General features: G+C 48.0%; 1 protein-coding gene across 1 annotated transcript; it reads left to right on the top strand.

Annotated features, from left to right (window-relative positions):
- Positions 1-31431: 31431 nt before the first annotated feature.
- LOC139244057 (hepatic lectin-like) lies at positions 31432-85944 on the top strand. The gene is made up of 7 exons (XM_070870959.1): positions 31432-31477; positions 35016-35087; positions 42845-42919; positions 64345-64425; positions 69208-69359; positions 73461-73573; positions 85797-85944. Exons 1-7 carry the CDS (start codon positions 31432-31434, stop codon positions 85942-85944), a joined length of 687 nt encoding a protein of 228 aa, XP_070727060.1.
- Positions 85945-144179: the final 58235 nt, after the last annotated feature.

The raw sequence follows: 144179 nt of genomic DNA on the forward strand, positions 1-144179 counted from the left end.
AATCCTGACACAATACAAGACAGGTGATAGCCCATTACCTATGACTCATGGAGTAATGGCCGTTTGGCTTTCTGATAACCCTGACAAAAGGAAATATCTCGACACCATATCAGGACCAGGATATAGTAATTAACTCTTTATCTGTATTCACTGACTGTGAGACAGAGCAATACACAGGGAGAGGCCAGAACTTGGGGTTTTACTGTATAAATATCTTGTGAAGCTGTACCATTGCGGAGGTGTTCATTTAGCCCTTGACTGAGTGAAACCTACCCCTTGCGAGCAAGTAAATTAAAAGGGAAACTTCTATCGGAGCTGTAAGTGTCGGAGTCATTCTTTTCTGAGGTCGAGATTTCGACAGTTATTGGAGGTTCCACCGAGATGCATACTCTCTGTCCTGTGAGTAAAACGGATACAGGCATAGTGCCTCTCCAGTGAAAGGCTTCGGTGGCCAAACAAGGTGAGCCTTTGCTCACAAGAGGTTTCTTCACTGTTGAATCGCATATGTAATCTGTTGTCCACAGCTGAGGTACTGCATCTACAAGACTCGGCATTTAAAAGTTAAAGGTATTTTTTTTTATAACCATTTCTTTCTCAGCTCGCCAGCAGAAGAGAACAGGTTCTGGAAAAAATCTCGAGACAGCCCGGGGAAGGTTTCAGTAGGTAAGGGAGCGCTAGTCGATCGAAAAGGGTTCCAGGTTCTTATGTGATAAGATTTTTATTGTTTTTAATTCGGAAGGGGTTCTTATGTGATAAGACTATTAAAAAAAAGCGCTAATCGATCGAAGGTTCTTATGTGATAAGATTTTTATTGTTTTTAATTCGGAAGGGGTTCTTATGTGATAAGACTATTAAAAAAAAAAAGAGCGCAATCGATCAAAGAGTTTGGGTACGGAACCTTAAGTTTTATCAGCTGTTATTAGGATAAGTTAAGGACTCGGTCTGTAGTGGCGTACAACGCAGACTGAGAATTTGTTTAGAGATTATGATTTGTGTACTCACGGGAATATTGTTTGTTGTCCTTGTATTACTGTTGTGTGCAATACCTTTGTGAGTCATTGCCATTAGAGAAACGGGAAGAGTCACTAGGGAATATTGTGATTCGGAAAAAAAAACACAAGGATTGATTGAGAAAAGAAACAGTAACTGATTGATCAACTACGATTGGTTCGTGCCAACATATCTCACACACCCAGACTGAGCCCGAATTAAGAGCCTTTTCAGGCCACGTAACGGCCAGGAGAAGTGGGCGTAGAGAACTCGGTTGGCCGAAAGGATTGTGAGATCAGAAACTGTGGGAAAATCTTAATCATCCAGAATGGGTGCCGGAGCAAGTTAAAACACCACAAAAGGTACACCAGCCTATGTCATGCTCCAGAATTGTGGTCAGTCTTCAATTGACCAAAGAAACAAAAACCAGTAAAGTGGACTAAGGGTGAAAACAGGCCATTTCCACCCGATGGTTCATTTAATTTAGAGAGAACAACGTGTCTAGAGGAATGTCTTATAAACAGAGATCCAGGTAAAAAAAAAAGGAAAGTAATAGAAAAGGCCTGGGTTCCGATTCTTCAAGCCCATGTAAAATTAACAGAGGAAGTAAATCAAATGAAAAAAAAAAGAGAACCTGATAGTGACTTATGAAAAAAAAATGAAGCTAGTAAAAGAAAAAGCTTTATTGAATGGAGAGAGACTTGTGAATGTCTTGTCTTTGAATGAGAGTGCGTGAATGTCTTGTCTTTGAATGAGAGTGCTTCTGTCTTTTTTCCTTGTGTCTGGAAACCTGTTTGGAAAAGTTGTGGAGCTGCCTGTTTGTTTTAGCTCCACCCACTTTTTCAAACAAAGTGAAGTTTTTTAACCCTTCATAGTGTTGTCTTCATAGTGTTGTCCTGTATGTGGGAAGTTTAAGACATTTTAAGTTAGAAGCGCAGGTGTGGATTTATTCGGATGAGAGGTTACGGAGCTAGGAAATGCACAAAGGATAGGTTTGTTGAGACATGGTCCCGGTGGTTAAAAGTTGTAATGCCTTTTTTTTTTAAAAAGCCTTTGTGGGTCTCTCGAGGTGCAGGCTGGGGGAGTACACTCTCATTGTCCTTGGTGTAAAATCTTGGTACAAAAGCTTCTAACTCAGTAGGAGGATTTTTTTGGATAAAGAGTGGCAGTACAATAATTGAATTGGGATTTTGAGATATTTCAGGTGATCTCCTTGATCAACATTTTGAGTGTATTGGAAAAATCTTGGGTTTGGAGGCCTTTTAATAAGATTAGAAAACAAGTACTTTACATTCTGTGATCTGTGAATCACTACAAGCATAAATGAGAAGTCCGTGTAACACACAGATTTGTCCAGTTCATAAGCCCACACAAATGGAGGTTTGTCCATGACCTACGAGCTGTGAATGAATCTACGATATTCTCACAATGCTTAAAGGATGTGGAATGAAGTATCCCGGAATGCTTTCCAGAACCTTAAGCAGTCCCTCACTTCAGCACCAGCCTTGGGATTACCAGATTACACTAAGCTATTCAACTTATTTGTGCATCACAAGTCGGGTTTTGCACAATCTGTTTTGACTCAGTTACATGGGGACAGGCAGCGACCGGTAGCGTATTTCAGTACCCAACTAGACCCAGTGGCACGCGGACTACCAGGATGTCTTCCTTTGTTGGCAGCAGCTTATTATGCTATGCAACAGGCTCAGCCAATAACTCTAAATCATCAGACCATTTTGTATATCCCACACTCTGTCGAGATTTTACTTACTAAATGTGCCACCCAACACCTAACCTCCGCAAGAACCACTAAATACGAGGTCTACTGTTATCAAATCCGAACCTTGTCATCAAAAGATGTACTACCTTAAATCCAGCCACTCTACTCCCCACGGAAGACGACGGCGAACCCCATTCATGTGAAATGGTAACCGAATTAGTGACTAAACCACGTATCAATCTAACAGATGTACCAATGTGTAACCCTGATCTAGTGTACTATGTTGATGGATCAGCCTTACGAAATGATAGGGGCCAACCTAGAGCGGCTTATGCAATTGTAACTCAGTTTAATGTTGTCGAAACAGCCTCTCTTCCAGACTCCTTCTCAGCCCAACAAGCCGAATTGTTTGCGTTAACTCGAGCCTGTATTCTGGCTGAAGGACACACAGTTAATATCTACACTGTAGAGCTGATAATGCAGCTAAGTCAGCAGCTCTGTCGAAAGGGGGGATGCAGGTGTCATTGTTCCCACTAAGGAAAAATAATTGCTCAGACCCGCCACCCACTATTAATGACGTGCTGGCCTTTCAGACACAGGCCAGTACGGAGGAGGTGGTGACCTGGACGAAGGATCAATGTTATAAAAATCCAGAAGGAATATGGGTTCACCATGACGGCCGCGTGGTGGCCCCTAGATCCTTACTTCCATGAATTGCCCGATGTGTTCATACATTCACACATGCAGGCAAAGGGGGATTGGCAGATTATATTTTGGCAACTTGGTATGCACCAGGTATTTCGGCAATTGCAAAACAAATCTGTGAAAATTGTGTTACCTGTCAGACAATGAATCCGGGTAAGACGGAAAAAGTAGAATCTGCCTCCCACCCAAATCCAGTCGGGCCTTTTGTACATTTACAAATGGATTTTATTGAATTACCTATGTGTATGGGATTCAAGTATGTATTAGTTATTGTAGATGTGTTCTCTAGATGGATTGAAGCCTTTCCATGTAAAAAGGCCGATGCCACTACTGTTGCTAAATGTTTGTTAAAAGAAATTGTACCGCGCTTCGGAATTCCTGCTAAGCTTTCTAGTGATAACGGGTCACATTTCACGGGAACTGTTATAAGAGAAATGTGTAAAGCTTTACAGATTAATCAACGTTTTCATTGCAGTTATCATCCACAATCAGCTGGACTTGTTGAAAGATATAATAGAATGCTTAAAAATAAGCTGGCAAAACTATGCAATGACACTGGACTGAAATGGACAGAACTGCTGCCCTTAGCTTTGATGGTAATGTGATCTGCAACCAACAGAACAACAGGCCTGTCACCACATGAGATAGTTATGGGACGTCCCCAACGACTACCTTTTACAGCACCATTTACTGCAAAACAGATGGACATCCACAAAATGGAGGAAAATATGTTGAATTATTGTATTGCACTAACCAAATGTATTTCCAGCTTTCATTCACAGGTAAAGGAAGCCCAAGTCAAGCCAGCGGAAGGGAAGTGTCATAACCTGGAGCCAGGGGAATTCGTTTACATCAAGATTTTTAAAAGGAAAAGCAGTCTACAGCCAAGATTCGAAGGACCATACCAGGTCTTGCTGGCGACCAATACTGCAATCAAGGTAAAGGAAAGACCAACATGGATCCACGCATCCCATTGCAAACGGGCACCCGACCAGGAGGAAGGGACGAAGGAATCAGAGGAACAGAAAAAGGAAGACTGAATAAGGAACTGTATGGACTATGGGGACTGATGGTGCTGGGCTTGACAGGGTTTTACTTCACATTATTGATTACACCAGGGGTACAGACCCACCACCGAAGGGAATTGCACGTAAACGTATTTATGGCACTGAGTCATAGGTATGCTCAAGAAAGAAACTTGTCGAGTTGTTGGATATGTTCCCATGTACCTGTCCACTCCAGGGGGGTATTCCCCTGAGATCTGTCCCCTTTAACGAATCAGAAATGGTAGAATGGTTGACAGTGCAAAACAGGACAAAACTAACTAAGGGGCCAGAAACGAAGGAGCAAACAGAATGGAAGTCGGCAGGGTATAAACTTACAGTCTTCCAGGGATGGTACCAGCCCAATTATGATAATAACCATCAGCCTCCCTTCCTAAGCATTACTCCCAGAATAAGAAATCCTGAAGGTATAATATGCCTAGTGAGTAATGAGACAAAAGGACCAGAAATGGGACGCAGCAAGTGTTCCCAAATGATTAAATGGCAAGCCACAACTAATCCCACTGAGAGAAAGATAGCAACCATTGGCTGGACAACGGTCCATAACAAAGCCCCAGGTGAAGGGTGGGAAGGTGAGACCACTCGAGTAGGGACAGTGCGAAAGGACCAGGAGCTGACGTCCTATAATTGCACCTACTTTATTTGTGGCCATAAAGCCTACCCATGGTTACCAGCCAACTGGACAGGGTCCTGTTACTTAGGATATGTGGTACCCCTTATCAGATCAGTAAGGACTCTAAGGGAGGCCTATGGAAGCCACAGATTTAAACGGGATTTAACGTGGCTAAACGGAATATTCAAGGTAATGGTGCCACCCTATGGAATAGCATCGACCGAATGGCAGTTACGGGAACTAGCTAACTTAGTAGAATCAGTAGCCAATGCAACTTCCCAAGCCTTTGAAGGGATAAATGACGAAATGGTAGCTATTCGAACAGTGGCTCTCCAAAATCGTATGGCCTTAGATTATCTCCTAGCCAAGGAGGGAGGGACATGCGCATTAATAGGTGAAGAATGCTGTACATATATCCCAGATAAATCAGAAGATATCGGCAGTCTAGCTGAAAACATCAGGAAAAAGGTAATAGAGTATAAACAGACAGTTGGCCAGGACGGTATCACCTTGTGGGGTTGGGCATCAGGATGGTTGGGAGCCCTGGGGAAATCTGTGGTACAGGGTTTGATCATATTCCTGCTGATAGTCTTCGCCCTGTATCTATTATTTGTCGTCATTAAGTGTTGCTGTGCCAGGGTTGGAGAAACTATGTTACCTACCGAGACCACGGCTAGAGTTATGGTCGCAACAACTGCTGAAGGCTCTTGTGTAGAAATGGAAATGGAGAGACTGTACAAGATCAGAATGGATTGAGTTGTCCTTGTGAAGGACAAAATGGGGGAATGTGGAAATGTATTTTTATCTAAGCTGATACCATACGGTATTTGTGTGCCTTTTGATTAAAATGGAGTCCTGGCCCTTCCAGAACTTTCTGCATTTTAGCAGCCAGCTTGCATAAACAGCTAAACCTGCTGTTAGATGGCTGATGGCCATCAGACAGCTAGGAGACAAGTCATGCTGAGACAAGTAACCCCCCATGGTGCTCTCCTATTGTCTACACTACAGGAGTTCCATGTCACCCCACCCTTATCTTCTAGCCATTATCTCTCTTTCCTTTACCTCATCCATTTGAAGCAAACAGGTAAACTGACCAGGAAATTGGATAATCCTGACACAATACAAGACAGGTGATAGCCCATTACCTATGACTCATGGAGTAATGGCCGTTTGGCTTTCTGATAACCCTGACAAAAGGAAATATCTCGACACCATATCAGGACCAGGATATAGTAATTAACTCTTTATCTGTATTCACTGACTGTGAGACAGAGCAATACACAGGGAGAGGCCAGAACTTGGGTTTTACTGTATAAATATCTTGTGAAGCTGTACCATTGCGGAGGTGTTCATTTAGCCCTTGACTGAGTGAAACCTACCCCTTGCGAGCAAGTAAATTAAAAGGGAAACTTCTATCGGAGCTGTAAGTGTCGGAGTCATTCTTTTCTGAGGTCGAGATTTCGACAAGGGGCAGAGATTGGGGGATCGGGCAGAGTGCGGGGGTCAGAGTGAGGGAGGGGCAGAGAAGGGGGGCAGAGTTGGGGATGGGCAGAGTGGGGGACGGGCAGAGTGGGGGGGGGGGCAGCAGGAAGGAAGCAATAGATGGGGAGCAGCAGAAAGGGGGTACTACCCACGACACAGGGTGCACAGGCAGAGGCTGAGTTTCCTTGACATTTCTGAACAGCGGTATCTCAGGAGGCTCAGGTTGTTGCGTCAGGTGCTGGGAGATATCTGCAGCCTCCTCGAAGACAACCTGCACCCTGCTGGAGCTGGTGGCATTACCAGTGGATGTAAAAGTGACCACAGCCCTCACCTTTTTGCCTCTGGATCTTTCCAGGACACTACCAGAGACATATCCGAGATCTCCCAGTCAGCAGCCCACAAATGTATAAGAAAGGTGAGTGATGTCCTGTTTGCCAGGGCCGGTAATTGTGTCATCTTCACCTGAGATGATGCTCGTCAGAATGAGTGAGCACTCGGGTTTGCGTCTCTGGCTGGCTTCCCACAGGTGCAGGGTATCATCGACTGCACACATGTGGCAATCCGTGCACCTCAGATCAACCTGGAGTATTCATCAACCACAAGGGCTTCCATTGCATCAATGTGCAGCTGAGGTACAACCTCAAGAAATGTTCATGCAGGGTGTACGTGAGATTCCTGGAGAGCTGCCACCGTGCTTTCATCCTGCAGTAGTCCAAGCTCCCTGGCGTGTTTGAACCTGCGAGCAGACTTAAGGCATGACAGCTCGGAGACACAGGACACCCGCTTCAAACTTGGCAGATGACACATGTGAGAAACCCACCATTGAAGCCCAAGAGCAGTACAACAAAAGCCAATGATAACCAGATGTGTCACATAGCAAGCAATCGACATGTTCAAGATACACTTCAGGTGCCTGGACAGATCTGGAGGCACCCTTCAGTACGCACCAGCCAGTGTCCAGAATGATCATGGTGTGCTGCGCTCTGCACATCCTTGAATAGCAGCGAGGTTTGGAGCTGCAGGAGCAACAAGGCGCTGAGCACACACTGTCTGCGGGCTAATTCGAGGAGGAGGAGGAATATGGCAATCCCAATGCAGCACCAGCCTCTCACATTGTTGCCCGGGATACCAGCGATTCCCTTATAGCTGTAAGGTTCAGTGAGATGCCACCACTGGACCCATGTAGCAATCACACCCAACAGCCACTCTCCTCGCCCCCCTCCGTAATCCCACTAAAACAAAGCAACCCTATAACCAACCAACCATCCATTGCACATCATTGATCCCGGTCAATTCATGTCTTCCCATTCATCAACAAGCAACTGAAAAGGCGAGTTGCCACCCGGCAACCAAGAATAGGTAACACGAGAGGAAGGATTGATTGGCGAATGATAGTTAAGGGGTTGACTGTGGATGGGCAATGGCAGACATTTAGAGACCGCATGGATGAACTACAACAATTGTACATTCCTGTCTGTCGTAAAAATAAAAAAGGGAGGGTGGTTCAAACGTGGCTATCAAGGGAAATCAGGGATAGTATTAAAGCCAAGGAAGTGGCACACAAATTGGCCAGAAATAGCAGCGAACCCGGGGACTGGGAGAAATTTAGAACTCAGCAGAGGAGGACAAAGGGTTTGATTAGGGCAGGGAAAATGGAGTACGAGAAGAAGCTTGCAGGGAACATTAGGACGGATTGCAAAAGTTTCTATAGATATGTAAAGAGAAAAAGGTTAGGAGGTCCCCTGCAGTCAGAATTAGGGGAAGTTATAACGGGGAACAAAGAAATGGCGGACCAATTAAACAAGTACTTTGGTTCTGTATTCACTAAGGAGGACATTAACAACCTTCCGGGTATAAGAGGGGTCAGAGGGTCTAGTAAGGAGGAGGAACTGAGGGAAATCCTTATTAGTCGGGAAATTGTGTTGGAGAAATTAATGGGATTGAAGGCCGATAAATCCCCAGGGCCTGATGGACTGCATCCCAGAGTACTTCAGGAGGTGGCCTTGGAAATAGCGGATGCATTGACAGTCATTTTCCAACATTCCATTTACTCTGGATCAGTTTCTATCGAGTGGAGGGTAGCCAATGTAACCCCACTTTTTAAAAAAGGAGGGAGAGAGAAAACAAGCAATTATAGACCGGTCAGCCTGACATCGGTAGTGGGTAAGATGATGGAATCAATTATTAAGGATGTCATAGCAGCGCATTTGGAAAGAGGTGACATGATAGGTCCAAGTCAGCATGGATTTGTGAAAGGGAAATCATGCTTGACAAATCTTCTGGAATTTTTTGAGGATGTTTCCAGTAGAGTGGACAAGGGAGAACCAGTTGATGTGGTATATTTGGACTTTCAGAAGGCTTTCGACAAGGTCCCACACAAGAGATTAATGTGCAAAGTTAAAACAAAAGGGATTGGGGGTAGTGTGCTGACATGGATTGAGAACTGGTTGTCAGACAGGAAGCAAAGAGTAGGAGTAAATGGGGACTTTTCAGAATGGCAGGCGGTGACTAGTGGGGTACCGCAAGGTTCTGTGCTGGGGCCCCAGCTGTTTACACTGTACATTAATGATTTAGACGAGGAGATTAAATGTAGTATCTCCAAATTTGCGGATGACACTAAGTTAGTGTGAGCTGCGAGGAGGATGCTATGAGGCTGCAGAGCGACTTGGATAGGTTCGGTGAGTGGGCAAATGCATGGCAGATGAAGTATAATGTGGGTAAATGTGAGGTTATCCACTTTGGTGGTAAAAACAGAGAGACAGACTATTATCTGAATGGTGACAGATTAGGAAAAGGGGAGGTGCAACGAGACCTGGGTGTCATGGTCCACCAGTCATTGAAGGTTGGCATGCAGGTACAGCAGGCGGTTAAGAAAGCAAATGGCATGTTGGCCTTCATAGCGAGGGGATTTGAGTACAGGGGCAGGGAGGTGTTGCTACAATTGTACAGGGCATTGGTGAGGCCACACCTGGAGTATTGTGTGCAGTTTTGGTCTCCTAACCTGAGGAAGGACATTCTTGCTATTGAGGGAGTTCACCAGACTGATTCCCGGGATGGCAGGACTGGCCTATCAAGAAAGACTGGATCAACCGGGCTTGTATTCACTGGAGTTCAGAAGAATGAGAGGGGACCTCATAGAAATGTTTAAAATTCTGATGGGTTTAGACAGGTTAGATGCAGGAAGAATGTTCCCAATGTTGGGGAAGTCCATAACCAGGGGTCACAGTCTAAGGATAAGGGGTAAGCCATTTAGGACCGAGATGAGGAGGAACTTCTTCACCCAGAGTGTGGTGAACCTATGGAATTCTCTACCACAGAAAGTTGTTGAGGCCAATTTACTAAATATATTCAAAAAGGAGTTAGATGTAGTCCTTACTACTAAGGGGATCAAGGGGTATGGTGAGAAAGCAGGAATGGAATACTGAAGTTGCATGTTCAGCCATGAACTCATTGAATGGCAGTGCAGGCTAGAAGGGCCGAATGGCCTGCTCCTGCACCTATTTTCTATGTTTCTAAGGTGCAAAGTAATACATTTTATGTGATTATACTAAACAATGGAAACTTAACAACCTTACATTTTCTCAAACACCCATGTGCATCATCATCATCATCATAGGCAGTCCCTCGAATCGAGGATGACTTGCTTCCACGCTGAAAAGGGATGAGTTCACAGGTGTTTCAAGAAGGACCTAATATTGGGGATCTTGAACAGTGGAAGATGTCTGTGCGTGGATTTTTTTAACGTGTGGTGGCCGTTGCACACCAGCCACCACACGGGCTTGACAGAGCTAGGTCTTGGTCCAGTGGCAAGGGTTAACCAAGATGACTGGAGACCAGCTCTGCTGCACGGACCTTATACGCACACATATCGCAGTGGGGGCTGGCCCGTGCTGCCCCTGGGCCCTCGCCTCTTCTTGGCCCTGAACTCTTGCCTCTCCTGGACCCCGATCACATCCCTCTACGAACTCTTACCGCTCCTTCGCCCTGACCTCGCCACTCCTGCTGTACCTGCCCGCACTGCAGTCAGCCGTCGCCCTCCTGCAACAGCAGGCATTATCAACAGGCAAATGGAAAGGTGATTTGCCACCCAGCAACCAAGAATAGGTAACACGAGAAAGTGGTGCAAAGTAATACATTTTATGTGATTGTACTGAACAACGGAAACTTAACAACATACCATGTGGATAACCTTGGTGAGCTTTACTCTTCCTTTTCTGACCACAACTCGTGTGGTTTAAGCAAAGGTAGAGGCAGGCTTCTCAGATACCTGCTTTGACTGCTGAGGTGCTGTTGGCCGATGTTCTGTGGGTTTTAGAGCCCGTGAGGGCCCCACCAAAAACAACTCCACCTGCACCTGTTATGGAGCAGACTCGGTCAGCAGGAGAGGAGGCAGCATGTGGACTACTGACTGAGGCGGCTGGGGCGGAGGGTCACCGGGGGTGGTGGGAGGCAAGATTCTGAGAAGTGGAGTTCAGATCCAGCCGCTTTTCACTGCTCCCACTGCGCTAGAGACCACTTTGATGCAGATTTGTGCAGCACTGGAAAGCCAAGGCTAAGGTATCTGTCATCCTATTTAAGGTATCCAGACATATTGGCATCTAGAGTCTGCACAATCGTGGTCAAGGGCTACATGGACTCATGTGATTGGAGCATTTGATGTTACATGGAGTTAGTCACTCTATCCATGGAAGAAGATATCATAGCAATGGCCTGCGACATCAACCCGCTAATGCTGGAGTTGGACTCCTCCATTCTCTTTGCAATGGCGGACAGTGTGCTTGGAAGGCCTGTTCGTACATTGCACATTGCTGCTGCTGAATGATTCACCTTTTCATTGACAGACCCCAGGGTACAGCATCTGTGTTCAGCTGAGCAGAGCTTGGAGAGGGCTGCAGCCTCCAACACAAACTCTCCACTGCTGTCCCTGCCACCACTGTCTGGCCGCCTTCACCTGTGAACTGTGAGTCACCTGGTGAAAACCCAACACCCTGTCTAACTGGTCCCACCGAAGTGCAAGTACATGCGCTGGTGCATGGTATGCATGAGTCCTGTGATGGTGCAGCCTCTGAAGGAATTAGGTCATCTGAGGATTCGGCATCCGGGATTGGTTTGCCACCACTGGGGAGGAGGGAAACTTATTCCTCCTGTAGCCTTTAAGAAACTGCAGCCAGTTAAAGGATGATATCACTTTTTAAGCAGGAAGCACGGTGTCTACAGGAGGAGGAGCCTCAGAGGGTCAGGAGCAGGAAGTGCTCCCAGAATGACAGATATATCCACGGAGAAATGGATGAATTTAGGTTTAGAAGGACTTGTCTGTTGGGCACTGAAATCCCGTAAGAGGGTGGATCAGGCTATAGGGAGGGAGGTGGCAAGGGCAGTCAGTGCAACCTCCACCAGCCCAAGAATTGCCACCCAGTGCACAAAGGAGTTCAATGACCTCACAAGCCTAGGCAAGGTAAGTCAATGCATTGCTATCAGTCTACATCCTGTACCACAGATGAAGCCTTCACAGACCTCCTTACTGCTCATTCTCTTTCTCTGTCACCAGCTGGGTGTCAGGGAAATTCATTTATGCAAAGGGAAACCTTGGAGTACACTCGAGCACTTATTGAACTGACAACCATTCTGTCAACTCGCACAGCTTGTCACAAAGGGTTCTGCTCCGTCTTGAAGGGCAGTTTATTTAAAGGGACAATGTGCATCCAGATCTTATCATCATGGCATGCATGTACTCACATGGGGAAACAAATGCCCATACCCCTGTCATTCCTTTATCAATGTCTCTCCCCACAAAAGAACAATTTGCACACAGCCACTGACACACAGCTGCAGCTGAGAAAGATATTGATACTGAATTCCCTGAGCCCACACAAAGAGGAAACTGTGCAGATAATAGCACTCAGACAAGAGAAGTTGTGGGAGATGGGGGCAAGGTGGCAGCAGAGGTTGATAAAGGCTGGGCAAGGCTCTGCATCAATAGTGCATGTTTCCTGTGCTTTCCCATTGCACTACCAACATCCCAATGATGCCTGGCAGCTCCATGTGCTCACTGTAATGCTCCTCTTCTGCTGTTCGGGGCAATCCAATTGGGTCATCATTTAAGGTTACCATTTCATGCTTTGGTCGCCTTTACTTTAATGGGAAGATCTCAACTTAATCCAGATGTGCGTCAATCATTGTATAGCACTTGGCACAACATGGCAGTGTGAAGTGAAGTGTAGAGAACAAAATCAGCTCTCCTCTGACATAACCAGGTTCAGGAGAAGCTTCTATAAACCCAGGACCTGAGATAGTACTGTGTGGGGCCAAAATGCCTGATATGTCATAGAATCTTATTTGTTGGCTCCTCATGGATTCTTTGCCTCCCCAATTGTGTTGTGTTTAGAACTCTCAAATGAATACAGATCTTCACCTCGTGTAAGAGGCAACATCAAAGTCAACAGCTCGCACGAATAATGATGGTAATGAGACCATTAGTCTATTTAAGACATCATTAAACTCCAGTCTGGTACCAGAACAGCCACTTAGCTGCCATTTGTGAACAAACTATTCTGCCTGTGCTACGGTGTTTTTCTGGATTGAGAGCTAAAGCTTTTCTTCCATTTCAGTTCCATAGATGTTTAGTGAACAGAAAGCGTCAGTGGCCGATTTCAAGATGGAACTTTCCCAGGTAAAGAGTAACAGTAAGTGTTAAATACCAATCAGGATCTCCAAGACAGTCTGCTCATTCTTCAAGGATTGATCTCCAGTGAATTTGACACTGGTGTGTTTTGATTGCTTCAAATTTTGAACCAATCAAGTATAAGTGGATTTGATAGGTTCACATTGTTCAGGAACCAATTATAAAAGCACTACAGATTTTTATGCTGTAAACAAATTGGAGGAATTTCCAGAGAAGAAAATTAAATAGATAATAAATGCATGTCCATGTACTGTACAATTAAAAATAGCATTTTACAGCACAGGAGGAGGCCATTCAGCCCATCACATGTGCTGGCTCTCTGAGAGAGCTGTCCACTCTGTCTCTTTCACCTGCGCCTTAGCCGTACCCTTCGAAATTTTATTTTTGGAATACCTAACCAAGTCCCTTTTAAAAGCTGGATTCTGATCTGGTTTCAGCTTCCACCACAATTTCTGGTCGGGCATTCCATGACTTAAAAACAGTTTGCATAAAACAGTTCCGAACCTCTGTGTCGGTGATCATCTTTATTTGATGCCCTCTACTTACTAACTCACCAACCAGTGGAAATAGTTTTGCCTTCTTTCCCCTGTGAAAATCTCTCATGTTCAAAAGTAAAAGTGATCTTGCTCTACATCAGTGCCACACGATCTACAGCGTTGTTCCTCTTTCAGTTACAGGATCGTCTGAGGAGACAGGAAGCTCACTCGCTGAACTCAGGACTGAAATTTCACAGCTGAAGGAGAGTAAGTTTAATAACCATCAGAGAGACCTTTGATCTCCAATTATTCATACTGGAAACTATCTGAATGGTGACACTGATCACCGGCTCTGGTTACTAAATACATTTGGATCAGGTGAGATCATCAAACGATTCCGAACAGCGATAAGGAGATGTAGATTCTAATCTCTAGACATTTACAGTTTTACATGTCGGTACAGTTGCTGTACTATTTGCTTCGAAGGTACGAGATGGGCTGACACTGATGCAGGGAGTGTGTCGGTATGGCTGTACATTCTGGTATTGTAGTGCTACTGCTACATATTTCAGCACTGGGGGTTTGGGTGATAGAGGGCACAGACAGGCTATGTAGGGGGCCCGAGGGCTACAATACCTTGTCCCAACTTATTCCTGTGACATTTGTGGCTCATCCGACTGTGGGCCTTTACATTGTTCAGATGGAAGGATCAGCTGCACTCTCTATCAGATAAGATATAAGTCGCAGAGTTTTTGACAAACTGAAGGTTATGCACGGAGGGAGGCTGGCCAGGAAAGCATTGGGATAATGGATGGTGGAGGTGACAAAGTCATGGATGAGGGGTTCAGTAGCAGGTGGGCTGAGGTGGGGATGGAGGTGGCAATGTTGAATTCGGCAGTCTGTGTGATGGAGAGGACACGGGGTCAGAGACTCAGCTCAGGGTTGGATTGGACGTTGAGGGTGCACACACTTCAGTTGAGCCTGAGACAATGGCTGGGGAGGGAGATAGAGTTTGTAATGGGAACCAAAGACATGCATAAAATCTTCAGAGTTTTGTTGGAGTAAATTAACAATCATCCAAGACTGGATGTCGGACCAGCAGTCTGTCAACACAGAGGCAGTGGAGGGGTCAAGAGAAGTGACGGAGTCAGGAAATATTTGAGCGATAGAGCTGGGTGTCAATTGGGTGCAACTATGTCCCAATATCTGCTGGAACACTCCCAGTTCATGCCTCTCAACAGTTTTTGACTATATAATGGGAGCAAAGCCTGGCCTTGTAAACATGTCTCACCGAGTTGCTGCAGTCTGCAGCCAGTCCCTCCTGGGATGCAGTTCCGAGAGGTCAGCGACCATGAGCTTGGAAATACTGGTCTCTCTCTTCCATGTGTTTTACACATATCTAGACCTGTGTCTCACTGATACTTACAGGGTCAGACCGCAGGAGCATCAGAGCACAGCACAACACTGAAGTCCACTCTTCTGCATAACACTGTCGACCAATGAGACCAGGGCCTGACCTCCTTCTCCCACACTTTCAGATTAAGGGACATTCACTCAATGCACTACGCATCTACAGCATGGCAACACATTTTTCCTCTTGGCCACTATCGCAGCATGTCAATACTCATCACATGAGTGAATGTTAGCACCAAATGAGTGTAAGCTGAGGGCCAGTATTGGAAGAAGTGATTGGTTGCTCCTGCTCCACTGAAGGATCATGGGACTGAGGTGACCCTCCTGTTGTGGCAGCTTGTTCCTGGAATGGAGCCTCTGCTGGCTGTATCTCTGGAGCTTGTTCCTGGAATGGAGTCGCTGCTGGCTGTATCTCTGGAGCTTGTTCCTGGAATGGAGTCACTGCTGGCTGTATCTCTGGAGCTTGTTCCTGGAATGGAGTCACTGCTGGCTGTATCTCTGCAGCTTGTTCCTGGAATGGAGTCGCTGCTGGCTGTATCTCTGGAGCTTGTTCCTGGAATGGAGCCTCTGCTGGCTGTATCTCTGCAGCTTGTTCCTGGAATGGAGCCTCTGCTGGCTGTATCTCTGGAGCTTGTTCCTGGAATGGAGCCTCTGCTGGCTGTATCTCTGGAGCTTGTTCCTGGAATGGAGCCTCTGCTGGCTGTATCTCTGCAGCTTGTTCCTGGAATGGAGCCTCTGCTCCTGTATCTCTGGAGCTTGTTCCTGGAATGGAGCCTCTGCTGGCTGTATCTCTGGAGCTTGTTCCTGGAATGGAGCCTGGGCTCCCCTCCCATGCCAGGCCTGGTGCTCTGAGGGGGAAGGCTAGAGGCCTGGCATGTGCTGCTGTCCTGAGAGACAATAGGATCAGACAGGTGGATTCCAGCTGTCCCATTCCACATGGACCTGGGTCTGTCACCCCATTGATCAGTGGAATGACTGGTGTAATGGTAGCTCTCAGATCCTGAAAGCCCTGAGACAGCAGCCTGTATCACAGACTCCATGGTCTGGAAGCTGCTTTGTGGGATGATGTCTATTCTCTCTCGTACTGCCGCCAGAGCTGCAGTCTCTGCCTCTGTAGAGGAGGAGGCACCGACTGGTCCCTGACTGCTTCTTAGCTGGGGATCTACTGCAGGATCCAGTGATGCTGCCACTCACTCCACTGGTGCCTGTAAGGAAGATAAAGGGACGATTTTGATCAAGGCCTCCACCCACCCAAGTGCCGCCGATGTCCTCCGAGGTACCGGACGGTACTTTGGGCGGGATATTGATCGCTGAGATCCCTCGAAGGTCGGCGGATGGCAAATGGACGGCGCGTGCCGCCAATCTGGGCGGCAGCGGGTGGGAGGTCTAATTCTCGGTGGCAGAGGCGTTTGCCGCCCAGGTACTGCCGAGGATGGAGTCGGGCCCACGGAGGGTCGAAGAGCTGAAAGAAAAAATTCAGTAAAAAATAAATAAACTATCGGGAGACCTTCAGGGGACCCCATCCAGGTAATCGCTTGGAAAAATGTTTTAAAATGTCCACTAACCTTTTTTTGAGGTTCTTCATACTTAGCGTCGGGGACAGACCAGCCTCCCCGCAGCGGTCCAACCCCGTTCTGGTGCTGACTCCCCGCCGACACCCGCCCGCATCAATAATGGAGCTCAGTGGGCGGGAGGTCAGTTGCACCACTCGGCCGTCCGCTAACGCAGCGGGCGGTTCCCGACGGCTCTCCCCTCCCGCCTGCTCCAGGCCACCCCGAAAGTGGCACTGGGCGGATCTGCAAGAGCAATATTGGCGGCCGTAGGCGGCTGCGGGCGGTGAGTTGATGAATTTCGAACTCAAAGCTTCCTTCCTGTTGTCGTAAAGCAGAGACTAGGAACTGTGGAGGAACAAAGGGCTTTGGGTGTCCATGGACATAAATCACTGAAAGCTAGTGCACAGATACAAAAGCCAAACATAAAGGCTAATGGAACATTGGCCTTTGTCTCAAGGGGGTGGAATACAAATTGAAGAAGTTATGCTTCAGTTGTACAGAGCTTTGGCCAGACTCCATCTGGATCACTGCATTCAGTCCTGGGCACCACAGCTCAGGAAGGCATTATTGTCCTTGGACAGGGTGCAGGGCAGATTAAACAGAATGATACCGGGGCTTAAAAGCTTAAATTATGTGGACAGGTTGCATAAACTTGGTTTGTATACTCTTGAGTTTAGACGGTTGAGGGGTGATCTAATGTAGGTGTTTAAGATGATAAGGGGATTCGATAGGGTAGATACAGATAAACTTGGTCCCAAAACGGATCCCTGGGGAACACCACTTGTCACATCCTGCCAAGCAAAGTAACTACCCATTATCCCATTCTCTGCCCCTACCTCCCAACCGATTTACAACCCAAGTCTAAAGGCCAACTCCAATTCTGTCCACTCTCATTTTTGCTGATAATCTCTTGTGTTGAGCCTTATCGAATTCCTTCTGGGACTCCATATAAACAGAATTCAAAGACACTCCTCTATCTACCTTATTAATGGCTTCATCAAAATATGTAACGAGGTCAGTCAGACATGACTTACTGTAACAAAGCCATGCTGCCTCTCTCTGATCAGCTCATAATTGTTCAGCTGCTCAGTAACTCTTCTTAATGACAGATCGGTCTTCACGGTAGAAGACACTAAAAACATAGTGGATAATCAAGGGGCTATAGGGAGGGATACAATCACTATCACTAAAGAAGTAGTACTCGATAAAATAATGGGACTAAAGGCGGACAGGTCCACTGGACCTGATGCCTTACATCCGAGGGTCTTAAAAGAAGTGGCTGCAGAGATAGTGGATGCATAATCTTCCAAAATTCCTTGGATTCTGGGCGGTCCCAGCGGATTGGAAAACCGCAAATGTAACGCCCCTATTGAAAAAAGTTGGCAGACAAAAAGCAGGAAACTACAGACCAGTTACCCTAACATCATTCATTGGGAAAATGCTGGAGACCATTATTAAGGAAGCAGTAGCAGGACAATTGGAAAAGCATAATTCAATCAAGCAGAGTCAGCATGGTTTTAAGAAAGGGAAATCATGTTTGACAAATTTGCTGGACTTCTTTGAGGATTTAACGAGCAGGGTGGATAAGGGGGGGACCAGTGGATGTGGTGTATTTGCATTTCCAGAAGGCATTCGATAAGGTGTCATATAAAAGGTTACTTGCACAAGATAAAAGTTCACGGAGTTGGGGGGTAATATATTAGCATGGATTAGCTAACTAACAGAAAACAGAGAGTCGGGGTAAATGGGTCATTTTCCGGTTGGCAAACAGTAAAAAAGGAGGGAGAGAGAAAACAGGGAATTATAGACCGGTCAGCCTGACCTCAGTAGTGGGTAAAATGATGGAATCAATTATTAAGGATGTCATAGCAGCGCATTTGGAAAGAGGTGACATGATAGGTCCAAGTCAGCATGGATTTGTGAAAGGGAAATCATGTTTGACAAATCTTCTGGAATTTTTTGAGGATGTTTCCAGTAGAATTGACAAAGGAGAACCAGTTGATGTGGTATATTTGGACTTTCAGAAGGCTTTCGACAAGGTCCCACACAAGAGATTAATGTGCAAAGTTAAAGCACATGGGATTGGGGGTAGTGTGCTGACATGGATTGAGAACTGGTTGTCAGACAGGAAGCAAAGAGTAGGAGTAAATGGGGACTTTTCAGAATGGCAGGCAGTGACTAGTGGGCTACCGCAAGGTTCTGTGCTGGGGCCCCAGCTGTTTACACTGTAAATTAATGATTTAGACGAGGGGATTAAATGTAGTATCTCCAAATTTGCGGATGACACTAAGTTGGGTGGCAGTGTGAGCTGCGAGGAGGATGCTATGAGGCTGAAGAGCGACTTGGATAGGTTAGGTGAGTGGGCAAATGCATGGCAGATGAAGTATAATGTGGATAAATGTGAGGTTGTCCACTTTGGTGGTAAAAACAGAGAGACAGACTATTATCTGAATGGTGACAGATTAGGAAAAGGGGAGGTGCAACGAGACCTGGGTGTCATGGTACATCAGTCATTGAAGGTTGGCATGCAGGTACAGCAGGCGGTTAAGAAAGCAAATGGCATGTTGGCCTTCATAGCGAGGGGATTTGAGTACAGGGGCAGGGAGGTGTTGCTGCAGTTGTACAGGGCCTTGGTGAGGCCACACCTGGAGTATTGCGTACAGTTTTGGTCTCCTAACCTGAGGAAGGACATTCTTGCTATTGAGGGAGTGCAGCGAAGGTTCACCAGGCTGATTCCCGGGATGGTAGGACTGACCTATCAAGAAAGACTGGATCAACTGGGCTTGTATTCACTGGAGTTCAGAAGAATGAGAGGGGACCTCATAGAAATGTTTAACATTCTGATGGGTTCAGACAGGTTAGATGCAGAAAGAATGTTCCCAATGTTGGGGAAGTCCAGAACCAGGGGTCACAGTCTAAGGATAAGGGGTAAGCCATTTAGGACCGAGATGAGGAGGAATTTCTTCACCCAGAGAGTGGTGAACCTGTGGAATTCTCTACCACAGAAAGTTGTTGAGGCCAATTCACTAAATATATTCAAAAAGGAGTTAGATGTAGTCCTTACTACTAGGGGGATCAAGGGGTATGGTGAGAAAGCAGGAATGGGGTACTGAAGATGCATGTTCAGCCATGAACTCATTGAATGGCGGTGCAGGCTAGAAGGGCCGAATGGCCTACTCCTGCACCTATTTTCTATGTTTCTATGTTTCTATGTTTCTGGTAGCTGTGTTTAACTTTCTGATACCTTCCTTGCTGGTCCCCTCCTCCTCCAGCCACAAAGGCTCCCCTACCAGGCCACTCCTGACTGCAGTGAAACAACTGATGTGGCAGCCAATAAAAGTGCAAGACCAGCTACAGCTTGCTCGGTTTACACAAACTGAACTGTCCAGAATGGTTAAATGTGTCAAAGATCGTCCAGAATTGACCAACAATCTGAGATGACAAACCAGCAAATAACATGTGAGTACTGCATGATCCATTGAAATAGTGCTGGTGAGGGGTCCTCCCTGCTGGTTATCTCCATGTTGTGCTGTGTGAAGGCAGCATGTGGTGAGTGAAGCGCTGGGACAATCGATAATAGCAAACGGGTCCTTCAAACTGCGCAGGGCCTAATTTAAATAATACATTTTGTCCCTTTAATAATCTGAGCGGGAGCTCCTGATGCCAGCACATCCACCTTAACCAATATGGCTGGAAATATGCCTGAGCTTCCTGCCTGCCGTATTGGGACCTTAGTAGGCCGGTTAGCGCCCAAAAACTGCTGCGCAGACAAATTTCCAGGCCCTTGTCTCTAATTTAAATGTCTGACCAATTTTCAAACACTTTTAATGAAAGCACAAAAGTCATTTCCAATTTTTACTGTGGTATGTGTAACTAAATATGTAGAAGAGTTCCAAAATTTAAGACTTACATCCTCAGGAAAAGCAAAACTGTTAAAAAAAGCAGGAACCAATCGGTATTGTTAATCTTCATTGTGTAACACAGTCCTGTTGGGGAAGACAGAATTGAAGTTTGTTCATCTCATTTAAAATGTAAAGTGTTGTTTCCTAACCCTGTCTTATGTGCGCACAAGGATCTGAGACAGACCTTATGGTTTTGGAGGAATATTAAGTTGAAATTAATGAATTGCACCTTAACTAGTTTTACTTAGATCTCACATATATATTCACGTTCCCCAGTAATTAATGTAACAACTCCAGATACCTTAACTGCTGTCAACATTCACTCCTTATTTGCTCTCATACCCCTTAAAGCATCAATTCCCTGTTATGGGTGATGAGCTCGGCAGTGCCAATTGCCACGTGACAATCACGTGTTGTGAACTCGGGAATGTTGACATCATTTACTGCAGTAGTTTACTGCAGTGGCCACTGTAGAAAACCAGTTTCATAATTTAATCAGACCCTCGGCTGTAAATTCAGGTGAGTTGGCCTCAGTTACACCAATTCAATTCATACCCAAAAACGGAGAAAGTCAATGAGGCAGAAATTGCTGGAGTGGGGCATCTCGCGTGCTCCATTTGTGAGACTTTGTCCTCACTCTTCAGTTTATGAACTGCTGGAAGTGCAAGTTGATAACGGTGAGTTAAATGTACACGGCATTATTTGTGTGTTGTGAGGACAATGAGCGTCTCGAGCCTCAGTGAATGATGGGACCGATAATCTGTTTCCTTAAACAATGATGGAGAAAGAAACAGGAACAACAGAGTAGGGGAGCGAATTAGAGTCAAATTAGATGCAGAAAGAGATCGAGAGGGAAAGAAAGACTGGATTAAAGAGAGATTGAAAAGAAAGTGACAAAGGAAAAGAAAGAAAATAAAATTAAAATTTTAAATTTTCAAAATCTCTGAGGACAATTTACTACCTGCAGGAATGAGAATCCACATTTCATATTTTTCCCTTTCTGTACCGGATAGGTTGAGTGGCATTGCAGTAACATAAACCTTTGCATTAAAAGGGTCTTTATGTCATTAGGAACCAGCCTAAACTCTCAAGTTTAAATTCCTTTTACTGCTCAAATGCAGCAATTTCTTGAATTTCTTGGTTTATCCCGAGACAGACACATGACACTTAAAAAAGTCACTTTCGATTCCTGGTTTCGCTCGCCACAGTAAGATTCTGTGTAAGATTCGAGCTGCTCCCTTGTCTTACTAATTACGAGATCCCAGAGTCTAGTGTCAGCAAATTTAACATTTTATTTATACAAGACATATCTTATACACCAATTATAGTAAAATACAAGTCCTGCACATCCACAGTAACTTATATCAGATCAGGTCAGCTCGCTGCATGAAACCTTGGTGTCCCACGTTCAATCTGCCCCCTGACACCAAGACTCTCACTATTTATACCCTTTAGTGAACAATCCATGTCACCGGTCCGATCCCTGACCTCACGCATGGTCACAGTGAAAAATTACAGCTGGTCCCCTTTCCTATCTGTGCTTCACAAGGACACATTCCTTGGTACCTTGCAGCTTCTGTTACATTCCTCATTCCTTCAGCAATTTTCTCATTACCCCGAAACTAACTTCCTGACTGTTCAGTACATTATTGATTATAATTTCACAAACTTAAGTATAAAGATCCACATTATAATCTAATTTATTCTATTAGTCACTCTTGCTGATGCTAATATTCTGCTCAATAACAGACAAGGTCCTGTTCTTTCCTTATCTTGTTACAATGGCTGTTTTATCAGTGGTGCCATAATAAACTTTCTGCATCTGTTAATTCAGCTCAGGCTTGCTTCTCTTTCCCATAATGCTTATTATATCAGCTATTTAATATCAATATATTTAGCCATTTTCTGTCAATATATGTCGATATTCAATGGAAGGGGAGTACACACTCAATGGAAGGGGCCCAGGAGAGGCCCAGCACTCTCGCCTCCCTGGGCCCAGCACTCTCGCCTCCCCTGGGCCCAGCACTCTCGCCTCCCCTGGGCCCAGCACTCTCGCCTCCCCTGGGCCCAGCACTCTCGCCTCCCCTGGGCCCAGCACTCTCGCCTCCCCTGGGCCCAGCACTCTCGCCTCCCCTGGGCCCAGCACTCTCGCCTCCCCTGGGCCCAGCACTCTCGCCTCCCCTGGGCCCAGCACTCTCGCCTCCCCTGGGCCCAGCACTCTCGCCTCCCCTGGGCCCAGCACTCTCGCCTCCCCTGGGCCCTGAACTCTTGCCTCCCCTGGGCCCAGCACTCTCACCTCCCCTGGGCCCAGCACTCTCGCCTCCCCTGGGCCCAGCACTCTCACCTCCCCTGGGCCCTGAACTCTTGCCTCCCCTGGGCCCAGCACTCTCGCCTCCCCTGGGCCCAGCACTCTCGCCTCCCCTGGGCCCAGCACTCGTCGTTGCTCTGATGCTCGCTGCCTCTCCTCCTGCACCTGGGTCCCGACACCGGCGATGGTCCTGCCTGTGCTCAAATCGGCGACCTGGATTTTGATCCCGTCGCCCTCCTCAAAGCAGCCATACTTCTGGATTAGCTCGCGCTGCTCCCTGCAGTGGCTAGCTCCTCCTTTTATCCCCGACTTGTTGCGATAGTGTTCTTTTGCAGGTCATGGGGCGCCATGCTGGGTCCTGGGTCCGCTGCTCCTTTTATCCCCGACCTGCTGCGGTCGTGTTCTCTCGCAGGTCGGGGGGCGTTACCGATCAGAGGCAGAGGCAGCAATCAAACAAATTGCTCTGTCCTGGGTGGTGTTGAGCTTCTTGAGTGTTGTGCTGCACCCATCCAAGTGTGTGGTGAATATTCCACTACACTCCTGACTTGAGCCATGTAGATGGTGGGAGGAGAGCATGCTTGGGAATCTCAGAGATGCAGTAATCATAACCATCTTTAAAAAAGGGGACAAGTCTGACTGCGGCAACTACAGAGGAATCACCCTCCTATCAGCCAATGGGAAAGTCGTCGCTAGAGTCCTGCTCAACCGTCTTCTTCCCGTGGCCGAGGAGCTCCTCCCGGAGTCACAGTGCAGAGTTCGTCCCCTTCGGGGCAAAACGGACATGATTTTTGCAGGGCGACTGCTACAGGAAAAATGCAGAGAACAGCGCCAGCCCTTAGACATGGCCTTCTTCAACCTTACAAAGGCCTTTGACACTGTCAACTGCGAGGGTCTATGGAGTGTCCTCCTCTATTTCGGATACCCCCAAAAGTTCGTCACCATCCTCCACCTGCTCCACGACGACATGCAGGCCGTGATCCTTACCCACGGATCCATCACAGACCCAATCCACGTCCAGATCAGGGTCAAATAGGGCTGCGTCATCGCCCCAACCCTCTTCTCAATCTTTCTCGCCGCCATGCTCCACCTCACAGTCAACAAGCTCCCCGCTGGAGTGGAACTAAACTACAGAACCAGTGGGAACCTGTTCAACCTGCGCCATCTCCAGGCCAACCTCTGTCGTCGAGCTACAGTCTGCCGCCGACACCTGTGTTTGTGGACATACAGAGGCTGCACTCCAGGACATAGTCGACGTATTTATTGAGGTGTACGAAAGCATGGGCCTTACGCTAAATATCTGTAAGACAAAAGTCTTCCACACACCTGTCCTCACCGCACAGCACTGTCCCCTAGTCATCACGATCCACGGCGCGGCCCTGGACATTGTGGACCACTTCCTATATCTCGGGAGCCTCCTATCAACATGAGCAGGCATCAACGATGAGATCCAACACCGCCTCCAGTGCGCTAGTGCAGCCTTCGGCCACCTGAGGAAAAGAGTGTTTGAAGACCAAGCCCTCAAAACTGTCACCAAGCTCATGGTCTACAGGGCTGTAGTAATACCTGCCCTCCTGTATGGCTCAGAGACATGGACCATGTACAGTAAGACACCTCAAGTTGCTGGAGAAATATCACCAACGATGTCTCCGCAAGATCGTACAAATCCCCTGGGAGGACAGGCGCACCATCATCAGCGTCCTCATTCAGGCTAACATCCCCAGCATTGAAGCACTTACCGCACTCGATCAGCTCCGCTGGGCAGGCCACATAGTCCACATGCCAAACACGAGACTTCCAAAGCAAGTGCTCTACTCGGAGCTCCTTCATGGCGATCGAGCCAAAGGTGGGCAGCAGAAACGCAACAAGGACACCCTTCAAGCCTCCCTGATAAAGTGCAACATCCCCACTGACACCTGGGAGTCCCTGGCCCAAGACCACCCTAAGTGGAGGAAGTGCATCCGAGAGGATGCTGAGCAACTCGAGTCTCCACGCCGAGAGCATGCAGAAATCAAGCGCAGACAGTGGAAAGAGCATGCGGCAAACCAGTCCCACCCACCCCTTCCCTCAATGACTATCTGTCCCACCTGTGACAGAATCTGTGGCTCTCGTATTGGACTGTTCAGCCACCAAAGAACTCACTTCAGGAGTGGAAGCAAGTCTTCCTCGATTCCGAGGGACTGCCTATGATGATAGTGAGATGGTGGAGGCTTTAAAGGCTGAGCAGGTGATCCCTCATCCTAGAGAATCCAGCCTCTGTCCGTGCAGCACTCCGGGTTGGTTCAGGTTTGAGATCAAAGCCTCAGTTAATTTGGACATGTCTCAGATGCTGCAAAATTCTGAAGTTAAATGTGTGGAAAAGTGACACAGGGTTTAATAGGATTGGATTCAAATCCACGACCCATTTGCTACATAAATGAGGAACTTGAGATTCCACCGAAGTTTGTGCTGTAACTGGTTATACTGCACTGGGGAACTAAACAACAGCTGAAATAATTCTCTTTATTGGCATACTTATTATACCCAATAGCATTGCAGGGAGCTGCAGGTCACTTTCACAAAGGGGTTCTTACTAACAGCAAAAAATATTTATAGTTGTGGTTTTTCAGAGAAAGCACAGCAAGAGGAACTGTGTGAGACAAAAGGTCCCATTTCTCTAACTGCCTCTCACATGTTCTTCAAAGACAAGAACTTCTTCCAGCTGATAATATGGAGTGAGACAATTATCAAATTCTCAACAATTTTCATTCTGATCGACAAAGAGAAGACAGAGGAAAACATGAAAGGTTTTGAAGTAAAGATGCTGGATGAGGGAATGTGAAATGTTGAAGAAATGACGAGGATAGAGGTGTGAGCTGAACGAATGGTCTTTATTCCTTGTACCTTGGAGATTACCCGAGTAAATGGTACTTTGTGTTTGTTGTTTGTAACTGTCCATAATGTACGTCACTTCAATTTTGCCCAGTTTAGATCTCTAACCTGCTGTTGATGAATAAACATAAGAAACAGGAGCAGGAGAAGACCATTCAGTCCCTCGAGCCTGAATAAATTCAAGACAGAAACAGACAGTTTCTTAAATGATAAGGGGTTATGGGGAATGGGCGGGGAAGTGGAGCTGAGTCCATGATCAGATCAGGCATGATCTTATTGAATGGCGGAGCAGGCTCGAGGGGCCGTTAGGCCTACTCCTGTTCCTATTTCTTATGTTCTTATAAAGGCACTGTCGAGGGTGCAGAGAAGATTTACAAGGATGATACCAGAAATGCGAAGGTATACATATCTGGAAAGGTTGGGTCTCTTTTCTCTTGAAAAAAGGTTGCGGGGTGACCTAATAGATTTAGATGAGGAAAGACGGGAGGAGGCTCTAGTGGAGCATAATCGCGGCATGTCCTGGTTGGGCCGAATGGCCTGTTTCTGTGCTGTTTATCCTATTAATCCTATGAACAGAAAGACCTGTGGATTCAAATAAAGAATTGTGTGAAAATCTGAGTGCAGATAAATAAAGCTTACAAAAAAGGCCAATAGCATATCGGGCAGCCCATTATAGAAGGGACATTAACTCCACAGAGAGCAGAAAGCAAATTCACAGGGTACTGGTGGGGGAAGTGGTGGCTTCGAGTCCAACCCATCATCAAAAAACAAGTGCGAAAATATCTTGATGTCCATCAGACAGAATCTATAGTTGTGGCTTTTGAGAGAAACACTAAAAGTGCAACAAAAGAAACTGTTTGAGCAAAGAAATCACATTTCTTTAATTGTCTCTCAAGACAAGAAGTTCTTCCAGCTAACAATATGGAACTAGATGCCACTTATCAAAATGTTGGTGATCTTTATCCTGATCAACGAAGAGGAGACAGAGGAAAACAGAAAGTGGTGAAGCCAGGTACACATCAGTGATCTGATGTTTATGTATAGTTGTATAGTTTATGCAGTTTGAGTTAATTAGCTCGAATTCACTAACACCCTCAGATCAATTAACAACAGTGTAAAGGTCATTTCTCATTGGTTGAGGGAACGTGTTGTCAGGAAATTCCATTTCTTCAGAAAAACTGTTGGATTTTCGAGCTGAACAGTGAATAAAGCAGTGGGGTGATAAACCCCTGTGACCATCCCTTTAACTGATGGTGTTAACACACAGTGAATAAAGCAGTGGGGTCATAAACCCCAGTAACCATCCCTTTAACTGATGGTGTTAGCTCACACTGAAATCTGTGAGGAAGGTTTTGAAGTAAAGATGTTGGATGAGGGATGGTGAAAAGTTGAAGAAATGACGAGAATAGAGGGTTGAGATGAACGAATGGTCTTTATTCCTTGTACCTTGCAGATTACCCGAGTAAATGGTACTTTGTGTCTGTTGTTTGTAACTGTCCATAATGTGCGTCACTTCAATTTTGCCCAGTTTAGATCTCTAACCTGCTGTTGATAAATAAACATAAGAAATAGGAGCAGGAGTAGGCCATTCAGTCCCTCGAGCCTGAATAAATTTAAGACAGAAACAGACAGTTTCTTAAATGATACGGGGTTATGGGGAACGGGCGGGGAAGTGGAGCTGAGTCCATGATCAGATCAGGCATGATCTTACTGAATGGCGGAGCAGGCTCAAGGGGCCATTAGGTCTACTCCTGTTCCTATTTCTTATGTTCTTATAGAGGCAGTGTAGAGGGTGCAGAGAAGATTTACAAGGATGATACCCGAAATGCGAAGGTATACATATCTGGAAAGGTTGGGTCTCTTTTCTCTTGAAAAAAGGTTGCGGGGTGACCTAATAGATTTAGATGAGGAAAGACGGGAGGAAGCTCGAGTGGAGCATAATCGCGGCATGTCCTGGTTGGGCCGAATGGCCTGTTTCTGTGCTGTTTATCCTATTAATCCTATGAACAGAAAGACCTGTGGATTCAAATGCAGAATTGTGTGAAAATCTGAGTGTAGATAAATGAAGCTTATAAAAAAAGACCAATAGCATATCGGGCAGCCCATTATAGAAGGGACATTAACGCCATAGAGAGCAGAAAGCAAATTCACCAGGGTACTGAAATCTGTGAGGAAAGTTTTGAAGTAAAGATGCTGGATGAGGGATGGTGAAAAGTTGAAGAAATGATGAGGATAGAGGTGAGAGATGAACAAAATGGTCTTTATTCCTTGTACCTTGCAGATTACCCGAGTAAATGGTACTTTGTGTCTGTTGTTTGTAACTTGCGTCACTTCAATTTCCTGCACAGTGTAGATCTCTAACCTGCTGCTGATGAATGTTCTTGAATTGAAGAAATGTGCGTTCGATGGGCCCAGTCATGTAAAGTTTAAAAAATTCTAGTGTTGACAACAAGTCTCGGCTTCTCTGCCTCTTCTCCAGGTCCAAATGAGAAAAGGTTTGGAGCCTTTTCCACAAGATGGTTCCCTCTAATCCTTTCAGTGATGACTTGCACTTACACTTTGCAGAACATGGTGTGCGATCAGCAGAGCCTGTCCGAGGAAAACAGTCATCTCTGGTCATCTACATTCTCCTGGGTCTCTCCATCCTGCTGTCTGTAGTCATTCTTGGCACTGCAGTTATACTGTGTAAGTTTTGTGAAATTTTAAACTTTGGAACTTATTGTTATGAATTCTGCAATGATAGTTAACAAAGCCAATACAGCGATGTGCATGAAGTAGCATGTATCAATAATGTAGGTACTGGGCCGGAATTTGGTGAAACAGTAACTGTGTGAATGCCGCACGCCACTATTAATGTACAAATCGGCCAATAACTTGTGGCGGGGAAGGGACACCCTGGATGATTTGCGCTGCTCTGACGTTACCTTCGCAAAAAACGATATCTCGCCCTTAATCTCCCCGTGAGTTTCCTGAGGTTGCTTCATAGGTACCCTGTTAATAATGTGATATTTGTTAATGAGTGCTAGTCAACCTCCCTGGCCTATAAAGTGAACAATTAAATGTCTGGAATCTTATTCCGTCAATTAGTGAATTGTTGTTGGAGATTTTAAAAATGTCAAATTTAACATTTTATTTTTTTCCTACTTTCCCTTCCTGTCTCCTTCCTCTGTCTCTCTTAAACCGATCTTTTGCTGACATTGAATTCACTCTCAGTCATTCCTAGTTCACTTCTCTGTGTTTAAATCTCATTAGTTAAGGAGTTAGCCTGTTGTTCCCGTCCTTCACTCAGGTCCTAGATGCCCCTTTGCCCTCGCCACGCTGCTATGAGCTCGAACTTCCAGCAAGTTACAGCACAAAAACCCTTTGAGCTGAAGGGGGCAGGAAAAGTCCAACTAACGGCACATGGTGCGAGTTGCCCCACTCCAGCAAAATTTGGCCCAATATTAATTCAGTCGTGGGACCGGGGACCAGTAACAGTAAAGGTGATCCTACTCGACAGTGTGGGACAGGACACATAACCACACCTTGTAGTAAATACAGGCTCACTGGTCGAACAGGGAATTGGTCACATCCTTACACTCCTGGGTTGAAGTTCCTTACAGCATTAGAGCAAAGATACACACATAGGGCTAGATTTTCGGTTCTGCTCATTTCAGGGTGGTAATGGCGGCAGGGCGGTAAAGTGAGCCTGGGTACAGTTTGCGTCTCAGTCAGCAAAATTCACCAGCTGGGCCCTGAGTGTGAGGCAGAGCGATAAGGGAGGCGTTACACCTCTTTTAAGCCGGCTGACAAACTGAAAATCCATTGCCAAAGAGCCGGCCTCGGAGTGCTCCAGGAGAGGATTCTGTGGCAAAAAAAAATCGCACCTGAAAGCACAACAAACATTCCCAATACCTTAAACATCCCACAATAAGCTACATCGCAAAAACAAAACCATCACACTTACCTCATTCACCAATTCCAGCACTCACCGCTGCTGGGACAGCTCTGATCACCTGGTTTTCCAGGCCGTCCCACCGTGGCACACTACGGGACGCTATACGGTGAGCACACAGCAAATTTCAATGTACGAGCAAAATACTGTGGATGCTGGAATCTGAAATAAAACCAGAGAATGCTGGAAATCTCAGCGGGTCAAGCAGCATCTGTGGAAAGAAAAACAAAGTCAACATTTCAGGTCAACGACCTTTCGTCAGAACTGCCAAATGTTCGAAAAGAACAGGTTCTCAAGCACTGAAAGGGGGAGAGTGAGAAAGAACAAAAGGGAAGGTCTGTGATAGGGTGGAAGGCAGGAGAGATTAGAGAGACAAAGGGGATGTTGGGTCGAATTGAAATGGTAATAGTAGAAGTTAGAAAAAAGTCAATCTGGATCACCATATGCAGTCTCTCAAAATCGAGGAAGACTTGCTTCCACTCTAAAAGTGAATTCTTGGGTGACTGAACAGTCCAATATGGGAATTACAGTCTCTGTCACAGGTGGGACAGACAGTCGCTGAAAGAAAGGGTGGGCGGGACAGGTTTGCCGCACGCTCCTTTCATTGCCTGCGCTTGATTTCTGTATGCTCTCGGCGACGAGACTCGAGGTGCTCAGCGCCCTCCCAGATGCACTTCCTCCACTTAGGGCGGTCTTTGGCCAGGGACTCCCAGGTGTCGGTGGGGATGTTGCATTTTATGAAGGAAGCTTTGGGTGTGTCCTTGAAACGTTCCCTCTGCCCACCTGGGGCTCGCTTGCCCTATAGGAGTTCCGAGTAGAGCCTTGCTTTAGAAGTCTTGTGTCAGGCATGCCAACAATGTGGCTTGCCCAACGGAGCTGGTCGAGTGTGGTCAGTGCTTCGTGCTGGGGATGTTGGCCTGATCGAGGACGCTAACGTTGGTGCGTCTGTCCTCCCAGGGGATTTGCAGGATCTTGTGGAGACATCATTGGTGGTATTTCTCCAGCGATTTGAGGTGTCTACTGTGTATGGTCCACATCTCTGAGCCATACAGGAGGGCGGGATTGGTGTGAATGGCAGAGTAATGACCAGCTGCCATTAGAGACAAAGATTAAAAAAACGGAGAAGAACAAAACATAAGATGGGGGGGGAAGACAGCCAAAGATGGCCAGAGGTTATGCTCTGAAATTGTTGAACTTGATCTTGAGCTCAGAAGGCGGTAAAGTGCCTAAACGAAAGATGAGGTGCTGTTCCTCGAGCTTGCGTTGAGCTTCACTGGAACAGTGGAGGAGTCCGAGGATGGAGATATCAGAGTGGGAGTGGAGTGGAGAATTAAAGTGACAGGCGACCGGAAGCTCAGGGTCACACTGAACGGAGGTGTTCAGCAAAGCGGTCACCCAATCTACGCTTGGTCTTCCCAGTGTAGAGGAGACCACATTATGAGCAACGAATACAGTATACGAAATTGAAAGAAGTGCACGTATATCGGTTTCACCTGGAAGGAGTATTTGGGACCCTGGATAGTGGGAAGGGAGGAGGTAAAAGGTCAGGTGTTACATCTCCTGCACTTGCACGGGAAGGTGCTGTGGGATGGGGAGGGGCTGCAGGGGGTGACTGCGGTGTGGACCAAGGTGTCCCGGAGGGAGCGGTCCCTTCAGAGCGCTGAGAGGGGAGGGGAGGGGAAGATGTGATTGGTAGTGGGATCACACTGGAGGTGGCGGAAATGGCGGAGGATGATCCGTTGAACGTGCAGGCTGATGGCGTGAAAGGTGAGGACAAGGGGAATCCTGTCATGGTTCTGAGGGGAAGGGGTGAGAGTAGAGATGCAGGAAATAGAACGGGCACGGTCGAGGGCCATCTTAACCACGGCGGAGGGGAATCCTTGGCTGAGGAAAAAGACATATCAGAGGCACGAGTGTGAAAGGTGGCGTCATCAGAGCAGATGCAACGGAGACGGAGAAACTGGGAGAATGGAATGGAGTCCTTATAAGATGTGGGGTGGGAGGAAGTATAGTCCAGGCAGCTGTGGGAGTCAGTGGGCTTCTAGTGGATACTGGTCGAAAGTCTATCCCCAGAAATAGAGACAGAAAAGTCGAGGAAGGGAAGGGAAGAGTCGGATTATGTGAAGGTGAGGGAAGGGTGGAAATTGGATGCAAAGTGAATAACATTTTCTAGTTCAGGGCGAGAGCAGGAAACGGCACCGATACAGTCATCAATGTACCGGAAAAAGAGGTGAGGGAGGGGACCCGAGTAGGACTGGAACAAAGAATGTTCCACATATCCCACAAAAAGGCATAGATAGGACCCATGCGGGTTCCCATAGCAACACCTTTAATTTGGAGAAAGTGAGTGGAGTTAAAGGAGAAGTTGTTCAATGTGAGAACAAGTTCAGCCAGACGGAGGAGGGTGGTGATGGATGGGGACTGGTTGGGCCTCTGCTCGAGGAAGAATCGGAGCGCCCTCAGGCCATCCTGGTGGGGGATGGAAATGTAGAGGGATTGGACGTCCATAGTGAAAAGGAGATGGTTGGGGCCAGGATACTGGAAACTGTTAAAATGACGAAGGGCGTCGAAGAGAGTGGACAAGGGGAGAAGAAAATAGAGTCGAGATAAGAAGAAATAAGTTCTGTGTGGCAAGAACAGGCTGAAACGATGGGTCTACCGGGGCAGTCCTGTTTGTGGATCTTAGGCAGGAGGTAGAAGTGGGCTGTGTGGTGTTGGGGAACTATGAGGTTGGTGGCTGTGGAGGGAAGATCTCCAGAGGAGATGAGGTCAGTGACAGTCTGGGAAATGATGGCTTGACGATCGGCAGTGGGGTCATGGTTCAGGGGGTGGTCGGAGGAGGTGTCAGAGAGTTGGCGATCAGCCTCTGCAAGGTAGAGGTCGGTTTGCCAAACAACAGCGCCGCCCTTGTCAGCAGGTTTATTCACAAGGTTGAAGTTGGATCTGAGCGAGCGGATTGCTGCAAGTTCAGATAGAGGTAGGTTGGAGTGAGTGAGTGAGGGGAGCAGAGAAATTAAGATGGCCGATGTATCATCGGCAATTTGCAATGAAGAGGTCTAGAGAGGGTTCGAGGCCAGAGGGAGAGGTCCAGGTAGAGCGAGATTTCTGAAAGCGTGAGAAAGGGTCGGCTGTGTGGGGGGAAGACTCCTGGCCGAAGAAGTGGGCAAGAAGGCGAAGGTGGCGGAAAAAGAGCTCAGCATTGTGCCGAGCTCGGAATTCATTGAGGTAGGGGCGTAAGGGGATGAAGCTCTGACCTTTGCTGAGGACTGATCGTTCGGGGTCAGAGAGAGGAAGGTCAGAGGCGATAGTGAAAACATGGCAGGGGATGAGATTGGAAGAAGGGATGGGATCAGGGGGAAGTGTCGGGGAGAAGGTTTCGGAGGGGCATTGGTGTCCAAGAGTTGTTGGAGTTTACAATCCTTGATACCTGAAAGGAAGGGAAAAGGTTTTTGGTGAAAGCGCCAGATTTCAAAGGATGCCGGTTTAATGCTCCCAGGCAGTGCTGCTCTGTGCCCCCGGCGGGACACTGGGATCTGGCCGGCCGCCCGGAAACCATCCCCGCCTCCATTACCGCCCCCTGGGGCACAAACATAGGCGGCAACATAGTGAAAATCCAGCCCCTACTAGGGAGACTCTTACCTCCTTCTGCCTGACAGTAACTGGACGGAATGGGACTGAAAAAAAAGACCTGGATTTATATCACGTCTTTCAGACCACCGAACCTCTCAAAGTGCTTTTCAGCCAATGAAGTACTTTTTGGACTGTTATAAACACAAACAGTAAAGTTCCTGCTCGTTCACTGGCCCGCGGACATTTTAATGCTGATGTTTTCTTGGGTGGTTGAGGCACTTGTTTGACTCAGACGGGAGCCTCATGAATAAATGTAATTCGGAGTCCTGTGATGTACAAAAGAAGGCTAAACTATTTTAATAACTGACTGAGCAGAGCCTATTGAGCCACATCAGCCACCTGTTCTAATCCCATCGCTGTTTGCACCCCGCACTCTTTGCAATCTTACTCTTTTTCCCTAAAAGTCTAATTCCCTTTTAAAAGGATTTACGAGGGTAGATTCTGATCTGTGGAGATGTGAAGAACTGCAATGTGACTGCTGGCTGCTATTAGTGTGGAGGCCATTTCAACTTCCCTGGGAAACTGTGCTCAATGGAGGGGCTGCCCCGCTCAGACCTGCCCCGTTACATCGCACTGACTGGGGGCATGTCTGGGGCTTTCCAGGACACGCCCAGGAATTCTGCCCATTGTGCCCGATAGACCCAGTGATAGGCACACTGCTGAGAGCGGGCACGGGTCCAGTTGTGTCCTGAAGAAGTCCCATGAATAATGAACACGGAGGTGATTGATCCTGAAGGGACTTATTACCTTCACAGAGTTTACCCTCTGATCCCTGAGGGGCAGGTCAACATTTTCAAACATTTATCTTTGCTTTTAGCCTCTGGGCCTTGTCATGGAGTTGCAGGGAGTTGCTCCTCAGTTCACCTGCTCAGTGCGGTGGACACCTCCATCGGGGAACTACAGCTGTGTGTGCCCATCTTGGATATCCCAATTACCCCATCCACAGGATTTGGGAAAGGATCAAGGAGACAGAAAAAGAGCAGCGAGAAGTCCCGCCCCGCTGCACTTCTGTCCCCTCAAAGGGTCAACGGGAGCTTTGGGCCAAGGACTCTCTCTCCATTCTCTTTGCAGCTCTTCACATCCCCACAGATCAAACCCAAGCCCATTACTTCCATCTCTATTTTTGTCTCTTCGCTCCTCTCTGCTCTCCTGTCTACTCCCCTTCCTATCACCCAGTCATGTCACCTTTCATTTTTCAAATGTCATTTGACCCCACAATTCCTTCTCCAACCCAGCCTACTGTCCTGGCACTGTCAGGTTTGATCCCCCTTTGGATAAGCCCACAGCTTTCCCCTGTGCCTCTGTCGAAGGGTCTATTGAGGAACCCGTCACTGCCTCCTTACAAGTAGCAACCCTAGCTGCCGCATCCTTCTCTTTTTCTCAATCTGTCCCAGTTCCTGTCCCGGTTCGTATTCCTGGCACTGACCTTGTCCCTATCGCTGGCACTGTTCCTATCACTGGCACTGTTCCTGTCCCAGTCCTTGTCGCTGACCCTGACCATGGCACTGCCCCTGATCTGGAATAGCTCTTGCACTACAGAAAGTGCAGTAATGCCATTGAAACACAGTTAGATAAGGGACTAACTTTTCATATTAATAATACCGTTTTAGTGTGAGCATTGAGTGCAAATTGGGCCACAAATGAAACGTAACCGTATTTCACTGTAATTTTTCAGTCTCACAATTATCAGCCGCCCTCGAGGAAAAGTCGCCGGCCTTCAGGACCCAGCTGTCTGGAATGAGAAACTGTGAGTTACTGGAGCAATTGTCGTACAGGGACGGGGTGGGGTGATGGGCTAAACACTGGCCATTCATATCTGGGATGTGCTTCCAATCCAGCCCAGACTGGAGAAAGGCCTTTCACAACCTCAGGATGTCCAAAGGTGCTTTACAGTCAATGAAGTACTTTTGGAATGTAGTCACTGCTGTAATGTAGTTAACGCAGCAGTCTACTTGCACACAGCAAGATCCTGTAAACAGCAATGTGGTAATGACCAGAAAAGCTGTTTTAGTAATGTTGGCCGAGAGATAAATATTGGCCAAGACATCGGGGATAACTCCCCTGGTCGTCTTTGAAATAGTGCCATGGGATCTTTTACAGCTACCTGACGGACAGCACCTCAGGCAATGCAACACTCCCTCAGTACTGCACTGCGAGCATCAACCAGGAATTTGTGCTCACGTCTGAAGCGGGGATTGAACCCATAACCTCCTGACTCAGAGGCGAGAGTGCTACCCATTGAGCCACAGCTGACACTAAAAACATAAATACCCTGTGTGATGGCCGTAAGGGTCAAGCATGAAGTTTCACTCCAGTTCATAGTGTAGCCCACAACATAAAATGGGGTCATGGATGGCCAATGTCGAATACATTGACCATGTCAACTGGTGTAAAGAAAAGAAACAGATCCACTGGTGCTGTAGGGGGCGCCAGTGTAGAAGGAGCTTTACTCTGTATCTAACCCGTGCTGTACCTGCCCTGGGAGTGTTTGATGGGACAGTGTAGAGGGAGCTTTACTGTGTATCTAACCCCCTGTACCTGCCCTGGGAGTGTTTGATGGGACAGTGTAGAGGGAGCTTTACTCTGTATCGAACCCGTGCTGTACCTGCCCTGGGAGTGTTTGATGGGACAGTGTAGAGGGAGCTTTACTCTGTATTGAACCTGTGCTGTACCTGCCCTGGGAGTGTGTGATGGGACAGTGTAGAGGGAGCTTTACTCTGTATCTAACCCCCTGTACCTGCCCTGGGAATGTTTGATAGGACAGTGTAATTGGAACGTAAGAAATAGGAGCAGTCGGCCATCTGGCATCTCGAGCCTGCTCCGCCATTCAATAACATCATGGCTGATCTGATCTTGGCCTCAACTCCACTTCCTTGCCCTCTCCCCATAATCCTCGACTCCCTTATCCTTTAAAAATCTGTCTTTCTCCACCTTAAATATATTCAGTGACCCAGCCTCCACACCTCTCTGGGGTAGAAAATTCCAAAGATTCATGACCCTCTGAGAGAAGAAATTCTTCCTCATTTCTGTTTTAAATGGGCGACCCCTAATTCTGAGACTATGCCCCAAGTTCTGGATTTCCCTGTGAGAGGAAACATCCTCTCTGCATCTACCCTGTCAAGCCCACTCAGAATCTTACACGTTTCAATAAGATCACCTCTCAGTCTATTAAACTCCAATGAGTATAGGCCCAACCTGCTCAACCTTTCTTCATATGACAACTTCTTCATCTCAGTAATTAACCTCGTGAACCTTCTTTGAACTTCCTCCAATGCAAGTATATCCCTCCTTAAATAAAGAAACCAATACTTACTCACCAATAACCTGCTCACTGATGCCCAGTTTGGGTTCCGCAAGGACTGCTCAGCCCCAGACCTCATTATAGCCATGGTCCAAACATGGACAAAGAGCTGAATTCCAGAGTTGAGAGGAGAGTGACTGCCCTTGACATCAAGTCAGCATTTGACTGAATGTAGCATCAAGGAGACCGAGTAAAACTGAAGTCAATAGGAATCTGGGGGAGTCATACCTAACACAAAGGAAGATGGTTGTGGTGGTTGGAGGTCAATCATCACAGCCCCAGGACATCGCTGCAGTTGTTCCTCAGGGCAGTGTCCTAAGCCCAACCATCTTCAGCTGCTTCATCAATGATCTTCCCTCCTTCATAAGTTCAGCAGCCCGTGCCCACATGCTGCAAGACCTGGATGACATTCAGGCTTCGGCTGATAAGTGGCAAGTAACATTCACAGCACACAAGTGCCTGACAATGATTATCTCCAACAATCGAGAATCTAACCACCGCCTCCTGACATTCAACGGAATTACCATCACTGAATCCCCCACCATTAACATCCTGGGGGTCACCATTGATCAGAAACTTAACTGGACCAGCCACATAAACACTGTGGCAACAAGAGCAGGTCAGAAGCTGGGTATTCTGTGGAGAGTGTCTCACCTCCTGACTCCCCAAAGCCTTTCCATCATCGTCAATACGCAAGTCAGGAGTGTGATGGAATACTCTCCACTTGCCTGGATGAGTGCAGCTCCAATAACACTCAAGAAGCTCGACACCATCCAGGACAAAGCAGCCCGCTTGATTGGCAGCCCAAGCACCACCTTAAACATTCACTCCCTCCATCACCGACGTACCGTGGCTGCAGTGTGGATCATCTACAAGATGCACTGAGCAACTCACCAAGGCTTTTTTGTCAGCGCCTCCCAAACCCGCGACCTATACCACCCAGAAGGACAAGGGCAGCAGATGCATGGGAACACCACCACCTCCAAGTTCCACTGCAAGTCACACACCCTCCTGACTTGGAAGAACATCACCGTTCCTTCATTGTCGTTGGGTCAAAATCCTGGAACTACCTCCCTAACAGCACTGTGAATGCACCTTCACCACAAGGACTGTAGCAGTTCAAGAAGGCGACTCACCACCACCTTCTCAAGGGCAATTAGGGATGGGCAATAAATGCTGGCCTTGTCAGCAACAACCACATCCCAGGAACTAATTTTTTTTAAACTGTACACAGTACTCCAGGTGTGGTCTCACCAATGCCCTGTACAGTTGTAGCAGGACTTCCTTACTTTTATACTCTATCCCCCTTGCAATAAAGGCCAACATTCCATTTGCTTTCCTAATTACTTGCTGTACCTGCATGTTAACTTTTTGAGTTTCATGTACAAGGACCCCCAGATCCCTCTGTACCGCAGCATTTTGTAATCTCTCCCCATTTAAATAATAATTTGCTTTTTTATTTTTCCTACCAAAGTGGATAACCTCACATTTTCCCACATTATACTCCATCTGCCAAATGTTTGCCCATTCACTTAGCCTATCTATATCCCTTTGCAGATTCTTTAGATCCTCCTCACAATTTGCTTTCCCACCTATCTTTGTATCATCAGCAAATTTAGTTACATTGCACTCGGTCCCATCATCCAAGATAGATTTAATATAGATTGTAAATAGTTGAGGCCCCAGCATTTAAAATAATGAAAGGGATAGACAAGATAGAGGCAGAGAGGTTGTTTCCACTGGTCGGGGAGACTAGATCTAGGGGGCACAGCCTCAAAATATGGGGGAGCCAATTTAAAACCGAGTTGAGAAGGAATTTCTTCTCCCAGAGGGTTGTGAATCTGTGGAATTCTCTGCCCAAGGAAGCAGCTGAGGCTAGCTCATTGAATGTATTCAAATCACAAATAGATAGATTTTTAACCAATAAGGGAATTAAGGGTTACGGGGAGCGGGCGGGTAAGTGGAGCTGAGTCCATGATCTTGTTGAATGGTGGAGCAGGCTCGAGGGACTAGATGGCCTACTCCTGTTCCTAATTCTTATGTTCTTATGATCCCTGTGGAACCCCACTGGTTAGTTTTCCAACCTGAAAATGACCCATTTATTATGACTCTTTGTTTTCTGTTAGTTAGCTAATCCTCTATCCATGCTAATATATTACCCCCAACCCAGTGAGCTCTTATCTTGTGCAGTAAACTTTTATGTGGCACCTTATTGAATGCCTTCTGGAAATCCAAATACACCACATCCACTGGTTCTCCTTTATCCACCCTGCTCGTTACATCCTCAAAGAACTCCAGCAAATTTGTGAAACATAATTTCCCGTTCATAAAACCATGCTGACTCTGTTTGACTGCTTTATGCTTTTCTAAATGTCCTGCTACTACTTCCTTAATAATAGACTCCAGCATTTTACCAATGACAGATGTTAGGGTAAATGCAGTGGTCTATAGTTTCCTGCTTTCTGTCTCCCTCTTTTCTTGAATAGGGCCACTACATTGCAGTTTCCCAATCTGCTGGGACCGCTCCAGAACACTGGGAATTTTGGTAGATTACAACCAATACATCCACTATCTCTGCAGCCACTTCTCTTAAGACCCTAGGATGCAGGCCATGTGCTTTTAATGTCTTCTACTGTGAAGAACGAAACAAAATATTTGTTTAAAGTCTCTGCCATTTCCCCGTTTCCCATTATTAGTTTCCCAGTCTCATCCTCTAAGGGACCAATGTTTACTTTAGCTACTCTTTTCCTTTTTATATACCTGTAGAAGCTCTTACTGTGTTTTTATATTTCTTGCTAGTTTACTCTCATAAATTATCTTCTCTCTCTTCATCATGCTTTGAGTCGTCCTTTGTTGGTTTCTAAAAATTTCCCAATCTTCTGGCCTTCCACTGTTCTTCGCAACATTGTATGCCTTTGTTTTAAATTTGATACCATCCTTTACTTCCTTACTTAGCCACGGATGGTTTATCCTTCTCTAAGAGTCTTTCTTTCTTACTGGAATATACCTTTGCTGAGAGTTATGAAATATCTCCTTAAATGTTTGCCACTTGTTATCTACCGTCTTACCCTTTAATTTTTTTCCCCAGTCCACTTTAGCCAACTTTGCCTTCCTACCTTTGTAATTGCCTTTATTTAAGTTTCGGACACTAATTTGAGACCTAGCTTTCTCACCCTCCAACTGAATTTGAAATTCTACCATGCTATGATCACTCATCCCAATAGCATCCTTTACGATGAGATCATTAATTAATCCCATCTCATTACACATTACCAGATCTAAAATAGCCTGCTTCCTGGTATTGTTCTGAGAAACCTTCCCGAATACACTCTATGAACTCTTCCTCAAGGCTACCTTTGCAATTTGATTTGTTCGATCAATATGAATATCAATTATTGCCGTACCTTTATTATAAGCCTCCATTATTTCTTGATTTATACTCTGTCCTACAGAGTTGGCTAAAATGGACTGGGAAAAAAAATTAAAGGGTAAGATGGTAGATAGCAAGTGGCAAACATTTAAGGAGATATTTCATAATTCTCAGCAAAGATATATTCCAGTAAGAAAGAAAGACTCTTAGAGAAGGATAAACCATCCGTGGCTAAGTAAGGAAGTAAAGGATGGTATCAAATTGAAAACAAAGACATACAATGTTGCGAAGAATAGTGGAAGGCCAGAGGATTGGGAAATTTTTAGAAACCAACAAAGGACGACTCAAAACATGATGAAGAGAGAGAAGATAATTTATGAGAGTAAACTAGCAAGAAATATAAAAACACTGTAAGAGCTTCTACAGGTATATAAAAAGGAAGAGAGTAGCTAAAGTAAACATTGGTCCCTTAGAGGATGAGACTGGAGAACTAATAATGGGAAATGGGGAAATGGCAGAGACTTTAAACAAATATTTTGTAGACTACTGTAGACTACTCCCACCAGTGACATCTTTCTCTTATTATTTATTATCTCTACCTAAACTGATTCTACATCTTGATTTTCTGAGCCAATATTATTTCTCACGACTGCACTGATCTCATCTTTTATTAACAGAGTTACCCTGCCTCCTTTTCCTTTCTGCCTATCCCTCCGAAATGGCAAATACCCCTGAATATTCAGTTCCCAGCCTTGGCCACCTTGCAACCACATCTCTGTAATGGCCATCAGATCAGACCCGTTTATTTCTATTCATCTATCTTGTTACGAATGCTGCGTGCATTCAGATTTGTGTAGTGGGAGTTTTACTCTGTATCTAACACGTGCTGTAGCTGCTCTGGGAGTGTGAGATAAGACAGTGTAGAGGGAGCTTTACTCGGAATCTAACTCATGCTGTACCTGCCCTGGAAGTGTTTGACGGGACAGTGTAGGGTGAGCTTTACTCTGTATCTAACCTCGTGCTGTACCTGCCCTGGAAGTGTTTGATGGGACAGTGTAGGATGAGCTTTATTCTGTATCTAACCCATGCTTTACCTGCCCTGGGAGTGTTTGATGGGACAGCGTAGAGGGAGCTTTACTCTGTATCTAACCCATGCTGTACCTGCCCTGGGATGACGACACTTGATGACTTTATTGTCAATAGTGCTATGTCTCACTTTGATGTAGAAACATATTTAGAAAGAACATTTTTTTAAAGTACTTGTGAAATGCTGAAAGATATTCACATGAACAAATATTTGCTCCCACACACCGTTTCCTCATGACCACATCTCCTGCCTAAGTTTTTCTCACAGTATGAGTTGCAATATTTTGTTGTATTCAGTTACCTTTTGGCTGGTTGTCAGAGCTGGTGAATGCAGCACTTTCTGTTCTTTCAGCTCCTCAGTACTCGCTTTTCGTGCCTTTACAAGCGTTGTTTGTGTTGGAAATATCCTGAGCTTTGCTGCCACTGGCTGCAGGCAAAGACTCCAAACTCCAACAGAAAGTAAATCCATCAACTTGCAAATCACTAACTCCATCCCTTCCCCATCACTGTCTCCATCCCTTCCTTCCCCATCACTGTCTCCATCCCTTCCCCATCTGTGTCTCCATCCCTTCCTCATCACTGTCTCCATCCCTTCCTCATCACTGTCTCCATCTCTTCCCCATCACTGTCTCCATCCCTTCCCCATCACTGTCCCCATCCCTTCCTCATCACTGTCTCCATCCCTTCCTTCCCCATCACTGTCTCCATCCCTTCCTCATCACTGTCTCCATCCCTTCCCCATCACTGTCTCCATCCCTTCCTCATCACTGTCTCCATCCCTTCCCCATCACTGTCTCCATCCTTCCCCATCCCTGTCTCCATCCCTTCCCCATCACTGTCTCCATCCTTCCCCATCCCTGTCTCCATCCCTTCCCTATCACTATCTCCATCCCTTCCCCATCTCTGTCTCCATCCCTTCCCCATCACTGTCTCCATCCCTTCTCCATCACTGTCTCCATCCCTTCCCCATCACTGTCTCCATCCCTTCCTCATCACTGTCTCCATCCCTTCCTCATCACTGTCTCCATCCCTTCCCCATCACTGTCTCCATCCCTTCCCCATCACTGTCTCCATCACTTCCCCATCCCTGTCTCCATCCCTTCCCCATCCCTGTCTCCATCCCTTCCCCATCACTGTCTCCATCCCTTCCTTCCCCATCACTGTCTCCATCCCTTCCTTCCCCATCACTGTCTCCATCCCTTCCCCATCCCTGTCTCCATCCCTTCCCCATCACTGTCTCCATCCCTTCCCCATCCCTGTCTCCATCCCTTCCCCATCCCTGTCTCCATCCCTTCCCCATCCCTGTCTCCATCACTTCCCCATCCTTGTCTCCATCCCTTCCCCATCACTGTCTCCATCCCTTCCCCATCCCTGTCTCCATCCCTTCCCCATCCCTGTCTCCATCACTTCCCCATCCCTGTCTCCATCCCTTCCCCATCACTGTCTCCATCCCTTCCCCATCACTGTCTCCATCCCTTCCCCATCACTGTCTCCATCCCTTCCCCATCACTGTCTCTATCCCTTCCTTCCCCATCACTGTCTCCATCCCTTCCTCATCACTGTCTCCATCCCTTCCCCATCACTGTCTCCATCCCTTCCCCATCACTGTCTCCATCCCTTCCCCATCTCTGTCTCCATCCCTTCCCCATCCCTGTCTCCATCCCTTCCCCATCACTGTCTCCATCCCTACCTCATCCCCAACTCCGTCCCTGTCCCCAGCAATGTTTCTAATCTCTGCCTGTTTCAGTTTCAGAAGTTGTTTCTGAATTGGAACAACAGGTCCGCGAGTTACAGAAGAAACTCGCTGAGTTGCAGAAATCAAGTAAGTGATTTTAAATTCAAGTGTGGTTAAATTGGGCCATGTGGTGATTACTTTTTCGTTGAAGCACGGGCATCTAAGCATCCAAAATGGGGTCCATGTCATCCAAGGTTACCATTTCATGCTTTGGTAACTTTCACTTTAATAGGAAGAGCTTAACTTAATCCAGATGTGTGTCAATGATTGTGCTGCAGCAGATGGTGCAACATGGCATTGTGAAGTCAGCTCTCCTCGAACATATCCAGGTTTGGGAGAAGGTTCGATAAACCCAGGTCCTGAGATAGTGCTGGGTGGGGCCAAAATGCCTCAAAAGTCATCGCAGCTTATTTGTTGACCCCTCTTGGATTCCTTGCCTTCACCAAGTGTTGTGTGTTCAGAACTCTCAAAGGAATACACATCCTCACCTCGTGCTCAAAATCTGAACCAATCAAGTATAAGTGGATTTGATTGGTTCACATTTCCCAGGAGCTGATTGATCCCCTTGGAAGACAAGGCACACCCAGCAGTTTCTCTGGAAGTGTAATTAGATCCTCACTGCCTGCATAATCAGTTACTTTGAAAAGTGTAATTCAAGCCATTCTGACTGCCTACTCCAGACAGAACAGAGCTCACTTGACACAGACAGGGCTCGCCCTCGTGGGTTAAGGCCATCTCCCACACGCAAACAAGTTCCTGTCCCCACCGCCCAAGTTCCTGACCCACTCACCCAACTGCCCCCCTGCCCAAGTTCCTGACCTTCCCCCGCCCAAGTTCCTTAACTTCTACCCCCAGGTTTCTGACCTATCGCCCCCACCCGGCCCAAGCTCCTGACCTCCCGCCACCCAAGTATCTGGCATTCTCCCCTGCCCTGGTTACTGAACTTCTTTCCCCTGCCCTGGTTACTGACCTTCTCCCCACTCACCGGATTTATGACCTTTTCCCAACCCCCATCATCGATAGGGTTTTGTGTACGGGTCATGGATTATTAACAGGATTATTGGGTATGAAATGAATAGTGACAGTGTTGTGACTTCCAGATTTCATCCAGTCCAGTGATGTCAGTTGCCACACATGCACCGAGATTTCCGAGAAATTAGCGAGGTGTAGGGGGAGGAGAGCGAGAGAGAACATGGTGAGGTTGGAAGACTGATCCGTCTTACCATCTGAATCACATTCTCCCTCTTATTCCCACTCCCCACTTCCCCACCCAGCCCTTCAGACCTGGATCACACTCTTCCCCATCCCCACTCGGCTCTCCGTATTTTACACCCCAAACTTCCTGACCTGCCCTCTCCTCCCTCCCTCCCCACCTGACTCTCCCCCCTCACCCATTTCTCTTATGCTCCTCAATCCCTCCCCTCCTCTCATTCACCCTCCAATTCACTCTATCTTCCCCCATCTCTTAATTCCTTCCGATTCCCTCTCTCCACCTCTCTCTCTCATTCCCCCTCAGATTCCCTCTCTTCCCCCCCCTTCTCTCATTCTCTGTCCGCTTCCCTCTCTCTCTCATTCCTCTGATTTCCTCACCCCCCTCCCTATCATTCCCCCTCTAATTCCCTCTCTCTCATTCCTCCACCAATTCCCCCTTCTCCTTCTCTCTCCTTCCCCAGTTCCCTCCCTCCCCCTCTCTCTCATTCCCCCTGCAATTCCCTCTCATTTCCCCTCTAATTTCCTCTCTCCTTCATTCTCCCTCCAATTCCCTCTACCCCACCCTCTCTCATTCCTCCTCTGATTTTCTCTCTCTCTCCCCCTCATTCCCCCTCTGAATCCCTCCCTCCCACTATCTCACTCTCCGTGCTCCCTCCGATTCATTCTCTCCCTCTCATTATGGCTCCAATTCTCTCTCCCCTTCCTATCATTCCCCCTCCGATTCCCTATCTCTCGCCCCCTCTCATTCCCCCTCTGACCTCTCTCTCCCCCCTCTTATTCCAACCCAATCTCCTCCCTCCCCCAGTCTCACTCTCACTCCAGACTCTCTCTCTCCTCGTCTATCAATCCCTCTCCGATTCCCTCTTTCCCCAGTCTCTCTTATTACCCCTCCATTTTACTTCTCTCCTCCTCTCTCTCTCCTGTCTTTCTCTCCCCCTCCCATTCCTTCTCTCCCCAGTCTGTCTCTCTCTGTCTCCCCCAGTCTCTCTCTCATTTACCCTCCAATTCCTCTCATTCCCCTCAGATTCCCTCTCTCCGCCCCTCGCCCTCTGTCCCGTCCCCTTCTCTCTCTCTGTCACCCTCCAATTCCACTTATTCCCCCCTCTCTTATTCCCCCTCACTCCCTCTTCCCAGTCTCTCTCTCCCCTTTATTTCCTGTTCTCCCTTCCTCTCTCTTCTCATTCCCCCTCTACCTCTCTCATTCTCCCTCTCTCCCACTCTTCGATTTGCTCTCTCCCCCTCTCCCACCCCCAGTCTCTCACTCTGTCACCTCTCTCACTCCCCCTCCATTTCCCACTCTCTCCCCAGTCTTTCTCTCTCCCCCACTACTCTCTCATTCCTCCTCTGATTTCCTCTCATTTCCCCTCTGATTCCCTCTCTCTCGGTCTCTCTCCCCCCCCACTCTCACATTCCCCCCTAACCCTGTCACCAGTCTCTCCCTCTCCTATTCCCCTTTCGATTTGCTCTCTCCCCCTCTCCCGCCCCCAGTCTCTCTCTCTGGCTCCTCTCATTCCCCCTCCAATTCCTGCTCTCCCCCAGTCTCTCTCCCATCTCTCTCTCTCTCAATCCCCCCTCTCCCACCTCATTTCTGTCCGATTCCTGCTCTCTCCCAGTCTCTCTCTCCCCCCTCTCTCATTCCTCCTCCCCTCCCTTTCTCATTCCTCTCCTTCCCCCACTGATTCCGTCTCCTCCAAGTCTCTCTCTCTCGCCCCCTCTCTCTCCTCCTCCCTCATTCCCGCTGATTCCTTCCCTCCCCCAGTCTCTCTCTCCCCCTTTCTCATTTCCCCTCCAATTCTATCTCTCCCCCTCTCTCATTCTCCCTTCGATTCCCTTTCACCTCCCCATCATTCATTCCCCTCCCTCTCTTATCATTCTCCCTGATTTCCTCTCCACCCCCCTCTCATTCCCCCTCCCACTCTCTGATTCCCTCTCATCCCCCAGTCTCTCTCATTCCCCCTCCAATTCCCTCTCTGCCCCATCTCTGATTCCCTCTCTCCCCGCCCTCTCAATTCCCCCCCGATTCCTTCTCTCCCCCAATATCACTCTCTCCCCTAGTCTCTCTCTCTCCCCCTCTCATTTCCCCTCCGATTCCCTCTCTCCGCCTCTCTCATTCCACCTTACTCTCTCTCAATCCCCCTCTGATTCCCTCTCTTCCCCTCCCTCTTTCTCATTCACATCCGATTCCCTCTCTCCCCATGTCACTGCCTTGTCCCCCTCGATCTCCCTAGTCTCCCAATCAAACCATGCACCACATCCCCACCAAACCCACACCAATCACCCCCATCAGACCCGAGTTGCTGGACACTCGTTGTGTTATTATACACCTAATGAATTATTGCACATCCAGTGTGATATGGCACAAAGTGTTATTGAACACACACAATGTGTTACTGAACATCCTGTCGTTATTTTACACTTGTGTGTTATTATATAGCCAGTGTGTGATTCCAACCCAGTGTGTTATTGCCCTCTCAGCGATTTGTGATATACCCTGTGTGTTATGGCATGGACAATGTGCTTTTGTACACTCCGAGTGTTACTGAACACCTGGGGAGCAAAATTGTCCTTTTTTCAGAGGTCCGTTAGCGCCTCCAGGGGTTGTTAACGGGCACAAGCCCGGGGGGGGGGGTTTGCGGGGCGTTACCGGCTCCCGGGAAATAGTCTGGGAGTTTGCGGATGGGCTGCCACGGTGAAATGTGTCACTACGCACTATTGTAGTGCCCCGGGCCGACGACTCTTCAGCGCCGTGCGCCCATCCTGTGGGGAAAGTTGCTCCACGTCCCACGAGGCTGGCCGACATCCAATCGCAGGACGGATGTCAAAGGGGAGGTCGCCAGTGCACAGGGCCATCCTCTTATTTCTTTTGGTGACTCATGAGTCGGCTTCTCTACCTGTATGTTCACGTGGTCCACGCCGCCATCGTGCAGCCCGGCTCTCAGTGGAGGCCTTGCAGAATGCGCAGTGGCCCTCGTTACTGGACCCTCAGGGACTGAAATTGCCGCTTCCCTTCAGGCCTGTTGTCACTGGAAATCAGCGACCATGCTGCAGAGTGGAGTGGCTGCCGACTTTTCATGGAATGGCCAGCGATAGCCCAATTGCCCTGCTGTGGTTTTCCGGCGGTGTGCATCACCCCCAACTTCCGTGGCGGTGATGGCCAGCACTCTTAAGTATGTCATCACTGCACTAACCGCCGAGGTCCCGGGCCGGAAGCGACATTGCCGTATAAACATCGTCCCACAGCTGGGCGGTGCCAAGAGTGGCTTTTTTCGGGTGGTGCATAGCTCCTAATGCACACCGCCAGAGTGCCTTAAAGGTGTGTTGCTTTCAGTTGATTTTGTGTCCGCGACTTTTCCCGTTGTTTCACTCGCAGTGCAAGGATACAGTGCTGCTTTGCAAGTGCTGGAGGCGCTTTCCACCTGCAGAACACGGAGGCCACTTCGAGGAGGCTGGGCTTGTGGAGGGCTTTGAAACGGGGGCAGTGATTGCAGGCCAACGCCTCCTGCACATTGTGTGCACCGCTAAGGCACGGAGGAGAAGGTGGCACCGGGGGCAAAGGCTGCAGAGGCAGCGGGCAAGGGCCGCAGGTATCATTGCGGCACAGCATGGAGGGGGCCAGGGAGATGGAGACAGAGGGGTGCCACACGATGGCCCTCAGCAAGGGCGTCCCCTAAGGAGGAGAGTGAGGTACGCGGACCCTCTACGCCAGATACTTGGCCAGCAGGCCAGGAGGCTGCCTGCAGCGGAGCCAGATGCTGGGCAGCAGCAGTCTGCAGAGGTGGAGGAGGCAGCAGAGCAGCAGGGAGAAGCCAATGAGCCACCTCACAGAGCAAGACGGCTACACAGAGGTAGGGGCGCCAGGCCATATTGAGAAAGGGTCTTCCGCCAGTAATTCTCATACGCTGATATAGAAACATAGAAATTTACAGCGCTAAAGGAGGCCATTTCAGCCCATCGTGTCCGCGCCGGCCGACAAAGAGCCGCACAGCCCTCGGTCAGCAGCCCTGAAGGTTACATATAACCCGATGAACAATGAACAATGACGGAAAGGTAAAGGGCACCCAGCCCAACCAGTCCGCCTCACATGACTGCAACACCCCTTACACTGAAATATTCTACACTCCACCCCAACCAGAGCCATGTGATCTCCTGGGAGAGGCAAAAACCAGATAAAATCCCAAGCCAATTTAGGGAAAAAAAATCTGGGAAATTTCCTCTCCAACTCATCCAGGCTGTTATTTATTGAACCATTTGTAACCTGTGTTACACTACCACCAGAGGGCTTACCTGTTGGCGTCCCAAGGGATTCCAGCATCTCTTGGGAGCATGGTATATAAGCAGACCACCCACGAGGTACCTGCACTCTGGAGTCTTATTAAAGGAGCTAAGGTCACTCTTGCTCATTGTACTCAGTACTCAGTTTCATCCTTTATTATGAACGAACAACCGCGCGACAATGCAATGAACAGTTGGTATCCTGGAGAAGTTCTCAGAAGGGGACGATTGGGAGGCCTTTGTGGAGAGACTCGACCAATACTTTGTGGCCAATGAGCTGGAAGGAGATGAGAACACTGCCAAACGAAGGGCGATCCTCCTAACTGTCTGTGGGGCAACAACCTATGGCCTCATGAAGACTCTCCTAGCTCCGGCAAAACCAACAGCTAAATCCTATGAAGAATTGTGTACGCTGGTCCGGGAGCACCTAAATCCTAAGGAAAACGTTTTGATGGCGAGATAGCGGTTCTACACGTGTCAACGGTCGGAGAGCCAGGAAGTGACGAGCTATGTCGCCGAACTAAGGCACCTCGCAGGACATTGCGAATTTGAGAGATTCCTAGCGACTTTTTTGTACTGGGCATTGGCCATAAAGTAATCCTTTGCAAATTGTTGACTGTTGAAATTCCGAATCTAAGTAAAGCCATAACGATAGCCCAGGCATTTCTGTCCACCAGCGACAACACCAAACAGATTTTGCAGAGTAAAGAAGTTTCGGCCAGTACTGTGCACAAAGTAACATCGGTTTCGAGCAGGAATATACACGGCAGAACGTCACACCGGCTGCTGCTGCACGACCTCAGATGAGTCAGAGTCCGCCATCAATCATTAATGTGAGGCCGTTAACACTTTGTTGGCACTGTGGAGGTGATCATCGGCCCCATCAATGCCGCTTCAAGCACTATGTGTGCAACGGTTGCAGAACAATGGGACACCTCCAGCGAATGTACAGACAAGCTGCAAACCACCACGTTGCAGAGGAAGATCGATCCATGGCGGCTCAAACTGAACTAGAGATTCTAACCGAGGAGGGTATACACATTCACCACGAAATGTCCACCAATAATGTTGAAAGTTGAACTGAACGGAATTCCAGTATCTGTGGAACTGGACACGGGTGCGAGTCAGTCCATAATGAGTAAAAAGGCCTTCGACAGGCTGTGGGGCAAAAAGGCACACAGGTTCAAGCTCAGCCCCATTCACACCAAACTAAGGACTTACACCAAGGAACTAATCCCTGTAATTGGCAGTGCTGAAGTCAAAGTCTCCTATTATGGAGCAGTACACGAACTCCCGCTGTGATTGTGCCAGGGGATGGCCCCACATTGTTTGGCAGAAGCTGGCTGGGAAAAATCCGCTGGAACTGGGACGACATCCGAGCACTTTCGTCCGTCGATGACGCCTCATGTGCCCAGGTTCTGAGCAGGTTTCCATCGTTATTCGAGCCAGGCATTGGAAGCTTCTCGGGGGCGAAAGTGCAGATTCATTTGGTTCCCAGTACACGACCCATCCACCACAAGGCACAGGCGGTACCATATATGATGCGTGAGAAAGTGGAAATTGAGTTGGACAGGCTGCAGCGAGAAGGCATTATCGCGCCGGTGGAATTCAATGAGTGGGTCAGTCCGATTGTCCCGGTACTTAAAGAGGACAGCACGGTCAGAATTTGTGGGGACTATAAAGTAACGATTAACCGTTTTTCGCGACAGGACCAGTACCCGCTACCCAAGGCAGATGACCTATTTGCAACCCTGGCTGGAGAGAAGACTTTCACCAAGCTGGACCTGACCTCAGCCTTCATGACGCAGGAGCTGGAGGAATCTTCAAAAAGCCTCACCTGCATCAACTCACACAAAGGTCTGTTCATCTATAACAGATGCCTGTTCGGAATTCGGTCGGTCACGGCAATCTTACAACGGAACATGGAGAACCTGCTAAAGTCAATCCCTTGCGCTGTGGTTTTCCAGGACGACATACTGGTTACAGGTCAGAACACCATTGAGCACTTGAAGAATCTGGAAGAGGTTCTTAGTCGGTTGGATTGCGTGGGGCTCAGGTTGAAACGCTTGAAGTTTGTTTTCAGGAGGTCGAATTCTTGGGAAGAAGAATCGCAGCAGACAGCATCAGACCCACCGATGCCAAGACGGAGGCCATCAAGAACGCGCCGAGATCACAGAATGTGACGTTCCTGGGACTCCTTAACTATTTCGGAAATTTCTTACCTGGGTTAAGCACCCTGCTAGAACCCCTACATGCGCTATTGCGCAAGGGAAACGACTGGGTATGAGGGCATTCACAAGATGCTGCCTTTAAGAAAGCCAGAAATCTGTTGTGTTCAAAGAAACTGCTTGTCCTGTATGACCCTTGTAAAAGATTAGGGCGAGCTTGTGATGCGTCATCGTACAGGGTCGGGTGTATGTTACAACAGGCTAACGAATCGGGGATTTTGCAACTGGTCGCTTATGCGTCTAGGAGTTTGTCCAAGGCCAAAAGGGCCTGCAGCATGATTGAAAAAGAGGCTCTGGCGTCCGTTTACGGGGTAAAGAAAATGCACCAATACTTATTTGGCCTCAAGTTTGAGCTTGAAACTGACCACAAGCCGCTCATATCACTGTTCTCTGAGAGCAAAGGGATTAACACCAATGCCTCTGTCCGCATCCAAAGATGGGTGCTCACACTGTCGGCATACAACTATGTAATCTGTCACAGATCGGGCATAGAGAACTGCGCAGATACTCTCAGTCGGCTGCCATTGCGCACCACCGGGGTGGAAATGGCACAGCCTGCGGACTTGCTCATGGTAATGGATGCATTCAAAAATGAAAAGTCCCCCGTTACGGCTCGCCAGATCAAGACCTGGACCAGCCAGGATCCTTTACTGTCCTTGGTAAAAAAAACTGTGGCCCCCATGGGAGCTGGTCCAGCGCCCCAGTGGCGATGCAGGAGGCAATTAAGCCGTTCCACAGGCACAAAGACGAAATGTCCCTGCAGGAGGACTGTCTGTTGTGGGGCAAGAAAGGCAGAGATACGTTCATTTGTGAACTGCACAGCACCCACCCGGGCATTGTAATGATGTAAGCCAGAGCCAGATCCCATGTGTGGTGGCCCGGCATCGACTCAGATTTAGAGTCATGCGTGCGCCAGTGCAACACTTACTCTCAGCTGAGCAATGCACCCAGAGAGGCACCGCTGTTTGTGGTCGTGGCCCTCAAAACCGTGGTCGAGGATCCACGTGGACTATGCGGGCCCATTTCTAGGCAAAATGTTTTTGGTTGTCGTGGACGCTTACTCAAAATAGATTGAATGTGCAATAATGTCTGTAAGCACGTCCACGGCCACTATTGAAAGCCTACGCACCATGTTTGCCACGCACGGCCTGCCTGATGTGCTAGTCATTTGGACATCACTCAAACATTTGGACCAAATCAAATTGCAGTTCACCAACAGCTACAAACAACCCGATGAAGACACCACCAACTTTGACCCTCCAACACACACACTAGTGGCAATTGACATCATGGTTGACCACGAAGCCGAACTCACCATCCCGAGCAGCCCGGCAAGGCCGGCTGCCCAGCAGCCCAGTGAAGAACTAACCAACTCACCCACATCCGCATTTGTACCGTGACGATCGACAAGGGAACGGAAAGCCCCAGATTGTCTCACCTTGTAAATAATTGTACTATTGACTTCACGGGGGAGTGATGTTGTAACCTGTATTACACTACCATCAGAGGGCCTACCTGTTGGAATCCCAAGGGATCCCAGCATCCCTTGGGAGCACGGTATATAAGCAGGCCACCCATGAGGGATCTGCACTCTGGAGTCGTATTAAAGGAGCTAAGGTCACACTTGCTCATTGTACACAGTACTCAGTTTCATCCTTTATTATGAACGTATCACAGGCGATCAAAACTTGTCCAGGAGATCATCCTGGCTGTATTCGATTCCCTGCAGTATTTACCATTATAACTGCGCCGGCCAACAAGAGGTTATCCAGTCTAATCCCAATTACCAACTCTACGCCCGTAACCCTGCAGGTTACTGCACTATAAATGCCCATCCAACCATCTCTTAAAAGTGGTGAGGATTTCTGCATTCACCACTCTTCCAGGCAGTGAGTTCCAGATCCCCACAACACTGCGTAAAGAAGCCCCCCATCAAATCCCCTCTAAATCTTCCACCAACCACCTTAAAACTATGCCCCCTCATAATACACCCTTCCACCAATTGAAATAGTCCCTTACTATCCACTATGTTCAGGCCCCTCAATACTTTGTACACTTCGATGAGGTCTCCTCTCAACCTCCTCTGTTCCAATGAGAACAAACCCAGCCTATCCAATCTGTCCTCATAACTAAGATTCTCCATTCCAGGCAGCATCCTAGTAAATCTCTTCTGCACCCTCTCTAGTGCAATCACGTCCTTCTTATAATATGGCAACCAGAACTGCATGCAGTACTCCAGCTGTGGCCTAACCAAAGTACTATACAATTTAAGCATAACCTCCCTGCTCTTATATTCTATGCCTCGGCCAATAAAGGCAAGCATTCCGTATGCCTTCTTAACCACCTTATCCACCTGGCCTGCTACTTTCAGGGATCAGTGGACCAATGGTGGAGCTTTGGAGGCGTGGCCTATTCAGTTGGAGCCTGGAGCAGTGAGAGAAGGAGCTACCTGCTGTTGCTCCTGCCTGGAAGGCCTTTGTGAGACCTGTGAAACAGCCCAGGAAGAGGAGGAAGGGGCTTACTACAATTCCAATCCATCCAGAGGGAGAGAAGGCGAGCAGAAAATTCAACAACCTTTAATACTGCTACAGAGAGTTCAAGAGAGGGGGAAAAAGAACAACAACTATCCAGTGTGGAAGGAGGGAGAAACTTCATCAACCAAAGGTGGGTGTGTTTTGGTGCATTCCCCTAAAGACTTTGTTGTATTGGTGGGGAGAAGAAAGAAGACCATTTTGAGGGCCGGAACATCGCGGGGGGTGTGTGTGTGTGGAAGTGTGTGTGGGGGTCTTGCTAAATAACTAGGCCCCACACACCACTGAAGCACCCCTCCCCCATTGCCTAGCCTGGGATAGCTGGAGCTACCTGGCTGAAGAACTATTAATTACCCTATTTAACATCGTTGGGAGTGTGTGCCTGGGTGGCTCCAGCTGCCCCAGGTGAAGACATCTTCTCCCCCCACCCGAAGACCATCTACAAAAACTGTGTTTTTTGCCATCTGGGGGGTGCACCCCAAGAAACACCCACCCATCGCTGTGAGGGGAGACCTGCCCTCACAGCTTCCCGCTTTCCAACCCCTCCCTCTCTCTTTCTCTCTCTCTCTGTCTCTCCACTCTCTCTCTGAGAGCCCTTTCCTCCTAATTGAAAAAACAATTAAGACAACTGAGCAGAGGGAGCAAGGCCCCTCCCCAATTGTCAACTAGGGGAGAGGTGTGCCTCATTGAGAGCTCCTCTGCTCATACACTTAAACGAGGCCAATTTAAGAACATTAAGGCCTGTGACTTTGGGGTGGGTGTGGCCCTTAAAGGGACTCCGTGATGGCGACTCCATCCACGCTGGTGGCAGGGCCAGCTAAGACATACGCGCAGGCGGCGTCCACATCCACGGCGCCTCCTGCGGCCCTGCCACCTTTCAGACTAATAACAAAGAAACACGGGGTCAAGAGCTACACTCACCCCACAATGAGCCCGCCCAGCTATCAACCAACTTCCCCCGGGAGTCGCTCGGCCCGGAAGAAACAAAATATGTTAACAATTTTAATGATTCTGGACACGCTGGGCCGGGGGGTGGCGGCGGGGAGGGGGAAGAACAACAACCCTCGCCCCCTACTTTGGAGCTGGGGTACTTGGAGGACCTGGAGAATTTCTTTGGCCGGGTCTCTCCGTGTTCCCCGGCTCCTGGGGCGGAGGAGGAACCCCTTCCGCTGTCGCTTCCCAACACAGCACCGCTTTTAAAAGAGCCCAGTGGGGACTCCTCTGCCGACGATCCTGGGGGTGGGATCGGGGCAGAGCCAGGGTCGGATGGAGCGGCCGGGCCGTTTGCCGTACCTCGTGCGGTCGACGGGCCGGCTGCTAGCGGCGACCTCCCGGAGGGGGACGGGGACTCGGTGGGGGACGAGGGAGAAGATCTCGAGTCCATCGCCAGTGAGGCGGTGGATCTCCTCGTGCCCGCCGCTGAGTCCCCCCTCATTCCTGCAAAGGAACTCCGGGACTTTTTGGTCCAGAGCCAGGGTCGCCACAACCGAGCCCAGCTGGCCCGGGAAAGATGGTCCGAGCCGGGGCTGCTCGTCACGTCCGTCCGCGCCGCCGCTAAAACCATGGCCGCGGGCGGGCCCTTATCAAAGGCGCAAGGCCTTGAGCTGCGCCGGCTCAAAAGGTTCCTTGCTGGGCTGCTGAAGGAGTGGAGGTCAACAAACGACCCCACTCCCCCCCCACAATAGGTTAGGTAGAGGTTGCACTCTGCTTTTGTCATGAAGATAACCATAGCCAGCCTCAACATCAACGGCGGCAGAGAGGCACGTCATAGATTTAACAATTTTTCGCTCCTGCGGGAGGGGAAATATGCGGTGTGCTTCCTGCAAGAAACCCGCATTTTCTGCCGGAGATCTTGGGGGTCGAGGAGCCCGTGCCAGGCCACTTGCTGCACGTCACGGTTCGCCTGGGGGATGTGCCGCTCCATCTCGTGAATTTGTACGCCCCTCAGCCCGGCACGCGGCAAACGCGCTTCTTCGAAGAAGTGTCCGCTCTTCTTGGCTCCGTCGACGTCGGCGACTGCATTGTCCTCGGGGGGGATTTTAACTGCACCCTCGAGGCGAGGGACCGGTCCGGTGCCCCGCAGAGCATGACGGCGATGGAGAAGTTGAGGGACCTGGTCTTGGTGGACGTCTGGCGAAATCTCCATCCCGACTCCAGCGCCTTTACTTGGGTGAGGCCTGGAGTAGGATGGTCCAGAGTCGACTGCAGCAAGTGGCCTGGCACGGGCTCCTCAACCCCCAAGATCTCCGGCAGAAAATGCGGGTTTCTTGCAGGAAGCACACCGCATATTTCCCCTCCCGCAGGAGCGAAAAATTGTTAAATCTATGCGGCCGGTGCCGTGTTCGGACCACCACCTGGTGTGGACGGAGCTCGCTTCGCTCCGCGCGAGGACGAGGTCCGCGTACTGGCATTTTAACAACCAGCTGCTGGAGGACGTGCGGTTCCAGGACTCGTTCCGTCGTTTCTGGGCCGACTGGAGAAGGAAGCAGGGGGGCTTCCCCTCCTTGAGGCTATGGTGGGACGTGAGCAAGGCTCATGTCCGCGTCTTCTGTCAAGAGTACGCGAGGGGGTCGACCAAGAGGCGGGCGGCCAGGGTCGGGCGCCTAGAAAAAGAGGTGCTCGACCTGGAGTCCCGTCTCGGTCAAGTCGTCGAGGACCCGGCCCTGTGGATGGTGTACGAAGCGAAGAAGGCCGCGCTGAAGGACCTGCAGCTCGTCGGGGCCCGAGGCGCGTTCGTGAGGTCGCGGATCCGGTTCCTGCGGGATCTGGACCGCGGCTCCCCCTTCTTCTACTCGCTGGAAAAAAGGCAGAGTGTCCGTAAGCAGCTCTTGACGCTGCTGGCCGACGACGGCTCTCTCGTCTCGGATCCGGAGGGCGTCAACAACAGGTCCCGTGAATATTACGGGGCTCTGTTCTCTCCGGAGCCGTCCAGCGAGGAAGCGCGTAGAGTTTTGTGGGAGGACCTGCTGAAGGTCGGCCCGGAGGGCGCCGAAAATCTGGAAGCTCCGCTAAGCCTGGCGGAGCTGACCGGCGCCCTCGACCGGCTCTCGAGGGGAAAAGCCCCGGGGCTGGACGGGCTGACCGTGGAGTTCCACAGGGCGTTCTGGGACGTCCTGGGGGGCGACTATGCGCGGGTCCTGGGGGAAAGTCTGGCGACCGGGGAGATACCCCTCTCTTGGCGCAGGGCAGTCATCATCCTGCTGCCTCAGAAGGGCGATCTCCGCCTCCTTAAGAACTGGCGCCCGGTCTCCCTCCTCAGCACGGACTACAAAATCTTCGCCTTGGCGCCGTGCTGGACCACATGATCCACCCCGACCAGTCCGACACGATTCCGGGCCGGACAATCCACGATAACATCCATCTGGTCCGGGACCTCATCCATCATTCCCAGGAGGCTGGTCTGTCGGTCGCCTTCCTATCTCTCGACCAAGAGAAGGCGTCCGACAGGGTGGATCACGACTATCTGTTCCGAACTCTGCGCGCTTTTGGGTTCAGGACGCATTTCGGCGCCCGGACCCGACTTTTGTACGCCGCCGCGGAGTGTCTGATAAAGGTTAACGGGTCTTTGACGGCGCCCCTTCGCTTTGGGAGAGGGGTGCGCCAGGGATGCCCCATGTCCGGCCAGTTATATGCCATCTGCGTGGAGCCTTTCCTGCGCCTCCTGCGGACGAGGTTGACGGGACTGGCTCTGCAAGGGCCGGGCATGGAGGTCATCCTCTTGGCTTACGCCGATGACGTGCTCCTCGCGGTAGAGGATCCCGCTGACCTGCGGAGGATGCGTGAGTGCCAGGAGATTTACTCGGCCGCATCCTCTGCCAGGATCAACTGGGAGAAATGTTCCAGACTCCTGGTGGGTCAGTCGCGGGTGGACTCCCTGCCGGAGGAGCTCAGGCCTTTTGCCTGGAGCATGACCCATCTCCTCTATCCGGGAGTCTACCTTAGCCCCGACGAGGAAGCCTGGCCGGCCAACTGGCAAGAGCTGGAGGCCAAGGTCGCCGCTCGCCTAGGGCACTGGACAGGACTGCTCCGAGTGCTGTCCTACAGGGGTCGAGCGCGAGTCATAAACCAGCTGGTGGCCGCCATGTTGTGGTACCGGCTGGTAACTTTGACCCCTCCCCCTGCATTTGTCACCAAGATACAGAAGAAGCTGGTGGACTTCTTCTGGAACAACAGGAAGCACTGGGTCTCTGCCGCGGTCTTGAGTCTCCCGCTTGGGGAGGGCTGTCAGTCGTTGGTGTGCGTCAGCACCCAGCTCGCAACTTTCCGTCTTCAGACCCTGCAGAGATACCTTTACGTCGAGCCCCCTCCTAGGTGGCGTGCTCTGGCGACGTATTTCTTCTGCCAGCAGCACGGCCTCAACTACGACACGCAGCTCCTGTTTGTGAGCTTGGGGGGCGTCAGGACCGCCTTCCAAGAGCTGCCTGTTTTTTACAAGGAACTCATTAGGGTCTGGAACAAAGTCTCCACCAAGCGCAGCTCTCCACCGGCTGGAGTGGCGGCTGTCCTGCAGGAGCCGCTGCTCGGGAATCCGTACCTCCACGACCGAGGTTTTAGGTGGCGGTCGGACGAGAGGGCTGTGGCTGGTGAGGTGACCAGGGTCAGGGACCTGCTCGATGGCGGAGGAGCGGGCTGGATGGCGCCAGATACGCTGGCTCGGTGCCTAAATTCCGCCAACTTCCGCCGTGCGGCTGATGCCATCGAGTCAATAAAAACAGCTCTGGGCCCTGACTCCGTTAGGTGCATCGAGGAGGCTCAAGCACGTGGGGAGATCCCGTCCGAACTGACCCCCGTCCGGAGGGAATTGCTCAGTGGCGCCAAACCCCGGAACCTCCCTCGGGAGCCGGCACCTCACAACTTGAGCCGCCTCGAGGAAATCCCCTCCGTGCCTTTCAGTTCCGCGTGGAGGGGTTTCCTGTCCGGGCTGCTCCTGCACACTCTCAACTTTGCCATCCTCGCCTGCTGTCCGGACACGCCATGGTGTACCATCTTGCCGTCCAGAGGAGACGGGGGTCCCCGATGGAGGGCACTCTACGTGGGAGTCCTCCCACTATTTATAGGGGGCTTGGCCTGGAGTGTGGTGCACAGAGCAGTGCCGTGCAATAAATGTTTAAGCCGGTTCACGGGCTCCCAGGCCGCCTGCAATTTCTGCGGTCTGGAAGAGTCCGTGTTCCATGTTTTTATTGAATGCACGAGGTTGCAGCCCCTGTTTTATTATTTAAAGGGGCTGCTCCTGAAATTCTGGCTGCACTTCATTCCCACACTCCTGATCTTTGGGCACCCTGTGCGGAGGGGAGCGGGTAGGTCCGAGGGCCTCCTCGTAGGACTGCTCCTGGGCACGGCCAAGGGTGCCATCAGCCGATCCAGGCAGCGGGCGGTCGAGGGGGTCGTTCAACCTGACTGCCTGCCTCTCTTCCGCGCGTACATCCGCGCCAGGGTGTCCTTGGAGATGGAGCACGCGATGTCCACCGGTACGCTCGCGGCCTTCCGCGAGAGGTGGACGCCGGAGGGACTGGAGTGCATCATCACGCCCGGCAACCAAATTTTAATATGATTTTATGTTTTAAAGTTTAATTTGTTTTAATTGCCGGTGTTTTTAGTGTCCCCCTCCCCTTTTATAGGGGGCACTTGGAGAAAAAAAAAAATGATTTTAGTGCCCCAAAAAATAAAAAAAAAAAAACAAAAACACAAAAAAAAAGAGCATTGTAAATGTTTGGTGCGTCCCCCAGATCAGGGGGCCACGATTTAACGTTTTAGTTTCCTCCCAAAAATAGTTCTGTGGACAAGCTCTCCAAGGTCCCTTTGTTCATCTGCACTGTTAAGTGGCCTACCACTTAATGTATATACCCTTTCCTTATTAGCCCTCCCAAAGTGCATTACCTCACACTTCTCTGAATAAAATTCCATTTGCCACTGCTCTGCCCACCTGATCAGTAGATTGATATCCTCCTGCAGCCCATGACTTTCCTCTTCCTTGTCAACCACACAGCCAATTTTAGTGACGTTTGCAAACTTTTTCATCATACTCCCTATATTCAAATCTAAATCGTTGATATCTACCACAAAAAGCAAACGACCCAGTACTGAGCCCTGCAGAATCCCACTGGAAACATCCTTCCAGTCACAAAAACACCCATCAACCCTTTGCTTCCTATCTCTAAGCCAATTATGGATGCAACTTGCCACTTTGCCCTGGATTCCATGGGCTTTTACATTCATGACCAGTCTACCTGTGGGACCTTATCAAAAGCTTTGCTGCAGTCCATATACACTACATCGTATGCACTACCCTCATCGATCCTCTTGGTTACCTCCTCAAAAAATTCAATCAGGTTAGTCAAACACAATTTTCCCTCATCAAATCCGTGCTGACTGTTCCTAATTAATCCTTGCCTTTCCGAATTTAGATTTCTGCTGTCTTTCAGGATTGTTTCCAATAATTTTCCCACCACTGAGGTTAGGCTAACAGACCTGTAATTACTCGGCCGATCCCTTTCTCCCTTCTTAAACAAGGCAGTCCTCCAATCCTCCGGCACCATGCCCAAATCCAATGACGATCAATGCCTCCGCAGACTTAGATTCAGGAAGGACATCGTGACTGAGCTCTGTAATCTCCTGCAGGCAGAATTGGAGCCACAGACATGGGGGAGGACCCCCCCTGACTGTGGCATCCAAGGTTACTATCACCCTCAACTTTTATGCGACTAGGTCCTTCCAAGCTGCCACTGCGGACATGTGCAACATCTCGCAGTTTGCAACCTACACCTTGATACGGGAGGTCACAGAAACTCTGTATAGGAGGAGGGCTGACTACAGCTCCTTCCCCATGACCAGAGGCAAGCAATTGGAGCACCAGACTGCATTCCCGTGCAATGCTTCCCCAGGGTACAGGGGATCATTGACTGCACCCATGTCGGTCTCCTCAGGGCACCCCAACAATCTCCAGAGCAATTCAGAAAACGCAAGGGCTTCCTCTCCCTCAATGTTTATCTCATTTGCGACCACAACCGCAAGACCTTGCAAGTAGATGCCCGGTTTCCTGGCAGCAGCCACGACTCTTTTATACTGTGCCAGAGCGTTGGGCCACGCCCCCTACTGGTCCCAATGAAGATTGCGGCTGGCTCCCTGGTGATAAGGGCTACACACTGAACACTTGGCTCATGACTCCTCCGTGCAACCCTCGAACTGCTGGGCAGCTCGCACACAATGAGAGTCTGACGGCCACCAGGACCATCATCAAACACACTATTGGCATTCTCAAACAGAGCTTCCGTTTTTTTTAACTTCAAAATATACTTTATTCATAAAAAAATCTGTACAGTACATTCAAAGGCATTTCAGTACATTTAGCTGCGGTCAGCAATCCCATACAATACATCTGGGTGCTGACGGCAGTTCCGTTCGTTACATTTCTTGTTTTTCAGTTCAAGTGCAATTCGGTCCAATAAACGGGATACATTGTGGTTCATTCAAACAAATTACATTTCATGTGTCACTATACAGTACACGAAATGGGTGACGGTATATTAACATTTTTCTTTTCAACATGCATTTCGAAACAGACCTTGCATTGTACATGGCACGACATTGGTGTTTACAGATTTGGTGCTCCATGTACACAAAAAGTAAATTACAAATACAGCCCGAGGGAGGTTTGTACTGATTCCTGCCCCCGGGTTTTCCATGGCGGAAGGGCTTTAAACTGTGGCCTTTCCCCACCGTGCCTTTGCGGCGACTGCACCAATTTTAAGTGCGTCCCTTATCACGTAATCCTGAATCTTGGATTGCGCCAGTCTGCAACACGCAGACGTGGACATCTCCTTGCTCTGGAAGACCAGCAAGTTTCGGCAAGACCACAGAGCGTCTTTGACCGAGTTGATGGCCCTCCAGCAGCTGGTGATGTCTGTCTCGGTGTGTGTCCCTGGGAACAGCCCGTAGAGCACAGAGTCCTGTGTTACGGAGCTGCTCGGGATGAACCTCGACAGCAACCACTGCATCTCTTTCCAGACCTGTGTTGCAAAGGCGCAATCCTGAAGGAGATGGGTGACAGTCTCATCCGCCCCGCAGCCGGCCCGGGGGCACCGTGCCGTGTTGCTGAGACGCCGGCTGTGCATGAACGTTCTGACGGGTAGGGCCCTCCTCACCGCCAACCAAGCTACGTCTTGGTGCTTGTGTGAAAGCTCTGGCGATGAGACATTCTGCCAAATAAGTTCGACAGTCCGCTCAGGGAACCACCCAACAGGGTCCACCTTCTCCTTCTTTTGTAAGGCGTCCAGGACGTTACGTGCTGACCACTGTTTTATGGCCTTGTGGTCAAAGGGGTTTCTTGTGAAAAACTTTTCCACGAAGGACAGGTGGACAGGCATGGTCCAGCTGGTGGGGGCGTTTCGCGGCAGCGTGGCCAGACCCATCCTTCGCAACAATGGAGACAGGTAGAACCTCAGCACGTGGTAACACTTGGTGTTTGCGTACTGGGGGTCTGTGCACAGCTTAATGCAGCCGCACACAAAGGTGGCCATCAGGATGAGGGCCACGTTCGGAACGTCCTTTCCTCCACTGTCCAGAGATTTATACATCGTGTCTCTGTGGACACGGTCCATTTTGGAACTCCAGACAAAAGTGGAAGACGGCCCGGGTGACTGCCGCGGCACAGGAGCGAGAGATGGGCCAGACCTGTTCCACGTGTAGCAACCCCGAGAACAGCTCACTCCTGATGACCAGGTTCTTTCCTGCCATGGAGAGGAAGCACAGCTTCCACCATCCCAGTTTTTGCTTCACTTTGGCGATACGCTCTTCCCAGTTTTTGGCGCACGCCCCATCCACTCCGAACCATATTCCCAACACTTTCAGGAAATCTGGCTTGATGGTGAAGGGAATGGAGGCTCAGTCGGTCCAGTTGCCAAAGAGCATGGCCTCGCTCTTGCTGCGATTGACCTTTGCTCCCGAGGCCAGTTCAAACTGGTCGCAGATTGTGAGCAAACAGAGCTTCCGTTGCCCTGGACTGCTCAGGGGATGTGCTGCAGTACCCGCTTGAGCTTGTCTCCATATTCGTGGTGGTGTGCTGCATGCTCCATAACCTCACCATCATGAGGGCACAGCCATTGGAGGATGAGGCAGCAGTGGCACCTGTGGAGGAGGAGGAGGCACAGGAAGAGGAGCAGGATGGGGCGTCACCATCGTGACCCTGCAAGGGAAGCACAACGCCGTCTCCTAGCTGTGCAGTTCACGTAACTCAATGCCCAGTTGAGCCTGCACCTGGCCTTGTCCATGGGCCAACCTGTGAGCCCTCTCACACATCATTCCTGCACAGTTAAATGAGAGACCTGATCACAAAGTTCAAACACAAAATAAACATTTATTAGAGCTCCCAAACATTCACGTAATTAATTATCACCCTAGTACAAGTCCTTACAACTCATCTTAAGCAGACCGATCCTTACACCACACCGCAGTGTCTCCCCTGTGGCTGCCTCATGGGCCCGGAAAAGCGGAGATTCCCTCTAATTACCACACAATCCATATCGGTGGTGGAATGTGGTGCGTGTTCCCCGTTTCGGGCCGGGGGGGGGGGACAATTACGGCCCCTGGGTGTGTTATTAGAAAGACCCATTACTGTCCGTTTGTGGAGGCCATGCTGGGGAATCCTGTGGCCGCCGCTTTGTGGTCAACTGGCTGACCCTACCCGAAATCATGTTGTGGGTTTTCCGGCCTGGACCCAATTCCGCCCCAATGCTGATGACCGCTGCAAGCGCATCATTAGAACGTGCAGCGCTGCTCTCCCTCACCTGAAAAAGTCACCGAGCAAAATTTACCTCAAAAAATCAATGCCCCGCCGCACGGTGCCCCCGACAGCTTTTTCTGTCGGTGCACTTTATCCGGAGTGTGTGCAACCCGGCAGCGCGGCGGCCTTTCAAGGGGCGGGCCCACTGCCACGGCCGCCATGTATTTATTTTTGCCAGCCGACCACCCCTCTTGGGTGCCAGGCCGCTGGCCCAGCCGAGACCCTCGCTGGTGGCCCAGTGGTTGAAGATTTAAAATGACTGATAAAATGACTGGTGATGTCACCACTACTCCATCGCTGATTGCCAGTGGCGGAGTCCGGGTCCCAACCCAAATTCAGCTCTTAGCCTGCCTTTCAGTCGGTCTCCTGCCCCCACGATGACCGACTTCCGGTCCAACGTTAAAAAAAAACCGAAGTGCTGAAAACCACCGGCGAGGCCGCTGCAACGATCCTGGGAGAAAAACATTTCAAAAACGGGTCGGTGCACCAGCTTTCTTGGGGAAATGAATTTCGGCCCCTCCCCCAATTGTACATCCAGTGCGATATGGCCCACACAATGTGTTATTCAACACCCAGTGATGATCCGCCCACTGAGCACCTTGAGTCTCGTCGCCAAGAGCATGCAGAAATCAAACACAGACAGCAGAAGGAACGTGCGGCAAACCAGGCTCCCCACCCACCCTTTCCTCCTGTGACAGAGATTGTAATTCCTGTATTGGACTGTAGAGTCACCTGAGGACTCACTTTTAGAGTGGAAGCAAGTCTTCCTCGATTTTGAGGGACTGCCTATGATGATGATGAGTGATGTGTTACAGTATGCACAGTGTGCTTTTTTACACTCCATGTGTAATTGGATGCCGAGGGTGCGAAATTCGGTTACGGTCTAGTGGAGGCCATCAGAGGCCTTGCAGAGTGTGCAGCGGCCGTCCCCTTTAAGCGAAGGGGAGGGGCGTTGAAATGCGATCCACTTCCTTCGTGGGGCGGTAAACCCAATTCAACGGCTGGGGCGGGGCTTCTGCGCCGGGCACAGGAAGTCCTAACCCCAACAGGATACCGCCCCCAATCGGGGCGTAGCTCAATTTCACCACCCACCCCCCCGCCCTCCCAAGTGTGTTATTGTACTCTCGGTGAATTATATTCCACACGATGTGTTACTGAACATGCAGTGTGTGATTGAACATTCAAATCCATCTGTTGAATCTTTAACTTGTCCTTATAATCACATTTCCTCTTTATCGGCAATGAGAGGTGAACAAAACTGACAGTGATTGAGAATACATTTAAACAAGACATTTCTCTCCTCCAGAGAAGTAGCAAGTCTGAGATTTATCTCAATTGAAATGTTTCCATAATTTTTTAATATATTTTTCTGATCTTCCTTTATCCACTTCCCCCAGCCAAACCCCCACCGCACATTGCCCACTGTGTCTGTCTGATCCCTTGGTCCCGACAATACCAGAATGATTCATTGACACCATTGTTCTTGAACAGATACTGAAATATCGAGCAAGGTGTCATCACTGCGGGAAGACACTGACAACCTCCGCAAGAAGCTGTGCCTGAACCTATCAGGTAAGAGCCACCGCGAGACTCCAGGGCGTCGGATCGTAGAAATAATCCGGGCCATTACGGGAAAGCTGCCGTTTCAGTATTGAGAAACCTGGGTGAAGGGCCATGGCCCTGAGCTCCCATCACCATCACGCTTGTACAGAGCTGCTGAGGAAACGAGGCCAATCGAGTGGTGCCCCCCAAGTTTGGGTTTGAAGAGAAGGAAACAATGATATTGGAGTTAGTGTGCATTCAGGCACTCTGGGCGTGCTGACTGCCATTTACGCTGATGAGCTGGAATGTGTGAGGAAGGCACCCACCAGAAAAGGGCTGCGGGGGGGGTAATGTCACCACTGCTTTAAATGTGCGAGAAGGAGTCCCACCAGCAGCCAACCCGCCCAGTAAAACCTCGCAGGATTGGCCTCAGAAACTGACTGACCAGAGCTGCTACAAGAATTATCTTACCGGAGACCAGAAGGTTACAGAAAGAGAATTAAAGAAAGCCTTGCATTTCTATAGCACCTTTCAGGATGTCCCAAAGTGCTTCACACCAATAAAGTATTTTTGAAGTGTAGCCACTGTTGTAATTAAAGGAAATTACGCACTGCAAGCTCCCACAAACAGAATGTGATAATGACCAGATAATCTGCTTTTAAGTGATGTTGGATGAGGGATAAATATTAGCCAGGACATAGGGGAGAACTCCCCTGATCTTCTTTGAAATAGTGCCATGGGATCTGAGAGTTTAACAGCTCATCCGAAAGGCAGCACCTCCAACAGTGCAGCACTCCCTCAGTATTGCACTGAAGTGTCAACCTAGATTTTGTGCTCAAGTCTCTGGAGTGGGACCTCTGACTCAGAGGTGAGAGTGCTACCCACTGAGCCACGGCTGACATCTGCGCACGTGCTGCTGGGCTCATTGAATTCTGATGACTTCGGTAAACTTCCACATTCATTTATTCTCACCTTTTACTATGCATTCTCTTGCCATGGGAGCCTTGCATTGCCGACGTACTCTGGTTGGAGGAAGAGTAGCAGTCCAACATCCAGGATGAGCAGCAGGTGGGCCTGTTAGAGCACAGCAGAAGAGGAGGGCAGACAGAGGCACGGACCAGGTGAAGCCCTCTCGGTGACCTTCTCACTCCACTCACCTGATAAGAGACAAAAAATCCCCCTGCATCAATAGCTCTTGTTAACCCTTGATCACTCCCTTCATTAAAGAACCGTATAAGGGGTATTGTAGCACAGTGGTTATGTTATTCGACTCGTAATCCAGAGGCCAGAACTAATGATCCGGAGAAGTGAGTTCAAATATACCACCACGGCAGCAGAGAAATTTAAATTCAGTGAATTAAATAAATCTGTAACGAAAAGCTAGTGTCAGTAATGGCGACCATGGGCTCAAAATTGGCCCGCCCCTTTTTTCGGCACACTCACCAGAGATGCTCCGACTTTGTGGGCTGAAAAGGGCGCCGATAAAATGTCCCCCGATTCTGGCCGCTGTGTTGCCTCTCCCGGGACTTGGCGCGGCGTGGCCAGTCGATTGGGGGGCGGAGCTAGGGCCCTGCGCCAGAAACAGTGTCGGCAGCTCTCCACGTGCGCGTTGGAGTGTGCACGCATGCGCAGTAGCTCCGGCCCGCAGCCTCTGTGTGCATGCTGCAGCATGGGACCTGATGCGTCCTGCCCCTATCCCAGGTCGAGTGGCCTCTTTCACAGGCCGGCCCGCTGCCTTCCCTGGCTAGAAGGCCACAACAAGCAGGTTGGTACGAGGCCCAAGCTGGGGCAGCAGGGATGGGGGGAGTTTTGATTGCGGGGGGGGGCGGTGGTTTGATCCGGGGGAGGTGGCGTTTTGATCCCAGGGGAGGGGGGGGTGGAGTTTTGATCCGGAAGCCGGGGAGGAGTGGGGTGAGTTTTGATCCGGGGATGGGTGTGGGTAATTTTGATCCAGTGAGATGGGGGGGCAGGGGGGGGGCGTGTTTTGATCCGGCGGGGGGAATTCCAAACCGCAGGCTGGATTCGATTACTGACCCCATGGGAGTAAGGGGTTCCAATCCCGTGGGCGGTCCGATATCCAGCCTGTAGGGAAGATCTGATCCCCAGACGTGTCCGATCTCTGACCCCAGTTGCTGTTCTGAGCCTGGAGGGTCTGATCCCCAACCCCGGGAGGTAGGGTTGTTTGTAAGGGGCGGGTCGATGGTGGATGAGCTTAGGCGGCTGGGAGAACATAAGAACATAAGAATTACTAGTAGAAGGTACTTCTATTTTTTATTTGGATATTGTGAAAAAATTATGGATATATGTTTGTCTGTTTACTTTTTTTATTTTTGTAGTTTAAGCTTCCATGAATGCTTCTGTTATATAGTCAATTAACTTTGCAAAGTTTGTCATATGATGTCCTATATAGCTGTTGGATCCTATTCACATTCTTTCGTCAAGTCATTAAGTTCTGCTGGCCTCTGATGTACCTTCCTGCGCTGATTTCTTAACTCTACGCAAGGGTTTTCTGTGCAGCCACAAGTGGCCACATATGTTGGCCTAAGTCAGTTTGGAGTAACTATTAGCTGTCCAAAGTGGCCTAAATGGCCAAAACGGGCATAGGTGGTTGGTGACGCCCCCTTTTGAAAAAAAAATTAACTAAACGAAAAAAATCCTAACAAACTCACTTACACTGGCGCAAATTGAATGTGCAAAATGGGGATTTTTAAGATACTCCAGAAAAATCAAGTTGCTCCAAAGAAAAACGGAGCACCTCCTGGCCAATTTTGCGCCCCATGAAACTACCGGACTTACCCGGTCTGACCTATATTTGACTCCAGACCCACAGCAACGTGGTTGACTCTTAACTGCCCTCTGAAATGGCCCAGCAAGCCACTCAATTGCCCTAAACTGCGAAGAAAAACAATAAGAATAAAACCGGACGGACCACCCGGCATCAACCGAGCACCGGCTCTGGACACGGCAATGGCATACCCAGCCCAGTTGACCCTGCAAAGTCCTCCTCACTAACATCTGGAGACTTGTGCCAAAATTAGGAGAGCTGTCCCACAGACTAGTCAAGCAACAGCCTGACATAGTCATACTCACAGAATGATATCTTTCAGCCAATGTCCCAGACACCGTCCCTCATATGTCCTGTCCCACCCGTCCTGTAGTACAGTTGGGAGGGAGTGGTCCTGGGAGTCCTCAACATTGACGAATAGCATCAGGTCAAGCATGAGCAAGAAACCTCCTGCTAATTACCACTTACTGCCCTCCCTCAGCTGATGAATCTGTAATTCTCCATGGTGAATACCACTTGGAAGAAGCACTGAGGGTAGCAAAGGGGACAGAATATACTCAGGGTGGAGGACTTCATGCCATTCACATCTGGGTTGATAAGTGGCAAGTAACATTCGTGCCACACATGTGCCAGGCAATGACTATCTTCAACAAGAGAGAGTCTAACCACTATCCCTTGACATTCAACGGCATTACCATTGCCAAATCCCCCACCATCAACACCCTGGGGGAGTCGCCATTGACCAGAAATTTAACTGGACCAGCAAATAAACACTGTGGCTACAAGAGGAGATTAGAGGCTGGGTATTCTGTGGTGAGTGTCTCACTTCCTGACTCTCCAAAGCCTTTCCACCATCTACAAGGCACAAGACAGGAGTGTGATGGAATACTCGCCACTTGCCTGGATGAGTGCAGCTCCAACAACACTCAATAAGTGTGACACCATCCAGGACAAAGCAGCCCATTTGATTGGCACCCCAACCTCCACCTTAAACATTGATTCCCTCCACCACCAGCGCACCGTGGCTGCAGTGTGCACCATCTACAAGATGCACTGCAGCAACTCGCCAAGGCTTCTTCGACAGCACCTCCCAAACCCGCGACTAGAAAGACAAGAGCAGCAGGTGCAAGGGAATACCATCTGCTCCAAGTTCCCCTCCAAGTCACACACCATCCTGACTTGGAAATATATTGCCGTTCCTTCATCGTCGCTGGGTCAAAATCCTGGAACTCCCTCCCTAACAGCACTATAGGAGTACCTTCATCACAAAGACGGCAATGGTTCAAGAAGGCAGCTCACCACCACCTTCTCAAGGGCAATTAGGGATGGGCAATAAATTCTGGCCCTGCCAGCGATGCCCACATCCCAGTAACCAATAAAAAAAAGAAACCTATTCAGTCATCAGTGACATTCTGACAATGTAAAGCAGCTGCATTAAAAAACAACTTTCAAATGTGGAAAAGGTGATTAATTTAGTCACAAATACAAGGTTGAACCAAACTCTTTTGACATCAAAGAACTTTTCTGAAAGAAATTCGATACCGATAAAAAGCTGCCAGTGCCACGGCGGTCCGGTGTTAACAACCACCAAAAATGTTGGCATGGCAGGTCCGATAAATTGGCAATGGTGGCTAATTAACGTTCGCCCCGCACGAAACTCACTTTGCAATGTCATTCTGGGAGTGTTCTTCCCGCCAGGAGGCCTCAAGCCTCAATGTCGCGTGGCCGTAGTGTTATTGTAGCACGAGCAGACTGCTGCTAAAGCAAGTGTGTCATATCCGAAAGCTGTTCAGTCTCTTGAAGGGGACTTGCCTTCTGAAATAAAAAAAAAATCATGTAAAAATAGGTAGTTTTTAGGCCTTCCAGCTCAACTGCCTTCTGTGGAAAAAAATTGTATTGAGGAGCCCGAGTGAGTTTAGGACACCAGTGGTACCAGCGCACTGCTTTCTCCCGTGTAATAACGGGTAATGAAATGGACAAGCCGTGGAATTTATGTTTCACAGAGTAACTATTTGTAGTGTTTACAGATTCCCAATGTACACATTGTGCCACCGGCTGGAAGTACTTCGGAGGCAAATGTTACTACTTTTCATCATCTGTGAAGGACTGGAACGCAGCTAACATGCATTGTTTCTCCACCCGGTCTCACCTGATAGTCATTGACACTAAAGAGGAGCAGGTGAGGATTTGCAGTCACACGCAGGGGCACTATTACCAAAACTGTCTCTGCAAAAAAACTCTTCCAAGTCATTTACAACAGCACTATCAAATTCCCATAATACGAAAGCAAAATACTGCGGATGCTGGAATCTGAAATAAAAACAGAAAACGCTGGAAATCCCAGCGGGTCAGGCAGCATCTGTGGAGAGAAACAGTTAATGTTTCGGGTCTGTGACACTTCGTCAGATCTGGAAAAGTTCGAGATATAACAAACTTTTAAGAAAGTGCAGGGGCCCTGAGAAGGGGAGGAGAGGAACAAAGGCAGAGATTATGGTCTGAAATTGTTGGACTCGATGTTGAGTCCAGAAGGTTGTAAAGTGCTTCTGACCATATTTTCTTCCCTTTCCTTCTCTTTTTTTTTTACAACCCCCCATTCCCCTGCCCCACCCTTTTCATTTTAATTTTTTTTCTCTTTCCCATGGCAGCTGGTAATTATTCTGCCATTCACACCCCAGATAGTTTATCTTTGTCACACTCACAAAGGATGTAATTTGTGACTTTGATGAGAGCTGCTCCGGTACTGTGGTGAAAACCAGATTGAAGGGATTCAAATATTGAATTCATGGAAAGATGGTCATGGCTTTGGGAGGCGACAACATGTTCAAGTGGTTTGGACAGGAAAGGGAGGTTGGAGATGGGGCGATAGTTGGCAAGCAAAGTGGGGTCAAGGGTTGTTTTTTTTGAGGAGAGGGGTGATGACAGCAGATTTGAAGGAGAGGGGAACAGTACCCGAGGAGAGAGAACCGTTAACAATGTCTGTTAACCTGGGAGCCAAAAAAGGAAGTTGGGTGGTCAGCAGTTTAGTGGGAAAAGGGTTCCAGCGAGTTACAATCAGTTACCAGCTGTCCTGTGACGTGTTTTTTCTCTTTGCTGCTGTTCTCGGTGTGTCTAGCCTCTCTCTCTCTCTCCTCTGCTGTTTATATCCTCGTTCTCCTCTCTGTTTCCAACCAGGCCCATGCTCATATGCTTGCTTAGATTAAGGATTGGTTAACGGATAGAAAACAGAGAGTAGGAATAAATGGGCCATTTTCGGCTTGACATGCTGTAACTGGTGGGGTGGTGCAAGGATCAGTTCTTGGTCCTCAGCTATTTACAATCTACATCAATAATTTAGATGACGGGACCAATGGTAATATATCCAAGTTTGCAGAGGTGGGAAAGTAGGCTGTGAGGAGGATGCAAAGAGGCTTCAAATGGATATAGACAGGTTAATTGAATGGGCACGAGATAGCAGATGGAGTAAAATGTGGAGGAATATGAAGTTAGCCACTTTTTCAAGAATAGAAAAACAGACAATTTTTTAAGAGGTGAGAGACTAGCAAATGTTGGTATGCAGAGGGACTTAGGTGTCCTTGTACATGAATCATAGAAAGTTAACATGCAGGTATAGCAAGCAATTGGGAAGGCAAATAGCATGGTAGCTTTTATTGCAAGAGGGTTGGAGTATAGAAACATAGAAGCAGAGAAACATAGAAATTTACAGTGCAGAAGGAGGCCATCTCAGCCCATCGTGTCCGCGCCGGCCGACAAACAGCCGCATGGCCCTCGGTCAGCAGCTCTAAAGGTTACATACAAAGCCATAAACAATAACGGAAAGGCAAAGAACACCCAGCCCAAACAGTCCGCCTCACACAACTGCAACACTCCTTATACTAAAAACATCGACACTCCACCCCAATTGGAGCCATGTGATCTCCTGGGAGAGGCAAAAATCAGATAAAAACCCAGGCCAATTTAGGGAGAAAAAATCTGGGAAAATTCCTCTCCGACCCATCCAGGCGAACAAAACCAGTCCAGATCACCCTGGCCGTATTCTATTCCCTGCAGTACTTACCATTATATCTGTGCCGACCAACAAAAGGTCATCTAGTCTAATCCCAATTACCAGCTCTAGGTCTGTAACCCTGCAGGTTACTGCACTTTAAGTGCCCATCCAACCATCTCTTAAAAGTGGTGAGGGTTTCTGCATCCACCACTCTTCCAGGCAACAAGTTCCAGATCCCCACAACCCTCTGTGTAAAGAAGCCCCCCCTCAAATCCCCTCTAAACTTTTCACCAACCACCTTAAAACTATGCCCTCTCGTAATAGCCCCCTCCACCAATGGAAATGGACCCTTACTATCCCCTATGTCCATGCCCCTCAATATTCTGTACGCCTCGATGAGGTCTCCTCTCAACCTCCTCTGTTCCAATGAGAACAAATCCAGCCTCATAACTGTCCTCATAACTAGGATTCTCCATTTCAGGCAGCATCCTTGTAAATCTCCTCTGCACCCTCTCTAGTGCAATCACGTCCTTCCTATAATACAGTGACCAGAACTGCAGGCAGTACTCCAGCTGTGGCCTAACCAGATTATTATACAATTTAAGCATAGCCTCCCTGCTCTTGTATTCAATGCTTCGCCAATAAGGGCCAGCATTCCGTATGCCTTCTTAACCACCTTATCCACCTGGCCTGCTACTTTCAGGGATCTGTGGACAAGCACTCCAAGGTCCCTTCGTTCTTCTACACTATTAAATGGCCTTCCGCTTAATGTACAAACCCTTTCTTTATTAGCCCTCCCAAAGTGCATTACCTCACACTTCTCTGGATTAAATTTCATTTACCACTGCTCTGCAGTAGATTGATATCCTCCTGCAGCCCATGACTTTCCTCTTCCTTATCAACCGCACAGCCAATTTTAGTGTCATCTGCAAACTTTTTAATCATACTTCCTATATTCAAATCTAAATCGTTGATATATACCACAAAAAGCAAGGGACCCAGTATCTGCGGAACCCCACTGGAAACATCCTTCCAGTCACAAAAACATCCATCAATCATTACCTTTTGCTTCCTACCTCCAAGCCTATAAGAGTAATGAATTCTTGCTGCAATTATATAGGGCTTTGGTGAGAGCACAACTAAGGAAGCATATACGTGCCTTAGAGGGGTGCAACAAAAGCTCACTAGATTGACTCCTGAGATGGGAGAGTTGTTCTATGAGGGGAGATCGAGTAGAATGGGCCGATATTCTCTGGCGTTTTGAAGAATGTGAGGTAATCTCATTGAAACATAAAATACTTGCAGGGCTTGACAGAAGTTGCTGAGAGGCTGTTTCACCTGCCTGGAGAGTCTAGAACTAGGGGTCACAAACTCATGATAAGGGGTCAACCATTTAGGACTGAGAGAAGGAGCCATTACTTCACTTAGCATATTGTAAATCTTTGGAATTCTCTCCCCCAGAGGGCTGTGGATGCTCAGTCGCTGAGATTAATTTATGGACACTAAGGGAATCAAGTGATAGGGCGGTATAATGTATTTGCTTCCTGGGTTCTTTGCTCAAGAATTCATAGCAACATTTTGCTATTACGAACTAGTTGATTTATTAGCAAAATGTTTACCAATTACACTACACATTACCAGTTCATCCACCAGGCTCACAATCACCTGCCTCATCATGCATCCCCTGAAACCAACTGGCTGGGGATTTATTGAGTCTTGTGAACATCACGTGACTGGCTAAGCCACTCCGGCTCTGCAAACCTGTGAGCATACTCACAGCTACATACATTACAGGCGGCAAAGTGCAGTTGAGTTACAAGATGACCGTATGGCCTACTCCTGCTCCTATTTCTTATATTCTTAATCAGGATCACCGCCAAGCCAGCAGTCCACACTCACACAATCCAGCTGGGATTACCGTGATCAGGAACAGTAATTCTTGTCCATTTTGTTTCTTCCTGCCGAGCTCAACAACTTGCATTTATACAGCGTCTTTAATAGTGTAATCTGACAAAAATACAGGGTCACACTGTTGGCAGTGGTGCTGCAGCATGGCCAGTGTTAGGAGGGTGTAATTACAGCGTTGGTATTGTCATTTTCCATTCTAAATGTGCCGAGGAATTTATAATGGAAAATATATAAAAATGAGGAGAGAATATCAGATTCTAAAATGGGATCCTAATTCCGGTTCAATACCCCTTCACCCAATGACTGCGTGTGCAATGCCTCATTTTAAAATATTAAGATGGTGACAGATTTTCACTTGTATAATGTATCATTTTTTTTAAATTGTAGAATTTTATGAGCGGCAACATAATGAATCAGCACCACTGGATAGGGCTCAGTGACCTCTCTGTGGAAGGACAGTGGCACTGGGTCGATGGGACTGACAATGAAGCCACAGGAACGTAAGTTTGAAATGTTACTGCTATATGGTCACACTTTCTCCCACGCCGATCGAACGCCCTCTATTTCAAGGCTGGTATGGCAAAGAAATCCCAGATTCCCATCCTTGCTCCGAGTCGGATTCGCTATTCCTATTCGAGGTGGAGATATGGGTACGTATAATATATTTATGCTTGGGGTTACCTGACACCAGAGGGTGCCACTGTTAGATGTCACGCAGGTAATACAGGAAATTGGATCTTGTTCTTATCCGAAGTGGGAATGAGATCGAACGGGTACACAACCGAGGCAGTTTATAATAACAGGACTCTTGTGTTATTACATTGGCAACGAGGTAAACTAAGAACTTTCCTTTTTACAATGGACATTATTGGAATTCTGCACGAATTTGTGGAGGATTGGGTGGATTTTGTTGACCGCCTGGATCAATATTTTGTTGCCAACAAAATGGAGAGGGAGGCTGATGCAGTCCGTCGCAGGGCAATTCTCCTCACCGTCTGTGGTCAGAAGGTTTACGGCATCATGAAGAACCTTCTCTCGCCTTTACGTCCAACTGCCAAGTCTTACGAGGAATTGTGTGATTTGGTGCGTCACCATCTAAAGCCGAAGGAAGGGATCATCATCTCACGCTATCGCTTCCACACGCATGTCCGTGCTGAGGATCAGGACGTGTCAGGATTCATCGCCAACCTGCGACGTCTTGCTGAGCCATGTAAGTTCGGGAACACGCTGGAAGACAGGTTGAGAGATGTTTTCATGATCGGCATCAACCATGATGTGATTCTTTGAAATTTATTGGCTGAAGAGAAACTGGACTTGAAAAAGGCTATTGTGATTGCCCAGGCATGCATGACGACTGATGAGAACTTGAGGCAGATATCATCCAAACGTTGGAGCTCCACGGTAGGCTTGTCAGGTACTGTAAACAAGATTGTGTCATTTTCTAGCAAAGCTGCTCATGGCAGGGCCAAGTCAACTGTTTACGTGAAACCTGTAGCTACTCAGAGCCCGACAACTGGTATGAAGCTGAGTTCACAATGTTGGTGTTGTGGGGGCAATCATCGGCCTCATCAGTGTTGGTTTAAACAATACTCCTGTAATGGCTGTGCGAAAGTGGGACATCGCCAGAAAATGTGCCCACAACTGAGCAAGCGTACTGCTGCTGCTGTTCATCATATTATTGATACACAACTTGAGGAGGAAGTGTAAGTTTGTATTCATTCTCGTCAAAGAGCCAGCCAATAACTGTTAATGTGAAGCTGAATGGCGTGCCTGCATCAGTGGAGCTGGACATGGGTGAAATCAGTCAATCATGAGCCAAGTGACATTTGACAAGCTGTGGAACACTGAGGCTGTGAAGCCTAAGCTGAGTCTAGTCAAGGCCAGGGAACTATTACCTGTGATTGGCAATGTCAAGGTGTCGTATGATGGCGTGATCCAAGATCTACCATTATGGATTGTCCCAGGTAATGGTCCAACGCTGTTCGGTCGGAATTGGCTCAAGAACATCAAGCTGAACTGGAGTGATGTCAAAGCATTGTCCTCGATGGACGACACTTCTTGTGCTCAAGTGTTGAAGAAGTTTATTTTTTTGTTTGAGCCTGGCATTGGTAATTTTACTGGAGCCAAGGTGCAGATTTACCTGGATTCTTGATGCAAGGCCTGTCTATCACAAAGCTTAGTCTGTCCTTTATATGATGAGGGAGAAGATTGAGATTGAGCTTGACAGACTCCAACGTGAAGGGGTCATATCACCTGTCGAGTTCAATGAGTGGGCCAGCCCTTTTGTTCCTGTGTTGAAGAGTGATGGCACTGTCAGGATTTGCGGAGACTACGTGGTTACGATTAACCGATTCTCGAAACAGGTTCAGTACCCGTTACCGAAGGCTGATGACCTATTCGACATGCTAGCTGGTGGAAAGTCATTCACTCAGCTAGATCTGACATCGGCCTATCTGACACAGGAGCTCGTCGATAATTCGAAGAAACTGACCTGCATCAACACCCATAAAGGACTGTTTGTCTACAACAGGTGTCCTTTCGGAATTTGTTCGGCTGCAGCCATATTCCAGAGGAATATGGAGAGTCTACTGAAGTCCGTTCCTAGAACTGTCGTGTTCCAAGATGACATTCTGGTCATAGGTCATGACATCGCTGAACATCTGAACAATCTTGAGGAAGTTCTACATCGTCTGGATAAAGGGACTCAGGCTGAAACGTTCAAAGTGTGCCTTCATGGCACTTGAAGTTGAATTCCTTGGTAGGAAGATTTCTGCTGATGGAATCAGGCCTACTGATTCAAAAACCAAGGCCATCAAAAATGCACCCAAGCCTCAGAATGTGACAGATGCAGTCGTTCCTTGGGCTACTCAACTCCTTCAGTAATTTCTTACCCAGATTGAGCACTTTATTAGAGCCACTGCATTTGCTGCTCAGAAAAGGTAACAATTGGGTCTGGGGTATGTCTCAAGATGGAGCCTTTGAGAAAGCTAAGAGGCTACTCTGTTCAAACAAGTTGCTTGTTCATTATGATCCGTGTAAACGCCTTGTATTAACCTGAGATGCATCATCATATGGTGTTGGCTGTCTGTCAAGCCAATGAGTCGGGTAAGCTACAACCTGTTGCATATGCTTCGAGAAGTTTATCAAAAGCTGAAAGAGCTTACAGCATGGTAGTCAAAGAAGCTTTGGCCTGTGTGTATGGTGTAACAAAGATGTATCAGTACCGTTTTGAACTCGAAACGGATCACAAGCCTTTCATTTTGTTGTTTTCTGAAAACAAAGGTATCAATACCAATGCATTGTCCTGTAGTCAGAGGTGGGCGTTGACATTGTCTGGCTATAATTACATTATTCGTCATAGACCCGGTACTGAGAATTGTGCCGATGCACTGTGTCGTTTGCGTTTGCCTACACCTGATGTGAAAATGCCTCAACCTGCAGATCTAATGTGGGTAATGGATGCTTTTGAGTGATGAAACTTCTGTCACTGCTCAACAAGTTAGGATCTGGACCAGCCATGACCCTATTTTGTTGGTTGTGAAATGTTGTGTCCTCAGCAGTGATTGGTCTGAAATACCTATGGAGATGTGTGAAGAAACCAAACCTTACACCCGTCGCAAGGATGAGCTGTCATTCAGTCAGATTGTTTACTGTGGGGTAATCATATCATCATGCCTAATAAAGATAGAGAAATATTTGTACGTAAGCTACATAGCACTCATCCTGTATGACGAAAGCCATTGCTAGGTCTCCTGTATGGTGGCCTGGAATTGACTCTGATCTGGAATCATGTGTGCATCAGTGTAATACTTGCATGCAGCTACGGAAAGTACCAGCGGAATCTCCGTTGAATCTTTGGTCGTGGCCATCTAAACCATGGATCTACATCGATTTTGCGGGTCCATTGCTTGGAAAGATGTTTTTTGTTGTGGTGGATGCATATTCAAAGTGAATGGAGTGTATTATTATGTCATCCAGCACATCGACAGCCACTATTGAGAGCCTACATGTCATGTTTGCTACTCATGGTTTACCTGGCATTGTTGTGAGCACAACGGATCTTGTTTCACAAGTCTTGAGTTTCAGGAGTTCAAACCTGCTTCTAATGGTCAAGCAGAGCGTGCTGTTCAAACTATCAAACAAAGTATGAAACGTGTAACTCAGGGTTCACTTCAAACTCGTTTGTCATGAACTTAAGGAAAGGTAACTTTGATGGTATGAGACGTGAATTGGCTAGAATAGACTGGCGAGTGGTACTTAAAGGGTTGACGATGGATAGGCAATGGCAAATATTTAAAGATCACATGGGTGAACTTCAACAATTGTACATCCCTATCTGGAGTAAAAATAAAATGGGAAAGGTGGCTCAACCGTGGCTAACAAGGGAAATTAAGAATAGTGTTAAATCTAAGGAAAAGGCATATAAATTGGCCAAAAAAAGCAGCAAACCTGAGGATAGGGAGAATTTTGTAATACAGCAGAGGAGGACAAAGGGTTTAATTAGGAGGGGGAAAATAGAGTATGAGAGAAAGCTTGCTGGGAACATAAAAACTGACTGCAAAAGCTTCTACAGATATGTGAAAAGAAAAAGATTAGTGAAAACAAACATAGGTCCCTTGCAGTCAGATTCAGATGAATTTATAATGGGGAACAAAGAAATGGCGGACCAGTTAAACAAGTACTTTGGTTCTGCCTTCACGAAGGAAGACACAAATAACCTTCCGGAAATACTAGGGGACCGAGGGTCTAGTGAGAAGGAGGAACTGAAGGAAATCCTTATTAGGCGGCAAATGGTGTTAGGGAAATTGATGGGATTGAAGGCCGATAAATCCCTGGGGCCTGATAGTCTGCATCCCAGAGTACTTAAGGAAGTAGTCGTAGAAATAGTGGATGTATTGGTGAACATTTTCCAACAGTCTATCAATTCTGGATCGGTCCCTATGGACTGGAGGATAGCTAATGTAACACCACTTTGTAAGAAAGGAGGGAGAGAGAAAACGAGCAATTATAGACTGGTTAGCCTGACATCAGTAGTGGGGAAAATGTTGGAATCAATTATTAAAGATGAAATAGCAGCACATTTGGAAAGCAGTGACGGGATTGGCCCAAGTCAGCATGGATTTATGAAAGGGAAATCCTACTTGACAAATCTTCTTGAATTTTTTGAGGATGTAACTGGTAGGGTGGACAAGGGAGACCCAGTGGATGTGGTATACTTGGACTTTCAAAAGGCTTTTGACAAGGTCCCACACAAGAGATTGGTGTGCAAAATTAAAGCACATGGTATTGGGGGTAATGTACTGACGTGGATAGAGAACTGGTTGGCAGACAGGAAGCAGAGAGTCGGGATAAACGGGTCATTTTCAGAATGGCAGGCAGTGACTAGTGGGGTGCCGCAGGGCTCAGTGCTGGGACCCCAGCTCTTTACAATATACATTAATGATTTGGATGAGGGAATTGAGTGTAATATCTCCAAGTTTGCAGATGACACTAAGCTGGGTGGCAGTGTGAGCTGTGAGGAGGATGCTAACAGGCTGCAGGGTGACTTGCACAGGTTAGGTGAGTGGGCAAACGAGTGGCAGATGCAGTAGAATGTGGATACATGTGTTTTGGGGGCAAAAACACAAAGGCAGAATATTATCGGAATGGCGGCAGATTAGGAAAAGGGGAGGTGCAGCGAGACCTGGGTGTCATGGTTCATCAGTCTTTGAAAGTTGGTATACAGGTTCAGTAGGCGGTGAAGAAGGCAAATGGTATGCTGGCCTTCATACCTAGGGGATTTGAGTGTAGGAGCAGGGAGGTCTTACTGCAGTTGTACAGGGCCTTAGTGAGGCCTCACCTGGAATATTGTGTTCAGTTTTGGTCTCCTAATCTGAGGAAGGACGTTCTTGCTATTGAGGGAGTGCAGCAAAGGTTCACTAGACTGGTTCCAGGGATGGCAGGACTGACATATGAGGAGAAATTGGATCGACTGGGCCTGTGTTCACTGGAGTTGAGAAGGATGAGAGGGGATCTCATAGAAACATAAAATTCTGACGGGACTGGATAGGTTAGATGCAGGAAGAATGTTCCCGATGTTAGGGAAGTCCAGAACCAGGGCACATAGTCTAAGGATAAGGGGTAGGCCATTTAAGACTGAGATGAGGAGAAACTTCTTCACTCAGAGAGTTGTTAACCTATGGAATTCCCTACTGCAGAGAGTTGTTGATGCCAGTTCATTGGATATATTCAAGGGGGAGTTAGATAAGGCCCTTACGGCTAAAGGGATCAAGGGGTATGGAGAGAAAGCAGGAAAGGGGTACTGAGGTGAATGATCAGCCATGATCTTATTGCATGGTAGTGTTAATTCCTGGATTCTTTTACCTCAATCTGGTTCAGTAAAATTACTGAGTCGAATACCTCTTGTGCTTTGAACAAAGCAATCTTTATTACCGGCCAGTAAGACCTATCAGACAGAAGATATACTCTCTGGATAGAGCGTACACACTCCCTACGGATAGGTGAAGTTACATCGTAAAGCGTTAACAGTTATACAGTTTTGAAATCAGATAACAAAATACAAATGGATTGACAGTCTAACTCAGCCACTCATTAGTCAATCTATATGAGATGTTCTTCTTGAAAGCTCAAGTATTGCCTCCAAATGTTTCAATCTAATGGTGTGACTATTTACTGAGACCTTGCAATTCTGCAGATGTATTTCATGTTACAATTATATATTATTGTCAGGATTAGTGACTTGAAACCTTGAGACAGACTGTTAGTTATGCTGATGTTGCACTATTTGCAATCTGACATTCTCCCAGCTATTCTTCCATGGCTTATATATTTTCATATATCCCGTTTACTTTACTGTCCTTAATTCCATATATTCCGTTCAGATATCCACAGTAGTGCAGGCTCGAAGGGCTGAATGACCTACTCCTGCACCTATTTTCGATGTTTCTATGTCATGTATATTGCTCAGTTATAGGACAAGACCTCATGCTGTTACTGGTGTTTCCCTTGCTGAACTACTGATGAAGAGAAATCTCAAGACCAAGCTTTCACTTGTTCATCCTGATTTGAATGATCGTGTTGAAAACAGACATCAAAATTGTATCGTGATCGTATTGCTGCATCACGAGATATCTCTGTCAATGATCCAGTGTTTGTACTGAATTATGGTCGAGCTCCAAAATGAATCGCTGGTAACAGAGTGTCCATTGTCGTGCTCAAGGATGGCCAAACATGCAGAAAACATGTTGATCAGGTAAAACTGTGGCACACAGATCACCTGGAACCGTTTGAGGAAGATCCAGTCAGTGACCCACCAACTATCGTTCATTCATCAGTGGCCTCTGTTTTTTTTTTTTATTTTTCGTTGCCAATCTTTCCAATTCTTTGTCAAATCACAAACGTCAGAGGTCACCTTGCACACATCAAGGATCACTCTGCGCCAATGCTCTTAGCCAAAAGGCCGAGAGCCACTGCACCGTTCCTGGAAGTACTGCAATACCAGGTTCGTGCCATGGAGGTGGATGGGTCAGGCCCCCCACACACCTCTGTGGAGATGGATGGGTCAAGCCACCCCACCCACCTCCTGAACCTGGACCTTCAGTCTCTGATGTTGTTATTACCACTCCCACCAGAACTGTTACTCAACCTCCAGTCACAACTGATTTAGAACGTTCACCTAGAACTAATGTTGAACTGAGACGATCAACTCGAGTGGAATGCCCCAGATCATCTTGTATTGTAATGACTGATACTAAGGTCTTGAAAGGGGGATGTTGTAATATATTTATGCTTGGGGTCACCTGACACCAGAGGGCGCTACTTTCGGATGTCATACAGGCAATACAGGAAGTTGGATCTTGTTCTTATCCGAAGTGGGAATGAAAGAGATCAGGTACACACCTGAGGCAGTTTATAATAACAGGACTTGTATGTTATTACAGTACGATTCACCGCTGTGACCCTGGGCTTGGTGGGAGCAAATAAAACCCACCCGCATTCCTGCTCCGAATCACTTAACTGAAATGTGTGTGCACGCGTGGACAGCTGGCTTGGCTGTATAGCCTCCACTTTGTTTAGTTCACACATGGTCACTTGAGTGTGGCAATGGTGCCCATGGAACATGCCTGGGTATGAGTCAGTTCCTGCAGAAGCATTGACAGAGACAGAGGGGAATAAAGCAACTAAGATGGGAATAGTGCCACTGAGTACCAAGAGAGGGTTCGGCCCATTGCGTCTATGCTGGCTCTTTGAAAGAGTTATTCAATTAGTCTCACTCTGATGCTCTTTATCCATAGCCCTGCAAAATTCCCCAGTCATGTACTTATCCACTGTGAATCTGGGAATGTTTTCCTTATTTCACAGAAAATGGAGAGGCAGATAATTGTCAGATAAATTCCTTCTGTTAAAGCACAATGCAATGCAGTTTGAATATAATTAAAACTTTGTCATGAATCTTACATGGTCACTGTTGGTACTATATCAAGGGGCACAGCAGTGGGAGACTCGTAGGTTACCTGTACAGGTGTGCCTGGCCTAGTATAAAGGGCAGGCCACCAGGTGTGATCCCCACTCTGGAGTTAACTAATAAAGGACTAAAGTCACTACAGTTCAAGTACAACACAGTGCCTCGTGGAATCATTGTTAGAGTATCTAAGGGCATAACAAATAGCGACGAGAATACAAACTTTCTCTCGGAAATGGCTACCCTTGGTACGTTGCAGCAGTTCGCCGATGGTGATAATTGGGACGCCTTTGTGGAGAGGCTAGAACACTTTTTCACAGCAAAGGACCTGGCAGGAGATGACCCGGCCGCACTGGCTGATAAGCGCCGTGCTATCCCGCTAACCAGTTGTGGGCCCAACGTCTATGGCCTCGTCAGGAACTTGCTGGCACCAGCGAAGACAACGACCAAGTCGTACAAGGAGCTCGTAACCCTGATTCAGAGAAACCCAAGCCCAAGGAGAGCATCCTCACAGCCAGACACCGGTTCTATACCCACCGATGGCCCAAAGGCCAGGAAGTCGCAAAATACACCGCAGACCTCAGGCACCATGTGAGTTCAGCACCCACCTCAACGAGCACTGCGGGACATTTTTGTCATTGGAATTGGCCATGAGGGCCTTCTTCGCAAGCTACTGTTGGCGGATACCACAGTCACACTGCAGAAGTGTCAGCCAGTCATTCATGACCTCGACCTGCGGCTCGAGGTAGATGTCTCACCCTCAGGACTCAAACCCGGCAGGGACTGTGCACTGAGTGGCGCTGTTGAGGAGCTGGACTGTAGAGCGTGAATCCTCTCAGGGAGGACAGAACAGACCCCCGAGTCCCTTAACTCAGAGTGCGCCGAGGGGGGCTAATCGAGTAGCCTCATTCTGGTGATGCAGAGGGAATCACAGGGCTCACCAGAGTCGTTTTAAAGACTATGTTTGCAAAGGCTGAGGCACCAAACGGAGAAGCGGATTGCGGTAAAGCAAGCAAGGCACTCTTAAAGGAGGCCTGCAATCCACTACAATTGAAGGGATAGTTCCACACAATTAAGCAATGTACCAAGAATTGTAAGTTGGAGACTAAAGGTGTAACGGATTATGTAAAGTGTATAACTGACCATGTAAAATGTGTAACTGGTAATCGGAATTGTAGACATGCAACCAGCGAGGAAAAGTCACGCAATATGTACAATGTGTAACTGATGATTTGAACTGTGCATATGCAACCAGCGACGAAAGTCGTGCGATCGTGATCGGACCCCGAGAGTGTCCATCATCAGTAAGGAAAAGCTGTGCGATGCAGGATTCCCTCTGCACGCAGCCAATGCAGCGGGCAGACACCCATCGGGTGCACACAGGTCCAGCAAGCTACCCAATGCTGTAGCCTGCGTCACGGGGACCAGAGTCATGCACCACGAAGTGTGGTCACAAGCAGCCAACAAACACGAGCTGTGAAGCAAGCGACCTCAGCAAGGCAAAGGCACCGGTAGTGATACCATGCCCTGGGTCGGCTCAATCTCTCAGGCAACCGATGGCACCAACTGCCACGAGCCTGAAGGAGCAGACTGCACTAAGGCCATACCCCGAGATGTAGGGTCACCTGCCACTGTTTCCCCAGAGGAACCAAGCACCGGCCAGGATCTCAAACCAAGCGACGCTCAGGCCAGCGAGTCAGCAGTTCCCTGTGCACTGCTAGATGACAGTTCCTCAGGGAGCAGCTGGGACCCAGGGCGTAAAGAAAGGACGGGGTGGGGTCACAGACATCTGTGATAATGCCTGCCGCTAGGGACCACGCAACAGCCCCGAGAGCAGGCTACACGAGCCAACCGGCTTCCCACTGCCAGCACCGGGCACTGAACCACCACCAGACTGCAGGGGACATCACCCAGCAGCTCCGGAACTAACTTGTCCTTACCCATCGACAAGGCACCTAACGCTCTTGTCGCACCAGGGAACCACACACACAAAAAAATGCAAAACCCACTTACCTGAACTTGTCTGTACATGAATTCCAGGAGTCCCCACCACACCAATGTGGGAGCAGGGGGGAGAATGGAGTGGTCAGGAACACACACAAACAGCAACCGCCAGCACGCTACTGCACCAACTACCCACCCAAGGTTGAGTCGGCCCGCCAGAGGTCTACCAGACAGCACCCATATAGAGCTAAGCTCAGGGCATAGTTAATGCAGAGGCGATTTGCACTGAAGGTTCAGGGGGCAGTGATGTCATGTAGTGCCACCAGAGAACACAGCAGTGGGAGACTCGTAGGTTACTTGTACAGGTGTGCCTGGCCTAGTATAAAAGACAGTCCACCAGGTGTGATCCGCCGGGGAGGGCGGGGTAAAGCTCGGTGTGTGTGTTACAAGGGACATCGTTGGAGTGGATGAAATCCAGAAGTCACGACACTATCACTATTCACTTCATACCCAATAAACCTGTTAACAATCCACACACAATTCCCCATCTATGGTGGGGAGACGGGGTGGGGGTAAGGTTGCTTGCCCTGGGGTAAGGGACATCGGCTGAAACTTGGGAGGCTTTTGCTGGGTTGTTCGAGATCTGTCCTCGATGGCTTCAGAAGTCAGAATGGATCAAATTACAATTTGCAATGTCAGTCAGAACTTGAACTGGACGATTCCACTTATACATTCCAGAGAAACTTCAAGGTGTGGCTTATCCTCCAAGGGGACCAATCAGCAATAGGTCATGTGATAATGGAGAGCCAATTAGAGACACGGCGGCCATTATATTAGTACAAATATTTGTGTCCACTAGTTATATACAGCACACTCTCAGCATACAAGTGATTAATGCTCTCTCTGTCTCGCAGGAGCCTGGGGTCCCCAGTGTTAACAACCTTCTCTTAGGCAGTTTCGCAGAGTCGAGGTTAACAACTAACCCCCATTCTGCAGAGGAACAACAGCACAGTGTTTACATCTCACAATCTTGACTTTCATTTCCCATCTGCAGCCAGAAAAAGTGCAGCAGGTGCATGAGGAAAATCTATCACCTTAGACTGCATTCCACGCCATCGGAGGCATTCGCCCCTCGATTATTTACAGCACACTCCAGCCCATGCAGTCGGGTCGGCCGTCAATACTAGGGTTGCCAACTCTAATTGGTCGCATTCATGGAGCTTTCATCACATGACCCTCTCCCTCCAAATGTCCCACCTCCCATTGGTTACCCAACATTTCCTTCCTCGTGGTGTCCAGCCCCAACTGGAAAGTGAACACGCTCTTCATTACCCAAATGGATGATCCTTGACTGTAAGTCAAACAGCCTTTTCTTTCCCATCAACAATTTTTATAAAAGCATTGAAATAACTTTTTTTAATGCCACTGTGATTTTTCTCCAGGGTTGCTCTCAGCAATGCCCAGGAAATTAATCTTCAATTCCTGGAGACTCCAGGACAATTCTGGAGGGTTGGCAACCCTAATCAGTGCTGTAATGTAAGTGGGCATTACAAACCTTTTCCAGTGTCCCTGATCCCATCCTGCAGGAAATCACCGGAGGCAGCAGTTGGAATAAAAAGAGTAGTGGCCACAGGTGGTGTCAAGGGCAGAAAGAAAGAACTTGCATTTCTAGAGCGCCTTTCACCAGCTCAGGATGTCCCAAAGCACTTTACATCTGATGAAGTACATGTGAAGTGTAGTTTCTGTTGTAATGTTGGAAATGTTCCAGCTAATTTGTGCACAATGTGGTCCCAGAAACAGCAAAGAGATAAATGATTAGATAATCGCTTTTAGTGACACTGGTTGAGGGATAAATATTGGCCAGTACACCGGGGAGAACTTCTCTTCAAATAATGCTGTGGGAAATGTTATGTTCACCTGAGAGGGAGACAGGGTCTCGGTTTAACCTCTCCTCCAAAAGATGGTGCCTGGCATAGTGCAGTATTCTCTCAGTACTGCCCTGGACTGTTAGCCTAGATTTTGTGCTCAGGTGTCTGGAATGGGACTTGAACCCACAACCTTGACTCAGAGATGAGAGAGCTACCCACTAAACAAAGCTGACATATTTGTCCAACTCTGACCTTTTGGAATCCCCCATGACCTTTTACGTGGATTCCTGGCCCATCGGAAAGCATGTCTGAGAAACCTCTACCCTGCCTGGGCTCACCATCACAGTGTCGTTCTAACATTGTATTCCTTGATGCTGCTGAAGCGATTATAGAATTGAGGCAAGTCTTCTATCTCCCTGGTTAATTCTCCTGCCATTCTCTGCATTGCAGGTTCTGGGCACCGGGAGAGCCCAATAATGATGGTAAAAATGAACATTGCGCACAGACATTGAACAACGGGCAGTGGAACGATGAGCCTTGCTCGTTCACCTATAAATGGATATGTGAACGACCCTCGTTTTCATATTTTCTTAATTAACCAGAATTAACAAGTGCTGACACTGGCTCTGCTGAAGCTGCTGCAGGAAATGGTAATAACAATCTAAGCTGAAACTGGGAAAAGATGGGGAATAGGGAGCAGAGATGTTTGTGGAGGGGGAAGAGGAGGGGATTTGTGTGGAGGGGGACGAGGAGGGGATTTGTGGGGAAGGAGATGGGGTGACGGAGAAGGCCAGTTGAAGGGGTTATTTGTAGGAAGGGGTGGGAGAAAGGGAGGGGGTGGGGAAAGGGAAGGGCTAAGGGAGGGTCAGCCCCATCGTCGCCACCCACCCTCACCTGCTCCCCGCCCCTCCTCCTCCCCATCCTTGTGCCCCTCACCACCATCCTCGTTTCCCTCTTCCCCTCCCATCGTCACCATTACCCCTCCTCTTCCCCCCCTACTTTTCATCCACTCCTCCTCCTCATCGCTCCTCATTCCCCTTCCTCCTCCCCCTCAACCCCTTCTCCAACTCCTGCCCCTTCCCGTCCACAGGATTAATGTGAACGAAGGGTGATGTGTGTTGAAGAACGTGTTGAGGAGAATGAGGTGTTGATGTGGGTTGGACTGGGGGCCTTTCACCCCTGTGGGGGGTGGATGTGTGGGGTGCTTGGGTTCAAGCCCCCCTCTCGAGGGATGGAGGTCCCCACTGACTGTGTGAAATGAGTTGGGTCAGTCTCAGCCCAGTTGTTATTGGCAATGGGACAAAACTGGCAGCCTCGCTCAGAGAGGCAACGGGAGGGCTGTTGTGGGAGATGGGGAAATAACACAATGGGAGAGGGGAATTGTCTGAGACTGGGTGGAGCGGAGGGAGTGTTTGATGAGATCCTGCAATGGGAAGGGTTTCCGTTAACATCCCTCACATTGATGAACAATAGTTTTTATTTTTAAAAGTGTTTGGAATATCTCCTTTTGCTTTATGAGCCGATACAAGCGAATCATTTCCCTTTGCTTCGTAAGTGCTGTGTGCTTCTGAATTTTGCTTGCTTCACGCAGCTCCTCGTGGGGGTGCCCACAGCTTCTGCCCCGTCGCAATGTTTAAATGATCCCGAGCAGGGCTGGGTTTGGGGCCGAGAGGAAAGAAAGAACTTGCATTTCTCTGGCGCCTTTCACAACCCCAGGACGTCCCAAAGCGTGAATTGTCAGCACTGGTATAATGTTGGAAACACGGCACAGCAAGCTCCCATAGCAAGCTGTAAAGCACTTTGGGACGTCCTGAGTTTGTGAAAGGCGCCACAGAAATGTAAGTCTCTCTGTTTGTGACTTTAATGTTGTGCCTTGTATTAACTGAATGTGTTGCTGCCAGTGTGGATGTGGAAACGAGCCAATCTGTATCTTACATACATTAGTGTGCGACGTACTGTAAATGAAACAGAAGCGAATAATGCAACTAATGTGTGAATGTACAGGCACACGGGCAGAGCAGGCCCAAGAATGTGTAATGCTGCCCTGTGCCACAATCCGAGATGAACTTCTCTCTATTCTTTTCTTAATAAATATTTCTCTCATATACTGCGAAGGGATCTTTCATTTCATCAAAACTTGGTAACGCGGGGGAAGGCAGGGTCATCGTGGGTACAGGATGTTTTTTGGCCAATGTTTTTAATTCCTCCCAAGAGTCTCGGCTGTAATGCCCCCCATGGTTAAACAGCCAGTGGTCACTCATTGCCGAGGTCACATGTGAATGATCGCCCCAGGCAAAGTGCTGGAGAACAGCCCAGTGCCTGTGGAGCCAGCCATATACCCCAGTGTGAGGCACAGCACAGGTTGGGGGGAGTAGGAGAAGGGGGCAAATCAGCTGATCTCACCAGAAAATCCAATGGGCAGTGACAGAATATAAAAGTGTTTATTGTAGGCCTCCTTTTGAAAGCTCGGTGATATTAAACCTCAATTATACAGGGATGGGAGCCATCAGTAACCACACTCTGTTACAGCCATCACCAGCACACCTCAGCTGGAGACAGGGCGGGCCAGAGACACACAGGCACGGTTTGCACTCCCATCCACAGCCCAGCGTCACCCTGCTGGGACCGACATATATCGGGCAAGAGCTGGCTCAAACATGAGGGCACTTGCTGTTGAATAGCCTGCTGCCGTTCACTGCCTAGGCTCACGTTCAAGAAAGACATCAAGGAATGCAGGAGACGAGGTGTGGGGCGGTGGGAAAGAGAAACTGCGGGGGTGGGGGGGGAGAGAGAGAGACTGCGGGGGAGGGAGTGGGAAAGAGAGAGCGACTGCGGGGGGGAGGGGGAGAGGGAGACTGCGGTGGGGGGGGAAGAGAGAGACTGCGGTGGGGGGAGAGAGACTGGGGATGGGGGAAGAGAGACTGGGGAGGGGGGAAGAGAGACTGGGGAGGGGCGAAGAGAGACTAGAGTGGGGGGGGAAAGAGAGACTGGGGGGGGGAAGAGAGACTGTGAGGGAGAAGAGAGATTGGGGGGGGGAAGAGATACTGGGGGGGAAGAGATACTGGGGGGGGAAGAGATACTGGGGGGGAAAGAGATACTGGGGGGGAAGAGATACTGGGGGAGGAAGAGATACTGGGGGGGAAAGAGATACTGGGGGGGAAAGAGATACTGGGGGGAAAGAGATACTGGGGGGGAAAGAGATACTGGGGGGAAAGAGATACTGGGGGGGAAGAGATACTGGGGGGGAAGAGATACTGGGGGGGAAAGAGATACTGGGGGAAAGAGATACTGGGGGGGGAAGAGATACTGGGGGGGAAGAGATACTGGGGGGGAAGAGATACTGGGGGGAAAGAGATACTGGGGGAAAGAGATACTGGGGGGAAAGAGATACTGGGGGGAAAGAGATACTGGGGGGGAAGAGATACTGGGGGGGAAAGAGATACTGGGGAAAGAGATACTGGGGGGGAAGAGATACTGGGGGGGAAAGAGATACTGGGGAAAGAGATACTGGGGGGAAAGAGATACTGGGGGGAAAGAGATACTGGGGGGGAAGAGATACTGGGGGGGAAAGAGATACTGGGGGGGAAAGAGATACTGGGGGAAAGAGATACTGGGGGGAAGAGATACTGGGGGAAAGAGATACTGGGGGGAAAGAGATACTGGGGGGAAGAGATACTGGGGGGAAAGAGATACTGGGGGGAAAGAGATACTGGGGGAAAGAGATACTGGGGGAAAGAGATACTGGGGGAAAGAGATACTGGGGGGAAAGAGATACTGGGGGGGAAAGAGATACTGGGGAAAGAGATACTGGGGGGGAAAGAGATACTGGGGGGAAAGAGATACTGGGGGGAAAGAGATACTGGGGGGAAAGAGATACTGGGGGAAAGAGATACTGGGGGGAAAGAGATACTGGGGGGAAAGAGATACTGGGGGGAAAGAGATACTGGGGGAAAGAGATACTGGGGGGAAAGAGATACTGGGGGGAAAGAGATACTGGGGGGGAAGAGATACTGGGGGGGAAAGAGATACTGGGGGGGAAGAGATACTGGGGGAAAGAGATACTGGGGGGAAAGAGATACTGGGGGGGAAGAGATACTGGGGGGGAAAGAGATACTGGGGGGGAAGAGATACTGGGGGGGAAAGAGATACTGGGGGAAAGAGATACTGGGGGGAAAGAGATACTGGGGGGGGAAAGAGATACTGGGGGGAAAGAGATACTGGGGGGGAAAGAGATACTGGGGGGGGAAGAGATACTGGGGGGGGAAGAGGGACTGTGAGGGGAGGAAGAGAGACTGTGGGGGGAGGCAGAGAGACTTTGGGGGAAGGCAGAGAGACTGTGGGGAACAGAGATGGGGTGGGAGGGAACCAAAGAACTAGGGGGGTTGGGGGTGACAGAGAGACGGGGGGGGGGGAAAGAGAGACAGGGGGGGAAGAGAGACTGGGGGTCAGGGGGGGAGTGGTGGGGGTGAGGGAAGAATGGTGGTGGGGGGGGGAGTGGAGAGTGGTGGTGTGGGGGAGGGGAGAGTGATGGGGGAGGGGAGATTGGTGGGGGAGGGGAGAGTGGTGGGGGAGGGGAGAGTGGTGGGGGAGAAGAGACTGGTGGGGGGTGGGGGGAGAGAGAGAGCCGGGTGGGGGGGGGGTTGAACAGATGGGATGAGGGGGAAAGCTCGGTGTGTGTGTTGCAAGGGACATCGTTGGAGTGGATAAAATCCAGAAGTCACGACACTGTCACTATTCACTTCATACCCAATAAACCTGTTAACAATCCACACACAATTCCCCATCTATGGTGGGGAGAGGGGGTGGGGGTAAGGTTGCTTGCATTGGGGTAAGGGACATCGGCTGGAACTTGGGAGGCCTTTGCTGGGTTTTTCGAAATCTGTCCTCAATGGCTTCAGAAGTCAGAATGGATCAAATTACAATTTGCAATGTCAGTCAGAACTTGGGCTGGGTGGTTCCATTTACACATTCCAGAGAAACTTCAAGGTGTGGCTTATCCTCCAAGGGGACCAATCAGCAATGCGTCATGTGATAATGGAGAGCCAATCAGAGACACGGCGGCCACTTTATTAGTACAAATATTTGTGTCCATCAGTTATATACAGCACACTCTCAGCATACGAGTGATTAATGCTCTCTCTGTCTCGCAGGAGCCTGGGGTACCCAGTGTTAACAACCTTCTCTTAGGCAGTTCCGCGGAGTCGAGGTTAACAACTAACCCCCACTCTGCAGAGGAACAGCAGCAGTGTTTACATCTCACAATCTTAACTTGCGTTTCCCATCTGCAGCCAGAAAAAGTGCGATAGGTGCATGAGGATGGGGAAAATCTCTCACCTTAGTTCCACGTTCCACGCCATCGGAGGCATCCACCCCTCGATTATTTACAGCACACTCCAGCCCATGCAGTGGGACGGCTGTCAATACTCGGGTTGCCAACTCTAATTGGTCACATTCATGGAGCTTTCATCACATGACCCTCTCCCTCCAAATGCCCCGCCTCCGCACTCTCCCCATTGGTCACCCAGCATGTCCTTCCCCGTGGTGTCCGGCCCCACCAGGCCCAACTGGAACGTGAACACACTCTTCGTTACCCGATGGGATGATTCTTGACTGTCAGTCAAATAGCCTTTTCTTTCCCATCACCAACATTTTTATAAAAGCATTGAAATCATTTTTCTTTAATGCCAGGGTTGCTCTCAGCAGTGCCCAGGAGATTAATCTTTAATTCCTGGAGACTCAGGCTTGGCAACCCTAATCGGTGCTGTCGTGTAAGTGGGCATTACAAACCTTTTCCAGTGCCGCTGATCCCATCCCGCAGGAAATCACCGGAGGCAGCAGTTGGAATATAAATAGTGGCCACAGGTGGTGTCTGGGAAGAGAAAGAACTTGCATTTCTGCAGTAAAATTGGCTTTTCCCCAATTGAAAACAGTCTGAGCGAGATAGAAGAGAAAATATGTGGCAAATTTCTGAAAAGTCCAAAAACTATAGGGCAGCAATAGTAGGGGATTTTAACTACCCCAATATTAACTGGGATAAAATCAGTGTGAAGTGTATAGAGGACGCAGAATTCCTAAAAATGCATTCAGGAGAACCTTTTAGCCAGTACTTAGCAAGCCCAACAAGGGAGGGGGCGATTCTGGTCTTAGTCTTCAGGAATGAAGCTGGGCAGGTGGAAGTGGTATCAGTGGGAGATCATTTTGGTGCTGGTGATCATAACTCAGTTAGATTTAGGGTAGTTATGGAAAAGGACAAAGATAGACCAGAAATAAAAGTTTCAAATTGGGAAAAATAAATTTTACTAAACTGAGATGTGATTTAGCCAAAGTAGACTGAAAAAAGTGTCAGAGCAGTGGGAGGCATTCAATAAGAACATAAGAACATAAGAATTAGGAACAGGAGTAGGCCATCTAGCCCCTCGAGCCTGCTCCGCCATTCAAAAAGATAATGGCTGATCCAGCCGTGGACTCAGCTCCACTTACCCGCCCGCTCCCCATAACCCTTAATTCCCTTATTGGTTAAAAATCTATCTATCTGTGATTTGAATACATTCAATGAGCTAGCCTCAACTGCTTCCTTGGGTAGAGAATTCCACATATTCACAACCCTATGGGAGAAGAAATTCCTTCTCAACTCGGTTTTAAATTGACTCCCCTGTATTTTGAGGCTGTGTCCCCTCGTTCTAGTCTCCCCAACCAGTGGAAACAACCTCTCTGCCTCTATCTTGGTCTATCCCTTTCATTATTTTAAATGTTTCTAGAAGATCACCCCCATCCTTCTGAACTCCAATGAGTAAAGACCCAGTCTACTCAATCTATCATCATAAGGTAACCCCCTCATCTCCGGAATCAGCCTAGTGAATCGTCTCTGTACCCCGTCCAAGGCTTGTATATCCTTCCTTAAGTAAGGTGCGGCCTCACCAATACCCTGTACAGTTGCAGCAGGACCTCCCTGCTTTTGTACTCCATCCCTCTCGCAATGAAGGCCAACATTCCATTCACCTTCCTGATTACCTGCTGCACCTGCAAACTAACTTTTTGGGATTCATGCACAAGGACCCCCAGATCCCTCTGCACTGCAGCATGTTGTAATTTCTCCCCATTCAAATAATATTCCCTTTTACTGTTCTTTTTTCCAAGGTGGATGACCTCACACTTTCCGACATTGTATTCCATCTGCCAAACCTTAGCCCATTCGCTTAACCGATCTAAATCTCTTTGCAGCCTCTCTGAGTCCTCTACACAACCCGCTTTCCCACTAATCTTTGTGTCATCTGCAAATTTTGTGACACTACACTCTGTCCCCTCTTCCAGGTCATCTATGTATATTGTAAACAGTTGTGGTCCCAGCACCGATCCCTGTGGCACACCACTAACCACCGATTTCCAACCCGAAAAGGACCCATTTATCCCGACTCTCTGCTTTCTGTTAGCCAGCCAATTCTCGATCCATGCTCATACATTTCCTCTGACTCCGCGTACCTTTATCTTCTGCAGTAACCTTTTGTGTGGCACCTTATCGAATGCCTTTTGGAAATCTAAATGCACCACGTCCATCGGTACACCTCTATCCACCATGCTGGTTATATCCTCAAAGAATTCCAGTAAATTAGTTAAACATGATTTCCCCTTCATGAATCCATGTTGCGTCTGCTTGATTGCACTATTCCTATCTAGATGTCCCGCTATTTCTTCCTTAATGATAGCTTCAAGCATTTTCCCCACTACAGATGTTAAACTAACCGGCCTATAGTTACCTGCCTTTTGTCTGCCCCTTTTTTTAAACAGAGGCGTTACATTAGCTGCTTTCCAATCCGCTGGTACCTCCCCAAAGTCCAGAGAATTTTGGTAGATTATAACGAATGCATCTGCTATAACTTCCGCCATCTCTTTTAATACCCTGGGATGCATTTCATCAGGACCAGGGGACTTGTCTACCTTGAGTCCCATGAGCCTGTCCAGCACTACCTCCCTAGTGATAGTGATTGTCTCAAGGTCTTCCCTTCCCATCTTCCCGTGAACGGCAATTTTTGGCATGGTTTTTGTGTCTTCCACTGTGAAGACCGAAGCAAAATAATTGTTCAAGATCTCAGCCATTTCCACATTTCCCATTATTAAATCCCTCTTCTCATCTTCTAAGGGACCAACATTTACTTTAGTCACTCTCTTCCATTTTATATATCGGTAAAAGCTTTTACTATCTGTTTTTATGTTTTGCGCAAGTTTACTTTCGTAATCTATCTTTCCTTTCTTTATTGCTTTCTTAGTCATTCTTTGCTGTCGTTTAAAATTTTCCCAATCTTCTAGTTTCCCACTAACCTTGGCCACCTTATGCGCATTGATTTTTAATTTGATACTCTCCTTTATTTCCTTGGTTATCCCTTCTCTTACCGCCCTTCTTTTTCACTGGAATATATTTTTGTTGAACACGATGAAAGAGCTCCTTAAAAGTCCTCCACTGTTCCTCAATTGTGCCACCGTTTAGTCTGTGTTTCCAGTCTACTTTAGCCAACTCTGCCCTCATCCCACTGTAGTCCCCTTTGTTTTAGCATAGTACGCTCGTTTGAGACACTATTTCCTCACCCTCAATCTGTATTACAAATTTAACCATACTGTGATCACTCATTCCGAGAAGATCTTTTACTCGGAGATCGTTTATTATTCCTGTCTCATTACATAGGACCAGATCTAAGATAGCTTGCTCCCTTGTAAGTTCTGTAACATAAGAAACAATCCCGTATGCATTCTATGAATTCCTCCTCCAGGCTACCCCATGCAATTTGATTTGACCAATCGATATGTAGGTTAAAATCCCCCATGATTACTGCTGTTCCTTTTTCACATGCCTCCATTATTCCCTTGATTATTGTCCGCCCCACCAAGAAGTTATTATTTGGGGGCCTATAAACTACGCTGACCAGTGACTTTTTCCCCTTACTATCTCTAATCTCCACCCACAATGATTCAACATTTTGTTCGTTGGAGCCAATATCATCTCTCACAACTGCCCTGATATCATCCTTTATTAACAGAGTTACCCTACCTCCTTTCCCTTCTTGTCTATCCTTCCGAATTGTCAGATACCCCTATATGTTTAATTCCCAGTCTTGGCCACCCTGCAACCACGTTTCTGTAATGGCCACCAAATCATACCCATTTGTAATGATTTGTGCCGTCAACTCATTTACTTTATTTTGAATGCTGCATGCGTTTAGGTAGAGTGTTTTAATACTAGTTTTTAAACCATGATTTTTAGTTTTGACCCCTCCTGCAGCCCCTTTATATTCATACATATTGTCCCTTCCTATCACCTTTTGGTTTACACTTACCCCAGTGCTACTCTGCTCTGTTGCCTCCTACCTTTTGCATTCTTTCTTGGGGTCCTGTTCATCTGCGCTCTCACCCACTCTAACTCGCTCAGAGCCCTCTCCTGGGTTCCGAATACTCCTCGCATTGAGGCACTGAGCTTTCAGGCTTACCTTTTTATTGCATGTTGACCCTTTAGAATTTTGCTGTACAGTGGCCCTTTTTGTTTTTTGCCTTGGGTTTCTCTGCCCTCCACTTTTCCTCATCTCCTTTCTGTCTTTTGCTTCTGTCTCCATTTTGTTTAGCTCTGTCTCCTTGCATTGGTTCCCATCCCCCTGCCATATTAGTTTAACTCCTCCCCAACAGCACTAGCAAACACTCACCCGAGGACATTGGTTCCGGTCCTGCCTCGGTGTAGACCCTTTGGTTTGTACTGGTCCCACCTCCCCCTGAACCGGTTCCAATGCCCCAGGAATTTGAATCCCTCCCTGCCGCATCACTGCTCAAGTCACATATTCACCTGCGCTATCCTGCGATTTCTACTCTGACTAACACGTGGCACTGGTAGCAATCACAAGATTACTACTTTTGAGGTCCTACTTTTTAATTTAGCTCCTAGCTCCTTAAATTCGTCTCGTAGGACCTCATCCCTTTTTTTTTAACCTATGTCGTTGGTACCAATGTGCACCACGGCAACTGGCTGTTCTCCCTCCCTTTTCAGAATGTCCTGCACCCGCTCCGAGACATCCTTGACCCTTGCACCAGGGAGGCAACATACCATCCTGGAGTCTCGGTTGCGGCCGCAGAAACGCCTATCTATTCCCCTTACAATTGAATCCCCTATCACTATCACTCTCCCACTCTTTCCTGCCCTCCTGTGCAACAGAGCCAGCCACGGTGCCATGAACTTGGCTGCTACTGCCCTCCCCCGATGAGTCATCCCCCTCAACAGTACTCAAAGCAGTGTATCTGTTTTGCAGGGGGATGACTGCAGGGGACCCCTGCACTACCTTCCTTGCACTGCTCTCCCTGCTAATCTTCCATTCCCTAGCTGGCTGTGGACCCTTCACCTGCGGTAAGACCAACTCGCTACATGTGCTACTCACGTCATTCTCAGCATCGTGGCTGCTCCAGAGTGAATCCACCCTCAGCTCCAATTCCGCAACGCAGTCCGTCAGGAGTTGGAGGCGGATACACTTCCCGCACACGTAGTCGTCAGGGACACCGGAAGTGTCCCTGAGTTCCCACATGGTACAGGAGGAGCATATCACATGACCGAGCTCTCCTGCCATGACTTAACCCTTCGATACACTTAATTTGGCGACAACAATGTTAACAGATTAATTACTGATATAAAAAAGAAAAAGACAACAATGTTAACAGATTACTTACTGATATAAAAAAGAAAAAGACAACAATGTTAACGGGTTACTTACTGATATAAAAAAGAAAAAGGAAAGCTACTCACCAATCACCAGCCAATCACTTGCACCTTTGGCTGTGATGTCACCTTTTGATTTCTTTCTACTTCTTTTTTGCTTTTTCTCCCGGCTGGAGCTGTACAAGCCACGCCGTTATAGGCCTCGCCACGCACCCCGACTCGCGCTGCTCGAACTGCCGCTCCTCCTCCGACGTTGGGCCGTTATAGGCCTCTCCACGCACCCCGACTCGCGCTGCTCGAACTGCCGCTCCTCCTCCGACGTTGGGCCGTTATAGGCCTCGCCACGCACCCCGACTCGCGCTGCTCGAACTGCCGCTCCTCCTCCGACGTTGGGCCGTTATAGGCCTCGCCACGCACCCCGACTCGCGCTGCTCGAACTGCCGCTCCTCCTCCGACGTTGGGCCGTTATAGGCCTCGCCACGCACCCCGACTCGCGCTGCTCGAACTGCCGCTCCTCCTCCGACGTTGGGCCGTTATAGGCCTCTCCACGCACCCCGACTCGCGCTGCTCGAACTCCAAGGAGGAGATCCTGAGGATTTAGAGCAAGTATGTTCCCTTAAGGAAAAGGATTGGGACTAACAAATCCAGATCCTGCGGATATCAAAGGGCATACAGGATAGGATATAGAAAAAACGGGGGGCTTATGATAGATACTGAGGGCTCAATACTGAAGAAACCCTAGGAATATATAAACTGCAGGGATGTGTAAGAATAAAAGTGTTTATTAATGATTAAAATTGATTATATGTATGTATAAATGTTAAAAGTGTAGATTAACGGAAAGGCCTGTTTGTGTTGAGATAAAATGGAAGCCCACAGATTGCCAGCATGGGCTAAGTTTTGTAAGAAACAAAATGAAAGCCCCCAGAGCTGCCGCATGGGTTTTGTGTATTGGAAAGCCACTTAAACTAATCAGAGATGGCTGAGCCAGTCCAGACAGCCACATGTGTTAGAAGAGCCAATAAGAAGCTGCCCTGGAACCAAAGGCCAATCGGGAGACTTTCTGAGGACAATGGCCTTGAGGAATATAAAAAACGCAAGCCAGGAACTTTTCTCTTTCTTCTCTCCCTGCTGGACACACGGCAAAAGACCTGTTGAAGAGCAACCAAATCAGCATGCTGTATGTTCAAAGCAGCCAGCAAAAGGGGCGTAACGTATATCACTTTTTTATTAAAACCTCATTGTATCTCTGTTGTAACTAAGGTAGATCTATAGGATATTTGACGACTGCTGTTAAATGCATATGTGTGTTTTTAATAAACTGACAATTGTTCTGAAAGAATCGTCTCACTGTCAAATGTAAGCCCAGAGAGATTCAGAAATCCTACAAAATTGGTGGAGAATGCCGTCAACTGGCGAGACAGCTTTTTGATGATTATTTTGAACAATTGGAAATCTCGGGAGTTGCGATTCTAACCTGTGTTGCGATTATAATTGAAACAATTAAACGGATCGGGAGTTGCGTCTTAGGGGAGCAGTCTCGATAGTTGTAACTGTTTAAGTAGGGTGGGTTGGAACTGTTTAAGTGGGGACCCACCAGTAGTTATATTCAAAAGACATAGGATGAAGGGATCGGTCATGGACAGAAAGCCACAATAAAAAGTAATGCTGAGCTAGTTTATCAGGAGAGGTTGTCCAAAAAGCTCCCAATACAAGACGCAGAAGTTAAGGGCACAGGCACAGCACGAGGGTAGATCTGCCTCATTTTGGGAGATGGTGAGAATTTTCCAGGAGAGGGTAGATAGGGGAGAGCTGAGATCGCAATGGGCAGTCTCATAGCGTTTAGCGCTTTTTATTGTGCCTGGAGAGATGAGGAATTAATGAGGCAAGACGCCAAAGTGATACAAGATTTGAAAGAATTGCAAGAGATTCAGTTCAAAGAAAGAGAGATTGAAGGTATAAAACAGTGAAAGGAAGAAGGCCTCCAACTTGTGAAGCAGTTAAAAGAGGGAGAAATACAGCATTTAAGACAAGAAATTGGCCACTTAAACCACAGTATTAAGCAATTAGAAAGAGGGGCCGAACAAGCAACAAAGCCTTTCAAACTTAAATGTCGAAGCAAATGAAAACAAATTAGAGTTAAAAATATATAAATTGGAAAACTTGAGGCTCCAGCAAGAGATAGAAGATGCTAGAGCTGCATTAAGAGAAGTCATTAAGAAGCCACATAGGGAAACAGATCACTCCCAGTGCCGACTAGAAATAGCGAGGCTAAAAAGTAACTTAGGGAAGCAGCAGGCCCTGGTAGCCGCAGTAACACGGGGAGCCATAATTAATCTGTCCTTACTATACAGTATAAATGCACACGAGGCCCATACTTGAGAGAAGGTCATTCTGTGACCAGTAACCTTTATGAGCCAGCACTGAAGTGATGAAGGTGGGTGGAGCTTCCCCTTTTATACCTGAAAGTCCAGGTTGGGAGTGTCTCCCACAAGTTCACCACCTAGTGGTCAATGTTCTCACGGTGTACAACTTAGGTCAGTTTATACATGGGTTACAATGACAGTTGAATACACGACATCACCTCCCCCGCCAAAGTCTTATTGGGATCACAGGTTAAGTCTCTCTGGTGGTTTATGCTCCCTTGTAGAGCACCTGAGTTGGGACTCCGGTTGTTGAGTGCTGGCCTGAATGTCTGCTGTTTGCGGTGCCTCAGGCCTGTCCGGACTGCCCACAGTGACTGGGCTCTCGTCCACTTGGTTCCGGTGTTCGGTCACCTGTGGAGGAGTGAACTCTACATCGTGTTCTTCCTCTGCTTCTTCTGTGGGGTTGCTGAACCTCCTTTTTGTTTGATCCACGTGTTTGTGGCAGATTTGTCCATTGGTAAGTTTAACTACCAGAATCCTATTCCCCTCTTTGGCAATCACAGTGCCTGCGAGCCATTTAGGCCATGCAGCATAGTTGAGGACAAAGACAGGGTCATTGACATTGATACATCGCGCCCTCGCATTCCTGTCATGGTAGTCACATTGTGACCTGCGCCTGTTCTCAACAATTTCTTTCATCGTGGGGTGTATAAGGGATAACCTGGTTTTGAGCGTCCTTTTCATTAGCAACTCTGCAGATGGGACCCCTGTGAACGAGTGTGGTCGGGATCTATTGGCCAACAGGAGGTGTGATCAGCGACTTTGTAGGGAAACACTTTGGATTCTGAGCATCCCGTTTGATTATCTGCACTGCTCGTTCCGCCTGGCCGTTTGAGGCCGGTTTGAATGGTGCCGTTCTGACATGGTTGATACCATTGCCTGCCATGAAGTCCTGAATTCAATGCTTGTAAAGCACGGGCCATTGTCGCTGACCAAGACATCCGGTAGACCAAGGGCGGCGAACATTGCCCGTAGACTTTCTACCGTGGCAGAGGATGTGCTTGAATTGAGAATGTCACACTCGATCCATTTGGAGTAGGCGTCTACTACAACCAAAAGCATTTTTCCCATGAAAGGACCTGCGTAGCCCACATGGATGCGTGACCATGGCTTGGCGGGCCAGGACTAGGGACTAACGGGGGGCACACGTGTAGCACCTGCAAACACAAAGTTCAGGTCTGCATCTATCCCTGGCCACCAAACGTGTGACCTGGCAATTATCTTCTTCATGACAATGCCCGGGTGCTCATTGTGGAGTTCTCTGATGAACATCTCTCTGCCCATCAGGGGCATTGAGTGGGGTGGTCCGTGCACAATTTTTTTAATCATTAACTTGAGGGCCCTGTTCCCTCTTTCGACCCCTCTGGATGACTGGAGGTGGTGAGCAATATGCAATTTGTGTTTTATCCCCAACATTTCCTGTAGGTGGGTAAAAGTTTTACCGGTAAAGTGTGAACCTTGATCGCTGTCCACTTGTACTGGTACTCCCCAACTACAAAACACATGATTCAATAGTCTTTTGGCTGCTGTGATTGCGGTGTTGGAGTGGCTTGGGATGCTTCGATCCATTTAGTGAATTGATCCACCACCACTAGGGCATGCTGAAAATTGCCTTGCGCCTGTGGAAGTGGCCCAATGAAGTCTATCTGGAGGTGAGTCCATGGCCCTGGAGGTGGGGATGCACTTTGAAGCAAGGCTCGGTTAGTGCATGCGGGAGGATTGAGTTGTGGCACAGTAGGCATCATACCACGTATTGGTCGATTGTTTCCCTCATGGAAGGCCACCAAGCTGTGGATGCTACCTTGTAGAATGTTACCAAGGCCGAATAGTGCCCTGCTGTGGGGTGGGAGTGAAAGAGGGAAAGCAGTTCCTGACCCACCTCTGGTGGAACACACACCACCGGGCAGACGTTTGGCTTTCTTTTGAACATCAGCAACTGCTCATCTCAGTCAGGGGCAGTGGCTAGTCTGGTATTGGGGGCTCAGGCTGTTGGTTGAGGAATGGGTCTGCCTTCCTCGTACCAGGCGCTTACAACAGTATATGACCAGTATTGCTGCTGCAGGGATTTTAAATCTAGGTGATCTGTTGGGGAGGCCTTGCTAACAGCATTGCAGGGCTCAACAACTATATCCTCTATCTCCCCATCAATCGCAGCATCCTTGGCTGCTCTGGAATTTCCCTCATTATGTGGACCTCCTTTTCTACGGGCTGCTACCTTTCCTATGAAGCAGGGCTGGGATCGCTGTTTAAGGTATGACCAAAGCAGGCGTAACCAGGGCCCAAGGACCAGGGCCTTCCTGTCTATTGTACAATAGTCATTTTTGTGATATAGGGGCAAGGAGAGCATGGTGTTTATAGCATAGGCACTATTGGACCAAATATTCACGGGTCTATCTGAGGTTTCCTTTACAGCAGTTAGAAGTGCATCAATTTCTGCATATTGTGAAGACTGTTGCATTTTCGCTGGATGGTTCTTTCTGGCAATACCACAGCATATCCGGTGTGAGGGGATCCTTCAATGTGATATGAGGACCCATCGATGTAGACATCTGGGACACCCTGTATGGGCTTTTTCTGCACAGGATGGGTCTCAAAGTTAATCAGGGGTAACGGATTTTCATGCAGGTCCCCCTCATAGATCAGAAATTGTGGCAGCAAGGTGGCGGGTTTTGAAATGATATCAATGTCTCTTTCCATAAATTCCAATATCCATTTGCTGAGGTGCTGCGAGAAAACTAGCGAATCTCCAGGTTTCATCAGTTGTTTCAGAGATGTGTGTCCGCTGTGCAGGATTGTTGCCTGTAACCCTGTAATAAAAGGTAAAGTGATGAACCGACCAGAAGGCGGCCAGTAGGTGGCGCTCACATGCGGTATATGTCTTTTCTGCCCCCTGCAGGATTCGAGACGCATATACAATGGGCTGTTGTCAATCAGCTCACATTTGGCACAGAACTGCAGTGAGGCTTTGCTCTGTGGCCCTGACCTCCAAATGGAAGGGCTGCGTGGGGTCAGGAGGGATCAGACATACGGCCTGCATCACTGCAGTCTTTAATTTAGCCACAGACTGGGTGTGGGTATTAGTCCATGCCGGGCGTATGTCATCACCCTGCAGTTTTATTAAATCATACAGGGGCTTTGCACACTCTGCAAAGCCTGGGATAAAGTTCCTTTGATACCCCACAAAACCCAAGACAGATCGTGGGGCTGTTTTCGAAGTGGATAATGGCAGTCGCTGTATTATCTCCACCTTGTGAGAGTCAGGGGACGATCCCTCTGGAGAAATGGACACTCCTAGAAAGGTGACCCTTTTTTTTTTACTAATTGAGCCTTACGGGGATTCACCTTTAGTCCCGCCTGAGCCAACAATGTCAAAAGTTTGTGCAAAAGGGACAGATGCTCCTCCATGCTGTCGGTTGCCAGCAGCAGGTCATCTACGTACTGCAGCAAGCAGTTCGGGAGGGAAAAGTCTTTTAAAATTGCAGCCATTCTTCTGTGGAATATCGTGGGGACATTGTGGAACCCCTGAGGCAGGCATGTCCAGGTGTAGCCCTGGTCCTCAAATGTGAATGCAAATTTGTACTAGGCTTCCCCTTTAACAGGGATACTCCAGAATCTATTGGCGATGTCGAGGGTCGAGAACTACTTGGAACCAGCAGGAATTTGAGATAATATGGTCGGAGTTTCTCTTACTACCGGTGAGCAGGCTGGTGTTACAGAATTCTGTAATCAATAGTCAGTCGCCAGTTGCTATCAGACTTTTTAACCGGCCATGCGGGTGAATTGGTCGTGAAAGTGCCTGCCCTAAGAACACCCTGCTCGACTAGGGATTTTATGGTGTCCCGGATGTAAGGGTGACTCTCCCTTGGGGTGGGGTACTGTTTAGTGAATGAGTGGGGAGGTCCCTCAATAGATTCCTTGCCTGCCATTTTTCCACAGTCATGCTTGCATGTGGCAAACACCGCTAGGTGTTCCCGAATTAATTTCACCACAGCTTCTGGAACCTAACAGGTGAAGCCTCCCAACTGAAGTTCAGTGGCCTTCCCTGTATACCCGGTGGTTGTATCACCGTTAAACCCTTTAAGGGTCATATAACCCTTGCCCGCCGCCGCATGCCGTTCAGGGTATGGGGTGTGGATGGTGGTAACGGCTGAGCCAGTATCGATAAGCTGCTGCCTGCCCCCTTTTAAGACAACACGGACTACTGGTCTCCCGCTACCATCACATCGGAACCCCACTTCCCACCAATCTTTGGGGGCCGGACCCAGTCACAGGGTCGATCCTGGAATGGGTCTCTCTAATGAGTGTGCATTGTTGATTACGTGCACCGCTAAATAATTTTGCATCCTCCCCGTGGCAATTTGGGTTTGTATAAGGCTGATCAATTGATGAAATCACTGATCTGTCCCAGAGGGCTTGTATTCGTCCCTCAGGAGGTATCTATGCGTTGTAACATGGTTCGGGGTGGTCTGGGTCTGCTGCAGTCTTTTGCTAGGTAGCCTACGTTCTTACAATTAAAGCACTGTCCCTTAAAGGGGTAGTTTTGAGATCCCTCCACCGTTGACACTGGTTTATTTGTAGTTAGTGGTGACTTCCCCTTTAACTGGTCTTTTCCCATCTCCCAGGCTATTTGAGCGTTGGTCTCTATATCTGTCCACTGATTGGTGCGCCTCATGGCTATTCCCAGGGTGGTTTTAACTAAAGGGTGGAGTTGGGTCAGGAACATCAATTTAAATTGTTCCTGATTCTTTCCTACTGTAGCATTTGCGGGTGCCTCGTTCTGCGTACGTTGATCGATATCATACAGGCGATTACTGGGGGCTCTCGGGGTCTCTTCTGGGCGCTGCTTGGTCTGATTAAGCAGAGCCATTAAGTTCAAGTTTCGGATCCCTAAATGGTTTAGGATCTCGGTCATGAGTACATCGGCCACTGCGGCAGCCTGGAGGACTGCTTCTGGCAGATTATCTTTCAGGGAAGTGGAACAGGCCAAGAAGAGGACTCGTGTTAAGTCTCTCTCTTCCAACTCGGGGTGACCCCTCCTGAAATTTGCCCACCTCCTATTAACTTCCAGTGGGTCGTCCCCATCATTAATGGGCCCCAACTCGTGGCTACACGCCATGGCGTCAGCACCAGATATGGACAGTGAGTCGGTATGGTTACTGGTGATGTTGTTGTGCGCATTACGTCGTGAAGAAGTGGTTATTACGGCTATGATTGGTTCATGTGTCTCCAAGGTATCCCATTCTACACCACTCTCCCTGGGATTATACTGACTTCCTTCCTCTTCCCAATTTGTTTCCCCTTTCTCCCCTTCTGCTGTCTCTGTTATTGTCATGTATTCAACTGTCATTGTAACCCATGTATAAACTGACCTAAGTTGTACACCGTGGGAACATTGACCACTATGGTGTACTTGTGGGAGACACTCCTAACCTGGACTTTCAGGAATAAAAGGGGAAGCTCCACCCACCTTCATCACTTTAGTGCTGGCTAATAAAGGTTACTGGTCACAGAGTGACCTTCTCTCAAGTATGGGCCTCGTGTGCATTTATACTGTATAGTAAGGACATATTAGTAACAAAGAGGGTCGATGAAGATAGTGCATTTGATGTGGATATGGATTTTAGCAAGGCTTTTGATAAGGTTCCACATGGCAGACTGGTCACGAAAGTAAGCGCCAAGGCAAAGTAGCAAATTAGATCCAAAATTGGCTCATAGGCAGTAAGCAAAGGGTAATGATCGATGGGTGTTTTTGTGACTAGAAGGCTGTTTCCAGTGGGGTTCCGCAGGGCTCAGTACTAGATCTCTTGCTTTTTGTGGTATATATCTATGATTTACACTTGAAGAAGTCAAGTGGTATGAAGAAGTTTGCAGATGATACTGAAATTGGCCATGTGGTTGATAATGTTGAAGAAAGCTGTAGACTGCAGGAATGGACTGGTCAGGTGGGCAGAACAGTGGCAAATGGCATTTAATCCGGAGAAGTGTGAGGTAATACATTTTGATAGGGCTAACAAAGCAAGAGAATACACAATAAATGGTAGGACACTGTAGAATTGCAAAATTCGTGGGAACCCCCCCATCCCCGAGTGTTTGGACTCATTGGAAAGGAAATTTAATTTGGAACTATCTACCAGAAAGTTTGAGATCCTAAAGTGCACCTGGAAGAAACTACAAGTTTTAATCAAATTTGGGATTTTACAAGGTAGATTGAGTCCATGTGGGAAGGGCTAAGAACTAAAGGAACTAACCTTCAAAGAAACCAGTTTTGAGTATTGAAACTATCTGGGGTATTGAAGCTAAAACAAATTGTCTGGGGAAATTGTGTAAACTTGAAAACCCTTCTCCCCCGGGGACATTAACATAGCAACAATCAACCCAGAGATCGCCAGCCATCACCGTGAGCAGAAAATCCATTCCAGCACATGCATAATGACAATGGCACATCCAGCCCGCATGGAAAACCAAAACTGAGGCAGACATTGCAAATACCAAAGCTAATTTTTCCAACAAGAAACAGATTTAGAAGATCGACACTTCCGAGACAGGTTAACATTTAATGAGCCCACCAAACTATGACAAAGAGATATCAAGCCTGCCAAAAATTAAACAAAGAATCAGGAATGATTTGGCGCGAAGATTAGAACAGCTCCAAAAGTATAACTGGGGCCCTGTTTTAACCAAAGTAGGCAATGCTTAGAAGAACAATGCTTTTGCTTGAGAGGACAGTATCAGCATCATAGAGCATCAAGAAGGGAAGAGAGAGAGACCACCGCAGCAGTTGCAACAAGCCTCTCCAGCCTCAACGACACGACCAGGGCCACACTGCCCTGCTATCGAAAAGGAAGGAAGAACATCACCATCGCGGCAGCAACCGACCACAGCCAACATGGGACCATCGAAAACACCGCGATCGAACAACTCCGAAACAAAACTCCTCAAAGAAGAAACCGAAGATTCGAAAGTTTCCACTCTAGAATCTAGTGCTGACTACCAACAGGTGAAAACACTACCTAAAGAGACTTTGAAACCTATTTCTAACGAAAGAAAGTGGGTACTTAGCTGATAAGTCCAAAACGTGCCCTACCGCATCAGTGGACTCGACCCAACTGATTGTGCAGAAAGAAGTCTTCTACGACGTTCGGGGTACGGCAAGCAGAACCTACAGAATTTAGCGAATCCCGAAATCGCGAACCACCGCCAACTACCAGTAAAGAATCGGTGAACATAGTCCCTGTTTGCCCTGGAGTTTAACCTAGTCAGAGTTAGGCATTGGGAGGTGGGAGGTGTATTATTTATGTAACCCCTTTGAATGTGTGATACAGTGTTCTTTATTTTAAATGATTACGTTTGACATTGTATTTTTTTTGTCCTTAATAAAATCGAAGTTCTTTGCACCAAACCAGTTGTCTCTTGCACTTTGTCACATCCCCCAAATAAATCCAAATTCTAGAACCCAGGGAGTGGGAGCGATTCGAACCACTCAGAAGGTCAGAGGTGAACCTGACCTCACACACCATCCCCTACATCACTGAGAAGTGCAGAGGAACAGAAGGACATTGGAGTGCTTGTTCACAGATCCCTGAAGGTAGCAGGACAGGTAGATACGGATAAGGCATCATACGGGATACTTGTCTTTGTTAGCCGAGGCATAGAATATAAGAGGTCATGCTTGAACTGTATAAACTCGAGTTAGGCCACAGCTAGAGTACAACGTGCAGTTCTGATCACCACATTACAGGAAAGATGTGATTGCACCAGAGATGGTACAGAGGAGATTTACGAGGATGTTGCCTGGACTGGAGAATTTTAGCTATGAGGAAAGAATGGATAGGCTGGGGATGTTTTATTTGGAGTAGTGGAGGCTGAGGTGTATAAAAATATATACTTTATTGGTGTACAAAATTATATGTGCTCTAAATAGAGTCGATACTAAGGACCTATTTCCCTTAGCAGAGGGGTCAACAACCAGGGAGCAGATTTAAAGTAATAGGTAGGAGGCTTTGAGGGGATGTAATGGGACATTTTTTCACCCAGAGGGTGGTAGGGGCCTGGAACTCACTGCCTGAAAGTGTGGTAGAGGCAGAAATCCTCACCATATTTAGAAAGTATTTGTACATGCACTTGAAGTGCAATAACCTGCAAGGCTACAGACCAAGAGCTGGAAAGTGGGATTGTGCTGGAAAGCTCTTCGTTGGCTGGCATGGACACGATGGGCCGAACGGCCTCCTTCTGTGCTGTAAATTTCTCTGATTTCTATCATTCTACTTCTGTACTTCCATACTCACACCGACTTACCTTACACCTCCACCCATCCTTCTCTATCTACGTTATCACTTCCCTATCTCACTACCCATCCCTCACACACACCCTCATCCTTGTCCAATCATTCAAACTAACAATACACAAGGGGAGACACTTGGGTGCTTTAGCGAATGTATGAGTAAAGTTTCTGTTAATTGCTGTCAAGCATTGAAATCTTTATTTTCACCACTCTGCCTTCTTGGACAGATTGGTGTGCATTTTTCAATGTGTCTTCGTGCGTTCCAGTGAATGGTACCCCTCTCGCCCCCACCCCCAATCATGATGAGTGTGAAAGGAATGGCTTGGACATTGTAGGGGTGCTTTATGGTGCTGGTATGGGGTGGTCCCAACCTGGCCTATCATTGGAGCCATGGGCAGCAATGTGCATGGGTGATGATGCCCTGTGTCCAGTGCATCATCAGTTGATTGTGGAGAAGGTTGGTGTGGATGTTTGTGCTACTAGTGTGCCTGGTGATGCTGGTGTTGAGAATCTGAGGACCAAGGTGAGATTTTTTTCAAGGGCACTGATGCTGATGAAATAGATGGCAGGTGAGGTTGAGATGACAGAAGCGATCTGTCAATGGTGAGAGAGGTTCTATCAATGAGGTGACACTGGATAGAGAGTTTGCTCCAAACACTTGCTAGCCGCATAAAGGTCAATCTATCTTCTAAATGCAGTAAGCAACTGCTATCTTCTAAATGCTGGAAGCAATTGCTTCTAACTTTGTAAAGTGAAATGGGAGCTTTCATAGATCATTTGCAGCTGTCAGATTTATGAATTATTTGATGCTTACACAACACCTGACGTGATAACCGCGTTATCTCGCAAACTCGTTAAAAACCTGGTAAAATGCTTAGTTCATGGTTAAATCCTGCTTAACTACCATTTAATTATCTTTTTACTATCTAAATTGGCTAACAAGCCACTTGGTGTCAGGTCTGTTCAGGAATGACACACCCAACACTTGGGAAACAGACAAGGAGGCATGTTTACAGCGGGATACTTACCCGCTGTAAATCTTTTTGATTTTGACAGCGGAACGGCCTCCAAACAAGCACTCTGAGCACCGGCAAAATTCCGCCCTCGAGTCCAAACATCCATTCATACTGTTCTATTCATCTCTTTTCTCATTCTGATTTTGGGCGAGTGGACAGCCCAATCAAAATGGAGATGAAGACTGTAGCGTGGCCTTAAAAACTGGAGAATAGCACAATTGCAGACATTCCTGCATCTGTGAAAAATCACCATTAATGCTATTTTCCATTACAGTCAGTGCTAAGTGGAAAGTGAATCTATTTTTAAATGTTCAGTCCGTGTACATTGGGCACGCAGCCTTGAGCTAATATTGGGTGGGTGTGTGGCCAGGGCTCTCCCTCCCTCCTCTCCTGACTGCCAAGAGCCGAAAGCCCACTGGACATTTTCAGTTTTACAGATTTATTTTAATCCAGCAATGCGAAGACCCACATGGTTGAACGTCCCTATTGTCTTGTACTGTGGTAAACCAAATCCAGTTTTCCAGAATGCAGTAAATTTCCAGTGCAGTGTTTGTACACTTATGTCCTGCTTCCTCACATGCACAGTGTTAGCTGTGCCTCAGTGGGTAGCATAACTCACCTGTGAGTCAGACGGTTGTGGGTTCACGTCCCACTACAGGAATTTGGGCACAAAAATCTCGGCTAATACTCCAGTGCCGCACTGAGGGAGCACAACAGTGAGACGTTAAACCGAGGCTCCGTCTGCTCTCTCAGGTGGACGTAAAACATCCCATGACACTATTCTGTAGAGGAACAGGGGAGTTATCTGAAATGTATAGAAGAACTCCACGAGGCTGACTACTGTGAGCTAAACTTAGCATGACCTTAGTCTTTTTTATTACAACTCCGGAGTGCCTAAACAACATGGCAGCCAACCTTTTATACTGACCCTGCACGTGTGTGCAGGTGACCATTAGGACTCCAACAGTCGTGCCCTCTGGTCGCAAATATTACATAGTTACATGCATAACATTATAGAAACATAGAAAATAGGTGCAGGAGTAGGCCATTCGAGCCTGCACCACCATTCAGTAAGATCATGGCTGATCATTCCCTCAGTACCCTTTCCCTGCTTTCTCTTCATACCCCTTGATCCCCTTAGCCGTAAGGGCCATATCTAACTCCCTCTTGAATATATCCAATGAACTGGCATCAACAACTCTCTGTGGTAGGGAATTCCACAGATTAACAACTCTCTGAGTGAAGAAGTTTCTCCTCATCTCAGTCCTAAATGGCCTACCCCTTATCCTAAGACTGTGTCCCCTGGTTCTGGACTTGCCCAACATCGGGAACATTCTACCCGCATCTAACTTGTCCAGTCCCGTCAGAATCTTATATGTTTCTATGAGATCACCTCTCTACCTTCTAAACTCTAATGTATAAAGACCCAGTTGATCCAGTCTCTCCTCATATGTCAGTCCAGCCATCCCGGGAATCAATCTGGTGAACCTTCGCTGCACTCCCTCAATAGCAAGAACGTCCTTCCTCAGATTAGGAGACCAAAACTGAACACGATATTCAGGTGAGGCCTCACCAAGGCCCTGCACAACTGCAGTAAGACCTCCCTGCTCCTACACTCAAATCTCCTAGCTATGAAGGCCAACATACCATTTGCCTTCTTCACCGCCTGCTGCACCTGTATGCCAACTTTCAATGACTGATGAACCATGACACCCAGGTCTCATTGCACCTCCCCTTTTCCTAATCTGCCGCCATTCAGATAATATTCTGTCTTCGCATTTTTGCCTCCAAAGTGGATAACTTCACATTTATCCACATTATACTGCATCTGCCATGCATTTGCCCACTCACCTAACCTGTCTAAGTCACCCTGCAGCCTCTTAGCATCCCCCTCACAGCTCACACAGCCACCCAGTTTAGTGTCATCTGCAAACTTGGAGATATTACACTCAATTCCTTCATCTAAATCATTGATGTATATTGTAAATAGCTGGGGTCCCAGCACTGAGCCCTGCGGCACTCCATTAGTCACTGCTTGCCATTCTGAAAAGGACCCGTTTATCTCGACTCTCTGCTTCCCATTTGCCAACCAGTTCTCTATCCACGTCAGTATATTACCTCCAATACCATGGGCTTAGATTTTGCACACCAATCTCTTGTGTGAGACCTTGTCAAAAGCCTTTTGAAAGTTCAAATACACCACATCCACTGGTTCTCCCTTGTCCACTCTACTAGTTACATCCTCAAAAAATGCCAGAAGATTTGTCAAGCATGATTACCCCTTCATAAATCCATGCTGACTTGGACCGATCCTGTCACTGCTTTCCAAATGCGCTGCTTTATCATCCTTAATAATTGATTCCAACATTTTCCCCACTACTGATGTCAGGCTAACCGGTCTATAATTACCTGCTTTCCCTCTCCTTCCCTTTTTAAAAAGTGGTGTTACATTAGCTACCCTCCAGTCCATAGGAACTGATCCAGAGTCGATAGATTGTTGGAAAATGATCACCAATGCATCCACTACTTCAAGGGCCACTTCCTTAAGTACTCTGGAATGCAGACTATCAGGCCCCGTGGATTTATCGGCCTTCAATCCCATCAATTTCCCACCTAATAAGGATATCCTTCAGTTCCTCCTTCTCACTAGACCCTCAGTCCTGCAGTACTTCCGGAAGATTATTTGTGTCTTCCTTCGTGAAGACAGAACCAAAGTATTTGTTCAACTGGTCTGCCATTTCTTTGTTCCCCATTATAAATTCACCTGAATCTGACTGCAAGGGACCTACGTTTGTCTTCACTAATCTTTTTCTCTTCACATATCTATAGAAGCTTTTGCAGTCAGTTTTTATGTTCCCGGCAAGCTTCTTCTCATACTCTATTTTCCCCCTCTTACTTAAACCCTTTAACCTCCTCTGCTGAATTCTAAATTTCTCCCAGTCATAGAAAACATCGAAACATAGAAAATAGGTGCAGGAGTCGGCCATTCGGCCCTTCGAGCCTGCACCACCATTCAATAAGATGATGGCTGATCATTCCCTCAGTACCCTTTTCCTGCTTTCTCTCCATACCCCTTGATCTCTTTAGCCGTAAGGGCCATATCTAACTCCCTCTTGAATATATCCAATGAAATGTGGCCGGGAATTCCACAGGTTAACAACTCTCTGAGTGAAGAAGTTTCTCCTCATCTCAGTCCTAAATGGCCTACTCCTTATCCTAAGACTGTGGCCCCTGGTTCTGAACTTCCCCAACATCGGGAACATTCTTCCCGCATCTAACCTGTCCAGTTCGATCAGAATCTTATACGTTTCTATGAGATCCCCTCTCATCCTTCTAAACTCCAGTGAATAAAGGCCAAGTTCATCCAGTCTCTCCTCATATGTCAGTCCTACCATCCCTGGAATCAGTCTGGTGAACCTACATTGCACTCCCTCAATAGCAAGAACGTCCATCATCAGATTGGGAGACCAAAACTGAACACAATATTCCAGGTGAGGCCTCACCAAGGCCCTGTACAACTGCAGTAAGACCTTCCTGCTCCTATAGTCAAATCCTCTAGCTATGAAGGCCAACAATCCATTTGCCTTCTTCACCGCCTGCTGTACCTGAATGCCAACTTTCAATGACTGATGAACCATGATACCCAGGTCTCGTTGCACCGGCCCTTTTCCAAATCTGCCGTCATTCAGATAATATTTTGCCTTCGTGTTTTTGCCCCCAAAATGGATAACCTCACATTTACCCACATTATACTGCATCTGCCAAGCATTTTCCCCACTACTAATGTCAGGCTAACCGGTCTATAATTACCCGTTTTCTCTCTCCCTCCTTTTTAAAAAAAATGGTGTTTTACATTAGCTACCCTCCAGTCCATAGGAACTGATCCAGGGTCGATAGACGGTCCTCAGGTTTGCTGCTTTTTCTGGCCAATTTATATACCTCTTCCTTGGATTTAACACGATCCTTAATTTCCCTTGTTAGCCACGGTTGAGCCACCTTCCCCGTTTTATTTTTATTCCAGACAGGGATGTACAATTGCTGAAGTTCATCCATGTGATCTTTAAATGTTTGCCATTGCCTATCCACCGTCAACACTTTAAGTATCATTTGCTAGTCTATTCTAGCCAATTCACGCCTCAAACCATCGAAGTTACCTTTCCTTAAGTTCAGGACCCTAGTTTCTGAATTAACTGTCCATCTCCATCTTAATAAAGAATTGTACCATGTTATAGTCACTCTTCCCCACGGGGCCTCGCACAACATGATTGCTAATTAGTCCTTTCTCATTACACATCACCCAGACTAGGATGGCCAGCTCCCTAGTTGGTTCCTTGACATATTGGTCTAGAAAACCACCCCTAATACACTCCAGGAAATCCTCCTCCACCGCATTGCGACCAGTTTGGTTAGCCCAATCAATATGCAGATGAAAGTCGCCCATGATAACTGCTGTACCTTTATTGCATGCATTCCTAATTTCTTGTTTGATGCGGTCCCCAACCTCACAACTACTGTTTGGTGGTCTGTACACAACTCACACTAGCGTTTTCTGCCCTTTGGTATTCCATAACTCCACCCATACCGATTCCACATCATCCAAGCTAATGTCCTTTTTTACTATTGCATTAATTTCCTCTTTAACCAGCAATGCCAACCCACCTCCTTTTCCTTTCTATCTATCCTTCCTAAATGTTGAATACCCCTGGATGTTGAGTACCCAGCCTTGGTCACCCTGGGGCCATGTCTCCGTGATGCTGATTACGTCATAACCGTTAACTGCTATCTGCGCAGTCAATTCGTCCACCTTATTACGAATACTCCTCGCATTGAGGCACAGAGCCTTCAGGCTTGTCTTTTTAACACAGAATTTTGCTGTAATGTGGCCCTTTTTGCTTTTTGCCTTAGGTTTCTCTGCCTTCCACTTTTACTTTTCTTTTTTCTATCTTTTGCTTCTGCCCCCATTCTACTTCCCTCTGTCTCCCTGCATAGGTTCCCATCCCCCTGCCACATTAGTTTAACTCCTCCCCAACAGCACTAGCAAACACTCCCCCTAGGACATTGGTTCCGGTCCTGCCCAGGTGCAGACCGTCCGGTTTGTACTGGTTCCACCTCCCCCAGAACCGGTTCCAATGTCCCAGGAATTTGAATCCCTCCTTTCTGCAGCACTCCTCGAGCCACGTATTTATCTGAGCTATCCTGCGATTCCTACTCTGACTAGCATGTGGCACTGGTAGCAATCCTGAGATTACTACTTTTGAGGTCCTACTTTTTAATTTAGCTCCTTGCTCCCTAAATTTGTGTCGTAGGATCTCATCCCGTTTTTTACCTGTATCGTTGGTACCTATATGCACCACGACAACTGGCTGTTCACCCTCCCTTTTCAGAATGCCCTGCAGCTGCTCTGAGACATACTTGACCCTTGCACCAGGGAGGCAACATACCATCCTGGAGTCTCGGTTGCGGCTGCAGAAACGTCTATCTCTTCCCCTTACAATTGAATCTCCTATCACTATAGCTCTCCCACTCCTTTTCCTGCCCTCCTGTGCAGCAGAGCCAGCCACGGTGCCATGAACTTGGCTGCTGCTGCCCTCCCCTGATGAGTCATCCCCCTCAACAGGACCCAAAACGGTCTATCGGTTTTGCAGGGGGATGACCGCAGGGGAGCCCTGCACTACCTTCCTTGCACTGCTCTTCCTGTTGGTCACCCATTCCCTATCTGACTGTGTACTTTTTACCTGTGGTAAGACCAACTCCTAAACATGCTATTCACGTCATTCTCAGCATTGTGGATGCTCCAGAGTAAATCCAGCCGCAGCTCCAGTGCCGCAATGCGGTCCGTCAGGAGCTGCAGGCGGATGCACTTCCCGCACATGTAGTCGTCCCTGACTTCCCACATAGTGCAGGAGGAGCATAGCATGTGTCCAAGCTCTCCTGCCATGACTTAACCCCTCGATTAACTTAATTTGGCAACAACAATGCTGAAAGGTTACTTGCTGATAAAGAAAAAGGAAAAAGAAAAACTTGCCAATCACCAGCCAATCACTTAACCCCTTGGCTGTGACATCACCTTTCGATTTCTTCCTACTTCTTTTTTGCCTCCCTGCTACAGCTGCACCGGCAAGTCTTTTATAGGCCTCACCAACACTGCTCCCAGACTGTCTCCTCATCGCTAGGCCTCACCAACACTGCTCCCAGACTGTCTCCTCATCGCTAGGCCTCACCAACACTGCTCCCCGACTGTCTCCTCATCGCTAGGCCTCACCAACACTGCTCCCAGACTGTCTCCTCATCGCTAGGCCTCACCAACACTGCTCCCAGACTGTCTCCTCATCGCTAGGCCTCACCAACACTGCTCCCAGACTGTCTCCTCATCGCTAGGCCTCACCAACACTGCTCCCAGACTGTCTCCTCATCGCTAGGCCTCACCAACACTGCTCCCCGACTGTCTCCTCATCGCTAGGCCTCACCAACACTGCTCCCAGACTGTCTCCTCGTCGCTAGGCCTCACCAACACTGCTCCCAGACTGTCTCCTCATCGCTAGGCCTCACCAACACTGCTCCCAGACTGTCTCCTCATCGCTAGGCCTCACCAACACTGCTCCCCGACTGTCTCCTCATCGCTAGGCCTCACCAACACTGCTCCCAGACTGTCTCCTCATCGCTAGGCCTCACCAACACTGCTCCCCGACTGTCTCCTCATCGCTAGGCCTCACCAACACTGCTCCCAGACTGTCTCCTCATCGCTAGGCCTCACCAACACTGCTCCCAGACTGTCTCCTCATCGCTAGGCCTCACCAACACTGCTCCCCGACTGTCTCCTCATCGCTGCTGCTGCTGGGTCTTTTATAGGCCTCCTCGACGCTGCTCCCTGACTGTCTCCAGTGTCTTGGCCAATATCTATTCCTCAAACAACATAACAAAAACAGATTATCTGGTCATTATCACGTTGCTGTTTGTGGGAGTTGGCTGCCGCGTTTCCCACATTACAACAGTGACTACACATTGGCTGTAAATCGCTTTGAGACTTACGGTGGTCATGAAAAGACACTATATAAATGCAAGTCTTTTATCCCTCCAGCTCAGACCCATTGAAACAAAGCTGCTCTGGGAATCTCAAACTTTGTTTGGAATTGTTGATTATGCGTCCTCCTCCTTTGAGGATGTAATGGGTTTTCAACAGTTCCTGCTCTCTTCAGCCCTCAGAGTGCGGACAGAAAAGCCTATGACCTTGACTTCATTCAAATCAAATCACCCAATCACTCCACCCGACATCCCTGGCAAAAGAACCAGAGGTGACATGTGAAGATATTTTTATTACACAATGAGTTGTTGTGATCTGGAATGCACTGCCTGAAAAGGTCGTGGAATCAGATTCAATAGTAACATTGTAAAACGAATTGGATCAATACTTCAAGGGATAATATTTACAGGGCTGTGGGGATAGAGCAGGGGAGTGGGATTAATTGCATAGCTCTATCAAAGAGCCGGCACAGGCACGATGGGCCGAACAACCTCCTTATGTGCTGGATCATTCTATGATTGTATGATTGCATGAGATCTGATCCTAGACAGGCAAGCTGCCAGCCCAGGTCCATCCCCCTCCGCGTCTGCTGCCGCGCTGCCCATTCCTCCCCTCGCCCCTCCCTGCTCCCCCTCTGCCTCCCAACTTCCTATTCCGACTCACCTCCACCTCGTAGCTCTCCCTCCACAACTGCCCCTCTGCCCCACCTCCTCCTCCTCCTCCTGCTCCCCCCGCCCACCAAGGGGCCGACTGAGTGTCGGAGGCTGACGGGATTGTTCAGGCCGCGACTGGCGAGCTGACTGACGTCCCCAGCTCACCGTGTTAGAGCCAGTGAGGCCAGAGTTCCAATTCTGATTGAGCCACAGGACGCCGAGACCAGCTCACAAACCAACCACTTCACCATTTTTTGCCAGTTTCTCAGCCGTGTCTCTCTTTGCAGCTAATGAGCACTGCCCATATTAAACGACACGGCTGGTACAATTTGATCCCTTGACCCTCTGACACACAGCAATGCAGTAAATATAAGAACAAAAAAATCGGACAAGTGCAGGCCATACCACACATCGAGCTGCTCCGCCATTCAAAAAGATCACGGCTGAACTTCTACATTAAATCCACTTTTCCGCACTATCCCTATACAGGTATCTCTTGATTCCATTTGTGCCCAAAAATCTATCAATCTGAGACAAGTATATCATTCTTTAGGTAACGAGACAAAAACTATACACAGTATTCCAGGTGTGGTCTCACCAATGCCTATATAATTGCAGCAGGACCTCCTTACTCTTATAGTGCAACCCCCTTGCAATAAGCGCTAACATACCATTTACCTTCCTAATTGCTGCTGTACCTGCAAATTAACGTGATTCGTGTACAAGGACCCCCAAATCCCTCTGAATACCAGCATTTACTCGTCTCCCACCTTATAAAAAATATTCTGCTTTTCCATTCTACCCACCAAAGTGAATAATGTCACAGTTCCCCAAATGTGACAGGTTAAAGATCTGTCCATTTCCAGATCTTGCGAATCTACAATGATTCTCTGCTGTGGCTGGTGAGAAGCACCTGCCCAGTGAGGGAGTGAGGTAGAGATTTGAGCAGATCCATGTCCCTGCTCAGTATGTTCATGCTGCACTCAAGGGAACTGTCAGATCTCTGTTTATGTCGGTCGATTAACAAATGATTAACACACAAAGTCCAACCTCATTAAAGAAATGTTCAATATTGAGCGCTGGGCAATGCATCACCCATCCTTCTGCTTGTGGCATTTGCAATCGTCTCATCAGGAATCCTGCAGTGAGACTCTCGCAGTTTGTGCCTTGAAGGTGTGTGAGCTGCTCGCCTGGTTTCTGGGAGACCACCTGGTACCTGGGCCACCTAATTAGATTGATGGGCCTGTAACGGCAAGTTCGTGTTCCAGTACTTTACGTATTATAATCTTTGTGAAATCTGCTGCTTGCTTTATCTTGTTTCTGATAACCTTAATTCTTAATAAAAGTGATTTGCATTTCTGAATTAGTGTATTGTTTATCAGCAGTCAGAGGGTTCACGGAGGTATGGTGAGATTCTTGCTATTGCTAATGTCCATCTTAATCGTATAAGAGGTTCGTTGTTCACCCTGAGGCCTGCAACCCCAGAATAATTTGTACACCAGGTCATGTTTCAGTCCAGAAGGAGTAAACAATATATTTTGAATTGAGTACGAGAAAAATTGTCTGGAGCAAGTTTGAATCAGAACAGAAACCACTTCCTGTCCGCTTTTGTGATTATATTTCTTTTCAGGTGCATCATGGGAAATCTCAGTTAACAGTGCAGTGCATCATGGGAATTGTAATTTGGTGTCTAGTGCATCATGGGAATTCTTTAGTAAGTCTGGTATCACTGTAGTGTCATCAGTGCGTACGCCCCTACACTCGATGCAACGGATGAGGCTGAAGAGGGTTTTTATTCCAACCTCGAGGCATCCTTGTTCCGCGTCCCCACGGGCGACAAATTGATCCTCTTGGGTGATTTTAATGCCAGGGTCGGCAAAGGCACAGCCCTGTGGGGAGGCGTGATTGGCAGAGAGGGGGTAGGGAAAGCCAACTCCAGCGGTACCCTACTCCTGACAAAATGTCGAGAACATGAACTCCTCATCACCAACAACCTGTTCCGCCAGAGGGACAAATACAGGGCATCGTAGCAACAACCTCGCTCCAAACATTGACACCTGCTTGACTATGTCACCGTCCGAGCCAGGGATCACAAGGATGTGCGCATCACCCGTGCCATGACAGGAGCTGACGACTGCTGGATGGACCATCGCCTAATCCGATCCATCATCAACATTAACATTGCCCCAAAGCAGAGGGGACAGCAGAAGCAGTTCCGTAAAAAAGTTAATGCCAGGCCACTTAGAGACCCAGCTAAGAGAGCCCTATACAGCCAGCGCTTCACAACCAATCTGGCGTGCCTTGATGACCCTGAGATGCTGAATGCCCATAGTGCTTAGTCTGCCCTCCAGGCCTCTACAACCAGTGCCTGTGAAGAGACACTTGGTCACTCAACCAGAAATATCAGGACTGGTTTGATGAAAATGATCAGGAGATTGAAGAACGAATAGATCGCAAGTGCAAAGCATTTCTGAGCCTCAAGCAACAACCCAACTCGGGAGCTGCAAAACAACATTACAGACGGCTCAAGGCTCAGGTCCAACAAAAAACTCGGGACCTAAAGAACAGATGGTGGATGGAGAAAACACAGGAGATATAACAACTGGCCGACAGCCATATGATGCGAGGATTCTTCGCTGCAATCAAGGCCACCCACGGTCCAAACTCCCAAGGCCCGACCCAACTCCTGCCCAAGAACGGGGAAACACTCATCAAGGACACTGAGGCTGTCAGGGCCAGATGGAAGGAGCACTTTGAAGATCTCCTCAATCCAGACTCTGCCTTTGACTCGAGCGTTCTCGATTCCATCCTGCAGCATGCAACCCGCCACCAACTCAGTGAAACCCCAACGTTGCACAAGGTAGGCAAAGCCAAAAAACAGCTCAAGAATAACAAGGCTACGGGTGCGGATGGAATCCCTGATGAAGCGCTAAAGTATGGCGGAGAGGCGCTGTTGGCGCGGATACATGATCTCATCTCTCTCATCTGGAGGGAGGAGAGCATGCTGGGAGATCTGAGAGATGCAGTGATTGTGACCATTTTTTTAAAAGGGGACAAGTCCGACTGCGGCAACTACAGGGGAATCACCCTGCTTTCAGACACTGGGAAAGTTGTCACTCGAGTTCTCCTCAATCGTCTTCTCCCTGTGACCGAGGAGCTCCTCTCGGAATCACAACGCGGATTTTGTCCCCAATGGGGCACAACAGACATGATCATTGCAGCGCGACAGTTGCAGGAAAAATGCAGGGAGCAGTGCCAGCCCTTATACATGGCCTTTTTCAATCCGACAAAGGCCTTTGGCACTGTCAACCATGTGGGTCTCTGGATCGTATGCCTCCGTTTCAGATACCCCCAAAAATTTATCAACATTCTTCGCCTGCTTCACGATGACATGCAGGCCGTGATCCTTACCAATGGATCGTCTGAGGAAAAGAGTGTTTGAAGACCAGGCCCTCAAATCTGCCACCAAGCTCATGGTCTACAGGGCTGTAGTAATACCCGCCCTCCTGTATGGATCTGAGGCATGGACGATGTATAGAAGGCACCTCAAGTCGCTGGAGACATATAACCAACGATGTCTCCGCAAAATCCTGCAAATCCCCTGGGAGGACAGGCGCACCAACATCAGTGTCCTCGACCAGGCTAACATCCCCAGCATTGAAGCACTGACCACACTCGATCAGCTTCGCTGGGCAGGCCACATAGTTCGCATGCCAGATACGAGACTCCCTAAGCAAATGATTTATGCGGAGCTCCTTCGTGTTATACGAGCCAAAGGGGGACAGCGGAAACGTTATAGGGACAGCCTCAAAGCCTCCCTGGTAAAGTGCGACATCACCACTGACACATGGGAGACCCTGGCCAAAGACCGCCCGAGGTGGAGAAAGTACATCCGGGAGGGCGTTGAGCTCGTCGAGTCCCAACGCAAAGAGCATGATGAGTCCAAGCGCAGGCAGCGGAAGGAGCGCGCGGCAAACCAGCCCCACCCACCCCTTCCCTCGACAAATATCTGTCCCACCTGTAACAGGGTCTGTGGCTCTCATATCGGACTGTTCAGCCATCAAAGCACTCACTTTGGGAGTGGAAGCAAGTCTTCCTCGATTCTGAGGGACTGCCTATGATGAGTAGCTTTCTCACCTCCGAGTCAGAAGGTCATGGGTTCCAGCCCCACACCAGGGACTTGAGCACAAAAATCTAGGCTGACACTCGAGTGCAGAACTGAGGGAGCACTGCACTGTCGGAGGTGCTGTCTTTCAGATGAGACATTAAAGCGAGGCTCCGTCTGCTCTCTTGTGTGGATCCCATGGCACTATTTTGAAGAAGAACAGGAGAGTTATCCCCAGTGTCCAGCCAATATTTATCCCTCAACATAACAAAGACAGATTATTTGGTCATATCACATTGCTGTTTGTGGGAGCTAGCTGTGGGCAAATTGGCTGCTGCGTTTCCCACATTGCAACAGTGACTACTTTATACGTCATTGGCTGTAAAGCACTTTGGAATGTCCGGGTGATCGTGAAAGGTGCTATATAGACAGATAAAGGAGGGGGGGCGGGGGGGGGGGGTTAGCCCTGATAATAAAGGATGACATAAGGACAGTAGAGAGAAAGAATCTCGGCTCAGAAGATCAGAAGTAGAATCAGTATGGTTGGAGATAAGGAATAACAAGGGGCAGAAAACACTGGTGGGAGTAGTGTATAGGCCCCCTAACAGTAGTTATGCTGTTGAACAGAATATTAATTAAGAAATAGCAGGAGCTTGTAACAAAGGTAATGCAATAATCTTGGGGGCTTTAATCTTCATATGGACTGGACAAAACAAATTGGCAAAGGTAGTCTGGAGGCCGAGTTCATGGAATGCATTCAGGACAGTTTCCTAGAACAATCCTTCATGGAACCAACCAGGGAACAGGCTATTTTAGATCTTGTATTGTGTAATGAGACACGGTTAATTGGCAATCTCATAGTAAAGGATCCTGTCGGGCAGAGTGATCATAATACGTTGAATTTCACATTACGTTTGAGAGTGACTTGCCCAAGTCCGAAACTAGAGTCTTGAACTTAATTCAGGCCAATTACAGAGGTACGAAGTGTGAGTTGGCTAAGGTAATTGGAAAAATAGATAACAAGGTATGGCAGTAGATAAGCAGTGGCTAGCGTTTAAAGAAATATTTCATAATTCTCAACAAAAATACATTCCATTGAGAAACAAAAACTACACAGGAAAAGTGATCCATCCGTGGCTAAGCTTATCATGTTGCAAATAATATCAGTAAGGCTGAGGATTGAGAGGGTTTCAGAAACCAGCAAAGGATGACCAAAACATTGATAAAAAGGAAAAAATAGACTATGAGACAAAACTAGAAAGAAATATAAAAACAGATTGTAAGAGCTTCTACAAGTATGTAAAGAGGAAGAGAGTAGCAAAAGTAAACATTGGCCCCTTAGAGGCTGAGGCAGGAGAAATTATTCTGGGGAATGAGGAAATGGCAGAAACGTTAAACAAATATTTTGTATCTGTTTTCAGAGTAGAAGATGCAAAAACCATACCTAAAATGGTGGGGAACCAAGGGTCTAATGAGGATGAGGAATGTAATGTAATTCATATAAGTAGAAAAAAGTACGAGAGAAACTAATGGGACTTAAAGCCGACAAATCCCCTGGACCTGACTGCCTACATCCTGCAGTTCTAAAAGAGGTAGCTGCAGAGATAGTGGATGCATTGGTTTTGATCTTTAATAAATCCCGATATTCTACAATGGTCCCAGCAGATTGGAAGGCAGCAAATGTACACTGCTATTCAAAAAAGGAGGGCGAGAGAAAACAGGCCACTTAGCCTGACATCAGTCATTGGGAAAATGCTGGAATCCATTGTTAAGGAAGTGGTATCAGGGCACTTAGAGAGTCAACATGATTTTATGAAAGCGAAATCATGCTTGACAAATTTATTAGAGTATTTTGAGGATGTAACTGGCAGGGTAGATAAAGCTGAACCAGTGAATGTAGTATATTTGGTTTACAAAAGGCATTTGATGAGATGCCACATAAAATGTTATTACACAAGATTATGGGATTGGAGGTTGTGTATTTGCATGGATTGAGGATTGGTTAACGGACAGAAAATAGAGAGTTTGGATAAACGGATCTTTTTCAGGTTAGTAGGCTGCAAATAGTGGGGTGCCACAAGGATCAGTGCTGGGGCCTCAGCAATTTATAATCTATATTAATGACCTGGATGAAGGGACCGAGTGTCATGTATCCAAGTTTGCTGACCACACAAAGCTCGGTGGGACAGTAAGTTGTGAGGAGAACACAAAGTGTCTCCAAAGGATATAGATAGATTTATGTGAGTGGGCAGTAAGGTGGAAGATGAAGTATAATGTAGAGAAATGTGAGGTTATTTACTTTGGTAAAATAGAAAAAGAGAATATTTTTTAAATCATAAGAAACTTTTAAATGTTAGTGTTCAGACAGATTTGGGTGTCCTTGTGCAAGAAACATAGAAAGCTAGCGTGCAGGTACAGCAAGCAATAAGGAAGGCAAATGGCATGTTGTGCTTTATAGCAAGGGGGTTGGAGTATAAGGGTAAGGAAGTTGTTCTTCAATTGTACACAGGGCCTTGGTGTGTGGAAATGTATTTTTATCTAAGCTGTACCACACTGTATTTTTGTGCCCTTTTAATATAAAACAAAATGGAGTCCTGGTGCTTCCAGAAATTTCTGCAACAGACAGTCTGTTTGCATAAACAGCTAAACCTGGCTTGAAACGGCTGATAACTAATCAATGGCCACCAGACAGCTCGGAGACAAGTCCTGCTGAGTCAGGTACCACCCATGATGCTCTCCTATTGTCCATACATCACCAGTTCCACTCCGCCCCTCCCTTTTCGAGATACTCAAACCACCAGCCATTATCTCTTGTACAGACCTTATCCATTTGATGCAAAAAGGTAACTGACCAGGAAACTGGACAATCCTGACACAATGCAATGCCAGTAATAGCTCATTACCACACTCTCACCGAGTAATGGCCGACTAGCCAACTGATAACCCTGACAAAAGGAAATATTTGGAAACCATTTCAGGACAAGGATGTAGTAATTAACTCTTTATCTGTATTCACTGACTGCAAGACAGAGCCAATAGACAGGAAGAGGTAAAAAGAGCGCTATTCGATCGACGGTTCTTATGTGATAAGATTAGGAAAACGGTTCTAATGTGATAAGATTAGGGGGGAAAAAGCGCTAATCGATCGAAGGTTCTTATGTGATAAGAGTTAAGGTAATGGGACCATAAGTTTTATAAGTTTTATTAGGATAAGTTAACGACTCGGTCTGTCGTGGCATACAACGCAGACTGATTATTTATTTAGATAGCGTTTAAGGTTATGATTTGTATACTCGCGTGAATATTGTTTGTCCTAGTTGTCCTTGTTATACTGTTGTGTTCAATACCTTTGTGCGACATTGCAATTAGAGAAACGGGAAGAGTCACTCGGGAAAATTGTGATTCGAAAAAACAAGGATTGATTGAGAAAAGAAACAGTAACTGATTGATCAACTACGGTTGGTTCGTGTCAACATATCTCACACACCCAGACTGAGCCCGAATTAAGAGCCTTTTCAGGCCACGTAACAGCCAGGAGAAGTGGGCGTAGAGAACTCGTTAACCGAAAGGATTGTGAGATCAGGAACTGTGGAAAATCTTAATCATCCAGAATGGGTGCCGGAGCAAGTAAACCACCACAAAAGGGCACACCAGCCAATGTTATGCTCCAGAATTGTGGTCAGTCTTCAATTGACCACTTAAAAAAAATGGGTAAAGTGGACTAAGGGTGAAAACAGGCCATTTCCACCAGATGTTTCATTTAATTTCGAGAGAAGAACATGTCCAGAGGAGTGTCTTATAAACAGAGACCCAGGTAAAAGGGGTAAAGAAAAAAAGGAAAGAAATAGAAAAGGCCTGGGTTCCGATTCTTCGAGCCCACGTAAAATTAACAGAGGAAGTAAATCAATATGTAAGAAAAAAGAAAGAGAACCTGATAGTGACTTATGAATCCAAATATTCAAACAATAAGCTTTATTGAATGAAGAGAGACTTCTGTGAATGTCTGTCTTTGAATGAGAGTGCTTGTGTTTTTTTTTGACTGCGGAATTTTTCATGTGTCTGAAAGCCTATTTGGAAAGGTGGTGGAACTGCCTGTTTGTTTTAGCTCCACCCACTTTTTCAAACAGAGTGAAGGTTTTTTTAACCCTTCGTGGTGTTGTCCTGTATGTGGGAAGTTTAAGACATTTTAAGTTAGAAACGCAGGTGTGGATTTATTCGGATGAGAAGTTACGGAGCTAGGAAATGCACAAAGGATAGGTTTGTTGAGACATGGTCCCGGTGGTTAAAAAAAAAGAGAATTTATTTGACACGCTCACTTACTTGTCAAAAGAAGACACGCAATCATTATTTACATTGGATTGAAAGACATTAATTTAATCTAGGAGTGAGATAAAGAACGGGGAAGGGAAGTTGTAATGCCTTTTTTTTTAAGACTTTGTGGGTCTCTCGAGGCTGCAGGCTGGGGGAGTACGCTCCCATTGTCCTTTGTGTAAAACCTTGACGCGAAAGCTTCGAGCTCAGTAAGAAGATTTTTAAATAAAGATTGGCAGTACGATATTTGAATTGGGATTTTGAGATATTTCAGGTGATTCTCCTTGATCCACATTTTGAGTGTATTGGAAAAACCTTGGGTTTGGAAGCCTTTTAATAACATTATAAAACAAGTACTTTGCATTCTGTGATCTGTGAATCACTATAAGCATAAATGAGAAGTCCGTGTAACACACCGATTCTTCCGGTTCAGAAGCCCAATAGTGACAAATGGAGGTTTGTCCAAGACCTACGAGCTGTGAATGAATCCACTATATTCTCACAATGCTTAAAGAAGGATTTGGAATGAAGTATCCCGGAATACTTTTCAGAGTCTTAAGCAGTCCCTCACTTCAGCATCAGTCTTGGGATTACCAGATTACACAAAGACATTCAACTTATTTGTTCATCACAAGTCGGGTTTTGCACAATCAGTTTTGACTCAGTTGCATGGGGACAGGCAGCAACCAATAGCGTATTTCAGCACCAACTAGACCCAGTGGCACGCGGACTACCAGGATGTCTTCCTTCATTGGCAGCAGCTTACTACGCTGTACAACAGGCTCAGACAATAACTCTAAATCATCAAACCGTTTTATATATCCCACACTCTGTCGAGATTTTACTTGCTAAATGTGCCACCCCACACCTAACTTCTGCAAGAACCACGAAATATGAAGTCGAACTGTTATCAAATCCGAATCTTATCATCAAAAGATGTACTACCTTAAATCCAGCCACTCTACTCCCCACGGAAGACGATGGCGAACCCCATTCATGTGAAATGGTAACCGAATTAGTGACTAAACCACGTATCAATTTAACAGATGTACCAATGTGTAACCCTGATCTAGTGTACTATGTTGACGGATCAGCCTTACGAAATGATAGGGGCCAACCTAAAGCGGCTTATTCAATTGTAACCCAGTTTAATGTTGTCGAAACAGCCTCTCTTCCAAACTCCTTTTCAGCCTAACAAGCTGAATTGTTTGCGTTAACTCGAACCTGTAGTCTGGTTGAAGGACAAACAGTTAATATCTACACCGACTCCAGGTATGCTTTTGGGGTATCACATGACTATGGACAAATTTGGAAACTTCGCAGGGACCTGACTTCTTCAGGAACCACTATCAAAAATGCAGAACAAGTGGAAAATCTCCTGCGAGCCATTCAATGCCCCTTGAAACTTGCCATTATCAAATGCCAAGCACAAACAGGCCAGTCGAATGAAGTGGCACTTGGGAACGCCAGAGCTGATAATGCAGCTAAGTCAGCAGCTCTATCAAAAGGGGGGATGCAGGTGTCATTGTTCCCACTAAGGAAAAATAATTGCTCAGACCCGCCACCCACTATTAATGATGTGCTGGCCTTTCAGACACAGGCCAGTACGGAGGAGGTGTTGACCTGGACGAAGGATCAATGTTATAAAAATCCAGAAGGAATATGGGTTCACCACGACGGCCACGTGGTGGCCCCCAGATCCTTACTTCCATGGATTGCCCGATGTGTTCATACATTCACACATACGGGCAAAGGGAGGGTGGCAGATTATATTTTGGCAACTTGGTATGCACCAGGTATTTCGGCAATTGCAAAACGAATCTGTGAAAATTGTGTTACCTGTCAGACAATGAATCCGGGTAAGACGGAACAAGTAGAATCTGCCTCCCACCCAAATCCAGTGGGGCCTTTTGTAGATTTACAAATGGATTTTATTGAATTACCTATGTGTATGGGATTTAAGTATGTATTAGTTATTGTAGATGTGTTCTCCAGATGGATTGAAGCCTTTCCATGTAAAAAGGCCGATGCCACTACTGTTGCTAAATGTTTGTTGAAAGAAATCGTACCGCGCTTCGGAATCCCTGCTAAGCTTTCTAGTGATAATGGGTCACATTTCACGGGAAATGTTATAAGAGAAATGTGTAAAGCTTTACAGATTAACCAACGTTTTCATTGCAGTTATCATCCACAATCAGCTGGACTTGTTGAAAGATATAATGGAATGCGAAAAAATAAGCTGGCAAAATTATGTATTGACACTGGACTGAAATGGATAGAACTGCTGCCCTTAGCCTTGATGGTAATGCGATCTGCAACCAACAGAACAACAGGCCTGTCACCGCATGAGATAGTTCTGGGACGTCCCCAACGACGACCTTTTACAGCACCATTTGCTGCAAAACAAATGGACATCCACAAAATGGAGGAAAGTATGTTGAATTATTGTATTGCACTTACCAAATGTATTTCCAGCTTTCATTCACAGGTAAAGGAAGCTCAAGTCAAGCCAGCGGAAGGGAAGTGTCATAACCTGGAGCCCAGGGAATTCGTTTACATCAAAATCTTTAAAAGAAAAAGTAGTCTACAGCCAAGATTTGAAGGACCATACCAGGTCTTGCTGGAGACTAATACTGCAATCAAGGTAAAGGAAACACCAACATGGATCCATACGTCCCATTGCAAAAGGGCACCCAACCAGGAGCTGACATCCTATAATTGCACCTACTTTATTTGTGGCCATAAAGCCTACCCATGGTTACCAGCCAACTGGACAGAGTCCTGTTACTTAGGATATGTGGTACCCTTAATTAGATCGACAAAGACTCTAAGGGGTGCCTATGGAAGTCATAGATTTAAACGGGATTTGACATGGCTAAATAGATGGAGGATGCTGTACATATATCCCGGATAAGTCAGAAGAAATCGGCAGTCTAGCTGAATACATTAGGAGCAAGGTAATAGAGTATAAACAGACAGTTGGCCAGGACGGTATCACCTTGTGGGATTGGGCATCGGGATGGGTGGGATCCCTAGGGAGATCTGTGCTACAGGGTTTGATCATATTCCTGCTGATAGTCTTCGCCCTGTATCTTTTATTTGTCTTGGTTAAGTGTTGCTGTGCCAGGCTGGGAAAAACCGTGTTACCTACCGAGACCACGGCTAGAGTTATGGTAGCGACAACTACTGAAGGCTCTTGTGTGGAAATGGAAATAGAGAGATTGTGCAAGATCAGAATGGATTAAGTTGTCCTTGTGAAGGACAAAATGGGGGAATGTGGAAATGTATTTTTATCTAAGCTGTACCACACTGTATTTTTGTGCCCTTTTAATATAAAACAAATGGAGTCCTGGTGCTTCCAGAAATTTCTGCAACAGATAGTCTGTTTGCATAAACAGCTAAACCTGGCTTGAAACGGCTGATAACTAATCAATGGCCACCAGACAGCTCGGAAACAAGTCCTGCTGAGTATGCCCCCACTACCCCCCATGGTGCTCTCTTATTGTCCATACAACACCAGTTCCACTCCGCCCCACCCTTTTCGAGATACTTAAACCACCAGCCATTATCTCTTGTACAGACCTCATCCATATGATGCAAAAAGATAACTGACCAGGAAACTGAACAATCATGACACAATGCAATACCAGTAATAGCTCATTACCACACTCTCACCGAGTAATGGCCGACGAGCCAACTGATAACCCTGACAAAAGGAAATATTTGGAAACCATGACATAACAAGGATGTAATAATTAACTCTTTATCTGTATTCACTGACTGCAAGACAGAGCCATTACACAGGAAGAGGCCATAACTTGGGTTATTACTGTATAAATATCTTGTGAAATTGTACCATTTCGAAGGTGTTCACTTAGCCGTTGACTGTTTGTGACCTTTCCCTTGCTAGCAAGTAAAATTAAAGGAACATCTGCCGGGCTGAAGGTGTCTGAGTCATATATTGTGAGTCAAGTTTCGACAGGAGGGAGGGGAGGGGAGGGAGTGGGAGGGAAAGGAGGGAGGGGAGGGGAGGGACGGAAGGGAAGTGGACGGGAGGGGAGGAATAATTGAGGAGTCCCAGGAACGACTGCAGCTCCGTCACGTTCTGTGGTCTCGGCACATTCTTAATGGCCTCCGTCTTGCCGTCGGTGGGTCTGATGCCGTCTGCCCCGATTCTTCTCCCTAAGAACTCGACCTCAGGCACCAGAAAACACACTTCGAGCGTTTCAACCTGAGTCCCACACGACCTAGCCGACTTAGAACCTCTTCCAGGTTCTGCAAGTGTTCGATGGTGTCCCGACCTGTGATCAATATGTCATCCTGGAAATCCACAGTGCGCGGAACCGACTTTAGCAGACTCTCCGTGTTTCTTTGAAAAATAGCCGCGGCCGATTGAATCCCAAAATGGGCATCTATTGCAGATGAACAGACCTTTGTGCGTGTTGATGCAGGTGAGACCTTTCGAAGATTCCGCCAGCTCCTGCCTCATGTCGGCCTAGGTCAGGTCCAACTTGGTAAACGTCTTCCCTCCTACCAGCGTCGTAAATAGGTCATCTGCCTTGGGTAGCGGGTACTGGTCCTGCAGCGGAAAACGGTTAATCGTTACTTTATAGTCTGCACAAATTCTGACTGTGCCATTGCCCTTGAGAATCGGAACAATCGGACTGGCCCACTCGTTGAACTCAACCGGCGCGATGATGCCCTCTTGTTGCAGCCTGTCCAGCTTGATCTCCACTTTCTCTCGCATCATGTATGGCACCGCACGTGCCTTGTGGTGGATGGGCCGTGTACTGAGAACCAAGTGGATCTACACCCAGAGAAATTTCCGATGCCTGGCTCAAACAAAGACAGGAACTTGCTCAAAACCTGGGCACATGAGGTGTCATCAATGGTCGAAAACACTCGGATGTCATCCCAGTTCCAGCGGAGTTTTCCCAGCCAGCTTCTGCCGAACAGTGTGGGTCCATCTCCTGGTACAATCCATAGCGGTAGTTCGTGCACCGCTCCATCATAGGAGACTTTTACTGCTGTGTTGCCAATTACAGGGATCAACTCTTCAGTGTAAGTTCTCAGCTTGGTATGAATAGGGCTCAGCGTGGGCCTTTGTGCCTTGTTGCACCACAGCCTCTCGAAGGCCTTTTTGCTCATGATAGACTGACTCGCACCCATGTCCAATTCCATGGATACTGGAATTCCATTCAGTTCATCTTTTAACATGATCGGTGGACATTTCGTGGTGAAGGTGTGTACCCTGTACACTTCCGAGTCTCCAGTTGGTTTTATCTGCCATGGATCGGTCTTCCTCTGCAACGTGGTGATTTGCAGGGTTTGCAGCTCATCTGCACATTCGCTGGAGGTGTCCCATTGTTCCACAGCCTTTGCACGTATATTATTTGAAGCGGCATTGATGGGCTCGATGATCACCTCCGCAGCGCCAACAAGTTGTTAATTGCCTCGCATTCACACTTGGTGGCAGACTCTGAGTCATCTGAGGTCGTGCAGCTGCAGGCGTGTACGTTCTGCTGTATGCATTCCTGCCTGAAAACGACGTTACTTTGTGTACATTACTTGCCGATGCATCTTTATGCTGTGAAATTTGTTTGGTGTTATCGCTGGTGGACATAAATGCCTGGGCTATCGTTATGACTTTGCTCAGGTTCGGTGTTTCAACAGTCAATAGTTTGCGAAGGATAACCTCATGGCCAATGCCAAGCACAAAAGTCTCTGAGCATTTGGTCCAGGAATCCACCGAATTCGCAATGTCCTGCAAGGTGCCTTAGTTCGGCGACGTAGCTCGCCACTTCCTGGCCTTCAGGTCATTGACATGTATAAAATCGATACCTTGCCATCAGAACGCTCTCCTTCGGATTGAGGTGCTCCCGGACCAGCGTACACAGTTCTTCATATGATTTGGTTATTGGTTTCACCGGAGTAAGAAGACTCTTCATGAGGCCATAGGTTGTTGCCTCGGAGACAGTGAGGAGGATTCACATTCATTTGGCAGCGTTCTCATTCCCTTCCAGCTCATTGGCCACGAAGTATTGGTCGAGTCGCTCCACGAAGGCTTCCCAATCGTCATCTTCTGAGAATTTCTCCAGGATACCAACAGTTCCCTGCATTTTCGCGTGATGGTTGTTATCTATTACTCATCGCCAGTTGTTATGTCTCAAATAAAGCAATGTGACTGAGTACTGTAGATTTGAGTCCCTGTAGATTTGATGCTGGGATCCCTTGGGACTCCAACAAATGCGCCCTCTGGTGGCGGTTGAATGTTGGTTACAAGGTGTTGCATACATAACTGCCAATCGCTTTTATCAGTTCTTTGGTGTACGTGCGCAGCTAGGCGTTAACAGGGCTCAGCCTGGACCTCACAGTCTTAGTATCCCACAGCTTATAAAATGCCCTCTCGTTCATGATCGATTGACTTGCCCCCATGTCCCGTTTCATCGATGCCGGTATCCCGTTCAACTTCACATTAATCAAAATTGGTTTACTCTTGGTTATGAAGGAGTACAGTCCATATACTTCCTCCTCTGGCATCTCGGATTGCGTATCCGGTTCCGTGCTAGTCTGACTCTCATCCTCCGTGTGGTGTGTCGCAGCTCGCTTGCTCATCTCGGACACTTGTGCTGGAGATGCCCCACTCTCAGGCAGTCTTTGCAACTATATTGCTTAAATCGGCACTGCTGGTGCCGGTGATTTCCCCCACAACGCCAACATGGAGAAGTCGGATACATTCCCGCTGGCAGACTTTGGGTAGCCACAGGTTTCGTGAACACAGCTGGGTAGGCCCTGCCATGTGCCGCTCTGCCGAACGCTAAATCAATCACATTTACAGTATTTGCCGAGGTTCGGTTCTTCACCGCTATTTGCTTTAGACTCCTGTCCGTCGTCACACATGATTGAGCGATCTGGATGGCCTTTTTTAAATCCAACTCCTCCACCGCCAGAAGTTTGCACAGGATCACCTCGTGGTTGATACCGACAACAAAGAAGTCCCGCAGCATGTCTGCCAACACCGTCCCGAACTTACACGGCCCCGCTAGACGTGTCAGGTCGGCAACGAATTCCGCCGCACTCTGGCCCTCTGATCGAACGTGTATATCAAATCTGTATCTCGAGATGATGATGCCGTCATCTGGCTTCAGGTGCTCCCGTACCAATGTACACAACTCCTGTACGTTTTCTCTGTTGGATCACTCGGCATGAGTAGATTCTTTATTGGACCATAGATCTTCGAACCGCACACAGTGAGGAACACGGCCCGGCGCCGATCTGCATCGTCGACCCTCTTCATTTTGTTGGCCACGAAGTACTGGTTCAAATGGCTCACAAAGTCTGCCCAATCTTCTCCCTCCACGAATCGCTCTAAAAATCCAATCGTGCTCATTTTGCAAACAAAGGTTCTTGTATTCTCGTCGCCAAATGTTATGCATGCAATAAAGGTTCACAGTGAATACTGTTTAACTAAGCAAGGTACAACCTTGCTCTGCTTTATTTAGGCCCAAAGTGGCTGACTCTCAAAATGGCTGGCCTTTTATACCTGAGCGGCACCATGTGCATGCTGCTCAGTGGCCTCCAACAATGACGCCATCTGGTGGCTACAAACAGAATGTACATACAAGACAAAATGTATGTTAGGAATGCGAAGAGAGAGCATGAAAAATTGGCTGGTAAAGTTAAGGAAAACCCAGAGATGTTCCATAAATATATGAAGTGCAAGAGGGTAAGGCCTTTTAGAGACCATGAGGGTAATCTTTGTGTGGAGGCAGAAGATGTTGGTATGTCCTTAATGAATACTTTGCATCTGTTTTCACAAAGGAAAGGGGCATTGCAGATATTGCTGTCGAGGAGGAGTGTGATATTCTGGCTGAAATAAACATAGTGAGAGAGGAAGTATTAAGGGGTTTAGCAGCTTTGAAAGTAAATAAGTCCCCAGGCCTGGATGAAATGTATCCCAGGCTGTTGAGCAAAGTAAAAGAGGAACTAGCAGAGGCCTTGACCATCATTTTCCAGTCCTCTTTGGATTTGGGCATGGTGCCGGAGGACTGCTAATGTGGTACCCTTGTTTCAGAAGGGAGAAAGGGATCGGCCGAGTAATTACAGGCCTATCAGCCTAATCTCAGTGGTGGGAAAATTATTGGAAAAATCCTGAAAGACAGGATAAATCTACATTTGGAAAGGCAAGGATTAATTAGGGACAGTCAGCACGGATTTGTTAACGGAAGATCATGTTCGACTAGCCTGATTGAATTTTTTGAGGAGGTAACCAAGAGGGTCGATGAAGGTAGTGTGTACGATGCAGGAAACAAACGGTCATGGTTGATGGATATTTTTATGACTGTAAGGATGTTTCCAGTGGGGTTCTGCAGGGCTCAGTACTGGGTCGCTTACTTTTTGTGGTATATATCAATGATTTAGATTTAAATATAGGGAGTATGATTCAGAAGTTTGCAGATGACACTAAAATTGGCCGTGTGGTTGATAATGAAGTGGAAAGTCATGGACTGCAGGAGAATATCAATCTACTGGTCAGGTGGGCAGAGTAGTGGCAAATGGAATTTAATTCAGAGAAGTGTGAGGTGATGCATTTTGGGAGGGCTAATAAGGAAAGGGTATATAGATTGAGTGGTAGGCCACTTAATAGTGTGGATGAACAAAGGGACCTTGGAGTGCTTGTCCACAGATCCCTGAAAGTAGCAGGCCAGGTGAATAAGGTGGTTAAGAAGGCATACGGATTTTTTATTTTATTTCAAAATATACTTTATTCACATAAAAATTTGCACAATACAGTCGAAAGCAGTTCAGTACATTTGGATGCTGACTGCAGTTCCGTTCAATACATTTCTTTACTTTACATTTCAAGGTACGATTCATACAATCCAGGATACATTGTGGTACGTTCATCAAGTTACATTACATGTGTCACCATATGGTACACAGTGAGGGTACAGTTACATTTGTTTCCAACATGCATTGCGCAACAGAACTTGCATTATACATGGCACTACATAGGTGTTTGCAGATCATGGTGCTCTATGTATACAAAAGGTTTACAATTGCAGCCCCAGGGGAGTTTTATACTGATTCCATCCCCTGGGTTTTCCGTGGCAGAAGGGCTTTAAACTGTGGCCCTTCCCCACCGTGCCTTTGCGGCGACTGCACCAATTTTCAGTGCGTCCCTCAGCACGTAGTCCTGAATCTTGGATTGCGCCAGTCTGCAACACGCAGACGTGGACATCTCCTTGCTCTGGAAGACAAGCAAGTTTTGGCAAGACCAAAGTGCGTCTTTGACCGAGTTGATGGCCCTCCAGCAGCAGGTGATGTCTGTCTCGGTGTGTGTCCCTGGGAACAGCCTGTAGAGCACAGAGTCCTGTGTTACGGAGCTGCTCGGGATGAACCTCGACAGCAACCACTGCATCTCTTTCCAATCCTGCGTCGCAAAGGCGCAATGCTGAAGGAGATGGGTGACAGTCTCGTCCGCCCCGCAGCCGACTCGGGGGCACCGTGCCGTGCTGTTGAGATGCCGGCTGTGCATGAACGCTCTGACGGGTAGGGCCCTCCTCACCGCCAACCAAGCTACGTCTTGGTGCTTGTGTGACAGCTCTGGCGATGAGACGTTCTGCCAAACGAGTTCGACAGTCTGCTCAGGGAACCACCCGACAGGGTCCACCCTCTCCTTCTTTCGTAGGGCGTCCAGGACCTTACGTGCTGACCACTGTTTTATGGCTTTGTGGTCAAAGGGTTTTTTTTGTGAAAAACTTTTCCACGAAGGACAGGTGGACAGGCATGGTCCAGCTGGTGGGGGCGTTTCGCGGCAGCGTGGCCAGACCCATCCTTCTCAACACCGGGGACAGGTAGAACCTCAGCACGTAGTGACACTTGGTGTTTGTGTACTGGGGGTCTGTGCACAGCTTGATGCAGCCGCACACAAAGGTGGCCATCAGGATGAGGGCCACGTTCGGAACATCCTTTCCTCCATTGTCCAGAGATTTGTACATCGTGTCTCTGCGGACCTCCAGACAAAGTGGAAGACGGCCCGGGTGACTGCCGCGGCGCAGGAGTGTGAGATGGGCCAGACCTGTGCCACATACAACAAACCCGAGAGCACCTCACTCCTGATGACCAGGTTCTTTCCTGCCATGGAGAGGGAGCGCAGCTCCCACAATGCCAGTTTTTGCTTCACTTTGGCGATACGCTCTTCCCAGTTTTTGGCGCACGCCCCGTCTGTTCCGAACCATATTCCCAACACCTGAGTAGAGGATCAACTCAACCTTTCCTCATAAGTCAACCCCCTCATCTCCGGAATCAACCTCATGAACCTTCTCTGAACTGCCTCCAAAGCAAGTATATCCTTTCGTAAATATGGAAACCAAAACTGCACGCAGTACTCCAGGTGTGGCCTCACCAATACCCTGTATAGCTGTAGTAAGACTTCTCTGCTTTTATACTCCATCCCCTTTACAATAAAGGCCAGGATACCATTGGCCTTCCTGATCACTTGCTGTACCTGCATAGCAACCTTTTGTGTTTCATGCACAAGTCCCCCCCGGTCCCGCTGCACTTTGCAATTTTTCTCCGTTTAAATAATAACTTGCTCTTCGATTTATTCTGTGAGGGAGACGATCAGCCATGATCTTATTGAATGGTGGAGCAGGCTCGAGGGGCTGAATGTCCGATTCCTGCTCCTATTTCTTATGTTATTATGTCTTTGGCAGTCGTACTTTTAGCTACTTGCAACAACAACAACTTGTATTTATATAGCGCCTTTAACGTAGTGAAACGTTCCAAGGCGCTTCACAGGAGTATTACGAGACAAAAAATTTGACACTGACTCTAAACTGTGGAATTTGTGTGTTGAGTAACAGAGTGTGTGTGGTGATCACATCGTTTATATACAGGATATCTGGGACTCGGGAGTTACAGGCGGGAATCTAACCCAGGGGTCCAGATAGTTTTCTACAGATTTGGTGAGTGATCGTGATGGAGGTTCGGCAAATGTTTGATGCGGAGGTGCGGTGGGTGATCGTGACGGAAGTTCGGTGAATGTTTGGTGCGGAGGTGCGGTGGGAGATTGTGACGGAGGAGCGGTGAATGAGGGTACGGGGCCCAGAAGAGGTGAGTGTCCAGGGGCAGCAAGGGCCAGCCCACACTGCGATATGTGTGTGCACTCGGTCTGTGCAGCAGAGCAGGTCTCCAGTCCTCCTGGTTAATCCTTGCCACTGGATAAAAGCTGAGCTCTGTTGTGCCCGTGTGGTGGCTGGTGTGCAACGGTCACCACAGGTTAAGACAATCCACGCACAGACATCTTCCATCCCCTCGATTGGCGATCAGGACTGATCCTTCATTGAAACATCTGTGAACTCATGTGGAAGCAAGTCACTCTGGTTCGAGGAACCACCTGTGATGATGATGGGGACGACTGGAGTAGTAATCGTAGCGGCCTGGACTAAAAATCTGGACACCTGAGTTTAAATCCCACCACCGCAATTGGTCAATTTACATCAAATAAATCCTATACATCAGTCCAGACTCACAGCAATGTCTTCTTCTTCTTAGGCAGTCCATCGGAGTCGAGGATGACTTGCTTCCACCCTAATATGAGTTCTCCAGTGACTGATGAGCCCAATGCGGGATCTACAGTCTCTGTCATGGGCGGGGCAGACGGTGGTTGGAGGGAGGGGTGGGGGTGGGGGTGGGGGGGGGGCTTGGGTTGTTATACGCTCCTTCTGCTGCCTGCGCTTGATTTCTGCATGCTCTCGGCGATGAGACTCGAGGTGCTCAGCGCCCTTCCAGATGCTCCTCCTCCACTTAGGGCGGTCTTTGGCCAAGGACTCTCAGGTGTCGGTGGGGATGTTGCATTTTATCAAAGAGGCTTTGAGGGTGTCCTTGAAATGTTTCCTCTGCCCACCTGGGGCTCGCTCGCCGTGTCGGAGCTCCGAGTAGAGCACTTGTTTCATAGAAACATCGAAACATAGAAAATAGGTGCAAGAGTAGGCCATTCGGCCCTTCGAGCCTGCACCACCATTCAATATGATCATGGCTGATCATGCAACTTCAGTACCCCACTGCTGCTTTCTCTCCATACCCCTTGATCCCTTTAGTCGTAAGGGCCACATCTAACTCCCTCTTGAATATATCGAATGAACTGGCCTCAACAACTTTCTGCGGTAGAGAATTCCACAGTTTTAAAATTCTCTGAGTGAAGAAGTTTCTCCTCATCTCGGTCCTAAATGGCTTACCCCTTATCCTTAGACTGTGACCCCTGGTTCTGGACTTCCCCAACATCGGGAACATTCTTTCTGCATCTAACCTGTCCAATCCTGTCAGAATTTTATATGTTTCTATGAGATCCCCTCTCATTCTTCTAAATTCCAGTGAATATAAGCCTAGTCGATCCAGTCTTTCTTCATATGTCAGTCCTGCCATCCCGGGAATCAGTCTGGTGAATCTTCGCTGCACTCCCTCAATAGCAAGAATATCCTTCCTCAGATTAGGAGACCAAAACTGTACACAATACTCCAGGTGTGGTCTCACCAAAGCCCTATACAACTGCAGTAAGACCTGCCTGCTCCTATACTCAAATCCTCTCGCTATGAAGGCCAACATACTATTTGCCTTCTTCACTGCCTGCTATACCTGCATGCCAACTTTCAATGACTGATGAACCATGACACCCAGGTCTTGTTGCACCTCCCCTTTTCCTAATCTGTCACCATTCAGATAATATTCTGCCTTCCTGTTTTTGCCACCAAAGTGGACAACCTCACATTTATCCACATTATACTGCATCTGCCATGCATTTGCCCACTCACCTAACCTGTCCAAGTCACCCTGCAGCCTCTTAGCGTCCCCCTCACAGCTCACACTGCCACCCAGCTTAGTGTCATCTGCAAACTTGGAGATATTACATTCAATTCCTTTGTCTAAATCATTAATGCATATTGTAAATAGCTGGAGTCTTAGCACTGAACCTTGCGGTACCCCACTGGTCACTGCCTGCCATTCTGAAGAGGACCTGTTTATTCCTACCCTTTGTTTCGGGAGTCTCGTGTCGGGGCATGCAGACAATGTGGCCCGTCACATCAAGGTGGCTGCCTCTTAACTGCCCTCCTGAAATGGCCCTGCCTATCTCTGTAACCTCCTAAAATCCTCCAAGATATTTACACCGCTTCAATACTAGTCTCTTGTACCTCTGCCAGCCCCTTCGCTCCTCCCTGGATGGCCATGTCTTGAGCTGCTCAGACACTAAGCTCTGGAATTCAGGAATAGTGTCAGCCATGGCTCAGTTTGTAACACTCTTGGCTTTGAATCTATGATACATCAATGGTTCAAGTCCCACCCCACAGACTTGAGCACAAAAATCTAGGCCAACACTCGAGTGCAGTGCTGAGGGAGCGCTGCTCTGTCGGAGGTGCCGCCTTTTGGAAGAGACGTTAAACCGAGGCTCCGTCTGGTCTCTCAGGTGAACACAAAAGATCCCATGGCTACTGTTATGTATGTAAACATTACCAACGTGTAAGACTTGCCACCAGGGGGTGCACCTGTGGAAGACCCAAGGGTCATCGGCATACCCTGGGCAAGCAGGTATAAAAGGCAGTCTACCAGGCTGCCTCCTGACTCTGGAGTTACAATAAAGAGACCGAGGTCACAACAGTTTGAGCTTAAGATGTACAGTCTGTTGGAGTTATTCTAAATGTAACATGTACTATTTCGAAGAAGAGCAGAGGAAGTGTGGTAGCATAGTGGTTATGTTACCTAACCCCACCACACAACACTGCCCTCCAGTCATCAGGATCCACGGAGTGGCCCTGGACAACGTGGACCACTTTCCACATCTCGGGAGCCTATTATCAGCAAGGGCAGACATCGACGACGAGGTTCAACTCCGCCTCCAGTGCACCAGCACAGCCTTCGGCCACCCGAGGGAGAGAGTGTTCGAAGATCAGGCCCTCAAATCTGTCACCAAGCTTATGGTTTACGGGCTGTAGTGATACCCGCCCTTCTGTATGGCTCAGAAACGTGGACCATATACAGTAGACACCTCAAATCGCTGGAGAAATACCAGCAACAATGTCACCGCAAGATCCTGCAAATCCCCTGGGAGGACAGACGCACCAACGTCAGTGTTATGTATTGATGTGTGTATCGTCCTGGTACATTAAATGTAATATAAGCACAATGGTACACCACAGAGGGCGCTGTAGTGGGAAACCTGGAAGTACCTGCAACAGGCAGTATAAAAGGCTGACCACCACACCTGAGAGGCACTCTGGAGCTGAACAATAAAGGACGAAGGTCACAGCAGTTAGATTAACACCAGACCGTGTGGAGTCAGTGATTTGTGTGCTACATACACCACATTGGCGACAAGGAAGCGGACGAACTCCACGCAACCATGGCTACTCTGGGCTCGCAAAAGGATTTTACCGTGGGCAATGATTGGGAGGCCTTTACGGAAAGGCTCGAGTACTACTTCACAGCAAACGACCTGACGGAGGACACGGACACAATGAGAGAGAAGCGTAAGGCGATATTGCTCTCCAGTTGTGGCGATGAGGTTTACTGTCTCGTCAGGGATTTGCTGGCACCCAGGAGAGCCAAGGACAAGTCATAAGAGGAGCTGACTGAACTCATTCGTGACCAGTTAAAACCGAAGGAGAGCATCCTCACAGCCAGATACAAATTTTACCATCACTGCAGACCCGAGAGCCAGGATATCACCAAATATGCTGCGGACCTCAGGAGACTCGTGGCGCCGTGTGATTTTGGCTCACACCTTGACAAGGCGTTACGGGATATTTCCGTCATGGGGATTGGCCACGAGGGCCTCCTTCACAAGTTGCTAGCCACGGAACCCACAGTCACTCTGACAAAGGCCATTGCCATCAGCCGGGCATATATGACCTCGACTTGCAGCACCAAGCAAATAATCCACACAGTCTCGAACCCGGCAGGCACTGTCCACAGGATAGCGCCCACCACGGACAAAACTGCAGAACGTGGCTCTGCCCGGGGCAGAGAGCACGGACCTCGGGGTCCTGGAACTCAGAGTCCGCTGAGGGGGGCCAATCAAACAGCACCATGCTGGCGCTGTGGAGGAAGCCATGGGGCTCACCGGTGCAGGTTTGCAGAGTATACGTGCAATACCTGCCACATGAAAGGCCACCTTCAGCGTATGTGTAAAAGAAACACGACTCACCGTGTGGCTGAGGAGATGGGGGATGATCTACTGTTTAGCGAGGAGCAGGTAGAAGAAGATGAGGTGTTGGGACTGTATACGTGCACCGATTATTCGCCCCCAGTGATAAGGGAAGTAAAAATCAACGGAGTCCCAGTGAGTATGGAAGTGGACACGGGCTCGGGTCCGTCGTTGATGAGTCGGAGAACTTTTGATAAACTGTGGATGAACCCAGCTGCACGACCCAAGCTGGTCCCGGTCACGGCGAAGCTGTGTACCTACACCAGGGAACTGATACCTGTTCTTGGCAGAGCGATGGTGCAGGTATCCCACGGGGTCGAGACGCACGCTTTACCTCTGTGGGTCGTTGCAGGCGATGGGCCGATGCTCCTCGGCCGGAGGTGGATGGGGACGGTCCGTGGGAGCTGGGAAGACTTCATCACTCCACAGGCTGCTGCTCCCCGGGGTGCTGCCATGCCCCGGGACCCCAGAGAGCAGCGCCGACCGAGCTGGAGCTGCAGCCCCAACCCCCCCACAGGCAAGTCCCAGGCCTGGACCTCACACAGAGACCCTGCAGCCTCAACCCCCCCACATACAAGTCCCAGGCCTGGACCTCACACAGAGACCCTGCAGCCTCAATCCACCCACAGGCAAGCCCCAGGCCTGGACCTCACACAGAGATCCTGCAGCCTCAACGCCCCCACAGGCAAGTCCCAGGCCTGGACCTCACACAGAGACCCTGCAGCCTCAATCCACCCACAGGCAAGCCCCAGGCCTGGACCTCACACAGAGACCCTGCAACCTCAATCCACCTGACAGGCAAGTCCCAGGCCTGGACCTCACACAGAGACCCTGCAGCCTCAACCCCACGACAGGCAAGTCCCAGGCCTGGACCTCACACAGAGATCCTGCAGCCTCAACCCCCCCACAGGCAAACAGCCCTGCAGAGAGGGGCCTAGTTGCGGGGGGGTGGGGGTGAGCCGGCGGGATGCGAGGGATCCAGGATGGCCGGCGGATCGGAGGGGCCCGCGCAGAGGGAGAGTCGGGTGGCGACAGCAGCTGGAGGTCAGCGGCCGCAGGGGAGGCCACTACGGCCGCAGGAGAGGCGGCAAGTCAGGTGGCAGCGGAGGGGAGTGGAGGCTGCGACGGCGGAGGGCATCCGGAGCGGCGGAGAAGAAGATGACGGCGGCATCGTGTCAGAGTAGCAGAGCATCAAAGATGGCGGCGCACAAGGAGAAGCTTTGTGGAATCCTCCTGCATCAAAGATGGCGCCTTAAAAAGGAAATGCACCCGGGAGTCTTAAAAGGGCCTTACCAAGAGGTGGTCCCCACAAAGGACTTCTGTAAGGCAGAGCGAGTCCAAAATGAGCTATGTTAATGTGAGATGGTGAATTTATAATAAGAATTAATTTTTTAATGCTGAATGGTCACTGTATTTGTGTAAAATAATGGATGAAGTACAATTAATGATAACGGCTAACAAGGAAATCAAGGATCCGTTACCAGTCAATAACTAGTTAATGTACCAGATAATATGTACCATACTAACGCACTGTCTATGCCTACCTGCCTTTCGTTGGACAAGTGTGATGTTATGTAATGATGTGTGTATCGTCCCAGTACCTTAAATGTAATGTAAGCACTATGCCACACCACAGAGGGCGCTGTGGTGGGAAACCTGGTAGTACCTGCAACAAGGGCGATATAAGGCTGACCACCACACCTGAGAGGCACTCTGGAGCTGAATAATAAAGGACGAAGGTCACAGCAGTTAGATTTACACCAGACCGTGTGCAGTCAGTGATTTGTGTGTTACATACACCACAGTTGGCATGTAGGGAAGGAGACTTTTTGGATTGAAAGTAAAGGACTAGACGTGGAATAGTGCAACTAACGGGATTTTCGGCAACAAGAATCCAGCCAATTTCCCGGACTAGTCTGAGTAGAAAGAGGAAAGCTGCCTCTTTCCAATAGTTACCACTGACGAGACTTTTCCAAGTGCCCAAAACAGTGTTTATCGTGCATTGCTATTTAGGGAGAGAACAGGGCTAATTTTAACTTCAGGCACATAATGGTCAGGCATTTAGATGCCTGGGCTTTATTGACATGCTTCGGCGAGCTGTGGGCACCAATCAGGGACATCGCTGCAGCTTGACGGCTTTGGGAGAGATATTCAGAACCGGTGGGGGGGGTGAGGTGATACAGGGCAGAAAGGCAATCCGGTGGGTGAGGGGGGAGAGGCAATCTCGGGGCAGGGGGCAGCGGGCTATGGATTTTGTGGGCCCGGGGGAGTACTCCAACTCCTTCTGCCCCGCGCCAAAAGATAAGAAATACTACGTGTGTGGTTTTTTGAGTGGCCTCCAGTGACTGGGACAATGGGCAGAGCATGCTTCGCACACATTCTGTCCATTTGAACCTCAAAATTACAGAGTCCTGTGTACGTCATAGGATTTGTGTATTACAGGTGGCCCCCTGCCTGAAACAGGCGGTCACTCTGGCCGCCCATCTCAGGACCCTACCCAAGATGGCGGCAGCCAGAGCAGCAGCCTAAACAGGGCAGTAAGTGACCTGACGCCATTTTCTGCCGTTACCGTCCCATTTACGCTAAGTGCAGCGAGTTAAAATTGGCCCTGCTGTACCTGATTGCAGCCCGACTGTCTGGGATCAGATTTGAGTGTAGCCATAGCCTTTTCTGTCTACACTGAGGGCTGAAGGGAGCAGGAACTGTTGAAAACCATTACATCCCTCAAAGGAGGAGGACGCATATCATGATTTACAAAAATTGTGCACTGTGAGTTTGAGATTCCCAGGGCCTGAGCTGGAGGGTTGTGAGGAACCAGGACATGCACATATACAAACACTGCACTGGCACTTTTCAACATTCCGGAAAATTGGATCTGGATCACCACAGTACAGGACAATAGGGACATTCTACCATGTGGGTCTTCGCATTGCTGGATTAATGTAAAGGCCAAAACTGATCCACCTGCTCCCTCGACCTAATTCCCACCAAATTGCTGACCAACCAATCCAAATTCCTGGCCCCCATGTTAGCTGACATTGTTAACGGTTCTCTCGCCACAGGTACAGTCCCCACCCCCTTCAAATCTGCATCATCACCCCTCTTCTAAAAAAAAACAACCTTGCAAAATACCGTCCCACCTCCAATCTCCCTTTCCTCTCAAAAGTCTGGAATGTGCTGTCAACTCACAAATCCATGCCCATCTTTCCTGGAACTCCATGTTTGTATCCCTCCAATCACATTTCCACCTCTGCCACAGTACCGAAACGGCACTCATCAAAGTCACAAATGACATCCTATGTGACTGTAAACATGGCAAACAATCCCTCCTCATCCTTCTCAACCTGTCTGCAGCCTTTGACACGGTTCACCCCACCATCCTCCTCCAACGCCTCTCCTCCATCGTCCAGCCGGGTGGGACTGCACTCGCCTGGTTCCATTCTTATCGATACAGTCGTAACCAGAGAATCACCTGCAATGGCTTCTCTTCCTGCTCCTGCACCGTTACTTCGAGAGCCCCCAAAGATCTATCCTTGGCCTCCTCCTGTTTCTCATCTATATGCTGCCCCTCGGCGACATCATCCGAAAACACAACGTCAGGTTCCAGCTCTAAGCTGCCGAAACCCAGCTTTATCTCACCAGCACCTCCCTGACCTCCCCACTGTCTCTAAATTGTCAGACTGCTTGTCCGACATCCAGTACTGGATGAGAAGAGATTTCCTCCAAGTAAATATTGCAAAGACCGAAGCCATTGTCTTCTATCCCCGCCACAAACTCCATTCCCTAGACACCGACTCTATCCCTCTCCCTGGTAACTGGCTGATGCTGAACCTGATTGGATGCAACCTTGGTGTGGTATTTGACCCTGAGATGACCTTCCGACCACATATCCACACCATCACTAAGACCGCCTACTTCCACCTCGGTAACATTGCCTCAGCTCATCTGCTGCTGGAACCATCAAACAGGCCTTTGTTACCTCTAGACCCTCCATAAACTTTAGCTTATCCAAAACTCTGCTGCCCATATCATAACTCGCAACAAGTCCCATTCACCCATTACCTCTGGGCTCTATGATTTACATTGGCTCTCGGTTAAGCAGGCCTCGATTTTAAAATTCTCATCCTGATTTGCCTTCAACTGCCGAGGCGCTTAGCTCTGGAAATCCCTCCCTAAACTTCTCCGCCTCCCTAGCTCACTTTCCTCCTCGAAGAGGCTCCATAATATCGACCTCTTTGACCAAGCTTTTGGTCAGCTGCCCTGCTGGCCCAGAAATTCCGGCCTCCCCGGAAGTACGGAGTGTCTACGGACCCAGGAATGTATCGCAAAGCCCGGTTTTCAGCGCTCATTGTGCATGGGCTGAAAACTGGCTTTTCCGATCTGTCAAGCTCCAGCTTAACAGATCATCCGCATATCAGGAGGGAGGACATTTGCAAAGGCAAGATTCCAGTATTTACCCACATCTTGCCCAGCAAATGTCCTCAAAACTCTTGCACCTGATAAAAGCAGGCGCATCGCCTACTGTTACAGGCGTAAGTGTCTTAAAACACACTTAAAACATAAATAATAACATGAAAAATACACATTTTATTTTTAAAAACCCTGCCCACTACATTAAATTTAGTTTAAACCATAATTTTAAAAAAATTTTAAAACTCGGGAAAAAATTTTTTTCTCTAAGATATTTATTAACTTTAATTTCAATTAATTTTAATGATGTGAGGTGTGTTTTTTATTTTTTATTTGGTGTTATTGTGTTTGTTTTTTCCTCAATTAACAGCAATGAGAACTGGTCGATCCAGAGTTCCCATTGCTATTAATTGGGAATATTGTACCTGATTGGTTGAGCAGTCACATGTGACTGCACCTTCTGCGTGGGAACCTCGAGGACGGGAGCGCGCTTCGCAGCACGGGAAGAGAAGGCCTCCCCACCGAAATCCGGGGAGCTCCGGGACCACCAGGTAATTTCGGAAAAATTCTCCGGTCGGAGGCAATTGCCGGCGGGAAGTCTCCGACTGGAATTTCAGGGGAATAGCTCCTTATGTGGCTCAGCGTCAAAGTTTCTCACATCTCCTCTTGCTGCACTTCCAGTGTTTCTCAGAAAAAGCTCAACTGTAGATTATGTCTGATGGAC

The sequence above is a fragment of the Pristiophorus japonicus genome, unplaced genomic scaffold, assembly GCF_044704955.1.
Source record: "Pristiophorus japonicus isolate sPriJap1 unplaced genomic scaffold, sPriJap1.hap1 HAP1_SCAFFOLD_201, whole genome shotgun sequence".
Lineage (NCBI taxonomy): Eukaryota > Metazoa > Chordata > Chondrichthyes > Pristiophoridae > Pristiophorus > Pristiophorus japonicus.

What these genes read in the sequence shown, in the direction of transcription:
- LOC139244057 (XM_070870959.1), top strand. Translation starts at nt 31,432, where the DNA reads ATGGCGGAGGATGATCCGTTGAACGTGCAGGCTGATGGCGTGAAAG. An exon ending in GCAGGCTGATGGCGTGAAAG is followed by an intron (nt 31,478 to 35,015) that starts GTGAGGACAAGG and finishes GTAATTTTTCAG; the next exon opens with TCTCACAATTATCAGCCGCC. An exon ending in GACAATGAAGCCACAGGAAC is followed by an intron (nt 73,574 to 85,796) that starts GTAAGTTTGAAA and finishes TCTGCATTGCAG; the next exon opens with GTTCTGGGCACCGGGAGAGC.